At 26.7% G+C, this 119,440-nt stretch overlaps 6 protein-coding genes and 2 long non-coding RNA genes across 42 annotated transcripts; 5 read left to right on the top strand and 3 right to left on the bottom strand.

The window, feature by feature from the left end:
• The first annotated feature begins 4,552 nt into the window (after positions 1-4,552).
• Positions 4,553-9,119, top strand: LOC133665623 (uncharacterized). Its single transcript, XR_009828948.1, has 3 exons — positions 4,553-7,580; positions 8,324-8,450; positions 8,522-9,119. It is a non-coding gene; the product is annotated as an uncharacterized LOC133665623 (long non-coding RNA).
• Positions 9,120-13,828: 4,709 nt separating this feature from the next.
• LOC107996370 (histone-lysine N-methyltransferase trithorax) lies at positions 13,829-33,892 on the top strand. Of its 4 annotated transcripts, none has more exons than XM_062071806.1 (11): positions 13,829-14,130; positions 14,730-16,161; positions 16,277-16,843; positions 16,921-17,354; positions 17,427-17,588; positions 17,649-18,044; positions 18,227-22,325; positions 22,479-25,065; positions 25,492-25,654; positions 25,750-25,896; positions 26,034-33,892. In XM_062071806.1, exons 1-11 carry the CDS (start codon positions 13,966-13,968, stop codon positions 26,205-26,207), a joined length of 10,326 nt encoding a protein of 3,441 aa, XP_061927790.1. In that variant the 5' UTR covers positions 13,829-13,965; the 3' UTR covers positions 26,208-33,892. The 4 variants fall into 4 exon arrangements, with proteins under 4 accessions (XP_061927790.1, XP_016909879.1, XP_016909877.1 ...); XM_017054390.3 differs by having other exon boundaries at positions 18,227-25,065; positions 26,034-26,226; positions 26,337-33,892; XM_017054388.3 differs by having other exon boundaries at positions 18,227-25,065.
• Positions 33,114-92,271, top strand: LOC107997543 (putative transcription factor capicua). Of its 24 annotated transcripts, none has more exons than XM_062071828.1 (23): positions 48,568-51,007; positions 51,410-51,616; positions 72,150-72,436; positions 75,226-75,617; positions 76,760-77,315; positions 77,419-77,682; positions 77,974-78,085; positions 78,183-78,389; positions 78,463-78,578; positions 78,658-79,523; positions 79,641-79,854; positions 80,156-80,236; positions 81,136-81,422; positions 81,552-81,962; positions 82,037-82,346; positions 82,435-82,748; positions 83,479-83,551; positions 83,800-84,003; positions 84,091-84,357; positions 84,472-84,670; positions 84,761-84,978; positions 85,070-85,546; positions 85,632-92,271. In XM_062071828.1, exons 4-23 carry the CDS (start codon positions 75,246-75,248, stop codon positions 85,700-85,702), a joined length of 5,619 nt encoding a protein of 1,872 aa, XP_061927812.1. In that variant the 5' UTR covers positions 48,568-51,007; positions 51,410-51,616; positions 72,150-72,436; positions 75,226-75,245; the 3' UTR covers positions 85,703-92,271. The 24 variants fall into 24 exon arrangements, with proteins under 24 accessions (XP_061927809.1, XP_061927805.1, XP_061927803.1 ...); XM_062071808.1 differs by having other exon boundaries at positions 83,323-83,551; XM_062071812.1 differs by having other exon boundaries at positions 51,139-51,616; positions 83,323-83,551.
• On the bottom strand, positions 53,901-56,289 carry LOC133665730 (uncharacterized). Its single transcript, XR_009828977.1, has 2 exons — positions 55,797-56,289; positions 53,901-54,769 (listed from the first exon to the last, which is right to left on the bottom strand). It is a non-coding gene; the product is annotated as an uncharacterized LOC133665730 (long non-coding RNA).
• On the bottom strand, positions 87,078-99,930 carry LOC107997481 (D-aminoacyl-tRNA deacylase 1). 6 transcript variants are annotated; one of them, XM_062071833.1, is made up of 10 exons: positions 99,703-99,888; positions 97,456-97,497; positions 97,217-97,326; positions 96,980-97,144; positions 96,762-96,904; positions 96,435-96,669; positions 96,054-96,363; positions 95,672-95,973; positions 95,115-95,572; positions 87,078-95,040 (listed from the first exon to the last, which is right to left on the bottom strand). In XM_062071833.1, exons 1-10 carry the CDS (start codon positions 99,743-99,745, stop codon positions 94,875-94,877), a joined length of 1,974 nt encoding a protein of 657 aa, XP_061927817.1. In that variant the 5' UTR covers positions 99,746-99,888; the 3' UTR covers positions 87,078-94,874. The 6 variants fall into 6 exon arrangements, with proteins under 6 accessions (XP_061927817.1, XP_061927818.1, XP_061927819.1 ...); XM_062071834.1 differs by having other exon boundaries at positions 97,456-97,711; positions 99,703-99,879; XM_062071836.1 differs by lacking the exon at positions 87,078-95,040 and having other exon boundaries at positions 95,380-95,589.
• A 3-nt stretch (positions 99,931-99,933) lies between these two features.
• Positions 99,934-107,181, top strand: LOC107997552 (centrosomal protein of 152 kDa). Of its 2 annotated transcripts, XM_062071831.1 has the most exons (12): positions 99,934-100,327; positions 100,454-101,333; positions 101,420-101,508; positions 101,601-101,801; positions 101,999-102,034; positions 102,248-102,487; positions 102,600-102,772; positions 102,862-103,323; positions 103,417-103,739; positions 103,850-103,953; positions 104,022-105,377; positions 105,473-107,181. In XM_062071831.1, exons 1-12 carry the CDS (start codon positions 100,214-100,216, stop codon positions 105,686-105,688), a joined length of 4,194 nt encoding a protein of 1,397 aa, XP_061927815.1. In that variant the 5' UTR covers positions 99,934-100,213; the 3' UTR covers positions 105,689-107,181. The 2 variants fall into 2 exon arrangements, with proteins under 2 accessions (XP_061927815.1, XP_016911726.2); XM_017056237.3 differs by lacking the exon at positions 101,999-102,034.
• Positions 107,182-109,544: 2,363 nt separating this feature from the next.
• On the top strand, positions 109,545-112,086 carry LOC107997478 (lysosomal Pro-X carboxypeptidase). Its single transcript, XM_017056088.3, has 7 exons — positions 109,545-109,812; positions 110,099-110,239; positions 110,413-110,693; positions 110,755-110,912; positions 111,006-111,178; positions 111,275-111,624; positions 111,809-112,086. The coding sequence occupies exons 1-7, from the start codon at positions 109,645-109,647 to the stop codon at positions 112,014-112,016; spliced, it is 1,479 nt and encodes a 492-aa protein (XP_016911577.1). The 5' UTR covers positions 109,545-109,644; the 3' UTR covers positions 112,017-112,086.
• A 21-nt stretch (positions 112,087-112,107) lies between these two features.
• Positions 112,108-119,068, bottom strand: LOC107999829 (kinesin-like protein KIF3A). 3 transcript variants are annotated; one of them, XM_062071804.1, is made up of 10 exons: positions 118,768-119,068; positions 118,227-118,380; positions 115,633-116,051; positions 115,343-115,533; positions 115,016-115,155; positions 114,743-114,940; positions 114,269-114,660; positions 113,787-114,204; positions 113,546-113,671; positions 112,108-113,446 (listed from the first exon to the last, which is right to left on the bottom strand). In XM_062071804.1, the coding sequence occupies exons 3-10, from the start codon at positions 115,728-115,730 to the stop codon at positions 113,309-113,311; spliced, it is 1,701 nt and encodes a 566-aa protein (XP_061927788.1). In that variant the 5' UTR covers positions 115,731-116,051; positions 118,227-118,380; positions 118,768-119,068; the 3' UTR covers positions 112,108-113,308. The 3 variants fall into 3 exon arrangements, with proteins under 3 accessions (XP_061927788.1, XP_061927789.1, XP_061927787.1); XM_062071805.1 differs by having other exon boundaries at positions 118,242-118,380; XM_062071803.1 differs by lacking the exons at positions 118,227-118,380; positions 118,768-119,068 and adding an exon at positions 116,260-116,570.
• Between the last annotated feature and the right edge of the window lie 372 nt (positions 119,069-119,440).

Below are 119,440 nucleotides of genomic sequence, written 5' to 3'. Positions count from 1 at the left end.
ATATCAATAAGTGGATATAAGTGGAACATCGAGAATGTTCTGTCAATTCTATACGATAATTTTCACTATTCTATTTTTTTAAAAAGAGCAATTATTCGATCCAATTAATTGAGAAGGTTAGTGGAAAATCGAAGTGCATCTTGCTCCAAAAATGAGATAATCTACATTTTTCCTATTATTACGAAATTTCAAAATTCCATGAATACGTTCAATAATTTGTTTTAATATTTATAACGTAAAAATTTCCCTATTAACGTTCAATAATTCCTTAATCACAATTTTCTATATCTTAATTAAAGAATCGCTCATACAATTATAATTTATACAATTTTCATCATTTTATCATTTGCTTCTTTTAAAAAATTATCGAGTATCGAGAAATTCGTGTAATCATTAATTGGACGACAATTTTGAAGATGTTATTATTATTTAAGAGAAATAGGGCAATTATCTGATTAATTATCAAAAAAATTTGAAAAGTTCTCCTTCAAGAATATCGAGGTCAACTAGTTATTATATATTTTATAACTTCGACGGTGACGGCTGAGGAAATCTATTGGTATTTTATTCATTTAATTCTTCGAGAGGGGCTCTTTCATAATGTTTTTTAACTCGAACGTGTAACCTCGAACAGTTCCTCGAGCAGAGGAATGAAAGAAAGACAAGGCGAAATGGTGTGCGTATTTCTCACGTTCACAATGTAACCGCCTTCTAACTTTCTACGCGAGTTATGTGGGTAAACTATTACCGAAACAGATAAAACGGGACTAATAAATCCGAGGGCGGGGACGGGTTAAGCCCGCGTATCGCAAAACGATTTTGCACGTTTGTCCGAAATCGTAAATCATTCGTGTGTCGTCACCGAATTAAACTCACTTTTAGAAAAAAAAAAAAAAAAAACTTTCAATAGGTAATTCCTTTGGTCAAGTTTTGTCTTCAAGTATCGGAGTTAAAGTTTTATGCGTGCAATATCGTTGCGAAGTAAAGTTTTGTTACGCGTTAATAATAAATAGCGATTATTGGTTTTTTGCCTTTTTAAATCTGTTTAAGCTGATGATAGTTTAGTTAGTTCTCACTTTAATAAAATTAAACATACATATTTATAACCGCGTCCACGCGAAGGGCTCCTCGGGTAATTTACGAGGAAAGAATATTGAAAATTTATTTATTTTTCTCGATAATAATCCATGCATCATTTCAATTAAAATTGAAATATTAGTTCTTCTGGATCGGTGAATTCTAATAGAAAGTGAAATCTAAAATTACTCGAATCTCGTGTTATTTTTATCAACGAAAATTTTTCAATGAATTTATTCGTAAAAGAATTTTCAACAACGTTATTACTTCGAAAAATAATAAATCTACCAACCACGTTGTAAAATATTTCCAAACGCGTCCTTTCTAAACACCGTCCATACCAATACAACAGAAGGAAAAGAAATCGCGAGGACAATGTTAAACTGAAGAAATTCATCGATTCATTCGTTACGCATAAATGATAAGATATCGAGCGGGAAAAGACGTGGCCGCTTCAATACGACGTCCAGGAGGTCAATGAGACGGTGATAAATACCATATCACCGTTCCCGTGGCACGAGAAAAATTACCACGAAATTGGCGGCGCGTCCACCCTTCGAAAAATCGTTGTCTCGTTGCGAATTACACGTCCTTGCGGATCCACCACGTTCGTTCGTTGGTTCGTTTGTTGGATGCGCCCTACAGAGTCCTCCTCGTTTCCTCGTAATTACCGTGCCTCGCATACCAGCGTGCGGCGTTTCTAGGGCGCGCACCAATGCGACACCGGAGACAAGAGCGGAACAATCGTGGAAAGAGACGGCTGGGGCTAATCGATAAGTACGGTCCTAAACCGAAACTGACAATGAGAGAAGAATGCCGATGTCATTTGTGTTCAGTTTATAGATGGGTGAATTAAACGATTATGACGGGGGATAAATTATTATGGGAGGAAATTATGGACGTTGCACAGCGTTTTCCTAGAATTGGTTTTATATTCGGTAATATTCCCTCCTCTCGTTTCGGGGATTCGGATTAATTTTGTATTAAAATTTAAATAAATATTAAACGTCGATCTCGGGAACGATAAAGTTGGAATATTTGGATACGTTTTCCCTCCACGATGACGTGTTCCTTTTTTTTTTTTTTTTTTTTCATTCACGGCGTGCAATGTTGAACGAATGAGAAGTGTTATTATTGAAAATGAAAAGAATGCTAATACGAAAGAGTCTATTGCATAGATATTTGTGATCATAAGTGATAGTAAATTGGTGATAATAATTTATATAGTTGCTTCTAGAAATTCTTTTCTATCCAAACTAATTTTTTTTTCTTCAAATAATAATTATTAACGAAGAAGAATGTCAATAAATTCTTTTTCCAATCCAATAATTTAAATAAGTAAGAACGTTTCTTCTTCTTCGTTCGAATTCTAAAAAGAATGTTATCTATTACCGATAAATTAATGATAAAGAGAATTGCAAGAATTTCATTATCGACATCATTTTGTGTAATTTTTGAGTCGTAATAAACTTGCAATAAACTTTGATATATTTATATCAAAATACGAATTAGAATTTCTTCAATTCAATTATATTCATATTGAACAAATGCTTAAGATGTTTTAATGTTCCTTCTCTTTATATTTACTCTCTTCCTCCCCCCTCCCTTTCCCCGTTTTTTATTTAATGCGTGTAATTTTCAATTAAACCCGAAAGGAATGTTGAATCTGACCTAAATCGAAGCTAATGATGAGAAATATACCAATACCAGCTCCATAACATCGAGGGTACTGTAGCCAGTGATTTAACGTATTTTCATCAGATTACAGAGAAGGTGATAATTAAATATTCATTAAATGCCCCGATACAGAATCGCTTTTAGCGGTAATCTTGTTTTTTCAATTTGCGGCTGCTTAGATTTAATAAACGAAAATTACGATCATATTAAATGATAAACTAAATTTATAAATTTTTACTGTATATTGATATTAACGCAAATAAACACATTTTTTTTTCTTTTTTTAAAATGCAAAGATTTATTAATCACGACACATCGTACAATTAATTGTTCGTATAAAGATTCTTAATCGATGTGTTATTCGATTAACAATATTTGTGCGTTAACATTTCTTCTTCTTCTGGATATAATAAATAATTAAATTTATTTTCTTTTCCACGTGTATAACAGAGATCAAATAACATAATAAAATGGAAATATAAAACGTATTGATGATCGTAACTAACAAATTCGTGATAAGTTTCAGTATCGATATTTCATACACTTTTAATACCGCAATAAATTGATTGAATTGAATTGGCACAAAAAGAAAGGAATATTCGTTCGTTTAATGTACAAAAGCTGCGTTGTACATGATCATAGTCATGCATCTTTTTTCTTTTTTCTTTTTCTTTCTTTTTTTTTTTTTTTATTCCTATTCCACGTACAATTTTCGATGGAAACAGCGAAGAATACTTTCAACGTATGAAAAAAGTTATAGGATACGGAAACAATGTGACATCGGTTTTATTCGTACTGAGTGCAATGATGGACTGATCAATTTGATTTGTCACAACAGCAATCGTTACATGCAGTATTTCGTATCCAGTGTGTCACAAAGATTGACAGGAACGAGCAGTTTGGTAGAATTTCATCGATATCTCGCCTCCTAGCGTTGTCATTTACTTAATTAAACACCATATCAATGTGTAAACATTTTAAATAAATGTAAGTACCACTCCTTTTTTTCCCAAACAGCGTATAACGCACCGTTTGAAATCGCGTGTGTTAATCGCGAAATGAAATAAAATTCTTCGCCAATATCGCACAATTTCAATTAGAGGGTATCTAAAAATTTTACCAAACAGATTTTATCGGGTAGATTTTATTTCTATAAAAGCGTTACCATTATTTTTCACGAAACATTCAGTTAAACAGAAAGTATACGCGTATATAAAGTAAATAAAACATTACAATTGGTATCGAATAAAACGTCTGTTTTTTTTTCTGAAATCAGTACAGATACTGATTTTAATTTTTCTTTTTTTTTTTATATAAATTAAATGGAAAGAGAAGAGTTGATAATTCAATTTTATAAAATGATTTTAAAACGTTATCTTCGACGATGGGTAACAAAGACAATTTTCTTACTTTTTTTCTTTTCTAATTGTATCCTTCACGTTGTTATGCTTTTTTTTCAGAAGAAAATATTCCGCATTAAAAATTATTTTAGTAAATATTCATGAATCCTTTAAATACTTATCGAGTTTTTCACGAATTCGCTTCGAGCAGTTGATAACATTAATAGAGAAATCGATACACGTGCAGTGCTTGTTCTTATTTTCATATCTTCCTCTGTTATAAGAGTAGAACCCATCGTTTTAAACCCATAAACTTTAATGGCTATATTACTCCAAGGACATCATATCGAACATTTAATAAAATAATTTTCCGGAATTTGATGTAAGGATTTCTCTTGAGAATATTATTCTCCATCGTAACTATGTTACTATGTTTTAACTATGTATAAAATAAAAGCAAAAAATGTTTCAAGTAATATTTTAATTTGTTAAATACGATTGAGCAAAATAAAGGAAGGAAGAAACGAGGCTGCATCCCTTATCAATTCAACGAAATTTGTCGCGCGTTAAATTTCTCCTTTCCGTTTAATTAACAAAAAAAAAAAAAAAAAGAAAAAAAGAAAAACGAAAAGCATAATAGTAACGATGCGTGCATTGATTTTCGACTCATCCATTATATTACGAAAGATAAATAAAACGAAGGTTCACGTGCAGCACGTTGAAAAAGTTTACAGATTCTCGTAAACGTTTTTTTAAATATACCTTTTTTCGCTCACCAATACCCGTAAATATGACTATACGTTTAATTCGAATCGTTCGAATAATTGCACCCGTTCCAGAGTTTCTCTCGGGCGGAGAGTTTATTATAAATGCAACGTATTTACCTTGGCAAATTAAATGTATCTAGATGACGACGCGACTTACGGAACAAGTTTGAAATGAATCGTTTCGTATCGTCGAGAACCGTCGAGGCTACAGATCGTTCATAATTCCTTACCGATCTTCGTGTATTTACCTCACGCAGTTGTCCAACCCCATCCCTTCTCGTTTCGAATTTCCATAACGTTTTCATAGGGTTTCGATAATAAAGCGGGCGAGAAACGAACGAGAAAATATATATATATATGTATATAAAATACGTATATGTAACACGGCTCGATGTAGCTGATTCGGTTTCTCGAAACATTTCATCGGTGAAAGCCACCTCCGCCAATTTTTCATTCCCCTCGATTCAATTGTAATTTTTTTTTTTTTTTTTCACGTAGACTCGCCACCCGTCGCTGGAATTTATTCGTTGGTTCAAATTTATCGCGGTAATTGTATTGACCGCGATAACGTTTGTAATTTTCATTCGGCCTGAATACCGAAAAATAAAATATGTCGAAAGGGGTGGAAGCAGAATAGGGGGAGACGCTTGTGGGTACACGCATCGATTTCGATACGATTCGACGATTCTACGTTCTATGCTCTGTGATATTTTAAGCCTGAAAATTCGAAATGGTTATTTATTCTAGATTAATCTGTCGTTATTATAATATTTTATCATTTTATTTCGATTTTACGTTCGATTTTTGGATCGTTCGAATAATCGAACGTATAAAATCGTTCATCGGATTTTGATTACTATTTTGGTAAATAATATTTGTAAAATAATTGCAATTAATTATATTACTTTATAATGAAAAATTTAAATATTTTTTTCGTGTGCTATGCATATTTCCAATTAAGATATTTCTAACCAATTGAGGCAGTTTTTAACTATTCGCTCATTATTTGTCCATCTCTTTCTATAAATAACCTCCTTCGACAAATCTTCTACCATCACCTTTTAATTTTTATTTTCTATCGTTATATTCTCTTTCCAATACGTTTTTGTTAAAATAATTAGACCGCTTCCAGATCTCTACTAAAAATTCATACATACATGAACTTTTACTTTCTTTACTTCTCTAATATAATTTCAAATATTGGAACGTATCGTGAAAAATGTAAAAGATGTTAAATAAGATATTTTTAATTAAGAAGAATGGAATGGTACGCGAACGGCGTGAATTATTATCGGCGTAGATAAAAAAAAACTTTAGAAATCTGTAAGAATTAACGGGAGGAGCCGACGTATCGTATATATTTCCAACAAAATTAATATATTCCTCCGGCGAAAAACGTGGTGCGACACGGGTAATGGAGACCGCGTGGGCGTTTGCATTGGTTCACTTCTCGTACGTATATAGATCCTATCTATTGAGTCCTGTGAATAGCACGGTTACATTGTCGTAAAGCGTGAACCGGTCTCTGTCTCTTAACGTGCACCTATATATCCCCGGCTATTGATACCTATATCTACCTGCCTATCCTCCCTCTTTCTCTCCTCTCTTTCTTTCCATCGTTTTCATATATACATATATATATACTCCATCCTCTGTCCACGGTGTTTCTCGAGCGGCCGAAAAGAGCGGACAACGGAGGGCGTTATCCGTGTCTGAGCAGTGATTTCAACGAAGAATATGAGTATACTGGCGAGGATAATAAAACAAGATTTCTTTTTCCACCCGGAACGGTGGACGCGATCAGGATAATGGAAACCACGTGGGTGTCTAAACTGGATCGGGTCCACGTTATACACGTATTCTTCCTCTGGAAAACGTTCGTTCGCGAAAAGAACGAACCGGTCCCTTCTGTGCCTTATACTCACCTAACCGCGTGCACTTGTGGATCTAAGTACTTTAACGTACGTGCACGCATACCTACAGCTATTAATACGTACAAGCATCTCTGCACGCTCTGCTTTTTCCTTTCCTTTTTCTTTTTTTTGCTATTCTCTTTTCCCGCGCTCGTTCGTTTCTTTTTTCTCCTCTCTTTTTCCCCTTTTTTTCTTTTCTCCTCCTCCTCCTCCTTCTTCTTCTTCTTCTTTTTCTTTTGTATTTATTTCCCCGGTTTCTTCGTTACCCTTCCATATATTCCCTTTTCTATTTATTCGAGCGGAGCGGAGGCAAAGCAACGATTCATCGAGCGAGCCGCGCGCTGCGGTGGAGAGATCGTGAAAAATAATCGAGAACACTCGCCGCTTATGAAATCCCGATAGTAACCCGATAATTCTCGCGGTACTATGAATAAAATCGCATCTATTCGAGGCAACCAACGATTTTCTAAACCTCCACCCTGTCCTCCCGTTTTTCACCCATCCCCATTGTCAGATTCTCCTGGTACGAGGATTTTTTTTCCCCCCCCTCTTTTTCTCTTTTTCAAACCGCGGCCACGCAGAGGAGCGATTTTGTTTTTATCCGGCAACTACCTGTTTAATAGGGGCGGGGAAGTGCAGCCGCGCTTTTATTTTCTTTTTTTTCATCCACGTACCGAACGTAGTTTAGTATATACGCGGGCAACTTCGAGTATGCGAGCGCACGAGGGAGGTAACGGAGAAGGTGGAGAGGAAAGGAGAGAGATGTATATATATAGAGAGAGGAAGAGAGAGAAAAGTAGAATGGTGTAAGTATTTCTCACGTTCTCCCGTGCGATGAACCGTCTTCTAGCTTTCTACGCTCGTTGCATGCGTAAATTGCGCGGGATCCGCTCGCGATGCAAAAATACAGCTGAAAAGCGTGGCGAGACTTATTCTCGTCGCGGTGCACAACACCGCTTCAATATCGATAGAAATGCGCCTCCACGTCCCCGTGTATTCATGATTTTTCCGCGCGTGCACGCGCGTACCGCGCGCGCTATTTCGCGAATAATCGCGGGGACATGCACGTTTTTTTAAAAAAGGAGAGAAATAACAATTGGAGCGGGGACTTGCCGTTAATGACGGAGGTAATAATTTTAGCGAGGATAAAAAGGGAAGAGGAAGGAGAGAGTGGACAGATCGACGCGATACTCGTGGATTACGTTTTGAGCGACGTTGTTAATCCCGCCTTGAACGAATCGGATAAAGCGAAAACGCGTCTTTTATATATATATATATATATATAAAATTCGTGTTGTCACGTTCTAAATCTCATGATCCTTTGTGCCCTGAATAATTTTTTTTTTCTTTAAAATAACGCATTCGTTTTTTCTCGGATTGTTGTCGCATGAAATATTAGTTGAGCGTAATTTTGGAAAATTTGTTTGAACACAGTGTTGTATCGATACAATTGCAATTCTTCATCAATAAAAGGAAAGAAAAAGATTTTTAAAAAAACGCGATCGATGTTTAAATTAATGCACTTATTTACGATCCCGTTATTTTTCAGATAAGCCGAGTACATCACGGAACTGCAACTGAAAGTGGTTCTAATAACTAGCATCAGGCCTGTAAGCATGTTCACGGCAGTATTTTAATGGCGGGAGGTCCTTGAAAGTACCTTGAGGACAGAAAGGGTTAATAAGCGTGAAAGGTATTTGCTTTGGCTAGCTAGGCGAATGCGTTACGCGATTATTTTTCTCGACAGAAAGAGATCCCCCGGAATGTCACTTGAAGTATTTTGCGTATTTCTCACGTCCATGGAGGAGGACAATGAACCAACTTCCAACTTTCTAAGCCTTGTACGCGTGCCGGTAGCAAAACAGAAGGAAGAAAATGAATTCACCGGTACATAATGAAAATAAGTATTTTATAATTAATTCCAACGCTCTCCGGATAGGAAACGATCCGCCACAATATTCTTCTCTTACTAACGCTTCCTGATAAAATTGCGGGATACGTGCATCACGCATGATCCTAATCTCACCATTTTCCATTCATCATTTTTGCAACCTATCAGAATTATATTAATACCGACAATTCGCCGACAAATAAATTTTGTATGCTTTATATCCGGAGGCGGTAAAAATTTCAGTAAATACGTAATATATATACATTCAGTAAATATGATATAATATACGCTTCATTTCAAAATAAAATTGTTTGAACACTTTATGGTGTACGGTTGTGGTTATTAATGTAACGTTAAAACTTTAGAAAGCTTTGCAAATATGTATTTAATTAAAATATGTGTTTATATGAATGTATATGTGTTTGATTAAAATTTTATAATTAATTCCAACATACTCGGTTGTTAAAAATCTTCATGGTCAACTTTATGATCAACGTTAACTTTTTAGTACCTATTTAAATAAGCTATTTGTTATTTTCATAACGTATAAAGTGCAAAAGATGGAAATCAAATTTATTTCATATGTGTTTAAATACAATAAGTGGAAAATATTAAGTTCCATAATTATGATTAAGCGAACTATTTTTTTCCTGAAAATATAGCAGCACCAAGTGCAGAATCAAATATACATTTAAAGGATAAGTATAAATCAGATAAGTACACTAAATTCCAGAAAATTTCAACGTGCCATCTTCTCTTAAATTATATTCTTAAAATACGTAAATTTAAAATTTGATTAAAAATGTCTAATGATGATAAAAAATTTAATGTCTAAGAACATTCGAGAAAAATTTCACATCTGTCTCTCCAATTACATTTTCCTATTATAAAATTATAAATTTGAATAAAAATTTTGTTATCGAAAATTTCAACTTTGTATCAGAAGAATATAATTGGGCAGGAAATAGCAGGTACAATTTTTTCAGAATTTCCGAGGTAGAAATTTTATTCAAATTTTTGACTTTATATTAGAAAAATATAATTGGTCAAAAAATGTCATATAAATTTTTTTTTTAATAATTTTTTTGATTCCAAATATTTCTTATACTTCTAAGTATTAATTGCTCTCTTTTTTTTTCAGAAAATTCTTTGATTAGAGTATAAAATATAAATAATTTCAAATAAGAGATTTATCTAATCGAAACTACACATGTAATATGAATTATTACGAGATGAAGTAAATGTAATAATTAAAAAAGGAAAAAATAAGAAAGAATATATTAAATCTAAATTCATAACTCGTCGTTTCACGCTTTGTACTTTCACGACCCTCCCTCTTTTCTTCCGTAACCAATGGAACGACGACCAAACGAAAACATCTGCACGAAGAAGCGTCGCCTGTACACCATGTGAAATATACGTAAATAACGTATACTTACATGTATATTCACGACGGCCATCCGTCGCGAAAATATCGAAATCGTTGCACGGGAGAAGGGAAACAAAATGTATATCGCGAAATAAAGGGGGAGAGTAAGATGGAAAAGATGCATCTTGGAAAGGGAGGGAAATGTCGAGAGCTCTCTTTGTATGAGTAATATACGTGTAGCTATTAATATGTATAAGCGTCCATCGGTCTTTCTCATGGGTTCGCAAATGGTCCAGCAACTCGTGGCGCATATACGCGTTATCCTTCTAGGATCGCACACTTGTCCAACCGAGGCGAACCCCGTGTGCACCAACACTGCGAGGCGTGGTAGAGAGAGGGAGAGAGAAAAAGAAAGAGAGAGAGAGAAAGAGAGTAAGTACGCAATGCAAAGCAACGAAACGGAACAGCAGATCTTATAGCTCCGTTACAACCGGCTAGCTGACCGATCCCAACGAATACGGCCTGTACCACACCCGCTCGGGCATTTCGAGCGGAATGATCGAGAGATAAACTCGTTCGCCCGCTGCTTAATCGTATACCGGCGTAACGAGTCTCAGGTTTCCGCGGTATACAGGTTAACTATCGCGTTAGATCGTCTCCAATTTGAATTTGATTCAACGCGACGCGACTTTGCGTATTATAGCACCTTCCACTTCGACTTCGAACACCTTTTATTCCCTTTGTTTTTTTTCTTTCAGTTTTTTTGAAAATGCAGTATGCAAACCGATTGTTTGGTCTGTATACCCCTTTTTTTTTTCTTTTTTAGGAGGAGGAGGAGGAGAAAGGGGATGAGTTCTTTTTTAAAACGCTTGTTTCGCGCGGTTTGAGTCCCGGTTTAGAGGGAAAACATTTGACGAGGGTGCAAGTATATTTGGTACACGTTTGTTTATGTAACTGGTTGTTTGATAAGTAGCGTTTTCCTCTTTTACGTTAAATTTTTTTTTTGTTAAATAAATTTGGTTTAGATTCAATTATTAGTCGTTTGTACGTACTTTATTCTTCATTTGTTATAATTTGGATAGTAAAGTAAAACAAATTTTTCTTATATCTGTTAATTTTTTATTTATTCGTTTAATATTATGAGTTATATAATATGGTATAAGATAATTCAACGTTCTATATAATTTATCAAGATTAAATAAAATATTATCCAAATAATTACTATGAATAAACATATTTATTTAAAATTTTTGAAATTATATTTAACTTCAATGATAATTCGACTATATTTGCCCATTATTTTTCCTTTAAACGGTATTATAATTAAAAATATACATATATATCTATACATTTTTTCTTAATTAAGAGTTATGAAAAACTGACTGAATATAAAATAATTTTTCAACGTCCCTTTTAGCTTTGGCCATAAACATAAATTGAAATAATCAAGAACAGCGGCTGCATCCGAATATTTCTCTGTGACGCGGCGTAATTTAGTTTCTGACCTGGTTGGAACGGCACAAAAGGGGGAAACGTAATACGGTATTGATATCCCTTATTAAAAATATAGAGTTTATTAGTACATGCATACGCGTATGCGTACATAAATATTTCTGATACGGAAAAATCGATAGAATGAAATGATATTGGTGGCCGACATTTGAATTCTATATAACACGTCTCAATTTGTATTGCTATAAAAGTAGAGATGGTTATGGATTTTATCATATCTTTTCCATTTCAAACTTAATCAGAAAAAATATTGTCTTCCTTTCTTCCGAAAAGGATTTTTTTTCTTCAAAGAAAAAAATTTGTGGAAATAATGCCAATTATATTGATAATTAAATATCTTTTGATTTGATCGTCGGAGAAATAGAAAGAAAACTTTTGTTTTGCTTATTTAGCACAAGTAAAGAAATTGTTGACGTTAATTATTTGTGTACATATGTAGAAAAATCGAGATAAAAATATAGGGAACGTTTTATGAACGTAGTACAGAACGAGCTTTATACACAACGAGGATACAAAGGAAAAATACAATATGGATCTAAAAGTGGTACTTGACGGTTGTATCGATGGAGGCCCTTTTAAATGGAACACAGGTCAGCGCACATGAAATACCGGATTTGTAATTCATGTATACCTCATTTATCGACCCTAGTCTTTACGTAATATGAATGAACTGATTTGATTAAATCTCTAATGTTATATTATTAATAGGCAGCAGAAATTCGATTCGAAAAAAATTTTAATTTTGGCAAAATAATGTGAAAAAAAGTAATAATGAATGATGAGATAAAATTAATTTTTTAGCTTTCTTCAATTATAGCTTTCAACACTTCAATTAATTTTTTATTTAAAGATATTGTATCCAAAAGTGTTTTTTATTTAAATTTGTTTAATTTATTAAATGTTATATGATTCCCATTAATATATATTTAAAGTGATTAATATAATAATATAATATAAGTGAATTATAAAAGTAAATAATAATAATATAATAAAGTGAATTTGATGAAATGAAGAGAATTTTACATTTTTGTACAATGAGTTAACTGTTTAAAGTGAAAAAAATGATCATTAATTAATATTGATTGGATATATATCAAATATAATCCAAAGATAAAATTAATTAGTAATAAATTTGTTTCATATTTTTATTTTAAATCATTTTTATATTGTTCTATTCCTTTTAATATAGTATAAATTTTATTTTTAATTTTAAATAAATTAATTTTTTTAATTAATTCATTACACAAAAAAATTTGTACAATCAGTTGTATCATAATTTTTTTAAATATTAGTAATATTAGTAGTTTTTAATAATTTCTAATATTAATAACTTGTTTTTTTAAATATTATTTTATAAAATTATCTCTCTATGTTGAAGCAATGTAAAATAAAATAAAATAATTTTATTACTCGAAAGATATGTATAACATATTAAACAAATACATTAATAATTTTTTAATATATTATTTTAATTTATTTATTAAATTTTAATTTATAAAAATATTTTTTAGTTTTATTATTTATCAATAAAAATATATTATTATAAATAATAACTTTTCAAACATATCTTTTTTTTAAAATTAAAAATTATTGAATAATAATAATTTAAATAAAATTATTTAATTTTTATTTATAGTAATATTTAAAAATTCAATTTTTTATATATAATTGAAAATAAATTTAAAACTTTAAAATTATAAATATATAAAATATAATATTTTTAAAATAATTAAATGTTTATAAAATGGAAATTATATTAATAAGTATTACAAAATGAAAATTAATATTCCCTAGTGTAAAATGTATTATGGTGGACAAAACTGGACAGCATTTAATATGCAATACAAAACCAATCACATCATCGCTATCATCATTTATTAAATATAAGATTAAAATCTTTTGTTTATAGGTAAAAAATTTATATATTATATTTTTTATCATTTTACGAATAATTATTAATTATTTATTAATTATTATTATTAATTATTATTTATAGATATCAATAATTTATAAATAAAAAAATATTAATTATAATTTATACAAATATTTTATGTAGTATATGAAATTTATATGGAATCATAATTATACAAATTAAAATAAGAGTTAATGCGGTTGAACGCGCGTAACTTGGATTTGCTCAAGTAAAAATCACTAGATGAATACGCGCATTTGTATTTGAAAACACATGTACCCATCTTATATATACACTACTAGTGATTCTGTGTTTGACAGTACGCGCGTATTTCGCGGCTATCATCGAATTTAGCCGACGTTAACCGATGTTTAACGAAGCTTGTGAGTTCCGTGTGTGTTAAGTGTTCGTTGGTGTTCAGTTGGTGCGCCTCGACTGGGCAAAATCGCGTAAAATGGAAACAGAATTTCGTTGTGAGGTTGAGGTTGGCCGTTGAAAAAAGTGAACATGGGAAGGTCCAAGTTTCCCGGGAAGCCGCCGAAGACGGTTACCAGGAAACGGATCAAAGTTCTCGGTCAGCCCGAGACAGCCCAAAGTGATTCGGTAACCGTCGCCGAGAACATCTACTACGGACTTTCCCTGTTCAACGAAACATTTGGTGACAACGAGAAGGTAATTCGTAGTTTATCTTTCATTAGAACTACTTATAGTAAGGCGCGTAATTAATTAAAGTATATAATTCTTTCCCGACTTACAAACAATTGTATTTATTTTATAAGCGTCATAGGGACGCATACGGCGCCGATTCGGTGGCCTGAAAAAGTCCAAGATTTGGCTGTATAATGAAAGTTAACCTATTAGAAGGGAATCACAGACTCAGAATGGCAGATGTATATAATACGTACTAATGTACCGCTATAGTGGAAAATGTCAATGATTTTATAAAAAATTTATATTTTGATCTTGTTTTTATTCTATAGACGTATTTTAACTATATTATTAATTTCTTTTTCTTCTTTCATATAAAATGTAAACTTTAAGTTAACTTTTTAATGTCTTCAAATTATTAAATATCTTTGATCATATTGAAATTATTTAATAAATATATTTAAAAATATATTTATATAGTAAAAATAAATATAAATATAAGATGTAAATATTTAATATTTAATTTATTAATTTAAATAAAATATAAGATTAATTAATAAACAAAAAGAAAATAATAATATTAATATAATTTACTTTTTAATGTTTAACGTATTTTTTCATAGGAACATCCACCATTCCATGGTTTTAGCACTAAAGAGGCTAATCTTTCCGTGTCTTATATAAAAACACAACAACATGACACAGAAAATACAACTGTTAAATTATCATCTGATGCTGTTAATAATTCTATGCCACAACAGAATGAACAAAATATTACAGATGTCAAAAATTCTCCATCGAATACTGAAAATGATACAGAAAAATTATGTGATAAAAATATCAAACCAGCAGAGGATGACAAAAAAGATGTGACACCATTAAATTCCAAACGTACTGCTAAATTTCATAGACCTAAAAGTCGCAGAAATTGTAAAAATATAAAATTCTCCAATTTTATGAAAACACCAGTATTAAAATCAGTGAATAATATTTTAGACCAGCATCAACGAACAAGACAATTACGAAACAGTACTGCAAAAAGATTATTGCAAAGGGCTAAATCTAACAGTAATAATGTACGTAATATAACAGCACAATGTGGAGATAAACCAAATGCTGTAAGAAAATTTATTTTACCAGTTCGAAGTGCTCATTCTTCGAGAGTTATTAAACCAAATAAAAGATTTATTGAAGAATTAGAAGAAATTTCTGGAGCAGAGCATAGTGAAAATGAAATTGGTACACATGTAAAGAAAGCTAAATTTACATTAAATAAACTTTGTAATCAGGAACCAAAATTAAAAGAAGGAAATATTACTAAACTCTGTACAAAATTAAAGGACAAAGAAGTGAAAAGTAAAGCCAAAAAAGTAATTCAGCGTGTAAATTCCAATATCCAAACTGTTATACCAGCAAAAAATCTTGAAAAATTAACTCCTTCTATACAAAACGCACAAGTATCAAAAACTATTAATACAAGTGTTAAAAAAATAAATGTATCGACTAAAAATAAAATAATAAAATCTTCATCTGATGAATGCAGTAATAATCAAAGTGGAACGGCAAATATAACTCATACAAGAAAAGCTCAAAATGCAAAATTATCTATCTCTAAAACCCAAAAACCAATTTCTGTTCCTACAAAAGTTCTTCCTGATTCTGATGTTCCAAGTTCAGAGTCTTCCAGGATCCAAACAAGGTCAGGAACTCAAAATGATACAGTTGACTTAGAAGTTCAGACAAATTTTGAAGATACAATAAAAATAAAAGAGAATACCAATGTAAAAAGTCAAACTAATATTGATAATGGAAATAAAAATACAGAGGGAAATTCAGATAATTTTGACACAGAAAGTACATTATCTGAAAGTGGAAGTGAACATAGTAATCATACAGAAGATGAACAGTCTGAATGGACTGGAATGAAATTAAATGGTGGAAAAGTTATTTTAAGAAAAGCAAGATTAAAATTAGATAATAAATGTGTTAGTGGAACTGAAGGTCCCTTTTCAAAAACAAATAATAATAGCATTACAAGTGGAAACACTAACTTAGGTATGTGTAATAATCTTTATAATCTTTTTATTTAAATATTTTTAATATATAAAAATTAAAATAATATTTTTTCTATGCAAATTTAAAAGTTTATTTTACTTGTATAATTTCTTAGGTTTAACAGGCACCATTAAATGTGGCGTTTGTGGTGCTGTGCGATTTTATCGATTCGTGAAACAGGCTCGAAAATTTGGTATTCATAGTTGTGAATCATGTAGAAAGTTTATCAGCAAAATGATTAAACGGCAAGCTTGTGCAAAATCTACAAATAGTGCCCTTCCAGTCCTTCAATGTCATAAAGGCGATGGTTTATGCTTAGTACCACCTGTTGTAAGAAGTCAACAATGGAATCTCATGAGATGTGTTTATAAAGCTAGATGCCCAGCTTGTTGGTTAAAAATGTGTTTAAAATGTTATAATATTCCTTCTTCACTAAGAACAGGTTTAAATACATTGTTACCACCAATGATGAGAGATCCTTTGAGTATTCCATTAACACTAAGTCAAGAAGATAATGATAATCAAGGACAAAAATTAATATCTTCTAAGTTAGGTTGGCCTGCAGAAGATAGTTCAGAAAAGAACTTATTCAAATCAGCTATGAGTTGGAGAAATATAGAAATAGGTCAAAAAACCAGTTTTCAAGGCACAGGTGGTTTTCTATATACAAAATTAGACAAATGTAAGATAATGATTCTTATAATTTATTTTATGCATATTACAATTTCTAATATTCATTATTTGTTTTAAAATTTATAGTTGACTCATCATTGAATATATCACCTAATAAAAAAAGAAGAAAAAACAACAGGATAAAAGTGAGAAAGAAATTGAAAAATCCAATATTCTCTGTACCATCTTTAAATCAATGTCCACAACCTCTGAGGCAGAGACTTGAATTGAAGGGACCAAGAGTGAAACATGTTTGTCGAAGTGCAAGTGTTGCTCTTGGTCAACCAATTGCCACTTTTCCTTCAATAGATGGAAAAGAAGCTACTGAAAGCAATAAGCACATTCCGAAAACTTCAAAGGAAAATGATAGGATAGAGAAAAAGGATGAAACAAAAGAGAAAGAATCACAAAAACATAATGATGAAAATACTACTGTAAATCATAATACTGCTAGTATAACACAACAACCTCATTCTAAGAGAGGAAAATCACAACAAAATATACCAACATCAAATTTTCAAGTAAGCAAATATAATAATTAAAATTTTATTATATTAATATTTGTAGTTTTCAAAAAAAATTAATCATTACAGGTATCTAAATCAAATAATGATACATTACACACAGTATCTATAGATTTTTGGGAACAGTATGATCCTACAGAAGTTGGAGCAAAAGGTTTTGCCCTTATTGGTTCAGAACTCTTTCATATTCCTGCTATTTGTTACCTTTGTGGAAGTGCTGGAAAAGAACCAGTAAGTAATGTATATATGAATAGAATTATATATAATTGTACATTGTAAAAATCTTTCCAGCTCATCCACTGTCAATGCTGTTGTGAGCCATATCATGCCTTTTGTTTGGAACCCAGTGAATGGAATGCTTGTGCTCAACCAAACTGGTGCTGTCCCCGATGTACAATATGCCAATCCTGCCATCTAAGATCTGGTCCAAAATTGTCTTGCATTCGTTGTCGTCAATCATTTCACCATTCGTGTTTGTCAAAATCTGGTGTTAGTGCGAGACTTTATAGTCCTGAAAGACCTTATGTGTGTCAAAGCTGTGTTAAGTGTAAGAGCTGTGGTAGTGAAGGAGTTAATGTTCATGTGGGCAATTTACCATTATGCTCCATGTGTTTTAAATTACGTCAACAAGGAAATTACTGTCCTTTATGTCAAAGATGTTACAATGAAAACGATTTTGATACAAAGGTAAGTATACATTTTATTTTATAAATTAATAAATATGTGGTTACATGTGTTACTGTAAAAATTCATATCTGAGTACAGATAAATACAAATTTATAAAAATATATTATATAATTTTTTTCAGAATAATAACTATAATAATAATTAAATTTTTCTATATATTAATTCTATATTTTATTTTTCAGATGATGGAATGTAGTGAATGTTCTTATTGGGTACATGCTCAATGTGAAGGGCTTTCTGATGAACGTTATCAAATTCTTAGTTATTTACCTGATACTATTGAATTTACATGCAGTCAATGTTCCTCTAATCCTAATTCTGTTTGGAGAAATGCCATAGAAGCTGAACTTAAAGCTGGTTTCATAGGAGTTATAAAATCATTAAGTAAGAATAAAAAAGTTTGTGCTGCATTAAAATGGAGTCCAAGGAAAGAATGTTTATGTAGATCTGTTTCTAATGGGAAAAAATTGGATTTTTCAAATGAAAAAACAGATTCAAATATCAAAGAAAGTCCCAATATAGAAGAAATTGAAGAAGGTAATAGTGAAAAGAATAAAAATACAGAATTTGGACATAATAATAATTCAAAATCTGATTCAATAAATAAATTGGATGAAGATCAACAAAATGATTGCACTAATAGAAGAGGTTTGAGACGCCTTCGACAAAAATTTCATTTAAAAGAATGTTCTGTTCGAGTAAAAAATTGTGCTATAAAGGATATTCAAGATAATGATAAAAAGGATTCGATAATTCAAGAAAATTCAAGTAATAATTCAAATGATACAGAATGCAATTGTTTGGATCAACAAATTATTGTTAGACCTTCGCCCACATTGATGTCGGTAAAACGAAAAGTTAATAATAATGAATATAAAACATTATCTCAATTTCATTGTGATATGGAACATGTAATTAATTATACTGAAACCAAGGAACTTACTGAAGCTTATCATGAAATTTTACGAGAAGTCTTTCCATGGTTTAGTCCAAAAAATATTAAAAATAATGGAAAAAGTGATGCATTAACAGCTGCCAAGGATGTTAAAGATGATAGTCTAATTACAAAAATTGATGATTCTATACTAGAAATATGGAAAGAAGAAGTAATGAAAGCACCAAAAGCAATTGCAGCCAAAACAGCAAATTTATATAACGTTCACGTTGAAGATAGTAGATCATGTTGTTTGTGCAAAGGTTTAGGTGATGGTCCAGAAACAAAAGAAGGACGATTATTATATTGCGGCCAAAATGAATGGTTACATTCAAATTGTGCACTTTGGTCTAATGAAGTATTTGAAGAAATTGATGGTTCTTTACAGAATGTTCATAGTGCTATTTCAAGAGGTCGATTAATTCGTTGTTCAGAATGCGGGAAAAAAGGAGCCAGTGTTGGTTGTTGCGCGAAAAATTGTAACAGTACCTTTCATTATCCTTGTGCAAGGAATGTTGGACTTGCTTTCAATGACGATAAAACAGTATTTTGTTCTTTGCATTTAAATAACTGCACAGATAAAACATTACAAAATGAAAATGAATTTAGTTTACGAAGACCAGTATACGTGGAACTAGATCGTAAGAAAAAAAAATATGCAGAACCAAGTAAAGTAAAAGTTATGATAGGTTCATTGATGATTGATTGTTTAGGTACTGTTATACCTGAATATTCCGATACAGTTGAAAAAATTATACCTTGCGATTATAAATGTTCTCGATTATATTGGTCTACAGTAAATCCTTTTAAAATTGTAAGATATTATATTAGAACATATATACAAGTATATGTACCAGAAGTTTCTTCCGATATAGAAAATAATATAACTATTGATCATTCTAAAGAACAAGAAAAAGAAGATACATTAAATATACAAAAAACTGAATATTTAGTTATTAAACAAACTTTAGATGCTTTAATTGATGCAGTATGTAATAAAGAAGTTGATGAAAATCTAGCAGAACAAAATAATACAGATCTTCTACCACCAGAATTAAAGGAAGCTATATTTGAAGATTTGCCACATGATTTATTAGATGGTATTTCTATGCAAGATATATTTCCAAAAATGACATATGAAGATTTTTTGGCAATGGACTTAAAAAATGATGGTACTTTTGCAACTGATTTATTTAAAGATGATATGTTGGCATCTGAAGTAGATGAAATTATAAAACCACCTGAAAGTAAAGTTTCTAAAATAGATCCTCCTTTAGTAGAATTAGGACCGCACAATGATTTATGGGTTCATTTAGAAACTAAAACTTCTGTTCAAGATTTAATGGATGATTTATTTAGTTCCAAAAATCAAAAACGGGGAGGCAGAGAATTAAAACGATCTAAATCAGAAGTAATGTCAAATAGTCCGTTAATTGTCGGAGGACAAAGACATCATCAACGATCTTGTAGTTTAACTTGGAGTTGTAAATTAGATGGTACTTATGGTCCCAGTATAAAAAGAAGAAAATTATCTAGAAATTCAAGTATCACAAAATCGAACGAAACAAGCGTAATGGTATTAGATTCACAAAATGAACGGCCACCTACATTACATGAATTAAGAATTCCAGAAAGTATCATGGTTACTGTGGGCAGAGCTAATACACCTAATATTTTATCTGATTCTATGCGGGAATTGAAATACTGTATTGAAGATGCTAATGGTATTAATCGTAGAGTAATATCTACTAGTCGTGAGGAAACTAAAGAACATAAACGACTTTTTTGGCACGCGAGGCAACAGCCGCGGATATTACAAGTTGATGGGCCTGCTGATCCAAGCAGTGCTAGTGAATGCAGTTCACCAGAATATAATATTGAAGAAAAAACTACAGCATTATGTATGGCAGAACATTTATCAATTCCGCAATTAGATGGTATCAACGATGAATCTTCGTGTGACAGTAACGAATTTACTTCATTTTCTGAAAAAGAGTTTAATCCTTGTACAAAATCTTCAAATAATATTTTACGATCAAAACGAATATATGGATTTATTAGATCACATATTACAAAATCTAATGATAAATCACAAAAGACTAAAGAAAATGATGACTTTCCTAATTGTCAAAAATATGCAATACAACAAACTAATTTTAAAGAAAATAATTTAAAATTGAATTTAGAAATTCCACAATTAGATGGAGCTGATGATATTTCCAGTGATGACGAGTGCATATCACCACAACATGTTGAAAGTGAAAGAACTACTATTACTTCTCAATGTGATGCACCATTTGATCATATAGATCGTCCTGTAACTTGTAAACGATGTCGTTGTACATATAGAACACAAGATAGTTATAATAGACATTTGACAAATTGTGATATCATGATAACAAGCGATAGTGATTCTGAAACTATGGATAATAAATTAGCATCACCTGATTCTAGATTTTCTCCAAGTATTAGCTCTGTATCTCCACAATTTATAACATTATCTCCATCTGAAGGGCATACTCTTTCATCTGATTATCCAGATATACAAGCTACTTCTCCTTTAGAAGCTTCTGTACCATCACCTCATCCAGCTATTCAAATCGAACCAATAGCACAAGCAATTATTACACCACAAATTCATACGCATGCTACTGTGGAAACTGTTCATCAAACAGTATTAACATCTAATGATATGATTGTACAAACACAGTATACGAGAACAACAACTACATTACCAAATGCTTCAGTATTACCTCAAGAAAGTACTGTTCAAATAACAGAAATTACAGATCCACCATCTGTTGCAAGTGATTCTAGTATATCACAAAATATCATTAATACACCCATGAATTCTCCAGATGGTGCAAGCTCTCAAACGGTTCCAAGTCCACAAGTATCACCTACATTTTCTTCTACAGGTGTTCAAACTGCAACTAATGAATCACAAGCAAATATTCAGATAACAAAATTAGCTAAATCAAAATCTCCAAGAGCGCCAAAGTCTCGAACGAAAGGAATAAAAACACAGATTGTGAAAAATACTATACAACCACATAATGGACATGCTAGGTTTCAACCAATGCAAAATAATACTCCAGTTATACAACTGCAACAAACTCAAAGACCAAGTGGGCCAACTGTTATATTACAACAAGCATCTCCTGGTATCATGTCTGCATATGTTGAGACATTGCAACAACAATCTGGACAAAATCTTCAATATGTAACAACAATTGGAGGTCAACATGAAACTGCATTTAAACCGCAGTTTATAACAACTAATCATTTAGTTCCTGGTGCATACATACAAGCATCTTCTGATAACTTATTGGCATTACAAAATGGAGGTATATCAATATTGCCTGGTGTACAAATTGCTCAAACACAACCAACAGTTCTTGGAACAATTATACAGCAACAACCTAGTGCAATTCAATGTGGAGTTATATCATCTGAACAATTATTATTAAGTTCAACACCAACATTAGAAATGTTTACAGATTCTACAGGCAGTATGTTTCTTTCAAATCAACCAATGTATTATGGTTTGGAAACTATTGTAAGCAACACAGTAATGTCTTCCAGTCAGTTTATGACTGGCACAGTACCACAAGTGTTAGCAAGCAGTTATCAAACAACAACGCAAGTTTTTCAAGCTTCTAAACTTATGGAACCTATTGTAGATGTTCAGGCTGTTCCAGGTGTTCCCACTGTAACAGCAGTGCAATCTGTACAAAATGTACCTGGAGTACCTGGAGTACCTGGAGTGCCAAGTGTACCAAACGTTGCTAATGTATCCAATGTACCCAATGTAACCAATATAGCCAGCATACCTAATGTACCTAGTGTAACCAATGTACCTAATGTTCCAGCTGTACCCGCTATTCCGAATATATCTGCTGTACCCTCTGCATCCAATGTATCTAACGTATCCAATATATCAAGCATAACAAATATATCAAATATATCTAATGTGCCCACAATACCCAGTGTATCTAATGTGCCTAGCGTACCTAGTATACCCAATGCATCTAATACACCTAATATACCTGGTGTATCACATGTACCTAATGTACCTGGTGTATCTAACATACCCAGTGCACCTAGTATATCTAATACACCTGGTATATCCAATGTATCTAGTGTATCAAATGTACCTAATGCATCTGGTATACCTAACGTACCTACCGCATCTAGCGTACCTGGTGTATCTAATATACCCAGTGCATCTAATGTGTCTAATATATCCAATGCACCTACATTACCTAGTACTTCTAATGTAACTAATATATCGGCGATACCTAATGTTCAAAATGTATCTAATATTTCTACCTTACCACCTAATGTAGGAAATGTTTCCGATATACCTACAGTACCCGGTGGTTATGTCGTTGTAAATCAGTCAACATCTATACCAGAACCTGTAACGCCACAAATTAATATTTCTGCAACATCTGAACAAACCTTTGCCTCAACTACCTGTAATGCCATATTGCCTGTATCATGTCAAAATGTTGTAGAACCAGTGACATCAATACAGCTACCAGATACATGTTTATCTGAACCTCATGCTGTAGTAAGAGTAACATCGCCTCCTAAGTTGTTGCAAAACTCAATACCAACAATACCAAGGGTAGCTGTACGCCCAAGTCCAGTTTCCAACTCTATTATGCAACCTAATAATGGACCATGGAAAATTACAGAACCATTATTTGGTTCGGAACAGATGAATACTAACGTCCGACCATATTTTGACTCAAAACATGTATCAGAAAATACCAGTATGATAAAATCTAGCATATCATCTAAAATACCCCCCTTACCTAATCATTGTATAACTCAAAGGGATATAGTTGTAAATAAGTTAAATCATGATGTAAATAATGTGCATAATAATTATAGTAGTACTATACCGAATTCAAACAATATTAATATAAGTACAAGTAACAATCCAGTGATTGCCAGCTCGGCTGTACAAAATAAAATTACAATGTCTACAAGCAATGTACCAACAAGTCGACCGATGAATAGAGTATTACCTATGCAAGCCGTAACTCCGAAACAGGACACGACAAAAGTCATGCAAAAAACAGAAATGATTATAGAAGAACCAACGAAACCAGTAATTAAACCAGCAGAACCAGAACAAAAGATTACAGAATCTAAGAAACAAATTGTTGAAGCAGTAGCCCCTACAATGAAGAAACCGGAAACGACTATAAACAACATAAATGAAACTTTGAAATTAAATACGGAAGCGATCGAAAAAGTAAAAGAAAATCTGAAGTTGGAACTGGACAAAGAGAAATTACAGAACGCTTCGTTAAAAATAGTGTTACAAAAGCAATTGCAAGATGGTTCTTATAAAATTACACATAATATGAAAGCAATGACACAAAATAAGAAATCTCCACAAGTAACATCTGTAGAAATATTGCCGTCAAAACAAGTACCACAAATAGCTTCTTTGCAATTGTTACCGATAAAAACATTCACGTTGAAAACGAATAAGATTGAGGAAAAAATGAAACCAATTGATAACAAATTTAACATGTTAAAAACAAAGACTCCACCAGTTGCTGTTAAAAAGCCAAGAGTGATTAGTAAGTCTATTAAATCTGTAAAGCCAACTTTACCAAATCTACAAACATCAAGAAACACTTCAAAGGGACCGACGTTGATGTACGAAATAAAATCACAGGATGGATTCACTCATACCGCTTCCTCAATGACTGAAGTATGGGAAACTGTATTTCGAGCCGTGCAAAATGCTCGAAAGGCTCATAATTTACCTCCATTGCCTCATAATCCTCTCATTGAAAATTTAGGCTTGGATAATAATGCTACGGTGTATCTGATTGAACAGTTACCGAATGTAAATAGATGCACTAAATATAAACCCCGATTTCATAATTTAGCACCGCCTAAGCCAGGAGAAATAGAAAATGATTTACCAAAGGCGTGCGATAATGGTGCTGCTCGCGCTGAACCGTTTAAAGGAAGAAAAGTTCATGATATGTTTAGTTGGCTCGCATCGAGGCATAGACAACAGCCAAAAATGATTGCTATCTCTGAAGCTGAGTCCAGGTAAAAACAAATATATAAATTTTATAATTACTTTAGATGAATATAACTATTGAGAAAACTTTATATATTAAGCGTTAGATTGTTAGATTAATTCATAAATTTGTGTTAATAATATTTCATAAATTATTGTTAATATTTCAGAAGTAGTTAATTTATAAAATTCAACAATATGATATATAAAATAATAAGATTAATACATTACAGATTAAAATAAATTTCAAGTTTGTATTTTTTTTCGTATCTTTTTAGCTAAAAAAAAAATAAGTGAACATATGGTTTGGCTTAATACAATGAATGTTTAAGATATGTTTTCTAAATTTAAATTAAGTTATAAATAATATATATTAATAATATTATTTAAAGGTTATATACAATATTTTTACCTTTTGTTTTAATTTCATTTATATTTTTTTAAAATTGTTATAGGCGAGTGGCAAGCACAAATTTACCAATGGCAATGCGTTTTAGAATACTAAAAGAAACATCGAAAGAATCAGTTGGAGTGTATCATTCTCATATACATGGTAGGGGTTTATTTTGCTTGAGAGATATTGAAGCTGGAGAGATGGTTATTGAGTATGCCGGCGAGGTGCGTAGAAACATTGTTATTTATATAATCTCTTTTATTAGTTATTAATATATTGTGTGTAATTTTCTTGAACAATATTTTATAAATCTTTATAGGTAATTCGAGCTTCGTTAACTGATAAACGAGAGAAATATTATGATAGTAAAAATATAGGATGTTACATGTTTAAAATCGATGATCACTTAGTCGTTGATGCTACAATGAAAGGAAATGCAGCTAGATTCATTAATCATTCATGCGAGGTATCTATCTATTTAATGAATTACATATATTTTGTAAAAAAGCAAAGTATTTTTTATATTTATTTATAATAATCCATACTTAAAATTTTATTGAATTAATTTATTAATTAAATTATAATTTACAAATCATATTTCAGCCAAATTGTTACTCGCGTGTAGTGGACATCTTAGGTAAGAAACACATTTTAATTTTCGCTCTCCGTCGCATTAATCAAGGAGAAGAGTTAACGTATGACTACAAATTTCCTTTCGAGGATATCAAGATTCCATGTACCTGCGGTTCCCGCAGATGTCGTAAATACCTCAATTGAGACTGCATATACAGCTATCGTAAGCAGCCAACCGGCACAGCAAAAAAATAATGTGCTATAATTATGTGCGCTTTGGAATAGGATTCATTTTATTGAACGTTATTCATTTAATCATCAAACTATTTTCAGAGATTGCAGCTTTTTATTACTATAAAGGAAATAGATATACATTTAAAATATTAGAAGGCCAGATATAGTACATGAAACATCGCGTTATGACAATGTTACTTTAAACAGCTACACTTCGTAGTTGATTTAAGGGGTATACTTATAGCAATAAATGATTGAACATGTCCTGCTTTCGTACCCAATGAGTCTCGCGTGCTTCATCACGTTAAGGCTCATGAAAGTGTTACTTTATCCACGCCTGTGCTTTTATGCACGTCTTCTAGACTCTACTTATTATCTACTATTGAGGCTTAAGTGTACGAGTTATCGTCACTTTACACTAAATCGAAAATGTTTTTAGTTTATATTCATATATTATTCATAAGCTAAAAGCATTTATATAAAGTTCTCTTTTACATAAATTATTTTGATTTATATATTTAAGAATTCTATGCATAATTGGACCAAGTATGAAATTGAATTATAAAATATAATTATAAAATATAAATACAGCATAAAAATAATATGTACTTATAAAAGAAAATTAATGACTTTCCATGATTGTCATTTACATTTTTTGTCATATATGTATTGAATATAGAAACACGTTTAACACGTTATAAATACCAAATATTCATGTTCAGAGAAAAATTTGTAAGATAAAAAGCACATGATTTTATTGTAAATTTCGATTTTATATGTAATGACATACAATTAAATATTTTTTAATATTTTATGTAAATTTAGAATTTAGTGTACAGTGTACGACTAACTTTGTGACATTTCATGTCTGATGTAGGGCCAGATTTCAAATGTTCTTGTAAAATATGTAATTGTTAGATTAGATACTGTCTTGATGTAAGTACAGCTACCAGTTTAACTTAAGTTAGTAACATAGATGTTAAGAAGTAAAGAAAGAACGCGCGCGCGCGAAAAAATGAGAGAGGGGGAGGGGAAGAGAATGGCAAGAAGGAACAGTTTCCTAGCGTGGGATACTGTGAAGGTGTACCTACTTTGGCAGACATTGATGATATTTTAAGTCTTATAGTAGTGATAAAAAGAAAAAGATAAAAAAAAAAGATAAAAATGAAACAAATAGGGAATTTGTTTCCCACAGAAATTGAAGCCTGTTCGTTTGTTTTAAATGAAGGATTATGTACGCGCAATATTATTTTGATATGTTTTTATAGATTTTTAAACGATGCACCTATACGTTTGTGCTTCCGCCTTGCCAATATTACAATATTAATCTTATTACTTTATTTTTGTATTTAAATAATATGAATCGCTAGAAAAAAGAAACCTTTTATTTTACAAAAACTTAATAGCATACTGCTCATGTATAAGAGATTAATCATAATTTTTATATGATTTCTGTCTAAAATTTTTCTACGATTCGTAAGAGGCATATGTAATCACGTGATCAATTATGTTAACAGAGTGTAAAAAGATAATTAGATCATTGTTTCGAGTAAACTTTTCTAGAATATTAATATTTCTAGGAAATGTTTGTGATATTTTCCTACACTGGGAAAAGTTATAAATGTTCTTTATAGGAATATATTTCAGATTTTTACGGATACATCACTGTATACCGTAAAAAGCACCTTTCTGTGAAATGCAGTTTTGCCTTACCTTTAATGTACCTACGCTTTAAACCCGGTGATAGATTTAGATATACCCCAATGACTTATATTCAAACTGAAAAAAAAAAAAAACTAATTGTGTCTATGCATCCATTAAGCTATGATAAAGTATTTTAGTGCGGTTAATCAATTTCTGCCGAGGTGGTTGTCCCTTAAATTTGGTGCTCCATGGACACCGTTAAGTGCACTTTACACGAAAAAATGGCCTAGAGTAAGAAATAGTAGGTGGCAGCGAAAGAGTTTGATAATAATAAGAAATGCATTATACGATGAATATTGATCGCGAATTTATTTAACGAAATAATATAAAGAAGTAAATGATGGCAGGAACATTATTTGAGCACGTTCGTCGTTCGTGCAACATTTTAATCGGCCTGGTTTGGTACAAAATGCGTATGCTGATTTGTAAAAAGTTATAAAACAAGGGAAAGAAATAGAAACTTGTTCTGGTCACGAGAAATTGCCATTTTTTAGGTATTTTGAATCTTTTTTTTTTTCTCTCTTTTTTTTAATATTATGATTACCAATAATTAGTGACTATTATTGGAAGATGAATATTGTTAATATAATAATTAATTAATTAATTTTAATCTGTAAAAAAAATAATATGACATAAGAAAAGTAATTTACTTGAAAATATAATAGCAATGTTAGATATTTTATTGATATTTATTACTTATGGATGACGGTTTTAGGGTTAACGAGATGTACTAATTACATTAAACATGATTTAGAGAACATGGTGCACATGATGGTCTAATATTGTTGAAAAGATACGAATGACAACTTTTTTTATGGAGGGAGGGAAGAGAATATCCTTTTCTCTTTAAAAAAAATGCATTCTTGTAATTGTTACATAATATCATCACGAACTATTTGGGATTATGAAATATATGCAATGTATTTTACTATACTTCATATTCCCATTCACAAATTATAATAACTGTGGTGATTGTAACAATAATTTATAATGGGTATATATTTACACGTGTCAGTAGATAAATTAAGAACACTGTTTTTTAATTATTTTTTTATTTATAAAATCTCCATATATAAAATATTTTATGCTCTAAAAGAAAGAAAAACAAAAAATATAGATTTTAGCGTCCGTATGATACGGAAAATTATGTTCTATGTATACTTCTCTGATAAAAAAAATATTCAGAGTTTGTCGAGCGCTTTTCTGAAACATACTCTGTATCTTTTTAAATGATTCCCTAATTCACGAAATGTGTACAAGATCCTTAGTATTACGCATCCAGCCTTCATTATTATGGTTATTATTAGTATTATCAATTAATTATAATCTACATGAAAAGATAAGCATAATACACCACCACTCATATTGTGCACTGTTTGTTTAAACTACACCCGTCAGCACCTTTGAAAAGTGATTCGTGTGAAAAAGAGCAAAAATTTTTGACGTTAGAGAAAAAGAAACAAATATATATATATATATATATATACACATAAATATATATGTATAATCTTCGAACTTGAATATGTATATGTATACTTTACCTCGAGATAAATTTGCTTTAGGTAATGAAAGTGTTGGATATTTACTAGTTTGGTGTGATAATGAAACGAGTGGTTAAGTTATTCATGGAACTGTACGGTGCCCGTTAATACTTTTTACGACAATTTCAAAAACATCGCAGCGTTGCATCCTCTTGTAAACGAGAGTCATCTCTTCGAGTCTTTGGGTTCTTCGTTTTATTCGTAAAATTAAGTAATTAAAAGAAAAAAAGATTGAAATGTAAAACGCTTCTTAAATCATGTATAAATAAAAAAAAAAAATAGTATTATTCTAACGTTTAAACGAATTGTAGAATTTTGAATATTGTACTTGTTTAAAAGAAAAAGAAGAATACGAAGATGATGAAGAAGAGACAGCAAAAGAAAGATAAAAAAAAAATACTATTGAAAAATTTAAAAATTAAAAAAAAAAGGAAAGAAAGAAAGAAAAAGGAATGAAAGGAAAATTGAAAAAATTGTCTGTGATTATCAGTCATAATAATCTTTAGGTCAACATATTTTTTAGAGAATATTTTTTAGCAAATTACAAAATTTATGATATATCCCTATTATTGATATGATATTGGATCAGACACGCTACGCATAATATTAAAAAAAAAAAATTGAAACTGTAAAAGTTGCAAACTGTTTAATAGAATTATGAATAGTTGAGATCGATGGCTGTTGTAAAATATTCAGTGTTTGGACAAATAATTATTAAAAACTATTTATAATATTGATTAATATTGAGATACGATTATATATTATTGTATCGCATACTATAGTAGCGTTTCTATCTCTTTTGCGTTTGCATATTCATCGGAATAGATTATAGAAAAGAATTGGTCGTAGGCCCATACAAGACGAAGTCGTGATGAATGTAAAATTAAACGAAGAGACGCTGCGGGCAAATGGGACGTATTTACTGCACGCGTTCAGCGTGTAAATTGTCGTTATAAAATCCATCTACTTGTAGAGAACTTATGAAATAATCGTAATATTTACATTAACCAGATGATATGCATACCACATAGAGACGCATAATTAATGCTTTCATCACACAATACATATATACACATATTTACATATACATATATTTACATATGACACATACATAATACATACAAAAAGAAAATACAACACACCCGTACCATGTTTTGTAATTAAATGTTTTGTTAGTATTATATGAGAAATTAACAGAATAAAAACACAAGTGGAAATATAATAAACATGTTCCGTGCTATGTAAAAGTACCCTACTACTACTGTGTTATATCTAGAATGAAAATTGAAGCGAGAGAGAATTCTGGTTTTGCTTTAGAATTCTCATTAATAGCGAAGATAGATTTTTTTCTGAAAATCTGCTGGTCTCTAAAACAGCCAGTATTCGATTGAAATGCTGCGAGAAAAAGAAAAGCAAAACGCGACTCTCGCTTATATCTCGGTAATTTTAAATATTGTCAGCGCGCAATTAGTTTAAGCATAAAGCGGCAATCTTATCTCCTCTTTGTCTGTTCTCACAAACGGGTAGACTGAGCAAGTACCATATTGTAATCTACGATACCACTTGTTCATTGTAACAGCGACGTGCGTTATAGGTCATGCTTTTTCCACGTGTGAGAATCCTCTGTTTTTTTTTCTTTCTTTTTTTTTAACGTGCGTATTCGGTTGAGCGCGCGTCGCTGACTCATGCACGTTGCTCGAATGTTGTTGTGCGTACCTCGTATAAAATGAAAAGAAAAAAAAAAAAATTTCTTCGAAAGTAGAATTAATATGTGTGTGAATTTGCGCTTATTCGATGAAACGTCCGGAGGTTCGTGCGTCGCTAGTTTGGAAGACAAAAAAGAAATAGTAAAATCGTATAATATAATCTAAAAAAAATTTATTGAAAATATTTGATTGTCATTCGATAATCCAGTAGTACTGGAAATTAATTCAAATGTTTTTCGAGGAACAATTACATGAATCAAGTTTATGAATACTTAAACAAACGAAAAAAAGAAAAAGACAAAAGAATGAAATTAAATTCTGTGATTTTTCGGAGAAAAGTCAGTATTAAGAATCTCCAGAGAAACATAAATTCCTAGGAGCAATAAATAGTCGATTCCGAACACTACGACTCTTGTAATAATAATCAATCGGCATTACAGTAATGTATCGCATTTATCTCATTTGAGTAAAATACAATTGCGGGATAAGATACGGCGGAAATCGTAGAAGCAAAGTATGTTGTAACGATAGGCATACATTATTATCGCTATTTTCGCGTGTATTATTACTGCACAGTCCTTCCACAAACTATCTTAATCACATTATTAAACGAATATAACGTAATAAAATGTTAGATGATGTAGATACAATGTAAATATGGTAATGTATCGCTTGACAAATGAAATTTTATTAATACATTCGCTTGTTTCGTATTTAAAAAAAAAATATATATATAACAATGCTACAATTATTATTTAGGGGTGCGCATTACAAGTTTAACTAATAATTCTCAGAAAAAGGGAAAGGTATTTTTAATAAAAATCAATTATTAAATAATTCAATGTTATTTAAGCGTAAATCATAATCATTAAAAGTATATAAAATAAATAATTAAAAAAACTAGTATTTATTGTCTTATCGATAATTTATATTATTTTAATATCATAAATATTACGAATGAATTCGTATAACTATCAGAGATTATAAAAGGCACATTACTGTGGCAACATCATCATGCTCGAACATTTCCGTAGAACAGTGAATAACCTCCTCGTTCTCACGTACGGACACTTAAGAAGCATGGTTCATCCTACTCCCTCTCCTTTTACTTACAACTTCAAGAAAGACTAAGCGTTACATGCGGCATTCGCCGCTCTTTTCTTTCTGTCTTTGTTCTTCAACTAACATCAAAGCATAGTTCCTTGTCACGCGTATTCTCACAACGAAGGTTTGGTGGTTCCACTCACCTCCTCCCTTTCCTTCTTCACCACCTCCATCATTTCCACTACTATCACCATCTTTTCCACCTCTTCAGCAGCGCTTTCATGCATCCCTCTTCGTTCCCACAAGCAGTGGACGACAAGGTGTTAGTCACCTCAAGGACGTTCGCTGTAATTGGGATAGGTCGGATAGATACGTCAGAGAGGGGAAGAAAGAATAAGATAGAAAAGGACGGAACTAGGGTAAAGAGAGGGAGGTACGTTACGAGTAGATAAGTGGGGGAAATGAAAGTAGTAAGAGTGAGACAGACATAGAGTTAGAGAGAACTAGTGGCGATGCGTGCGTTTCTGTAAATGGCGCCTGACCGAGCATCGCGCGTCACGATTCTCTCTTTCTCTTTCTTGTGGTAGCCGTGACTAGGGTCCGTGCGCGTTGTAGCCGTGGTGCATCAGTCCTGGACCGGAGGTTGTGCCGTAAGATACGTGAAATCCCAATGCGAGTGCACGGTTACCGGTGACATCTTTTTCTTGTGCTTGGATATGGCGTGTTGTGTTGCATTTGTCGTAAGTGAACGTCAATGCTAGTGGTACTTGGCGTTGAATTTGCATGCATGCAACATGGAAGAAGGTGCGTTGGTGCTACGATAGTGGTTTCCAAGCGAGGAGAGTTCCGCGATAGCAACGCCGTCTGTACACGGAACGAAGAGTATATCGGCTGTTATCGCCTCCTACTTCTCCTCTTCTTCCTCCCCTTCTTCCTTACCCTTACTATCAACACGCAGCCGCCTCTTCGCCTTTGTTCGGACTCGCGTGAGCTCGTTGCCACGGACACTACGGAGGCCGCAGGTAAAGACTGATTCAGGGCCGACATTGTCACAAAATATGAGAGTGAAAGAGAAAGATAGATTAAAAAGAGAATGCTTATCATGACGCTCTGTCTGAGTTTCATTATTCTCGGTGAGAAGAACAAACAAAAAGAATAAAAAGTGAGGTTAGGAATTGAATCTGTTCGTAGTCAGCAACTTGGGTGAAAATGCAATTAAGTTTCGTTCCACTCGGCTGACGTGAAACTGTGCGCCAACGTAAGCCTGTAGGTATATCTACGCGTAATATATGCGAATGAAATACGAAATAGTAGTATACGCACGATGTGACCTGAAAATAGATGTTCAAGATAGACTGAGATGGAAAGAGGTAGATGACCGTGGAGTTTTTTAGACATTGTATAATCTAATTTTTGGTTAGTGTCAATTCTATTTCGTAGTACTATGCTGCCAATTATTAAATTATATTAAAAATTAAGCAGAAAATGTTATTTTATAAAAATGTAATAATAGAATATATATAATTTTTTGAAAAACAATTTATTTAAATTCTTTGCAAAAATTTTATGATACATAGATATTTTATGTTAAAATGAACTAATTATATAACAAACATGTTAGAATCCAGAATTTGAAAAAAAATACAATCAATAACAACAAGATTTTTGTTTTAATATCGTGAATCCATAGATTTATCTTACGGTGCAAATCCTATCGTACGAACCCGTGGAAACCTGTTCTCCGTCGCGAGTTATTTCGATCGCAGCGATCCACAGTTTAATTTCTGCTTTGAGTGCGAGCATGCGCATGCGTTGCAACACGGCTGCTCTGCTATTCTCACCGAATAATTTACGGCACGTGAGCTCCACGGGATCGAACGCATTCGTGACACAAACAATATTGTATATGAATCAAAGATACGTGTGCTTATCTCAACGCAATGTTTAGGCGTGATCTGACGCGTATATAAGTGCAGCGTAAAGTAGTGGACAAGACGAATTCGCGCTCGTGAAAGTTATAATCGATCGCATAACAAATTCATTCGATGTATCATCATTCGACGTATCATATTTACATGTTATAACATATTTATTGATTATGTATAATTGCCAAATTACTATTTTAATATATATAATATTTTTTAGCATTTATGACATTGATATTATTTTGATCGTATTAATTTTTTTATAATGAAATGTTAACATTATGTTAAATAATTCTTTTTATATTATGCAGTATTTATATGATAAAAATTTATGCGAAATCAAAATTGAAATTCAAAAATATATAAAATTTCATCTTTCCATAGTTAAGTATGATCCAGATTTTTGCAGTATTGCACTGGCTGTAACTATGTATTATAACTAGCTTAGTCTTGTAATGGCTTCACCATGCTTTTATTATCTTTAGTATCATTCAATTTACTTTCCATATTTTAGTCTGTTGCCAACAATAATAAATTCATTGTATATTTTTTAAAGGAAAGATTTTTTGAATATATATACGTTAATTAAAGAGGTTAGGTTCGAATTGATCATTTGATGGTACATATTACTTACTTTATATTACACATGTTTGTCTTTATGCGAAATATGATTTCGAAATATGAAAAGAACTCGTGTAATTGTATGAAATGGTGATTTTCAAGTAAACAAAAGAACTTTCGCTGCTCAGGTCACTGATGCAGCGCAAATTAATGTATGTAATTTGTGTACGCGGGAGGTTAATAAGTGTTGCGCGACAAAAAATATCTTTAGTATTTTTATAAATTCATCTTTAAATCTTTTTGATAAAATTTCCGTTAAAAATATTGCATCATTCTCAAGTGTAATCTAAAATAGGATGTTGCTTCTCTTCATATTATGTTTTTTTATTAAATCGATGAAATAAGAATATTTTTTTCCTTTTCTTTTTTCTGTGATATATTTCACGATTCATCGTTTTAATTGTTATCATTCATCGTCCGTATGTTAACGTTTTTTATAGATTTTGTTTTAAAAATTATTGAATATATTAAAAAAATCAGAAAAATAAAAAAAATTATCCATGAAATACATTATTTGATATAAAAATTTCTCATATATTCAAGACGAATGGTTGTTGCTATGTGCGGTTTCTTGCTCTTTTCTACACAAAACCGCATGTTAGTCCTTTTTAAATCTTCTTTATATTTTAGATAATGCATCTCGGTTATCTTTTTTTTTCGTAACAATTAAATTTACGCAGCAAAGGCGAATCAAATCTCAGTAGTCGGTTTCGCATTAAAGTACGCGTTCTTGCCACGCGATTATTGAATTTTTCTATAAATAACGTACTACAAACGAAACAAAGGTTATTAATATTAGTTCGCATAGTTGGGTGTAAGAGAAAAAGCAAAAACGGAGGAAGGATAGCAGAATGGTGATGCATGCCAAAAAGGCCCAGAAATTCAAATGTTGTTTCCATGTATTCTTTATCATTGTTGCCAATCAATGAGACATTGGCAAGTTGCCATTAGTTATGAAATAATTCTGAAATTCGACTCGTAATGGTCTTATGCCGTTGTAACCGATGAAAATGTTAACCACTTCTTACGTGGCAGACTTTACTTCCGGCCGCGTTGTATTTTATTATGACGGAGACGGAATCATGTTGCGCGAAGCGCCACGCAAATTCCGAACAGCGGATAAGGTGGCTTTTTAATTCGTCGGTAAATCCGATCTTGATCAAATCTGTTGCTAACCGCGTCTACCGTTGAATCGACGCTTTATGAGGGTCACTGAGAAGCGCGTCGAGACGCCCGCGCATGCAACTCGTCGACGTCGTTGTCGTCGTTGGGTTACGCTCGTGACAGTGCTATCGTACACGTATTACTATATATGCTGGTTACAGGTATGTATATGTAATCGCGAGACTGCAACCTACTACTCTTTTAATAGACGACGAATAGGTCTATAGACACACGCTAGACGTCGTCCACGGTCAATGCTTGGCACATGGCGACACCAGGACTGAACGTTGAATGAAATATTTTCGAGAGCGTATCCGGTTGCGTTCACACGCACTCGACGATCGGTTAGATTCGATGACGGTTTTATCATTACCAAACTAGACAGGAGATTGAACTTTCGTTTGACAAAGTTATCTTCCATTCTTTTTCGGATATTGTTTAATTCTAATGCGAACATTTAGTTTGATATAGTCTGATTTTAAATTTATTTTAATTCTCAATTTATTATCGCACGTGCATACATATCGCTTTTTTTTATATGAAACTTATCAAATTTCTGTAGTAAATTTAAATATTTATTTTAAATATTATGTAAAAAAATATTCTGATTGTGTATGTGTGGTGTACGTGTGTGTGTGTGTGCGTGTAATATAGAATATGTGGTAATATGTAATATAGAAATCATAAAATTGAAAATAGAAAATTAAAAAATAATAAATATTTTTTATTTATATAAATTAATTATATAAATAAGAAACAAGTTATATAAATTATATTTTTTATTTATTTTATTTATTTAGATTTATTTATTTTAATATATATGGTATTTATATGTTAGATTGTAATTTAAATATATATCAATATTATTTTTTAGGATTATATATTAATTTTGATTATATATATATATTTATTTATTAAATATTTATATATAATAATAAACATTTAATAAATATACAAAGTTTATTGCGATTAATTATTATAAAATTTTTCAGTAAAAGAAAAAGGAAATTTTTAAAAAACATTTTTTTTATTTTTTATGAATATTTATCGAAATTAAGTTTTCTTTATAACCATTCATATAGAAATGGAATAAAATTAATATTTGAAATAAATTATTATCCTACATCTTTCGGGAATTTATCGTGAATACATTTTTTTCTAATTGTTATGCAGGATAAGATCAAAATAGTTTCTTCTACTATTGTTGAAAAAAATCTATAAATAACAAAGTTTATCAATAATTTTAATTTTTCTTTCCCTTTTTTATTACATTTCGAATTTTTAAGTATCAGAATTTTTTAAATTCTGAACAGATTATCATACAAAGAAAAAAAATAAAAACGGAAAAAAAAAAAGAGAAAATAGTAGAAACGAATATCGAACAAGGACTCTTCTTTTTTAGAACGACTAGCGTCAGTCTGGGCGTTCTTCGATCATGAGTTTCAATTGAGGTGCGTCGCCTGTATACTCTAGTGGGTGATCAAACAAATTACATTATGTGGAATTGCAAGCTCAAAAGCCCGTCTATTAACCACCGTCTGTAAGTTGCATTGGTATACGTGTATGCATACGAACGAGATACGCGTGACGCAAATATATAGAGACTTTCGATTGATTCTGCGTGTAATAATAGCACAACAGGGTGGTGCTGCCGGGCAGTCTGGTAGCGCGCAACTGATTATGAGGTGCATAAGGCAATATCACTTAGATGATTCTGCCAATTACCATCATTGGTCATTGTGTACGCGATTCGGTAAAAATTTCACGATACAAATTTTATTTGTTGAGTTTTATTCGCGCGATAGCAATTCACGATCAAAATTGCAATAAAAGAGAAGGGAGGTAACAATAAGAAAAGTCATCAAGTTGCCTCAATATTTATGATTATTACACTCTCTATATTTCGTTCTTCATTCTATCATTAATGGTCAATTAAGTGTTTTTCAATGTATATATATATTTGGAATTTATTGTTCGATGTAAGATCATCTTTTTTTTGCTTGAAATGAATTGCATCAAAGTGAATTGCACGTTTATTTTTGCGTCATTAGAAATACTAATAGAAGAAAATTTGTTTAAATACACATGCAGTAAGATTTATTGATATAATTATTATATTGTCTCGATTGTTTATTGGATTATAATAATGAAATAATGTTAATGAATTGCGAGTAATAAGGAAATTGATTCGTAATTATAAAGAGATGATTATTAATAGATTTAAATTTTCAGAAGATTAAAAGAATTATTTATCTTGGGTGTGTAAATATTTATACACTCAAAAAATGATTTTTGTCTCTTAAATGTGAAAGGTCAACTGATTCTAAGACCGAATCAATCGTAGCAAATTTATTATTAGAGCGAGATCGATAAGAAATAATCTACATATCAGACTCCTGCGGTTTTTCTTCGATAATTTTGTGATACGATAAAGTGCGAAAGCACCTCTTAAATTGATATGGTAAATATCGTGACAATTTATCTGAAAGTTCAATTTTTTCTCTGTTATGTCATTGAGCTATGAAACACGATTATGCTTTTGCAATTATAATTAAAAATGATTGGCATTTATAATTTTGAGAATAATCGTAGAATAATTTTAAGTCTTCAAGGACGATTAAAAAACAAATAAAGATTATATTTTTTTTACGAATATTATTATTTTATATATTCAATATTAAATTCCAATCTTTATGTTTTTTCTTTAATTCTAAAAAATTTTAATGTAACATAATGAAAAAAAAATATATTTAAATATATTTTTTAAAAATTATTTAATATATAATATCTTTTAAAAATAATTAATAAATATATAAACTTTAATAAAAATCAAACATAACAATATTTTTTAATAATTTATTAAAAAATTATTTAAGAAAATTACATTAACACATATTTAATTCCAAAATTAAATCGTTATTGTTTAATTTTCTATTAATTATAATCTTTGGAAAAAGATTCAATTATTTTTAAAATAAAATAACTTTCTTAAAAATTAGAGGAAACAATTTAAGTTTTTTTTTTGAAAAGTTAAAAGGATCAATTTACAAGATGATGTGTAAAAAAAAATTGCAATTTGAAATCACGAAAAAAAAATAAAGGTCGTTTTTTATAAATTTTTTTTATCTTCGTCTATAGATTTCTTATCTGTTTTGTAAATTTATGACAGTTATATGTTGAAAATTTTATCGATATTACTTGATGTAGAAACAAGCGACAAGTATCAAAAGATATAAAGGATGATCGAATACTTTCTGCCAAGGGTTGTACAACTCGCGCAATAGTATTTATCGATTCTGTTATTAGCTCACCATTAAATGTTCCATTACGTTATCATGCGTTTATAATTTTACGATACAGATAAAAAAAAAATATTTTACGTTTCTTCCGTCAACCACAATGCGCGTAATAGTATGTTGATTCTGTTACCAATACGCGATTATGCATCGACTCGATATCGTTGTCGTCGTTCACGCATTTATTTGTAGATTTTCATTCAACGAGTACTGTTAAACACTAACTGTAACTTATTGACGTCCTTCCACGACGCCACTACTCGTTTTTCCTTGCTCATAAACGACAACCAGTTATCGATTAGCTATTGCCACCAATGAAGAAGGAAAAAAGACATTATGCCGTGTTGTGAGACATACTGTCTTGCTCTTCAACCAATAGATTTATTATGTAATTCTTACCTCGGTCTTGGAATATGTTGTTACATACGATTCTATAATCGTGATCGGTTATCGAAGGCGATCGAACCTTAATTGTGTTATCGAACTGGATGTTATTTTATTTTTACAATCGAATTTTTCTCATTATTCCGCGGTTTTTTCGAAACTCTATTTTTAAAAATCGATTTTGCCAAGAAAAAAGTGATCTTTCGAAATTGCACCAGCAACAATAGTTGCTTAATTTTTTAATTTCATCGCGACTTGTTGAGTCGATGTATTGTGTAAATTTTCAATACTGATAACTGTATGATGCATGTTTCTATCGATTTTTAAGCATACAATAGAAAAGTATCAGTTTATATATCTATATATAAATGATGTTTCATTTAAGATGAAAAAACGATACAAATGCATCTTTTTTTTGCAGAAACAAAATATTGGAAATGTTATACATGTCTTATTTTAATTGAAAATTATTGATTTTAATTTTATTAAAAATGCATGTTTTTAATAATTCTTATATCAAAAAAATTATGAATTATTTTATCAATTTGATAATTATAATTAATAATTTAGAATATAATAATGGAAATTATTAATATTTGATTTTATGGTATATAATTTTCTGAAATTTATATGCACGTTTCTTGCATAATGATTTATCAATTTTTTATAATTTTCTATAATTTTTATCTATAATTTTTCAAATAATACGAATGCACAAATTCTCTCTACTTATAATCTCATGTTCATATGATAAAAATTAACCTTCAGATAAATGATTTCAATTGTCAGAAGTTTGATTAATCTATTAACTTAAATTTTCTTTAATTAATGGAGTTTAGATAAATCAAATCATATATATATGTATATATGTTTTTGCTTTCAAGTATCGTCGATGTCAGTTCTATGACCGTAAGTTCTTTGCCGTGATTTGTTGCTTCTTCACTTGTCGAGTAAATGAACGTACGTCATATGTATGGTCAGTATTCAATGAACGTAGGTCGTCGATGACGATTACTCATTCGCAAGTATTATCATTACTACTCAGACTGTACCGACAAAATCTTTGAGTTTTGACAATATAACAGTGTTCGCGAATTACATTGATTGATTTTTATATCACTAAGATAATTGATTAATGTTATCATTGCATTGATAATTGTATTTTTTTAAATTAATTTATCTAATTTATCTTTGGAAATTCATTGAAGAATTTCGTATCTAGATATGTTTGCTATTATTCGATATAAATCAATAATATTTTAATTATATAAATGATAATTTCAAAATAAATAATTAAGATAAAAATTATTTTATAATTAGCATAGAAATTGTTAGAAATGTATTATTATATATATTATTATACTGTAATAGATATTTTATTATATTGTTTTAAACATACTGTTAAATTTGATTTCAGATTTGTTTTCAATTTAAATCTGTTATTTGTTTTCACTTGTATACATAGTTTGATATCATGTTAAAAAAATTACAATACAGATTTCGATTTTTTATAAGTGAATATATTATAATTATTTAAGTTACTAAGTGTAATTGACAACATAAAGTAATATTTATAATAAAATATTACAGTAAAAAAATTAGAATATTTTTTAAAAAAATATTTTCTAAAATTTTTTATATTTTTTTCTAATATATATCATATATAAATTGAAATAACAAATTAATAAACAAAAGAAAATGATAAAATAAATAAAAAATCTTCTTTTTTAAAATATTTAATTTACAATAAAATCTAGTTTCCCCTAAATTATTTAATATAAAAATTTTTTAGTTTATGAATTTACTTCTATAATTTTTCCTATTTACAATCGTGAAAATTTTTTATTTATATATGATTTATTTATTTCAATATAAATATATTATGTATATAGTATATACATGAGAATCCAATAAATTGAAATGATTTATCTAAATCGATAGATATTGAGAAATATTGAAGTTCTATTAATCACAAAAATTTTTATTATAAATATTTATTTTTATATATATTTTTATACAATTTTTTATTTTTGTTTCACGCAACATTAACATAAAATATTTTTGAATATTTAAGATATGATTTTTTTACTATTAAAATAATTAAAATTCATTAAATCTGCTTTTCTGCTATTGGAGAATATTATTCTAAATAATAGAACTTTTTATTAAAAAAGAAAGATTAATTTTTATATTATATAATAAAAAACTTACATGAAATATTTGATTCTAAATTTATAATACATAATATTAAATATTTATTTAACATTTGATCAAATATTTGATAAATTTATAACATAATATTTATAGTTTATTTAAATGCTATATAATATTTTTTTTTATACATATTTTCATTCAAACATATATCTATAGTTTACCCGGGAAAATCAAAAACGCCGTTCATAATATCAAATGGCAAACGTATATTTCCGATGTATCATTATATGAATCCTCTCGAGTAATGGTTTATTTAACTATTCTTCGTTGGATTTCTCTTTTTCGAGCAAGATGTATTCTCAATACACTGTTACTGCATTTTTCCGAAAAGGATAAAATAGTCCTTTGGTATCGGTCCTATCAAACTATCCATGCACGTACAAACATACGCGGATCAGTTGCCAGTAGAATGAATGCTAGCAGTGTACACGTGACCCGAGACCAGCCAATAGGCCGGAGGCCCATTCAACGTTGCTTTGGCTGCAGTATCGTATCTACTCGGCACACATTGTATTTCGAACTTAAAGATAAATTTTATAACTGATCATGCATCTTTTCATTAAATTTTATTTTTTCTTGTAAAATTCATAAAACGTTCTTAGTCATCGATTGTCGCCGTCTTCTGCCTTTCGTCGCATCTTTATTGATTCATCATTAACGTTTCACCACGGAAAAATCTTTCGTTCACATTTCATCATAGGTATGAGACATTGGATTGTTATTGTTATTTATTAAGAAAGATATTTCAATTTTTTGATTGGATGCAATAAAATTGCGGAATTTGTAGTGAAAAGGATTGAAACAAATCTATTTTTGATACTTTTTAAATTAATATTATGAATAATATATCTATGAAAAAATTGTATATTATGTATAGGTTAGGTTTAAGTAGTAAATATAAAACAAGCAATTTCGTACGATAGAAGTGCAAATCCAGTTCTGCTTTTCTTTCGCATTTAATAAAAAACATTTTTTATCAATGAAACAATAATAAATTTATAAGTTGTATATTTTATTGCATATTATTAATGAAATGTAATCATTTCAATGCAAATTGAGCAATTCTAAATTCGCCAAAAAATTAAAATGAGAATTTTATCAATTCAATAATTATTGAATGCTGAATCTAAATTTTTTATTAATTTTTTATTTAATTAAATAAATTCTTTTTTAATTATACAGTGCAGGACAATTAATAATTTTCAATTTTTAATTTAAATCTTATTCTCATTACCTTCTCATGTTAGAAGTAGATTTCTTTTATAAAAAATACAATGTACTTTGAAAGTCTTCTTCTTCTTTTATATTCAATAAAATATTTTCTGCGATTCAACTTGAATCTCTTCTACAATGTTGAAATGAAGCCATAAGATATAAACTATTGTGAATTTTTTCTAACCAAAAATTAAATTGAAGCTTAAAAAGTTCCAATTCATTTGAAAAGAGACTCAAATCGTATTATAAAAAAATGCATCGTGCAATTGAAAATAAAAATTTTTCGAAATATATTTAAAACGTAATAAAAGTAATGAAATCTATATTGATGCAAAAGATTACGATAAATCAACTTTTTTTTTTTATTATATATAAGTATGAGAATGAGATTTGATTTAGTCTAGTGGAAATATACTATTTTACGGATAAATTAATTGTGTATTATCGTTTTTATCCGTAAAGATACACGTGTAATAGATAATAGATATCTTGCTAAGTTTTATCATACGACTTTACCAAAGTTGTTCATTTTTTTCACATCTTTCATCTTTGATAAGATGAAAATGATTCGCGAGATTTGAAATGCAAAATTTGACATGTAACTGATTTTTATCTCAAATGATTCTAACATTTGAATAGTTTATTTTTACTCTATTAATTATTACCTAAAATTATATACTCACAGTAAGTTGCAAGAAAATTATATTAATTTTTTTTATAATAATACTATATTATTTATAACCATTTTATAAAAATCAATATAGATATTATATTGAGTAACTGGATATGGAAATTTCTTGTTTCATTTAAAGAATATTCTTTATAGCATTGATATTAATTACGTTTCAGATAATTCCAACAAAAATGGAAATATAAATTTAAAAATTGTACAATGGAAAAAGCATTTCTATATTTCATATCTTTTCCTTTGCAAAATCACTATGTATTCAATTTCATTAATTTCATGGCATAAATTTAATGAACCATAATAACTTCTATAACGCTTGAGTAAGCATGCACTGGTTATGATATAAATTGATTAAACATTCAATTAATAATTATAATTTGTAATATTATGAATAGAATAGACATATTATGAACAATAATTTTCTTTTCCTTCTATATAATTGAATTGTTTATTAAATACTTTCATTAAATTAATATAAAAAATATAATTTAAAAATCAAATTCAATTCAATAATAAAATAAAAAATTCTACTTTTTTTTCAATTATATTTCATAGAATTAATAATACTGTATACTAAATAATACAGCTTCTGATCTAAACTAACAATAGTAACATTGAAATGTATTCACCGTATCTTTTGCATTGTATTTTCATTCGAACATCTTATTCTTTACGATAATGTACACAAAAGTTATTTTCGATATTTTATCTAATTTTGTTCGATTTGAATTTTTTTTGTCAATCATATATCACGAATTTTATTCTAAAAATTATAAGTTCTAAAATATATTAGAATTATACGGTAATTAAATATGATTTTTTACAATTAAATATGTAAATGAAAAAGAATAACAATTTTCTAAATATAATGAATAAGAATAAGAAATATAATATAATAAATAAGAAATATTTTTCATGAGGTATATATAATCTTATATAATCTTGTATAATCTTTGAGTATCAAATTAGAAACAATTTAAAAATTTTAATTTTTTTTTTTCTAATAAATTTGAATGAATTATAATACAAATTTTACTAATAATTAATATATTATATGCATATATATATTTTTATATATATATTCATATTTTCCTTTTACTATTTACATTGATCATATTTTTACAACAAAAATTTTATTGTTTTACACATTATAAATAAATATTATATTGATGAAAATGAGAACTTATAATTATATATATAATTAAATTTTATGTAAGCTATCATTATTTTCATAAATATTAATTTATTTGAAAATTATAATAAAACTAATTGAAATGATTAAAATATAGATATGATTTAGAAGTTATTGGTATTAATAAGCAATAATGGTTAAATGTTTCAAAAGCAGATAATAGTCTATATAATTCAGTCAGTATTAATTTGGATAGTCAAATTTAATATATATTGTTGTAGATAGAAAAGTAAAATTTTTATATGCAATTTTAATTTAGTAACCATAGTTTTAATATGCCTTTCAGTTAATCAAAATCAGTTAATAATAAACTTAAAATAAAAAAGTTAAAAACAAAATAATAATTCTTATAGAATATATGCAAATTTTTATGGAATATATCGAATTAATTATTTATAAAAATAGATATGATTTTTATTTTTTATAAAGATCTCTTATTCACTATTCAAAATTGGTATGCAATTTATTTGAAAATGACTCTATCTGATATATTCATTAATATTACATATAGAAATTCCATTCATTGTTATTTCTTGGTATATGTCAAATTTCTAAGAAACCTTTTTCGTGTCTCGCGTGGAGTTAGTGAGAACACAGAGGCTATCCACGTGAAGTCCCATAACGAGGTTACGCCATTCATCGACAGCGCACGAAAGTCTATGAAGGGAAATGCAGAAGGGGAGTCGAGTCACTACAAGGTACTCCCGCAGTATCTCATTGATGAAGTCTTTACCGGACGTATTCTACTCCTCTGACAGAGAATTCAAGTGGAATTCATATAACCATTTTAAATAATCTTTGAATAATAGACTTTTAGACTTTCTGGATTGATACAATGACAATAAAATGATAGCATATTTAAATCACCCTAGTCTTAAAAATTTTCTTTGCATATGATATAGACACTGTATAATATTACATATATGATTATCGAGGTTTTATTTTATCTTATGTTCTCTTTCATTTCTTTAATTTTTTCAATCATTCCAATTAATCGATTTTTGTGAAAAAACATTAGATCTAACTAGAATTAGAAGATAGAAAAGAGTTATGTATATATAATTATATATTAATTGCTAATTTGCTTGTGAATTGATATGTGTTAAATAAATTTCATATTTTCTTTTATTAATAATTAATCTTTCACATAAAAAATATATTGTCTTTATTAAGGTAATAAATAAGTTTAAGAGAATAGTAAAAAAATAGTAATTTTTGATATAATTTAGGGAAAGTGTTTTCGATTGTTAGGAAATGTGCAAAGGAAATGTTTCTACGCCAATGATATGCACGCACGATACTAGTATATAGCTAAGTATGTATGTACTCATGCACCGAATCTCTCTTTTTCTCTTTCCATTTCTTACGCCGTAACACCGTATATGTGTGCTTATATATGAATTGTATGCAGGACTGTACACAACTAAGGATTGTTTGTTTAAAAATTAATAAACATCTTCATGATGATATCGATAATTCATGATAATGTTTATTAATAAAATTAATAAAAATATGAATTTTTTATCAAGTCAATAAATAATTATATATTATTTATTTAAAATAAAAAATAATCTCTTGATATATAAAATGAAAATGTAAAGAGATCTTATAAACGAAATCATTTTTTTGGACAAAAAAAAAATTTTTAATCTTAATCTTTGAAGTTTATTATAAGATTATAAATTTATGCATTTATATAAAATTTAAAAGTGCAGAAATTTACAAATTGTACATAATAATAGAAGAATATAATTTGTTAAATTTAATATTTATTAGCTAAAATAAATCTTTTTAGATTTCAATTCAATTTCAATCATATTTAAATATTTATTAGAATTAATAATTATGTATTATTCGTTTTAAAAATAAATAAAGATATATAGAATATAAATTATTAAATAAAAATTGATAATCAAATATAGTTGTACAATAACATATTTATAATATAAAAATGAGATTATATATTGGACATAATTTATTTTATATTAGATAAAATTAAAATTTCTAATTTTTTCGAAAGTATATAATAATTATTATTTCTTGTATAATACTAATATATATACACACACACATATATATATTATATAATTACACATATAAATATATAGAATTTTTGGAGATATATATATATATATACATTGTCCCTGCATGATGGTACTTCTGCATGTAGTAAATATATATGTATATGCAAATGTGTATACGCATGAATCTTCTACAAACGCTTACGCACTGTTACGCCAGATGTCTACTACGAGCCATGTGTAGATTTTAATATATAATCATGACACTTGACAAAAAACAAGTGCTTTGCTTGCAGATTTTCGAAAAATCGAAATATGCCTTTGACGATAACTTTTTAAACATTTTATAATGACATAGAATTTGAAAGATATATATCAAAATGATTATATATCTTATTTAAAATTTTATTCTATTTATTATTTATTTATTATAATGTATTTTATTTATTTATAATATTATTATTGTTTATAGTAATTATTACTATATAAATAATTAATTTTTTTTCATTTAATTTCTTTTTTTCTTATATATTTTATATTATTTACAAGTTATCATAAATATGCAATTTTTTTTCTTTTTTACGTGTGTATAAATTATATAATTTTTTGTTTATATAATTATATAATATATTTGAATTTGATTTGATTTATTTAACATTTTAACATTCCTGTTAATATTCATGAGTAAAAAAATATAGATGAACAGATAATAATAGACCTTGATGCAATAAAGTGATATGAACAATGTATCTCAATACTGTTCATTCTGATTCGTGTGTTGTATTATTTGAAGGCTTTGAACGATGAATAATGATGTTGACTTAGAAGTTGCTACGTCTAGGCAAGCAGATGATCATCTCTCACAAGCGGTTTGAGTATCTTGAGCAAATATTTGTAGTTTACGAATGGTTTGCAAATGTAGCTGAGAGAATATAATTATCGCGTTTGTGATCGTTTTAATAGGAACAAAATAAATAGATAGCGTTGACATATAAAACCTGTATTAAAAAGTTATTTTGTTATGATTAGAGAAAGATATTTAAATATTTATGTTTTTAAGAAATTCTAATGCTTTTTTTCTTCATAGATATTATTAAAAATATTTTTAGATATTTTAATATTTTTTATCTTAAAATATTTTTAATTCTTAATTACTGTCATTAGATTATAAATCTAATCACAACAGTTTAAATTAACTTTAGCATATTGATTTTAATTTTCATTCTTATTTTATTCTATCAAACAAATATAAAATAAAATTAAATAATTTAAACTTATGATTATTAAATAATTTAATAATGTTAATTGTACGTTAAATTAAATATGTGACAAATAATATAAAATGTAAATAATATAAATTATAAATTACAAAAAATATTTCATAAATAATATCTAAAATAAATAATTTTATATTTTTTATAACTTCCATACTTACAATATATTGTACAATACATTGTGTTTTTTTATAAAATATTTTTTTACTTTTTACATATATTAAATATGTATATTTCAAATTTTATCAAACTATGGATCATTACTTAATACCGATAAATTAATATGCGCTGGTCATTAAAGGATGGATCATCAAAATTACCAAGAGCATCAAAATAAAATTTCTTTTCTTTATTAAAGAAATTCAAATAATAGAATATAATTTTCTGTATAATTTTTATATTTCTATGTAAAGAACAATAATAATTTTTTTTAATTTATTATATCAATATATATAATACATAATACATTAATAATTTACAATAATTAATAATTTATATTTTCAAATATTTTTAAACATAATGATATTTTAATATATTTGATTTTATTATTTTTTTTAATATTTAATTATTTTTAATTTCATTAGATAAATATTTTTATTAGAATTTTGGATTGAAAGTATAAAATGGAAGAAAAATCTCATATTTTATTTGCCAAAGAATTTGCAATATTATGATATATTTTAAATAGTGATTGTTATAATAAAACATTAAAATAATAACAGAAAATAAAAAATTTTATGGATTAATATTAAATTCAAAAACATAATGTTTTTTAAAACAAAAGATCAAGGAACACTTATGGAGGAATTCCTTGAAACCAAGAAGGCGGTAGGAACGTGAACCCACGGGTCCGCGGGGAGTGTGACGACGGTCCTGAGGCTACAGTCCGTCGGCGGTGTAGTGCTCGCTAGTGTGCGTAGGTGTGTGCTCCGGGTTAGAGGCTTTTACACGTACGAGCTGACAAGCGTCTGTGAGCGACTGTTTTATACAGAAGATTTGGTAATGTGTGAGTAAGGCAGTGAGAGTCCGTAAAGTAGCGCGTTCCGGGTGTGAGTGAAGTAGCGGCTGTCAGTGAGTGCGCGCGCGCCGTCTCGGCTGGTTCGAACGGTTCAGTGGTGTGTATGCGGCCATGCGCGTGTATATGTTGTACGCGGTCGACAAGATATGAAGTAAAGGCGGTGGTGGAGGAGGACGAGGAGAAGAAGGTAGTAGTAGCGGTGGTAGCGGTGGCGGTAGTGGTGGTAATGGTAGTAGTATAGTGATTGAATGTGTGCGTGATGCCTGCTCGGTTATATGGCTCGACAAGTCGCAGGCAGTTCAGTTGAGCAACTGAGTCTGAGTCCATACGTGTGCATGTGACGCGAAAGAGCGAGGCGGAAAGAAAGAGAGAGGGATCGCGTGTGTAATTCGAGTGAAAAAGAAAGAAAAAAATGTATATTCGAAGAAGGAAAGATGTCAATAATTTGGTGGTATAGTGGTCGCGTTTCTTCGATTATGATAAATAAGAATATCATGGAACATGCACCGATGACGACGTCATGACCGTGTCGTGGTATTGTAGTCGCCATCTCTCCCGGTTGGTCGGTCGGTCTACTGTGACGGATTTTCGTGATGTGAGTGCACGCGCATTTGGTCGAAAGAGCCGACGAAAATTACAGCAGTGGCAAGGGCAGTAGAAGCCCGGATTGTTGTGGCGCGGTGCTGATGGTTCCCGGGAATTCGTGTCGACTCTTACGTTCATCGTCAATACTCACGGCATAGGTGACACGGTGGAGTGGCGGTCTACGAGACCACGACGACAACACACCACAGCAACGATGGCATTCACAGCTTTAGTGTACATATGTGTGTTGCTACGCGTGCGCGTGTGAAGTCGCTCCGCGAGAATGTTCTTTTGTGTGCGTACTATTCGTTTGCTCGCTCGCTCGCGCCCGTTCGTGAGCTTTCTTGTGGGAACATAGTTGCGTATGGAACATGTGTGCGTACCAGTATATGTGTATGCACGTGCGCGAACTTCTTGTATTGTGTGTCAGTGACTCTCCATATTCACGGTGGAAGTAAGTGAGGTAGTTTCATCGCTGTCACGAGTATCCACTACCTGCCCTAGGAGTCTTACTATACGATGCCTATATCGTCTCTCGTCTATTTATACGACGACCATACATGTACTTACCTCTCCTCCCTCATCTTTCCTCACAGTCACTCTTTTAATCTTCTTTCTCTTTCTCTTTAATTCTCTTTCTCCTTTCTTATTTTTCTCTGTCTTATTTACTCTTTCTTCCTTTCTTTTACTCTTAAAGTTTTTCCATCTCTCTTCTACATTCACTGTGCTGCCCCACCAGTTTCCCCTTTCGTATCGGCTCCCTTTCTCCCGCCTCTCTCCCCACGTCTTTCTCTTCTTCTGCCTCTTCCCTCACCTCGTGACGACATCCGCGAACGAGCAAGCGACTCGGCTCGAATCGCCTCGAGTCGAGCCGAGAGAGCCGCGCGCCGAAGTCCACCGTACACCCTCGTATCCGTACTTACGTACACGCGGAATGTGCTGCCAGGAATTCTCTCTCACAATGGATTTATTGTGTTAGTGAGTAACAGCAGCGTGTGCGCGATAGTATATCGTGAGTGAGAGACGACTAGAAGACGCTGACCAGAACGACAACGACGACGATTACGACTACGACGACGACGATAACGACGACGACAACGACGACCAGGAGGACGACGAACAGAAAGAACGTGCGCGTCCGGCTTAACTCACGAGTCAAGATGGAGCTAGTAGACGCGGTACGTGAATTTCGCGAATTCAGTGCGATTTTTAGTAAGAATTGTGCGCCTAATGTACGTCATATAAAACCTAATATCGCGATTTTTCCTCGCGTTTATTGTGTATTAATTGTGCTTCATTCTTTCCTTAGGATTTTCTCTGTTATTTTCGTATCTCTAGTTAACACGACATTTATACTTACATATATAATAACAAATTTTCGTGTCGTTTATTTTTGCCGAGTCTTGATTCGTACTCTAAACTCTGCTCTTCCTAACCTTTTGTGGTCCGTTACGCGTACATAGTTTTCGATGAATTTCAGTCAATTTGTATATATACGTGCATATTAACGTTCTTTCATTTTACCGTGTTTATTGGGATTTTTCTCAAAGTGTTTGTGCTATTGTTGAATGCGTTTCCAGAATTTAGACGCTAATACTCGTATGTAATATATCGGCTTTGCGCGGTATGATTGATCATGCTGCGGCGGAACTGAATGGAAAGTAACTCTTTGGGTGATTTAGGATAATAATTGAGCAAGATGGTTCTGTGCGCACAAAAGTGCTATAAACGCAACCAGCGATCAAGGATTATCAATTCTATGTAATTCTTAATGGTGCTAAGCCCTAGTAAGTGTTGTGTATTTTATCTGTTTCTAATTTATTTATATTTATAATAAGATTTATCGTACGTGCACATGCTACGTATTTTTCGATAGTTGAAATGTTATGTAAATTCGCCATAGAGGTTCACTGTAATAGGTAGAATTTTGTACAGTGCATCTTTTCTGTGAAAACTATATCAAAGTTTACACTTTGAACAAATCTCTTGTTTATCAACTTTCATATTAATTTTTTCCTTTAATATTCGTTAAAAATAATTTTTATCGATACTCTATTTATAACTGAAGCGAACCATTGCCATGAAATAGTTTATTGAAAAAGTGCATTGATTTAATAATATTTGTACATTTTTTTTTTTTTTTTTAGATCAATTTTATCTTCATATATTTCTCAATGCTATATAGCTTATCAGTTTAGTTTATTTATTTGTTAGTTTTTCTCAATGAGCATTTATTTATCGTTATTACAATTAAACTCTTTAAAAATCGTGTTGATAAATCTTTAGCGAATATCATGTTGAACTTGCATTTTTTTTAATTTAATTTAGACAATTTTGCGTAAGAAATAGATAGTTGAAAAAGATCTCTGTTTTATTTTTCAATGCTGTAATTGTTCATGTTCCGTTTAAATATCACCGTTACTCTATTCAAATATGCATTTATATCTTGAACAGAATTATAGGAATTAGTCGTTAATTAGATATTTTGAATATTGTTAATATTAAGAATATGTAACAATATTAACCAATTTTTTTTATCGATTATATCGATATTTGCAAACTCTTTCTATATAAATATTAATGATAAATTTTTTGAAAATATTATTATTATCCTTTTGAAACAAATTTTTTTAAACAATAAACTTATAAAAAGATAGTATAACATAAAAAAAATAATATATATCATATTTCAATAATTTATAAATTATAATTACAAAAAATTATAGCAATTCAATAGTTTTCCTGAAAGTTACTTTGAAATATAATATATTCTATTAATAATATTGAAAACTATGATTTTTAATGTTTTCGAATTTATGCTTTACAAGTGTTCTTAAGCTATTCAAAATGGATTATTTTTTAACATTGAATCCATAATTAAATTATAAAATTTAATGCAAACAAGCAAAGAAAAAAAATAGAATTTAAATAAAAATTTACTTATTTACTAAAAACTAGATCAAGTATTTAGATATATTTCATATTATTTTCTTATATTATGTGCATATATTTTTATGCTTTTAATTTTTTATAAATATATAAATATATATTTATCGATAATTCTAAACACTTTGAACAAATTATTATCAACTCTCTATTTAAGAAAATTAAAAGTAAAATTAAAAAATTTAAAAATTTCTTTTAATATAAACATCTTTGATTTTCGTTTATATATGCATTATTTGTGAAAATTCACAATGAAATTAATGTTTGAAAATTTATGATATCAAATCAGATTTATAATTTTTATTGACTTATGACAATATAAAATTGATTTTGATTAGATTTTAATACAATTATATTATTTTTTTCCATATCTATATATAGATATCTATATATACGTGTGTACATATGTGAATATATATGTCATGAAATACATTTATTCAAATGTATTAGAAGATAGAAATTAAATTGTAAGAGATGTTTATTTTGTATATTTTTATCACATATTTTTATAAATATTAAAATAAGAATTATAAATAAGAAAATAATTAATAATTTTTTGTCCATTAAATAATTGTAAAAAATCTTAATTAAATACTAGAATATTTTATTTGTCTTTTTTATATGTGGAATGAGAAATTTATTTTTAAAATGTAAATAAATAGATGATTATAAATTATCAGATTATAAATTCTAAAATGTATATTCACATATCTATGAGCATAATATAATCATATGGTATAATTATTAAAAATTATCTTTAATATAATAATATTGGTAGAGATAATTATATTTGCTATAATGTGCTTTTGAAAAACACTTTAATCGCAGTTAACATCAAAGTTTAACAGAATTTTAAAAAAGTAACATGTTACCATAGGATAAAATATAAATACGAAATAAATGTAATTTAATTTTATATAAACAAAAAAAAATAAGATTTCAAATTCGAAAATTTTGTTTTGCATTGATATATTAAATTTGATATATTAGTATGATATTGGTATGATATATTAGTATAGTATGGTATATTGAATTTTTATATATATATATATATATATATATTTATAATATCTCTTAAAATAGAAATCTCTTTTTGGATATTTATTTATTTACTGAATGATCATTGAAATATTTCAATACGTTTATTTTGATTTTATTGATTCATTATATTTTTATTATTAATCGATATTAATGATATATAATATTAATAATATAAAGACTTGAATTGGAAACAAGTTTGAAATTTTAAAGCTTTGAATCATAAGAAATAAGAGAATTTTCTATAGATTATATTTATTGAACTAAATAGACGCATTTCAATAAAAATCAAAATTAATATGTTCATTTACTTCACATTTACTTTTATTTTCACTAATTGTAAATATTAGTAAATAAATATGAGCAAGTTTTAAAAAGAATTCGCAATGAAAGGATCTGCTAGAAACCCATATGATTATTTGATTAAAAAAGATCTGCAATGCAATATCGATTTTATTTCACAATATACAAGAATCTTTTGTTTTAAGCACGAACAAAACAACCAACGGCATCGTTTTATATTAAAAAAAAAAAACGAAAGAAAGAAAAAAAAAACAATTCGCTTCCTGATGTTCGCTAATAATGCAAAAAAAAATCGGTATCTTCTTTGCACGGATTATAATAAGATCCTGCTGTTATGTTAATGATTTTTGAAGTTGTCAATATATTTCTCATGTTATCTTTACATTTTTTGTTCTTACAGCATCTAGAACATCTGCTATTCGTATTTTGACAGATTATTTACATCATCTAACTATCATACTCGTTTAGTTATAGTTAAAATGTAAAAGTTTGCGATTTTTATGCAAATTATATCATTCTCAAGGGGAGAACGATACGGTTCATGAAGGTTCACGGTATATGAAGAGAATCCTTATCGGTTTCAAAGTTATCAGCCGCTGATAAATGAACGAAATATCTGTTATTCCTTCCGGACAGTAGTAAATCCTAAATATCTGTAATCAATTATTCAATTAGTCGGAATAATTATCATGGTACTTACGTAACAAACGAGATTAATAATTAATAAGATCAAAGATCGTTATAACTTGAGTTTTACCATTGCATTTGCAAACAAGAAATTATTTATAAACGTCTAGACTGAATATAAAAATGTTTGATATTCATGAAATTAATTAAAGAAAAAAAAATCTTGTAATTTTTAATAAAGCGTGAATGAAATAAGCATAAAGTAAAATTCTTTCATTTTGTTGTAATTATTCGTATAATTAGCAAATTATTCGAATTTAATTACGGTATTATAGTTATATTTGTCGAATTTGTGTTTTAAATATATTCTATTAATATATTTAAATTAAAGTTAATTTAATAGCTTGATATTTGATTTTTCAGTACATATTTCATTTCAATAAAAAAGATACAATTCATATTTCTTTTGTATTGGAACAATTATTATTCTCATGATATAAATATTGAAATAATAACAATTTTAATATAAATTTATAATGCTAATACTAATGTTATTATTAGATTCTTCATTTTAAAATTCTTTATTTTTGACCAATTGTCTTGAAAAATATGTATTAATAAGATAAATAATATTAAATTAACTTATTTTTTCATTAAGTTACAATTTATATTTACAATATATTTACAAAGATTGAAATATGCACATGATTTTATAAGATAAATACAGATAAATGAATTTTCAATTATAATTGTAAATTTCACTATTTTAACTTCCATTTCAAAAAAAAATAATATGAATTTTTTTTATTTTAATCAACAATCAAAACTAATAATCAACTTTTCAATTCAAATAAGCATTCTAAAGTACATAGATATATTATAAAATGAATTGAATAATTTTCTTCCATAGATCTCTTATTTCCGAGGTTACTCATTGATATATTAAAATATCGCGGTAGTACGTGCTACGATACAGCAACAATGAACGCGATGGCATACAAAAAGCTTTTAACATATTGTATTAATAGCGTCGTTATCGCGTGTAATACATACACTTCTAAAGTTGCCCACTTGCTATGCGCGCATTTATTTTCCTCCGCTCTTTATTCAGGTCTATACGTTAGTTAATTCGATGCGGTAGCATATGTGCGCGTGCGCGCGCGCTTTCGCTTGCGATTGCTAGGATTTCTTAGCTGGGTACCCCGTCGATGAAACCGCGTGATACCTTATCGCTGCGTTTCTTGCGCCGAGCGTCGTGTTAATGACTTTTCTTCTCGCGCAGTGTCGTTGCATATTTTCAAGCAATATCGATAAGCAACCCCCAACTTATGTCACATTCCTTTTATCGCGACCTGTCGCGTCGTTTTCCTTTGGCCGCGGCTCAATGCTGACCCTGTTGCCTTTGCAGTTTAACTCCGCGACCTCTGGCGACATCGTAATAAATATTGAACTCCACCATACTTCAGTCGAGAGAACCTGCTCTAAGCTTAAACAATTGTACTCGCACGCGCTTTTATTTGTGCATATATATACATATATGTACCATGCACGCGTCTTCTTCTTACTAGTGTTTCATTTGATGCGCCATCACAGTTGCATTTTTGATTCCGCTTTGAGTCTTTGAATACATTCGCGCGCATGAGTTAGGTTATGTTTGAATGGTTGGAAGGAACATGCTGGATCTTCTTTATATCAAGTAATATAATATGTTTGAATGTTTTGAATGAATCAGATAGGAGAAATTGGTTGAAGTAATTGGTGTAGTTTAATTCTTTGCGGTTCTAATTAGATTTTGTATGACTTTGATTCACTTATGTTTAAGTATATACTTGTCTTGTAATTTACTTGTATTTAATAGGATGATTCTGTTATTTGTGACAAGAAAAGATGTGGTACGTAAAGATATATTTTATGTACTTAGAAAAATAATTTTCATGATTAGCTTATTGGAAAAATTATTGATATTTAATATAATTGGAACAGATATAATAATTGATAGAAATTTTCACATTTCTTCTAAAGAACAAAAAAAATTAATATTTGTTAATGTATTGTTTAGTATTTTTTCTTTTGCTTGGTGAATAAAATTATTTGTTATTTAAGAATATACAAATAATATAATGATTGAAATAAAAAATTGATATAATTGATATAATTAAAATTGATATAATTAAAAAATGTAATAATATAAAAATCACAAAAAGAAAAAATGTGAACAGAAATTCTTTAATAATATATTATTTATACATTGTTTTAAAACATTAATATAGAAAATAAATATTTAAGAAAATTAAGTTGGAACATTTAATTAAAGCTTGATTATAAAAAAGATTCAAATTATATTATAAATTAATATTATATACATATATTATGTATATTGGATCATGGTAAATTATAATCTTTAATATAATATATTCGTATCACAAAATATTCATTTCAAATTCATATTCAAATTCATCTTAAAATAATTGTATAATCATTTCTAACTAAAAAAAAGAAAAAAAAATACAAGAAAAATATTGAAATTGATTTAATAAAATATTCTATTTAATTGTAATAATAAGTTTTTATATATTTTTAATATATAGCAAAGTTCATATTGAATAAATCATATAGAAAAAGATTTCATATCTTTTCGGAAATATATTAAATATAAAATATTATATTATATTATATTAAACAAATTATAAAAAGTTATATATTACAGAAAATATTTTATAAATTTCATTATTTAATAATTAATAATTATTACATTTAATTAATTTTGTTTTATGAATATAAAGTTTTATATTTTGACTTTTTAAATAAAAATTATGATTTTTCATTGAAATATTTTATTTGAATTAAAAATAGGAAATGCAAAAATGTTGTTATACGTGCATCGATTTCTCGCTCAATTTATTTAGTTTTGTAATTTAATTTATTTCTATAAACTACGATTTATAATAAATAATTTTCATTTACAAACAACAATTTTTTTCTTTTGTTTTTATAACATATAAAATTAAAAAATAATAGCATGTGTATTCTAGTTTCAATTAAAACTTATTTTCTATTAATATATGCATTACTGTATAATGTATATATATTTTCATAAATATATAAAAATTCAAAAAAATATAAATTCTATAATAGCACAAAAATGTTAATTTATAATAATTAAGACTTTACAATTTATATTATATATGTAGAAACAAATTGAATCGAACTTTGATCATTCTTGATTCGAAAATATTTCACATTTTTAAATTTTGATCGTGCAACAAGATAAGAAAAAGAAAAAACTTCGGATTAAAAGCTAACTAGTTCATTCTTTAATCGATTCAACTGTACAACGGAACTAAGCAACGTGTTAGCAAAGAGGCGGTATAAAAGCAATTGCAACAATAATATTCGAGATTATTTGAATTTCAATGGCACGTATCTTTCCGATCGATGGTTTCGACTTACGCCACTGGTCTGTCCGGTGTACAAAGCGGTGCTGGTTATGTGCACACGCGATGCAACTTAATGTTCCATACGTAGCGTTTCATGCGCATTGGTCTCGCAGAAAATGTGACGTCATATCAAAGTGGTACGTATCAGTATACGTAGCTATATGTACTACAGTCAATCTGTTTATAGAAGGAAGAGGATTGCCTTTCTTGCGTATAACTCGATTGTGGTTTGTTGGTGAATCTTTGAGTTGCCATTCTGACGCTCCGTACAGAATGAAACAGCATCTCCTCCTTTTTCTTCTTGCAAAAGGAAAAACTTTATCTCAGATACAGATCACGGAATACCAATAGATCTAAACTACCAAGAGTATGATTATATTTAAGAGTAGTAACATTTAAGTAGTAATTGTAAAGAGTTGCTCTCGAGAGTTATTTGCAATGGACGCTGCGTCGAGAATGAAAGTTACTCTCGGAATGCATTCATTAGAGAGTGATGTCGAGAGTAACTTTCATTCTCAATGTAATCTATTAGCAAAAAATACTCTTGAGAATTCTCGAAAAAATATTTTTAGTGGATATTATATTGACAGTGGCTCGATACAGTAATTTTCACTAGAATTGTCTACTAGAAAAAAATAACTCTTAAGAATAATTCTCCAATGTTTTATCTTTAGCTTGTATTTTCTTGTATTTTTTAATTATAACTTTATCATCTATCGTTAACTAATTTAAAAAAAATTTGGAAAAAAATTAGAAATCATTCGATGTCTCGCGCTATAAGTCTCGATGATAAGACGCTGCCAATGGAATAGAAATACTTTTCGATGATATAAAAATTCATTCCTCGCGTGCACGATGCGATACAAACGACAAATGAAATGGTAAATGGATCCGCATGGATATATCCAGAGACACGAATAGCGCGGAACATTCATAATTAGATTAATGCAGGTGACTGAACACTCGGGACACGAAGTAATCGTTATCGGGTTAGCGTATTTTTACTCGACTAAGCCGTTGATATTGATTTTAGTTTAAATAGGGACCACTTGGATTTTTTGAAGTAATGACCGAATAAGAAAGATCTAACTACAGATCAATTTACAGTTTAGATTATCGTTCGTTAAATTACAAGGAATGTAAGTTGAAGGATATAAAGGTACACGTTTAATTGAGTATAACTTGATCGATTTCATTCAGATGGAAATTACGTTGCGCATCATTGATTCGTTTTAACTCTTTCGATGATCCATAGCAGCTATATGGTTACATAAATATTTAATCATAAAATAAAATTTTTAATAAATATAATAAATATATATAATATATATAAATACGATGAATATTTGGGATATAAGAGGATTTCTTAATACTGGATTTTTTCATTGTCTCCTCTCAATAAGTTTTAATAATTGTCATATTTATTTTATTTTATTCAAACTTACGATTCGATATTTGCATTATTTTTAATTCGATCGATAACATTAGCAGTTGGCAATAATGTTAATTAAATAACGAAACTTAAATAAATTTGAATCTATCTCACAACTAATATAATTCCAATTTATAACTCCAAGGATTAAAAATGATTCCTTCTATTTTAAGAGAATATAAATTTATAATTTTTTATATAAAACATAGGGAATGTCCAATTCAATCGATTCTTCTATAAATTCTTCTATGATTAAATGTAAGTCAATGTTCATTATTACATTCTTATTGCATAATTTACAATTGCTATGATGGAATTACATAATTACATGTATCTTTGTACATTATTGGAAACTTTCAAATTATTCGAGTACCAGTCTAAATGAGAAGAAGAAAAAAAGGAAGAGAAACGCTATAAATGATAGTTACAATTAGATTCCGTGTTCTTATGCTGGATCGTATGGAGGAGAAGGTGGTATGACATAATGGCGTGGAATGGTTTATGTTACATGTGTGTACGTGGGCTTGTTACCTGATGAAAGTACACACATTTGTTTTCGCGTGCGGGCAACATGTACACCGATGAAACATTAAAGGGTAATGTCATGCTGTTATGAGTCCGGAAATTTATTGATATCTTGTTAAAAAGCTTATAAATGTCACTTAACGCTCGTTATACCTACGTTGTTTCCTTTCTTTTTCGTCACAATATTTTTGTGTACAACGTTAATTCGAAATTTTTTAAAATTCAACTACAAAGGAAGGTAATGACGCATTTGAAGTCGAAGTTGAATTTTTTTTTTTTTTTCTGTATTATTTAGTCCTTTCATCAGGCAATTTTTAATTCTTTTGTATAAGTTTAGTATATTTTTATATTAGCATTTACATTTTATTTTTTTTTTCTTTGAATGAAAATTTCTTTAATATCAATGTTTAGAACGTAAATTACAATGATACATATATAATCTATTTATTAGATTTGTTAAAACTTAGGAAAAATCTTAATTAAGCTAGGATTTCTAGGATCTAAAATCTCTAGAAAATTTTTTTAAAATTTATTATTCTAAATGTATCATAAATCATATTTATTCAAATTATTTAAAATTATATTAAAATCAGTATGTGACAGTTAATATTAAATTATTTTTCAATATTAAAATAAGTTAAATAATTTAATAAAAAGTTAACAATTTTAAAAACAAAGAAAAGTTATTGCAAAATATTCAATTTGAAATGAATTTTTCAAATGAGAAATTTATATGAACAAGTTATTCCTAAGCGTCAATGTAATATGATATAATTAATAAATATGGTTGTCTAAAATAATTTACATTAATGAGTTTGGTATTGCAATAGTTTTTTTTCTCTTTATATAATAGTATTTATCATTAGAGAGAGAGAAAAAAATCTTCAATATTCATTTTGTACGCCATCATGTTTCTTCGAAATTTCTCTACTACTTGTCACTTTTATTGTGTCGTAATTTTATCTTGTACGTGGATTTCTTTCGTCATTAAGTCTTGACGAGAAATCTGTTTAAAGATGTTTTCAGAACCTGTTTTCATCAGACTAAAGCCAACTTATATCTTTTTGGATACATACTGTAATTGCAATTAACTAATGTAATTAACTAAAAACCTCATCTCTGTTTATGGAAATATTCGATTACCGTGTTTCACTCTCAGTAGATAATATTAAAATATAGGAACATAGGATAAATTCTACTAAATTTTTGATAGTATCAAAATTTTCTTATATATTATAATTTATAATAAAAAACTAAACTAATCAATTCACTTTCTAAAACATTTCCTAATTTTACCATTAAAATGATTAATATGTAATCTTTAAGAATCTTTAAGAATTAAATTCAATAAGATTTTTTTCAAAATGCATAAACGTTTATTTTCAGAAAGAATAATGATATATCGAAAATGCGTAATTCAAAAATTTCTCAAAAATTTGTTTCGTTAATGAATACATTCATATATTCAATAGTCAAATGTTTGAAACAACAAAATATTGGTTTTGTTATTTATCTTGAGTTTTTCTCAAACATTGCAAAAACACACAAAAATAAAAAATAAATTATTCATATAAGAAATGATTATATAAGCGATATAATAAGAAAAATTACTCTTAAAAGAGTTTTTTTATCATTATTTACTTACATTTTTAATGTTTTATTCATTTCTATAAGTATAATTGACAACACAAAAAAAAATTATATGAATAATATTTCTCAAAGGATCGAAACGATCTTCGTATTGCATCTAGAATATATAATTAGCGTTAGAAATGAATGAAAAAGTATCATGGATTAAATAAAATTTACCTTACACATATAATTTTTTATGAATTCTGAGTAATTCTTCAAAAGGAACCGGTTTTCTGGAATTATAAAAGACTTTCTTTCAGAATTCTTACGATCTCGATCTCCAGAAATGGTATGCAAGTTAAACGGAAGGCAAAACGATGTAATATTCGAATGATTAATTGAAAAGTAAGTTATTTTATCGAGAAGATGAAAAGATTAAGATATTGATTAAAGAAAAACGAACGTATATTATCCAAAAATAAATTTTTGCTTGAACAGGATAGATATTTCATATCAATTATTTTATAATTAAAAAAAAATTCACTAAATAATATCTAACTGATGGATTGTGATTTAATTGTGCAAGGAAGGTCTAATTGTTAATATCAGAATTCTCGTGTACAATCGGCTGGATTGCAAGAATGGTGACTGCATTTTTCAAGCAGTCGTACATTCCTGCGATACTATTATCTTTAGAACGGACCGGAAGTCGCACCATACTTCATGTGTAGGCACGAGTTGTCCACGAGTACGTTTGTTCCTAGCTCGACAATATGCGAAATACCATATAAATAATAAAAGATTTGTTATTATTGATTTGTTATTATTGTAGTCATATCTTTATAATTCGGAAAGTTCTAATTATTATTGCTCAAATTATTATTTTTTTCGTTCTCTTCCTATGAAAATCTCTATAATGCGAAATAAACTTATTTTAACTTATTATTTATTATGTTTAGATCTCTTATTTTATCTTTGCAACTCGAATTTAATTCTATAAATCTAATTTTATATCTTTATCAGACATATATATTTCAAAATTCGAAGTAATTATGTGTCATAATTAGAGATAAGTCGAAATTCTTAAAATCTAGGATATTTTCTTTGATAATTTAAAAATATTATAAAAGTAATAAGAAGTATCAAGATTCGATAATTCGAAACAGTTTTAATTTCGAAAGATTTCGTAGTTCTTTCCCTGATAAACTGGCAATAAATAATTTGATATAGTATTCTTTTAACAAGAATTGTCTTGAATGCTTAAAAATAAAAAAACAAAACTCGCAAATTTTTTTTCCTTGGCTCTTTTCAAAATGCCAATTAATCTGGGCATAAAGTGTTTTTATATCGAATTTTAATTTGTTAAATTTTTCTTATTCGAGAATTTTAAAATAATATCTCTATAAGTCGAAAATGTTTAACTCTTTTCGTAAGATTCTTACGACTTATCGACATTAAACTGTAAAAAACATTGGAAAAAACAAGTGTAAACGGAAAAGAAATAATTAACTTGATCAATGGTTTAATACTTGCTTTACGTAATACGATTAATGACCACGATCTGATTTATTGTTATAGTCCACTGTATAACCGGTACGATTATTTTTGATGCCACGAAATTCTGGTATTTCCTTCTTTTTATTGCGATGAAACAATGTTTTGCACTTTTATCAAGAGAGAAAGACCGATTTTTCTTTAATTCTCTATCATAATATGTATATCGTGATTCGAGTGAATTATTTCTTTTAGTTGAATCTTAATTTTATAAATAATATTTAAAATAATTTTATATATTCTTTTAACAATTAATTTTCGATTTAATATGCTTTAATTTTGTCATATACTATAATTTTGTATGATGTATAATGAATGATATTATAATTCTTATATTATATTAACAGTCTATAATATTTAGAAAAAATAATATTAAAATATTATTTTTTTATGTTGTATTAATGTTAATATTAAAATATTAAAATTCTTTTCACTTTATAAATATCATAATAAGTATTTTATTTTATATCAATCTATTTTACATTATCTATTTCTATTTATTATGTACATTTTTTATTTTTGTAAAAATATTCCAATATAAAAATAGGTAGTTTTAATGCTTTTAAAAGATTACTTAATATCAATTAAAAAAGATATCAAAAAAATAAGAAACAATCCTGTATATGAATTATATGTATCGTTAATCTGAAGACATAAATCGATTAAATGCATAACGTATTATTTTTTAATAAAACAAAACAATATTTATAAACGAATATTACGTTTTATGAAGTAATACGCATATGTATATATTTGGCGTATGTGAAATATTATTCTTTACCTTTGCACGTTAGATATTTACATTGTACAATCGATGTATAAAATAGCCTACTGACTGTCATTTACATTATAATCATATGACAAATCACTGGACGTAACTAGCTCATTTTTATGTCATAAATGATCAAGGTTTCGTGAAACTTTTATACTTTGAATGTCAGCTTCTCAATAAAGGGTTAAATTTAGTAATTGATGTCACATGTACAACTCAATTCGCTAACTAAAATATCGATTTCAATCAATTACAATCATAAATACAATTTTCTTAAAAAATAAAAATAAAAAATATAAAAAATTAAATAAATAATAAGAAAACGAAGGATAATAAAAATTTTTTTTACAACACAACTCCATTCCAATTGAATTTCTTTTGAAGAGTGAAATTTTTGGAAATGAAATTTTAATTAATATCTAACTTCTCCCGATTAAATCCACTTATCTAAATTCTTATTATTAAGCCATTTCATAAAGAATATCATTTTAAAAGTTCAGTTTTAATAAAAAAATAATATTTATGGTTATTTTATTGATATCACAATAAAATAACAATAAAAATAATAATAAAGATAATAATAATTTTATAATATCAATACTTTTTTTTACTTTTTTTACTTTTTTCTTAATAAAAAAAATTTATTGTTATCATTCTTGATAATTTGCAAATAATATTTTGAAATGCTTTCAGTAAAATGAAAGAATAGATTCTTATGATCCATCTTATGATTTCTCTGAAATTGCTCTTGTATCAAGTGAATTTCTTGGCGGTAATTGAAAAAAAATTGGAGAAATGGATTTATGAAATTTCTTATAACGCGGTATTCAACGCAGAACTGTCTGTTTTTTTGAAAATATTTCTTTCTGAAAATATAAAATAATTCATAACTTGAAAAAAATTATGTTTAATTAGTGTAAAGAATAGGCGTTAAACAATTATAGTAATTATAACAAATAATAATTATCATTTTCCAGATTTTATCATTAGAATAATTAGTATTTATTCTAAAATTTATTTTTTATTTTAAAAAATTATTATGCATTTGGTTAAATATACAAAAAAATGTTTTAAATAACAAAAAAAAAAATTCAATACAATTGTATAATTTAATTTGCAAATAATATTTTGAAATGTTATAATATTGTAAATATAAATAGATGATATTACTTTTCTATGGAAACTAGATTTGTAATATTTGACATTATTTATGATATAATGAACTTATTATTTCTCTCTTCAGATAAAATGGAATTCTACTATATTTAATTGCGATCTGTTACCGTATCTCTAGGAAAAATATGAAGCAACTTATCAGTTGTATAATCCGAAAAAAAATTTCTTTTTAATCTAACAAAGATGTCTGATTAATAATTCTTCATTGACCACCCTTTTATCGCGTATCTCTCGATCATATCTTCATTCTCATATTACTACGGTTAATAAAACAATCGTAGCTGAACCGTGTTTCTACCGTGATGACGATATTGGGTGGAAAAGCAGGTGTTTCGAAAGACAGAGAGATAGGGATGCGCAACAATAGCGTAGAAAACGAATAGACGGACAATTGTCACGGAGGATCCCTGCCTTTCTACCTGTCACGGCGTTAGTACTATATAACCAGCGTATATCTGATTTATGCCCAAACTAACCAAGGACGCACCCCAACCACTCTTCGGTCTCTTGCGTTCCATTGTGGCAAGGTGCCTCGTGGACCAGCCGACAGGCCACGTATACAATATTCGCGCGACGATTTGCCTCCTTTCATTCAGGCCATTCACCATAGAAGAGAAGAAAAGAAAACTGAAAAGAAAAAAAGAAAGAGAGAGAAGGACAGACAAGAAGAGTAACGAAAAAAAGAGAGAGAATAGAGGGAGCACAGGTATCGGTTACAAGTTGTTAAGGCCCGTTAAAAGGAAAGCTCCTCGGGGGCCTTGCGAGTGAACGGTGGAATCCGCGGGTGGTATACTCCTGACGGTGATGGCTGAGGTATCATCCACTGTTTTCTTTTTCACGCGTAATTCGTGTAGTCGATACGACGCTAACTTTCAAAGCGGGTAAAACCCTCGTCTCCGGTGCTAAAGTCAGGAAACTAATACCCGGGGGTCTATAATACGACCTGGGATCTATGGTATACCATACTTGAACTTGAATGGCACCTGTACACCGTTTCCGGAACGGACACTGGGAAAAGTATCGGTTGCAGCCTCGACATTTTCTGGGGATAATATATTTCAATGCTCTGATGCTATTTCTTTATGAAGTTGTAATGCCGATCCCATGACAAAGCTAGGTAAATGTAGACAGAGTCGCTAAGATGCGCTTTAATAGCGGAGAAGCGAGTATCATATTTCGAATAAATTTTATCGATTCAATTTTATATATAGGATCTTTTCGCTATTTAAATTAAAAGTAATTAAACATTTAATGCTAACATATATATTTTCACATATGTATATATTTATTATTTTCATTATTTAATATTTCATTTATTAGATATTACGTAAAATATCATAAATCTGAGAAAAGAAATTAAAAAATTATTAAAATGAATCATTATTTCATTTAGAATCTTGATTTATAAAAAATATACATAAGTCAACGATACAATAGAAATTTTAATATATTATACATATAACATATTTGTGAATTTCTATTTTGGAGAGATTTAAATAAAATAAAATAGTAATACTTACCAAGACTTCAAAGTACTTAAATAATTCATTATTTTCTCAAATAATAAAGCCATTTAAATAGATAATTACTTCGATCAAATTATTAATGTATTAACTACGAGATAATAACCATATATGCATTAATATTATAGTAATACTAAACTATATAATATTTTGTTCCAGTAAAGAATTTAAAACTTGACAAAGATGATCGTTCATTCAGCAATAGAGATATAAAAGAGGTTAGATGTGATGAGAGAATCTTGGCAAGGTTAATATATTTAAAGAATGATCATAATCACATCGTGTTTCGGATAATATCAGCATTTATCTCAATGCTAGTGATATGTTGTAATGATTCATTACATGCTCGTGTTACAATCTCTCTTCTCTCGGTGAAAGAGAGAATTATCTCATAAAATAAACATTATCTAAAAAACAAATATATCTAATCTTAAGTGTTTGTTACGCTATAAATATATTGTAGTGCGACTAAAGTTCTCTAAGACGTTAAAAATTAACATTTCTTCCGTTTCCATATATAATTGTTGAGAAATCCATCGAAGAGATCCGTCGATACGTGAAACCTTCGAGTAGAAAGCTGCTCGCAAACAAACGAGCGCGTGTAGTAGAAATTGATTAATTCTCAGTGGATGGTATGATCGCGATAAATTCAAGTGGAAACGATTTTTTCTTTTTTCACTTGGCCACGATTATTGCACAGTGGGAAAGCGGACCGCTAATAAAGACGTTGCGCAAAGAACTTTTTGCATAATACACGGCGTATCGCGTGGGCATTCGTGTACAACTTACATTCGGATTTCCACGTGTAGCAGAGTACGGCGGTGTGATGTTGTAACATAGTATGTACACTCTAGTTTTCGAATTTCTATAATCTTACGGAACATCTAACTGACATTTCAGAAATATGTAACGTATATATACCGGTTTTATCCATTGTATCGCAAGATTTCGCATTGCACACACGCCGATTGTTTCAATCCCCATCTTCTTTCTTTCTCTTCCTTTTTTTTACATTTGTTTTTATTAATGAAAATAAAATCGTTATAACTACAAGCGTTACCAATCAAAACGAATGTAAAATAAAGAATTGCTCGTAAAGTTTGTTCAAGCTGTTAGTCGTTAAAGCAAAATTAAAACCTTGCTGTATTATGTAGTTTTTTTGCCAATGTTTACATTTTCGACGTTAATTTAATTACTTTCGAAAATGTAATTCCCTTGAATATAAGTATTTTCCTTTGCGCATCGCGTACACCCTACTCTAATTGAATTAGAAGAGTATTTTTGGTAGGCTTTTTCGATCACTATTGGGGTAACTTCATCCCTTGGTTGTCTTTGCTGAAGAAGTCTCCTGTTTTGACAATATCGAATGACTAGTAACGCGACACGCCGTTGATATCGACGTAAACAAGCCAAAGAGATGCCAAGAAGTTTCTTAGACTTTATTTTCTACAAGTCATTTTTTTTTATTTTTTTTTTTTTTTTTTTTTTCTCTTTCCTTTCTCGTATTGTATTCATTTTCTTGGAAGAAGCAAGCAATTTAAGTGAAATAGTATTAAATACATTCGTCGATAACGACGTTATATATTCTTCATTGGTGTTAATTATGCAAATTTTCTTTATTTATGAATTATTTACTAATTTATTTAATTTTAAATACAAACATAAATGAAGAATTAGAATATGCTACTAATTAATATATTTCTTTTCTTTTGTTTCTATATACGCGTATTCGTGTATTTTACATTAGTATGACTATAGAACAATTAGAAACCTAGTTTTATCATATTACTCATACACGATGACTCATTTCTACCTTGATGGTAGCAAGTTAATCTTGACGATACATTCGTGTATCAGTGTCACAAATTCATTGATCTAAGTGTGAAGATATTATATATTTATATTACATATGATTAATTTTAATTGTCAGAAGTTTCTCTGTAATAAATATTTTTCCTAAAATTTTTTAATTTTGTATTTTATATCAATATACAAGTTCGATTATCTATATATAATTAGATACATTATCCTAGAAGATATTTATCTTGAGAGTAATTATCAAATAATTATCAAATAATAATATATATCTGATTGCTTCAACGTTTCTCACTTTTTTTTAATAAAAAACGCAGTTAATTATAGTTAAGATTAAATATAATTAAAATAAATATATTAAATAACAATTATTTGCTACATTGTTTATAATATTCTACTAGTTTTATTGAGAAGACGATAAACATTTTGAAATATATTTGCATTCTTAAAATGGCCATGTCTTAAAACAATATAGAACAAACAATATTCGAACATTGAATAGAATTGCTTTTTCGTGGCAGAATCGAAACAATGAGAAATTAATTTTTCCATTTATCTAATCGATTGAAAATTATAATAGGTAAAAAACAAACTGAGAATGATTTTTTGAAAAAGAAATCCAATCGAAGGTAGACGATAAGAATTTCAAATCGAAAATGGACAAGTTTGGCTCGGACACCAGTATTATCTTCTGGGCGTCACGTAACAGGTTTTGAATTTCGTCCCGGTACACATGTAGACATTCGACCACCCTCACGTACCTGTAAACGCGCGTCCACAATATTATGTTAACGTTGTGAAAGAGAAAGAGAAGAAGATACAGAAAGAGTAGAGTAAAGGAAAGAAGTGATGGAGAAGACGAAAGAGTGGGAGAAGGAAAGGAGAAAGGGGGAAGAAAGAGTCGACCGACCGATACGCCACAATGGCGGAGAGTTTCGGAGCAGGCAAGGCAGGCAAACGTGAGTCAGCCTCGTGGTAGGGAGTAGCGAGGTTAGTGCATTCCCCCTTAGTCCTTTACTCACACTACGCCGATCACGAGAGCGCGTTGTTTTCCTCCGAGAACTTGGGCCACGGGGCGAACTCGGTTCAGTATCAGTGTAGCGATCGCGTCGAAGGTAGTAGGACGCGAAGAAGCGTGGTAACATTTCTCTTTCTTTTTCTTCTTTTCTTCATTCTTCACTTTCAACTCTTTTTCCTATCTCTTTTTCACTATTTTTCCCCTCTGTTTATTGTTTTGCTCGCTCAAACCTAAGATAAGAACGTCACGCATATATGTTTTATCCTTGTTTCGCAGTGAGAAGCTAATATCCTCTTCATCTTTTTTCCCATTGTTTCCTCTCTTTCGTTTTTCCATATGCAGAGAATCAAGACGTGATTGGGGTAGACGTACTACTATGATCAATGTGTTACGCGTGATTTCCAATCGATGTGCGAGATCGACTTTGTCTCACCTCACCTCGAAACTTTCCTATCGAGTTCTCATCTCACGTTCGTTTGTTCGCTTTCGCGAGTGCGTCTCCACCGTGCGTGTGCTTCCTTAGCCGTTTATGTGTGCGCGCACTCTTACTTCTCCGTAATTCGTGGCGGCGGCGACTAAGTGCCTGTTGACTACTCGTTAGTCGCCCCTGGAATCTTCGTCGGGCACTGCTACGGAAGTGAGAGCCGGCTCAAAGCGCAATCGTTTTTCTCCGCTTTGCGAAAGAAACACGGTGATTTCTTGAATAGGTTATGTCGCGCGTGCCAATCTCTGTTTCTCGTTACAGCTCGCACACGTGAATCGCGAGTTGTGTATACATTTGTGTCGTGCTGTGTTTTTTAAGATGATTCCTGTCAGCTTGAAGGTCGAAGTGATATTCGATACCAAAGCTTGGACGTTTTTGTTCTTTGTGATTTTATTCTGACCCCAACTATTGAATTATCTGAGTGTATATAAAAAATGCAAATATCATGGTATTCAGTGCAAACTAATGTATTGATTTTATTTACGCATTTATCAGACAGTTTTCTAAATTGCTAACATTTGAGGTTCGTTAGATTTTTGACTTTTTGTATTATAAATAATGTCTTCAATGTAATGTTTTATACATTACACGTTGATAAATTCTTTGTTTCAAACAAAGATTGATATTAGAAAAAAAAAGATTCTAGTTTAATTTGTTATTAATATAACTTGAAAGATTATTTTGTATTTTATTTGAATTATATAAAATATTAAATTATATGTAATTATAAATTATTGAATATATAATTATTAAATGTTCAATTCAAACAAATTTCTTTTTTAATGTCAATTCAAAAATGTTCATCATTGGTAATGAGAAATCCTAATGAGAAATCAGTAATTTTTTTTTAATTAAAATTCTTTTTTGCAAATTATTTATATATAATAATCAAATATTTTCAATTTCATTTTTTTATTTGTATACAAAAAAGTTTCTTTCGTAACTTTGATAAAAGTACCAAATTTGAATTTGATGTTTAACTCTAATTTTTTTTTTATATATATATTTTCTCACGATATAGTAATTTTAGTTTAATATAGTAACTTTTATTTAATCAAAAATATAAATATATCACATTAATATTTATTGTTAGATAAAAAATATTTGTAATGATTTTTTTGATATATTAATTTTCGTATATATACAAACGAAAGAAGTTTTGAAAGAAATGTTTGGAAGAACGCAATCAACAGTTGTTTCATAAGCTTCGGAATCGTTTTGTAACGACATAAAATCTGATTATACAAATTGAACACTTTTCGTCACAAGTTCTTATTCGATACATCGAATTATACTATCGAACGTTCAATATTAAAATTTTATTTGGTTCCATGACAAGTGGACCAGTTTGATGATAATTTATCGATTTCGATATGATTTTTTCTCGCGATGCAGATAATAAACCACGGTAACTCGAGAGAAAAAATGGTTTCCATTACGAACGATAATCGAGACATATTTGTAATTTGAGAATCACTTCTAATTTCTTTAGATTAGTGGTTTATTCTATTTGAATATTAATCTGTTCTATTATCTGGCTATATCATTATGTATAATTTTATTTGTATTTGTAATAATATTATTAAAATAAGATTAGAATTATTTTTCGATTAAACAACTTAAAAAGATGATATGATAAATAGTTTGGAAATTTAAAAAAATTTTTTCAATATCAATAAATAAAATTTAATAATGTTAACAGTGATTGATGAGAAAAAATACAATAATATAAGAATGAATTATTAAGTTTACTTAATAGTTTATAAAATTTACGAGTACATTTGAGAATAAAATTCGAGAAAAAGAGAGGAACATTTATTTCTGTCATTTTACTCTCAACTGTATTTATATCCTAAAGACTATACCCGTTATATTAAAAAGATGGTGAAGTTAACAACTCATGTCGTCGATGTATAATAGAAGATGAGAGGGAACGGGAGAAATTACTGGAACATAAAAATCCCGGAGTCTTGCTAGTTTTTGTTACTTTTAAGAGATCGTCACGAAACAAACGAGACGAAAGTATCCCAAGCGTTGTGAGAATCGAATACTCGCAAAATTCTATAGTAACCTTTTTGAAACACGTTCTGTTATGCAGGACATTGACTAGAGGTACGAGACAATTAAGAAAGAAGAGAAAAGTGTTCGCCTAAGAAGAGAATTTTCGGAGGAGGATGCTCGGCAGTTGGGGCTGGGAAGAAGAATTGGAGTTGGGAGAGGGAACAGCAACCCTGTCACAAGATAGACAAAGACGAGAAAGCCCAGACTCGACGCATCCTGTCCCCGACAGCCGGGTGCTGAGGTATGCACCCAGCCGGTGTCACCACCCTCCCAGCTTCAACTCGCCACATTTCAGCACACAGCCTCCTCTCGACTGTACAGACTGTAAGTATATGTGTGTATGTGTGTGTGTGTATTTGTAATTTAAAACTAGATTATATATATACAATATTGAATTTATTTTTATTAAAAAATTATATTTTTCAGATGAAGAGTATTAAATATTAAATCAATTTTATTAATAAAATTGTAAATATCTATTTTTAAAAATATTATTTTAAAATTATATAATTATAAATAAAATTGAAGTCAAACAATAGTAAATCAAGATAAGTAATAATCGATTAAATAATCAAGATGTTCTTCAAGAAAGTTTTATATTAAGTAATTGAAATATTAAATCTGTTATCAGAGTCACATAATATCAAATTTAATTTTTTTTTTTTGTTTTATTCTAAAAGTATTAAATATTTTATTTTGTAACAACAATAAAATGATATTTCTTGTGCAAAAGAAAATTGTAAATATAAAAAGTATTATTTTTATCATAATAAATACTCTATGAAAAGAAAGGAACAAAAAAATTAGTAAGAAATAGAAGAATGACATATAAAATTAAATATAAAAGAAAGTATTATTGATTATTTACTAACATTTAATCGTTTATTTATATATAATATATACATATACATTGAAGAAACTGAATTATTTATAGAATAATATATTTTATATAATTTATTTATTGATTCTTAAAATCAATTAATATTATTTTATTCATTTGTTATTGAATTTAACTAAAAAAATATTTTATATTAATAATGATTAAAATTATTATTTCAATTAGAAATATAGTACAAATATTATGTTCAAAGAAGCGATAATTTGTGGTATATTATTAATTCACTATTTTCACATCAATAAATACAAGTTTGAATGTTCAATATCAAGAACGACATTTCCAATAACTTGCAAATTAATAAAATAAATTATTATTGAAATCGTAATTAAATATGTTATAATATTGTATATGTATTTTTAACAAAATAATGACGTAACGTAAAATTATTCACGAATTTACATATTATAAATTATTTAACTAATAAACTTACAGCACCGATTTTTTCTAAAATTAAATTAAAATTTTGATAACTTTCTATTATATTGTTTTTCATTAAATAAATTTTTGTTTATATTATTTACTATAAACACAATATTTATGAAGATTTTCTCATTGATTTTATTCTTTTAAAAATAAAATATCAATGTTACACAAAATTACTCGTGTTTATAGAGAAGAATGTTTGAGGAAAAGAATCGATGACTAGTCGTTCTTTCCCCTCCTTCATTTTTTCTTTTTTTTTTTTCTTTTGATTATTTCGAAGTGTAATGACTCATGAATTTATTTGAATAAGACTAATGTGTTCGATCATTTGGATTATGTGGTCTTATTTCTCGTATTAGAATTGGGGAAAGTAAATGATGAACGTTAGGATTGCAAGTACAATAACGCTTTCACTTTTGAAAACAAAATTCATTTTTGAGAATCACAATAATAGAATAATAAATGTTAAAATTTATTTAAGAATTTCCTATGAGATTGATTAATTTTTATAATACATATCTATTTTTATAATAAAATTAATTCACTTTTTCATATTCAAATTGATTAATTTAAATTTTTTAATAGTTTTAACAGATATAATAAAAAAATATAATAAAAATTTGTTTGCTATACAAAATGTTTTGTTATAGAAACAACTTACAAATATTTCACATTTAATATAAAAATTATTACAGGTGATAATTAAAATAAAGAATTGTTATTATTTGAAATGGAAATTATGAAATGGTGATTTAATGAAGCATCAGTTACGTCGTAACACTAAATAATACTTAATATTACTTAACACTAAATATTACTTAAATATTATGAAATCAAACATTCTAAATATAGAATTTTAGTGTATAAATGAAATTAAACATATAATTCGGAAAATATCTTTTATCTTAATTTTAAATGTTTGAAATACATATAATATTATTAATATAACTAGATAAAAATAAACTTCTATGTGAAATTATTTATTTGTAATATTTTTTTTAGATAATATTTTTATAGATAATATCACAAGATTATATTGTTTATATTATTAATATTTTATAAAAATATTTTATATAAGATTTTAAACAATGATGATAATTGAAATGAAATAGCAATTAAATAATGCATTAATTTGAAATTGATAATTATATTATCTATTATATATTTACTATTTATAATATTTTTATGTATATTTTGAAACTTACAGTTACTAAGCTAAAAAAAATGCATATATACTTAAATATTTATATATGTAATATTATCTTATATTAGTTTTATAAAATTATAAATTAATGAATATAGATCAATGATTATGAATCAAATTTTATATTTATCTATTCATTTTAGTATTCATGCATAATATTTACAAACGCAATGAATATTATTATTTTTATGAATCATCCGTGTAAACAATTAGGAATTTATATTCTAAATAATTCAGTTTTATATTTTATATTCAAGTTGAATATATATTGCATTATTATTATAATAAAAATTCAATTGATATTTAATTCTATTAAATAATAAAATCTTTATTATTTATAATAATATTATTATAATATAAATAAAAAATAAATTAAAATTCTTCGTTTCTTACATCTACTTTTTATATCATGTGGAATTTAATCTATTTATTTCTCTATATTTTCTTTCTTATTCCTTTTTATTCTTAATTTTTAAATTGTTTAACTTTTTAGATTATAAAAAAATAATGTTAAGAGAATAATCTTTTTAAATGTTTAAAAATGAATCCCAAAAAAAATTTTTTTAATATTTTATTCTTAATTTACAGAGCAGCGTGAGGTGGCCAAAATGCTGACTGCTCACTCTGAGATGCACGAAAAACGGGATCCCCTTGGAGGCGGACAATATGGAGCAGGCGGGGGTGGTGGCGGCAGTTCGATTGAAGAGAAATCTATTCCGGAACAACCACCCCCGCCGCCGGTGCCTCCTCAGCGGGATCCGTCTGATCCAACGATCAGTGCTAAGAAACTTCCAAAGAAACGAAAATATGATTTATCGGAGCTTGAGGAAATGGATAAAAGCAGCAATGTAACAAGAACCGTAAATAATATGGTAAACATACGGGCACCGAATATGCCACTCAGTCAATCAGGTTTAGTTCAACAGTCAACTTCAGCAACTCGGCAATCTCCGCAACAACAAGAATCAGATTGTTATCAAGTGCGTATAGCAAGAACAATTTTATAAGAGAATTAACTATAAGATAATATCTTGATGAAATATCGAATTAAAATCAAAAATGTAATAAGTAATATATTGTGATTTTAAATACTTTTCTGATTATTAAAATGATTTTTTATTTTTAAAATGATTTCACTATTGAAAAAATTATATTATGAAACACATTATGAGAAAATTAAGAATAAAGATAAATATTTAAGAAGTTTTTTTCTCTATGATAAACTATATAATATTAAATAATAATATTATTTAGATACGAATATGATTCAAAATATAATTTAAAAATACAATAAAAGAAAACATGAATTTTTGTTTACCAATAAAATGCGAACACAATTTATGTAAAATATCTTATTATTTTTTTAAATTATTAAGTTTTATGCAAATTTTGAAGAAATAAGAAAGTTAAATTATGTTATTCATAACATTTTATCTATCTAAAAAAAATTTATATTTTCTTATTTGATAAATAGTATCTACATATATATACATTATATATATATATAAATAATTTATGTACATAATTTATTTTTGATATCTATTAAAGAAAAAGAAAAATGATTATGAAATTATTAAACTTAAATTTAACTTAAGTCTTAGATTTAAAAATCTCTATACATGTATGCTTTAATAATGAAATTGTTATTAATTATTTTATAAATTCATATATATAAATATTTAATAAATAATTTATGTACATAATTTATTTCTGATATCTATTAAAGAAAAAGAAAAATGATTATGAAATTATTAAACTTAAATTTAATTTATGTTTTAGATTTAAGAATCTCTATATATGTATGTTTTAATAATGAAATTGTTATTAATTATTTTATAAATTCATATATATAAATACTTAATAAATAATTTTCAGAAAATATATTTTATTTATTTTCTAAAATACATATAAAAAATTTTAATTTCTTTTTTTAAATATAATGTTCGTACAATTCATGATAATTTTTGTTTTATTTATACTTTGAATAAAAAATGATAAGTTATAAATAATAGGAATTTTGAAAACATTATCACTAAAAATCATTAAAAAGATATTTCATCAAACTGAGATAATATTTTAAAATATAATTCTATATGTATTAATCATGATATTTTAATATTAGGTATCCTCGGCACATTCAGTGGTAGTTTTACCACCTCAAAGTACAGCAGTGGATTATTCTGTTCGAGAGGAACCTTTACGTCCTCGTCCTCGGCCTGTTGCTATTGATCTCAGTGAGTGGCGCGACCACAGAGTGTTAGCTTTAAGGGATTCATATTATTATCCAGGTGTTATTCGTAATGTTGTTCAAGGAGAAATTTATATTGAGTTTGATGGAGAAAGAAAACTAATGCGTTATACTGACGTTTTGGGTGCGGGAAGGTACGATGTGATAGGTGATGCGAGCCCCTCGGTTGGGCAAGTGACTTTAGATGCAAAAGTTTGTATCAAGTGTCCATCAAACAATCATATTGATGCGGCTAAAGTGTTTGTAAAAGGGACAGTGTGCAAGATTTTATCAAATCCTAAGCGTTTTGTTGTTAAAATATCAAGGGAAGATGATCGAAATGATAGTTATGTTGTGACACGTGCGGATCTACGATTAGTGCAACCTCCTTGGTGGGATGAATTAGAGGAAGGACTAGAAGACTGTGATTCTGCAAGGGTCGAAGGAATTGGTATGGGATATCTCTATAAAATATAATTAAAAACTTAATGTAATTTTTTAATTAAGAAATTTTATTCTTATTGAAGTAAATCCTTTATTTTTTCGATTCGTAGAACATGGCTATCGAAATTCTTCAGAAGCTCCAACAGCAGTGCCAATTTTGCAACTTCATCACACTTCTCATCATACATCTCATATATCAACTCATAGTGATACAGGTGGTTATTATAGAACGACTGGTACTAGTCCTCTCATGACTTTAGGCACTTCTGCACATCCTGCCACTACAGCATTAAGTAATGGAAGTCGACCGTATGATGATTTAGAAAGTGAAGATGACTTAGATAGGGAAGATATTACATTCCCTTCAGATGCAGGTTAGATAATGCACAATTCTATTGTGTATTTAAATATAGAAATGTAGAAATTTTTAATAAAATATTTATTAGAAATAAATCTTTATTCTTAATAAAATGAAATGGAATAAATTTTCAGAAAATATTATTATTATAAATTATAATATTGTAACTTTATTGTAAATAATATCTTGGAATTTTTATAATATTTATTTTATTTTTTAATAACTTTTATTACGTCCATATTTTCTAATTTTATATTTTATTTATATTAATAAAAATTATAATAATATAAATATATTCAACTGACAGATGCAAAATTGTCAGGGAGCAGTAAACGAAGCAGCATGCAAAGTCGAGGAAGTACCAGTAGTTTAGTTGAACAACGCAGTATAACTCCTCGTTCTCAAGCAGCCACGCCCAGGTAATAATGCTAATTAAATAAAATATATGACTTAATTAATAAATAAAAAATATAGAAGAATTATAAATTTAATATTGAATTATTCAATATTAAATAGATCTCAGGCGGCAACGCCACATAGATATAAAAAAGGTGATGTAGTGGCTACACCAAGTGGAGTTAGAAAAAAATTTAATGGTAAACAATGGCGTAGACTTTGTAGTAAAGAAGGATGTTCCAAAGAAAGTCAACGAAGAGGATATTGTTCTCGTCATCTTAGTTTGAAAGGATCTTGTCTTAGAGGTCCGACAAATACTTTTCCTGGGTAAGAAAAATAGTTTTATTGATTAAATATAATAATTTAATAGTTTTGTATATTAAATAATGGAAATATTTAGTGGCAAAATGGATGGTGAAGAAACATCTAGAGATTCTGATACTTCTCCAAATTATGGAGATAAAAGAATTGCTGGTCGATTTGATCCAGATGAAACTGAAGCTGCTAATATGCTTGGTAAATTCTTAAATTTTAATATTTTACGAAATTTAAAAATTTTTAATTTAAAAAAATTTTTAATATTTTTTTATTATAGTTTCTTTAGGAAGTTCTAGATCGGCAACACCAGCTTTCTCTTCACCAACGGGACAATCTTCGATATCTCCTTGTATCAATCAATCTCCAGTTCCACCCTTGGGACTGAATCAAAACAATGTGTTTATGCCTATTTCAAGTCCTGCTCATCATGCTACTCCATTAATCTCGCCTGGTGCGAAATGGAAACATTCACCTACTCAATCTACTTTCCTTACTCAATATCAACAGCAAGTGATAAAACCTGAACCGAATCGAGTGGTTAGATCGAATCGTTCAGCTCCAACTGCCCCAGTTCCTGCTAGTATAGGAACAAGCGTGATAAGAATCTCTCCTGTAAGTCGTGGTATACCAGGATCCAATCTAACTTCATCATGGTCAGAACAAAGCCCACCGCCGCGGCATCCATCGGTTGTGACGACTATAGCTCAACAACAACAAGGCATCATTCTTCAACATGCACTTACAACGAATAATGGTTTTCCTAATCATTCTGAAATTTCAGAACAAAATTCACAAATATTAAAACCATCTCATTCACCTCATATGCCACTATCTACATCAACACCACAAAATTTGACTCTTCTACATAAGCCTTTGGAACAACCTGTTGATTATGCTCAACCACAAACGCAAAATCAGCCAATTTATGTGATGCAGCATCAACATGAAAAAAAGTATCTTGTGATAAAAAATAGTATGGACGTATCTGCAGCAGGCCATATAACTAATCAAGATGATAAATATAGACCAGCATTAATGAATCACTTAGGTCAACTTCCAGCAACATTACATCAAACGCAATGTCAGCCTCCGCAATCACCTGCTGTTTCATCCGTCCATGTCGACAAATTATCCGTTTTACAAGTAAGCAATCTTAATAATTTTATTAATAATTTTATTTAACTTCACTTTGATTACGAGTATTAAATATAAAAAATATATCTAATAATAAATGGAAATAAAATATATCATTATTATTAGGCAAATAAAGTGGCTACACATGTATCTACTCATATGGATATGCAAAGAACACAACCACCCCCTACGAGTGTTGTAATGACAACTACTGAAGCTTCAAATCCGCCTACTCCAACAAGTGTCTTCCAGCATGTAATTGTACAACCTGGGCATTTGGTACAGATTCCTAAAACGCAATCATCTAGAGAAGAAAATTCTAAAAATAATGGAGTTCTGTGTAAGTTTATGGATTTCAGAATCATTATTTTGTAAACATTATTTCTTAACTATTTTAATATATTTTTATACGATTAAACTTGATTTTTATTTTTGTTTTAGAATGATTGTTGTAATTTTTTATTTTTTAATTGGCAGATTATTATTAAATATATTTTATTACATAATTTAATATTAGATAAAAAATTGTTGTTTTATATAATTTTTATTTATGATTGCGTTTATTATTATTGCGTTTTCTATTATACTATCTTATCATTTTACATTAATTAACGGATTTGATTAAATAATAATTTTCACAGATGGTAGTCATGATGTTCCTCCTGCATACCAGTCCCATCCCCCATCATTATTGAATAATGCAGGTCGCAACTGGAAAAAAGGTTTGAATTTTAACTATCAAATAAAATATATTATTATTCTAATATTTATTGTAAAATATGTCAATGATATATATGATCAATCTTATAATATTTACTTTAAGTAATTAAATAAAAAGTAATTTTCATTTAATAAATATTAAATATATTTTTATATTATAAAATTATTGAATTACTTTATAAGATTGTTAAAAGAATATTGATATTTTGTTATTTTATATTAATAATTTAAATAACTTATTTATATCTATATCAATAATTTCTATATCAATTTATATCAATTTTTAGTAGAAAAATTTAATAATAACAATATGGATAATAATTTAAACATTTTTTATATTGTTATTGTTTATAATATATTATATTATTAGAATTTAATATTATATAATTATAATAATATTAAAAAAATGAATTTATATAAATATAATAAATATTTTAATAATTTTATAATTTTTGTAATTTATTTTATGAATAAGTATGAATTATACAAAATATATCATTATCTATTTTACAGCAAATGCAATTGATTCATTTTTTGTTAATAATAATTGTTAATGTGTAAATTGAATTGTATATTTTATCTCATTTTATTTAAATCAGAATAAGTGATTCAGTATTTAATATTTAATATTACTTTAAGATTGAGAACAAGTGATATTAATTTTTTTTTATTTTTCATTAAATTTTATAATATCTTTAAGTTATTTAAAATATATTATATTTTAAGATAATATTAATTATATGTATTTCGCTAATTTATTCATAAAATAATCTCTATTATATACTAACACTCTCCTTTATGAAAATAATTTGTTTTAGTAAATTATAATAATGTATTTTTCGCTATTATTTTCAGAATTAATCAAAGAGTCATTGTGATTAATACAAAAATTTTATTGTAGCAGCTTTTCCTTGGCAAACAACAGTTTTGGATCAATCAGAAGTGAGTCCTCCACCATCTGCATTGAGTCCACCATTAAGTGCACCTCCAATTCCAATTAGTATGAGTACACCTGGTGAAGATGGATCTGGACCAGGACCAGATCCAATAACTCCAGCTGAAGAAGAAGATGATGATGTTTTTGAAACAGAACCCACAACTCCTGCAGAAGTCGAAGCTAATGCTAATAAGAGACGCAGTCAATCCCTTAGTGCATTGCATTCCAAGGAACCACAGAGTCCTCTTAAAGTAAGTTTGATAAGAATAATGTGATAAGAATATTATTTATTATTATTATTATTATTATTATTATTATTATTATTATTATTATTATTATTATTTTTATTTTAAAATAATATTATATCTTAAATTTTACAGACTAAAGATAGAATACGCCGACCGATGAATGCATTTATGATTTTTTCTAAACGACATCGTGCAGTAGTACATCAAAGACATCCGAATCAAGATAATCGTACTGTATCTAAAATATTGGGGGAATGGTGGTATGCCTTAGGACCAGAAGAAAAACAAAAATATCATGATCTTGCATCAGAAGTGAAAGAAGCACATTTTAAAGCACATCCAGATTGGAAATGGTGTAGCAAAGATAGGCGAAAATCTTCAACGACAAGTTTTAAAGGTAGCGAATCTCGAGGAAAATTAAATAGTACTGGAGAAGAAACGGATATGGGACCACCAGCAGATGATGTACCATTAACACCAAGAGCTACAGATGAAATTACTGTTCCCGTTACTACGGTATATAATGAAGCTCCTACGATTGAGGTAAATTTAATCTATGTTATTTAAATATTTTAATTTTTCTTTATGCTAAATAATATATTTATATATTTTATTAGGTTATTAATCAGTCACATACACATCGAATAATGGAAATGCCTTTACCAGTTGAAAATACAGAATCTGATTTAAAACAGGACGAAGATGGTAATGCGTCAGACGAAGATCAAATGGTAATCTGCGAAGATCCACAACCTGAAATAGATTTAAAATGCAAAGATAAATTGACAGATAGTGATAATGATGTACAAGATGAAGACACTGAAAAGAAATGTTATATGCAATCACGGTTCTCACCAGTAACTGGTCAGAAGAGAGAAGCAATAAATGTTAAACAAGAAATAACCTGTAGGCCTAAACCGATAAAAGGTTTGTTTTAATATTTGATTACATAAAAATCAACAATGATGTTTAACAATATAGTACAGTATAGTAAATTTAATTTCTGTTTGTCTAGCACGAATACCTTCAACAGGCATTGAAACTACGACGAAATATCATCATACTTCTATGGACAAAGGAGGAAGCGTTTCTGTTTTACCCAGCACATATCCTTATCATAGTCCTGTTAATCCAACTGGAGTATCAGGTTTTCAACCTACAGGTGGAGCTTTTATAACTATGCCAATATCTCCAAAAGTTATTAAACCAGAACCAGTAAAAAATGAACAACAGTATAGTACTCAATATAGTATGAGTAATTTGGTAGCAAGCATTCATGAAAATGGAAGAAATATACCTAAATTTACGGCTGCTCCGGTATTACATTCTGTAAGTATTATAAATATATAAATTATTAAAAATGTATAATAGTAACATACATACCTACAATGGTCCAGACGAACCTATATAATGAATTCATTGAATTATATAATTTTAAAACTTTTAAAATATTTTATTTTCCTAATATCCTGTAAAATAATCCTTTTCATTCGGGCATGTGTGAATACTTAAAAGTTTTATATTTATTTCGTTTGAGTGAAGGATAAGTAGTAATTTTCATATTTTTTTGAATTAACAAATATAATTATATTGCCTACACTCAAACAATCAATTATTTATTATCTCATAAATGATTATTTTTTACTACTGTCTGAATATAAGGTATGAATAGTTACTATAAAGTTTAAGTATAATTCGAGTGCTATTCGCACGTGCCTACACTACCTTGCTGCAATATTATTTCTTTTCTTTCTTTCTTTCTTTTTTTTTTTTTTTTTTTCTTCTATTTTCCAATTAAAACCTGAATTGAGGGAGCAGCGAACTCTTAAAGCTTTTCTAAAAGGTGCTATGTAAACACATGCGAATAAACTCAAAGATTAAACTACAAAAGTTTAACTGACAGATTGGATCGAAACCTATGATGGCTCTGTTTAAACAACAGCAGCCGTTGCAGTCTTTAGGCACTATTCTTCGCCCCCTTACTTCAGCTGTCCCTTATCAACCATCGTTCACTCTAACATTGCTCGATAACGATTTGGTGGCTGTTTCCAAACCGCAGCAGGGATCACAGTATCTTGGTCCAACACCACCTCATTCCCGGATGTATTGTGGATTTCATATACCTATTTCTGGTAAGTTTTTGCAGAATATATTTATATATAATTAATTTTGTATAATTATTTCGAGATTTTACTCTTTTTTAAATATTGCAATAAAATATTATTTATAATTACTATTTATGATATTTATATATTTATTATAACTTTTTCTAATATTATTTTCAATATTAAAATGATTACAATTTATTAATTTATATTATATAAAAATATATTTATAAAAATTTGTATAAAATAAATATAATGCAAATTATATTTTATAGATGCTGGCAATCGTAATATATCTTCCCAAGCTTTAGTTTCTGGCAATAAAATGGAAACCCAAAGTGTAATAGTGACCAAACCATATTCAGTTCCAACAACTTCCACTACATCAACTTATCGAGGAATCGGTCATCCAATAGCTCGTCTTGCAGAACCCGAAAAAAATGAAAATCAAATAGGAAACAATCATGCCCAATTTTATGGTAAATCATATTTTTTATATATATAAGTTTTAATAATATTATATATATTTTGAATAAGAATTAAAGATAGTTTTTATATTTTTTCAGTAACTAATGTAAAATCTGATCAAGAAAGAAAAGATACTGTGAATATTCTTTTATCTGCTACAAATGATAAACATAAACAACCATCTACTCCACATACTCCTCATACACCTCTTAGTAATCATGGTAGTACTGAAATTCCCACAAATAAATCATATTCTATGGATGAAACACAACCTAATGATATAGGTCCAAGTAAAGGTCCTTTTATGCTTGCTCCAACTCCAGCACAACTTGGTCGAGCACCGTTACAAAGGAGACAGTCAATGGGTATATTTTTATCAACTTCATGATATATTAATGATATATTAATAATTATTTTAAATAATAAATATAAATGAAATATAAATATACATATATATATACATTCTTTATTTTTTATAGCAATGCCTCCCACATCAAATGCAGGAGACCATGGGCCTTTGACTTCTCAACATTGTGATAATCGTCCACAAACGAACACATCTCAAGCTACAGAACAAATACAACAACAACAAAATTTTTCAGAATCTCATGCTTCGCCGTCACCATCTACCAAGAAGGGTTCTTTTTTCAAGAAAAATGTCGAAGATGGAATGGACAGGTATGAAAAATTAAAAATTATTTGAATTTTATCATTAAATTTAAATTTAAATTTAAATTCACAATTAAAAATATAATTTTTTGTATATAGAGTTCTGGAGCAAGTAAATTTCCAAGAAAAATTCTCATCCTTACCAGAATTTAAACCAGAAGATATACAAAGTCCAAGTGCAATCAGTATCAATACAGTGGGTTCATCTGGTCATGGTTCAGTAGTAACATCTGGTTTACATCCATCAAATTTACAATCATCAATACAAATGCAAAGTTACAGAAAAAAATCCGCGCAAGGACCTCATAGGCCCACAAGTAAATATTTTAATAATTTTATAAAAGAGCACATATTTTCTAATTTTTTATTAAAAATTTAAATATTATAATACAAAATTTTTTCTAATAGTGAATGAGGATGACATCGAATCAGATACATCAATATCTGCTACTCCAAAATCAACTTCTAGTGTCAAGTTGACAGGAAATACATTCTTTGGTCCAGATTTTAACGTTGATGCATATAGAACTAATACTGATCTAGTAGATGTTGATGCTAGTTCACCCAGAACACCAAAAACACCTGGAGGAGGTGCCGGAAATTCTGTAGGAATTGGCAGAAGTGAAAATGAACGAGGTCACAGGAAAGTACTAGAACAACGTCGACATCTTGTAATGCAATTATTTCAAGAACATGGTTACTTTCCTTCAACACAAGCTACTACAACTTTTCAAGCAAAACATTCAGATATATTTCCTAATAAGACAAGTTTGCAATTAAAGATTAGGGAGGTCAGACAAAAATTAAAAGCTAACTCTACACCTATGAGTGCTAACAGTCTAGTTAGTCCACTACCTGTTTCTGAATCTTCACCTAATATAACTGGTAATTATTTGAGAATTAATTGAGATTTTATATTTTTTTAAATATTAATTATAAAGCAAGTAATATATAAAGAATATTTTTATAGGACCATTGACTGCTCCTCCTACATCGATGGGAGCTCCACATTCACTGCCTGTAAGCAGTAGTGGTAGCTAGCGCCCACGTGCCAACTGTGATACTATGCATCCCCTTACTCCACAACATGAGTACATCATTATTCATTGAAAAAAAGGAAAGTTTTTATTGGAAAAATTGTTGATGTACAAGTTTTAGCGAGTTGTAAAGTGCTGCAAGGCTTTAGTGCAATTCAAACTTTGATATAACCTGGTGCAGGTAACTTAGACAGGCATATCAAGGTGAGTCGATGTACATATATCAGTAATATCTTTATATTGTATATAAAAGAAATATCGTATCGAATATTTCTCAAGATTACTACTGTTGACTTAAATGTGTGTTCGAGTATCTGTGTTCTATTGGGATAATGACATATAAAATTGTGAAAATTTGCGTGATAAAGAATTTACTGTATTTTAGTAACGATAACGCTCATTAGTAAATTAAAAGCTCAACTTAAAAATTTAATCATATTATCTTGTGTAATAACAAAATGAAAAAAATAATATAATGACATAAAGTAACTGTTTCGCGCGCGAAATATTTAATTCGAAAAAAAAGAGCTTTCTTCTCTCAGAAGGAAAGACAATACTCGTCTGCATTCTAAATCTAAAGATGATTTATGAAATGGTAATATAGAAATGAAAAAATTATTTTACTACGTTATAAAGTTACAACTCATAGTTGTACAATTCCAAATATGCACGACTGATATTTGTACATCGATATACCTTGCAAGGATTATGAAAGGCCTAAGCCATTGTTAAACATTGTTAAAAATACTATGAGATCCAGTAGAAAGAAAAAATGAATATGTGTGATATAGAAAATGAAATTTCGCGTGAGTGCAGAATGTGTATGGGTGTTTTTGAGAGAAAGAGGAAGAGAAAGTCGTAATCAGAGAGTATTAGAATTAATGAAACATTATAAAATGAAATCAGAGTTTATATACTTTAGTTATTCTTTATATATGATATAGATAAAAAAGAAAAATATAAAAGGAAGAACTGCGATAAACATTGCACAAAATTTATGTAATGCAGTCAACAAATATGTTTATTTTACTTGTAAATACTATGGCATGAATTGGAATGGGAGATATCTGGAGAGTTTAAAATATCTATGATGCTGTGTCTGACAATTTTAAGACGAAAGCATACTTCGGTGATTCATAGATTATAACAGTGGAGACAAAAATCGTGCCATTGTGCGGCGACAAACAAGGGAATGCATGCGTAATAAATCCCTTAATAGTAAAGAATTAATTGTTAGACACCACTTGATATAGATAATATGTAATATGTTTCCAATATTCTCGAAAGTACTTATCTACTGTTTTTAGACCTCTGCTCAAATTCAACGCGTTGAATTTGTGTTTTATAAGCATTTTAAAGTTGATCTGCTGATGCTGAAGTTGTTTTTTTTTTTTATTTCTTTTTTTTCTTTTTTTTTTTTTTTTTCTCTCCTTTTTTGGCCAATTTAGATATAAGCGGTTTTATAGAGGCCGTATTTTTTTCTTTTTTTTTTTTTTTTTGGCCATGACAAATTATTTGTTTTTACCTTTAGCATGTCATAATCAAATGCGTGTGTGATCTAATAAAAAATTTGCAAATATATAAGATTTAATATTACCATCGAGCACCGAGATAAGAAAAAAAGTGCCGAGAAGATTTATTGAATATATTGTTGCGATTTGAGAATTTTGTTACTATGCTTTTAATGGAACTCGTGTTGTTCATTACGCAAATTATATATACATTATATGTATATAATATATTTCGTTTATTTTAGTGCATTTTATCAATCACATGATTGCTTTTACGTTATAAAAAATTTCATATCTCTAATAGAAACGCGTTGAATTTTAGCGGAGATTGTTGAATTTGGCTGTAAAATAGATTATGTAATTAGTAATATGTTTATAAAAAAAAGCGCACTTTGAAAGGTTTAAAAAAGTCTCGCGCCACGGCACGCATATTATAGTTAGGATAGGAACAATGTCTATTCTACATATTTTGTAAATAGAAAACAAATATAATATACCGAATATATATTATATAAAATTTAGGATACATCCGAAACGGTAGAGTAGAGCATTGTAATTTGTAGAATAATAATTATAAATGAAAGCGCGGGCAGGATTAGAAAGAATACGAGAAAAGAAAAGATAAAATTTACAGATTGTGGGCCTTCGTGAACTCTTTTTGCGCATGGAACGGTCCCCTTACCCTTCTCCAAAGTTAATCCTTTCCTAAAGTGTTAGGATATTATTTGTATATAGTACATAACATTACTCTCTTACGATTTTTTGATTTATTATTTTTTACGGAGCGTTAACGCACCGGTGGCAAGCGATTACTGAAGAAATGAGACACTTGAAATCTGCACTGATCACTCCTGTGAATTATACTCCGAAGAAGGATTTCTTTTTTCCTTTTAATACAATTTTTTTCTTTTTAAGAATATATTTATTATGTAAAAAAATATAATTTAATGTTAATATATTCTTCGGATAAGTTTATTAGAAATCATTTATACTGTGTTCATATCACTCTTTTTAAACAATATTATTCTCATTCACACAATTTCTCTGCATCTTCATTTCCATAAAATATCGCATTGCATCAATTTTATCGTAAATAGCTTTTTTTTCGTTTTTTCTTTAAAGAAGGGGAAAAAACTGGCGAATATATTTGTAATTTATAGTAGTTACAAAAAAAAAATATGATTCATTCAAAGAAAAATTTTATAATATTGTTTAAAAGCACAAGTTATCTTAAATTCGATATCATTTAATAATAGTTTTGTAAATACATTATTTTATCATGAAGAATATTTTAAATATATTATGCGTATTTTCATTTTAAAACATTTGGTTTTCGCAATAATTTTATATTAATCGAATAATTTAATTTACAATTTATATGAAAAAAAGCGATATAGAATAATAAGAGTGATTTTTAATAAAACTTTCTCACGTTATGAAAAAAGAAATAACATTTTATATAATATATCCTAATTTATTCCTCGATTATTAAATTACTTAGTGAATATTTTTTTATGTACAGGAATGAATCCTAACAGGGATCGAGTGTCTCACTTGCCCTTTCAAAGAATGTTATATTTTGTACTTGTGTAAACTAGTGAACTATTTTCCAGTATTGATAAGATTTTGAAGTTATTTTACTATATTTTCTTCCTCTTTTCTTTTTTCTTTTTTTTTTTTATTATTATTATTCAAAAATAAAAAAAAGAATTGGTGATGAAATATGTTCCGTGATTTAGCAGCCATATATGTGACTGTGATCTAGGAAAACAGAAGTAAAGTAAAGTGGCGGCTATTCTACTGGCATTTTCTTCACCATATTATAATTCTTTTCCTAACTCCTTCTTTTGAATCCTTTCTCCAATTGTATAAAATGAACGCACTTGAACGAACCCTGTGCATCCATTTCTTAATTTTCTCTCTCTCTCTCTTTTTTTATTATTCTTATATTACTTGCAGTAATGTATTTTATTACGTTCTAAGTTGCTATTCATCTATTGTAGTCATTCTATTATTCCTTGTTTAATTCTGAAATATTTTTAAAACTGTTATACGATTATAATATCAGTCACACAGAAATAATGTTATAAGAAATAATACCGAATATAGAAAAAATAATAAGTTGTGCATAGAAGCGATGAAAAATAACTCTGCGTAGAAAGCATACCATAAATCTTTGTTATGTACAGCATTGATGCATTGTACCAAAAAAAGTACATGCATGTACATGCGTAGGTAATAAAGTATAATTGTATGAAGAAAAAACAGAAACAAAATGTTACACTGTGAAATATTTGACAACTTATAAATGCATACATATATACATATACACATGATACATATGCATATACATATATAAAACACATATTATAGAAATAATAGGCTGAGGGATTAAAATCTGACCAATCTATGCAATGTCGTCCGCAGACAATTCATCAAATTTGAAAAAATATTTCTTAAAACTCTCGATTTGAAACGTCTTTAAAAATTATTTTTCAATTTTGGTTAATAAGATAAGATGAATTATATTCTTGAAAGTATTCTAAGTCTTTATAAATAACAATTTAATAATAATATTATCATTTTCATATTACGTGCATATGATCTTACAATTATACTGCATATAATTTAATTATATAAATGATATTCGAGATATTAATATTGCATTTTTAAAAATTTAATACTGCAAATATAAAAGTTTGTAATATATTTAATATACATGTAATTACTGGATGCATGTACATATTATAGTACATATTTTTTTTTGTAATAACATTTCATTATTTTTCGAATGTGTAAAAAATAATGACAAATAGATATCTTTTATTAATAATAGATGAATATAACTCCTGATTTATATCTTTTATTGCTTTATATATGGATATTCTTGCTATTTTATCAATATATTTAAAGTAATAGTAATACTTTTATAATAAGTTTTAAACGTACATTAAAAATTGAATTATTACTTAAAGTATAAAACAATTATTGACTTTAAATATTTTTTCTTTTAATTAGTAAAAAATATATTATTAAAAAAAAAAAAGAATAGAATATCTTTGAGAATTTTAAATAAAAAATCTCAAGTTGTATTAATTACATTGAAACATTGCATATATTTATATATTGCACATAATATTTCAAATGTCAATTATATTAAATTTTATTTAATAATTTTACATAAACAAACATTATTATTAATTATTTATTTCGTTTATTCGCGAGTGGATAGAAAAAAATAAAAATTATGTTTGTTATGTAAAATTACTTTAAAACATAAATTTAAATAAAGCATAATATTAATATTTTATGTTGATGAATTAATTAATAAACAAAACAAATTTTAAACAATTTTTTATAAAATTTTTCTGAAAATAAATTTTGGTAAAGGCTATTATGAAAAAATTGAAATCCAAATATATTATAATTATCATTGTTAGAAGAATTATGTTTATATTTAATAGTTTTCTTTTTTTTCATTTAATCATACGTATATATTGAGATTTTATAAATAGTAAATACACAAATAAAATATGCAGACGATTTTTCGCGATAGACAGATTTTAATTCCAATGCTCCTATACGAGAACCAGTTGTTGGACCAAATTTGCCATTATGGCCATTTTGACTTACAAATACATTTTCTAAAGAACGATCCGAACGATATGGGACATTAGTATAACAAAAAAGAAATCTCGAAGTTAGAAGTTTGTTCGATAAGCATTGTGATATTTGCGACGGACATGTATTTACATTGCGGCAAGTTTTAAAAGAACAGAAAATACCTTTTCGAAAAGATATACACGCGTATTACGCATGTATGATAATAATATCCTTTAAAAAGGTATTTTATAAATAAGTATATTATTTATTAACAATAAAAAATCAATTTAACAAAAAATTCAAAAAATAATTATAGGTAAACAATATAATTTCTCAAAAAATTAAAAAAAGTTCTGTCATGTTTATAATAACAACATTTAATATTCAATTTTTTTTAAATTTATTTTTTCTTTTTTTTTTATGTTTTAATTACAATAATGTTTTCTACATAATTTTTATGATAATTTATTTTCATCGTATCGGAAACTTTCATTGTAATCGTAAACATAATGATCATAAAATATTTAAGATTTCACATATAATATGTGATAATTATATATGTAAAAGAAAAAAATTGATATTTGCGAGAATTCTAGTTGTCTTCAAATTCTTTCAAACTTCTGCATACTTCCTTTTTCTTCTGTTTTTTTTTTTATTTATTTTTCATCATAACTTTTTATTTATTTTTATAAAATAAATTAGTATAAATATCTGATACGAAGAGAATGTAATAGAAAAAGAAATCCATGATTTTGAATTCTATTTATTGTGTTAAAAAATATAAAAATATATCTAAAAATAGGAATATTTATTGTAATTACTTGTTCGTAGCAAATTATACAATGTCACATTGCTCTAATGTGCACAAGAAATATCAGTTATTTATTCATTGATGCTTTTTCCTTAACAAATTTCATAAGCTCATTTCACCAATCATATTTTGGAATGTTGCTTGCATTTAGAGCAACAAAAGAATCTCATTTTATCCAGCGAATTATGAATTAACATTAAAAATTTGAATCGCTTGCGATGTCCTTTATTACTGTACGAAAACAAAACGAATTAATACTAATGATAACATTATAAATAATGTAACACACTAATATTGTTATACAAATACATTCTCTCCGTTAGATGTTTTGTATTGCTTCCGTACAGTTAATATCAAAAAAAATGGAAGAAATTCAAATGCAAATGAATATATTAAGTCATCTTACAAAAAATTCGGTTTTTTCAATAAATATATTAGATGAAAATAAATTATCTGTCCATTATTAAATAATATATTTTTTTTCATTTCTATAATAATTTTCCATCTTTCCATTAAATTTTTTTTTTTACTTTATTATAAAAGTCATATTGCGATCATATACTTTTATTACTATAATTTTAACTTTAACAAATCGTGTTATTTGTAGGATGACTTGATATTTTTATTTAAAAAAAAAAAAAAAAACAATTTTATGCCTATTTGTTGTATTTGTCTTAAGAAAAATAACAAATAGAAGAAAAAGATAACAAATAAAAGGAGCAACATCAACGTACAGAGTGACATGATTATATTCGAAAATTATAAATCATGTTAAAATGATGAAATTTATTTCTTTGTATACAATCTAATGATGCCGATTAGATAAGATCAATTGATAGATTTTATTCTCTTGCTTTTAGAGACTTCGCATAAAGATGTTAAGGAGTAAGATTATAATAAGATTAAATGCGTTAAATCGATGATACCATCGATAGGGAATATTTAACTTTCTAACAGAACAGCATCTTAAAACGATTCTTTTGTCAGATTCAGATTCAAATTTATTATAATTTTAATACAAGTTATATAATGTATACCGATACTATAATATTTATATCATTATTATAAATATTATAATAGGTATGATATTATTGTTGTATAAAATACTATATTAGTATTTGTATTAAGATTATAATAAAGGAAAAAAATTAATAATAATGAATAAAAAAAGAAAAAAAAGAGAAAGAAAAAATACTTACAGATAATACAAGAAATAGTCCGTCATAATCGATGAAAGACTTCTTTAAATATGAAGGAATATAAGAATTGGCTTTTCTTTTTCCTTTTAAAGTAAAGTATTAGAATGCGAAAGCGCAGATATTTTTCAATGAAGTGCACAAATGAAACAGATGTTATTCCAACATTATATACAGAGATATGCACTCTTCTCGGGGAAATGTTATTTAAGGGCCTCTGTACATTAGTATTATTAACATCATTATATATATAAAGAAAAAGAAAAAAACAAATAAGAAAGAAAGAAAAGAATCTTAGCAGATTACCAATTACAAATTTTCAGAAAGCAGATAAATACGAAATAATTATTCACAAGAAATATTCTTCACAAAATATATATATTAAAGAATCATATATATTATATACCGATGTCTAATTATAAAAATATTAAACAAGTGTTATCAAATAAAATGTTGTAATCTGTGTTGACAATCGCCGACATTCTGAGCCTGAAATTACCATCGAACAGGTGTACATCATCATGCCTTGAAGATACTTAATAAAATGTTCTAATTAAAATGTCACGAGATGAAAAAAAAAGAGAAACAACTGTGTATGTGTAAAAGTTTTTAAACTCGAAGCCTGTGTAAGGATTGCCTATTTTCGATAGAATAGATAACTCGTGACTTGAAAAAAATTAATGTGATCGCAATGTCGCAGAATGTCGAAAAAACAGTGTTTAGCGAGAATTATTAAAAGTGCAAACCGAACAATGAATATGAATATGCCGATCGTTTGATAATCGTTTGCCTGTATTTTATTAACAAACTGGAGATTGAAAGTTCGACAATGTTTATTGATTAAAAAAAACGAAGCGTGGATTTTTAATCTGTATATAGATAATGATTTGCTTCGAAGACATGTTATTACCGGTGAGAAGAAACGAAATATAAATTGAATTATATATTGTTAGAGAATTTGTGAGGAAAATATTTAGCAGCTTCGAGATGTACAGATTTTCGATAAAAATGCGTACAATTAAGTACATTGAAACTTATCAAAGACACTATCGATAAGTTGTTTAATTCTTTTTTCATCAACCGATTAAACGCTAAATACATGCCAAACGTGACGTCACAATTTAGTCATTTCTTTTTGTATATAATGCACGTAGCACATAAACTGAAATATAAGTAAATACAACAGAACATATACGTGATGCGTACTAAACTTTTTGTTATTAATTTCAGAAAATAATTACATATTTAAAAATAACAATAAGACATCGTAAATGTCGACGTGCATTTAAAATTATTCCTTCGACAACGTAAGATCGAGCATATAATGGCAATGTTAATTAATCAATGTATTAAAATGTACATCATACTTTGTACAACATATTTCAACAAAGAGCTTCATTTTTCTTTCTGAGTTGTCCACATTTGCCACATAACATAATTGTAAGATTATAAGTAATATAAAAATTGAACGTAATCTTCATCTTTTATTTCTTCCTATATTTATAATTAGTATATATTGGTATAAATACATATTAAATTGCACAACTAAAATTTTAATATATATATATAATATTATTTTTCTATTTGCATTAATGTGCTTATTATAAATATGATTAAAGAAATTATAACGATGTTTAAAAATAATAATATATATTTATTTAAAGTAAAAAATTATTTACACATTTGAATAAAAAATATAAACACTTTTAAATTATAAATTTTATAGCTATATTTCTATAATTTTTTTTATTTTATATATACATATTTTAAATCTCAAACTTATATAAATAATACAAGGAATGTCAAGATATTATGCTTATATCTTATTTTAATTTTAAAACTAATTTGTAATATAAATATTATAAAATAATATTTTTATTAATATGACTCAAATTAATAATAGATTTCTTAATTTATGAACATTATTAATGTATATTTTTCAAATATTAAATATTTTGCAATAATGCAAAAATATATTGAAATAAATAAATTTTACAATATATATCAAATTAAATAATAATTTGTATATAATATTTTTATTCATTTCATAATTATTTAATATTTTACCTTATTTAATTCTTCTGAAGTAAAACGCAAAACTGTGGAAATAGCATTTAGCATATGACGTTTACTTGAAACATCACTTGTAGTTAAATAATTAATAAAAACATTTTTCAAATATTCAAGATTTGCTCCTTCTCTAGATTTGCAAGCTTCAAGCCTAAAAATTGTTAATTGTATATATGTATCAATATTTTTTTTTAATTTTTTAATAATTTTTAATTTAAAATTTACCTAGCAATTTGAGTTTGTAAAGTTTTTATGTCTTCTTTCTGTTTCTCTTTTATATGTACGATTTCTCTTTGTTTTTCTCGTAATGTAGCTTCTAATTCTAAAACTTTTTTTCTAGATGTTGATACTTGAACTTCTTTTCTTGCTAGTTCTTGACTATAATGTAATATTGGAGGACTATCGCTTGTTAATAATCCTGTTACTAAATCAGTTATTGGTTCTGTTCCATTTTCATGTTTTAAAGTATTTGATTTATTTTCTATAGTACTTTCTTTTTTAGGTAATAATGCGTGGAATGATGTTTTTAAAGTTAAAATTTCTTTATCCTTTTCTTCGATGAGAGCCATTGATCGTTCTCGTTGACGTAATAATTGTTGTTCCAATGTAGATATTTTATTACGAAATTCATTATCTTTTTGTAATAATAAATGTTTCAATTTTGCATGCTCTTCTTGAAATGACTGGGAAAATAATATTACTATTTATATTAATTATTTTAAATTTATTTTAAATTTAATACTATTTATTAAAAATTCATGATTAAAGAAAAGAAAAATTACCTTTTCTTGATGCTCTAATTTCAATTGCAATTCTCTTTCTTTATTTATAATTTCATTATTTAAAACACGTATTCTTTCTTCTAAATTGTTATTATATGTTTTTAAAAAATGTAATTGTGTTTTGTTATTTTTATCATGAGATGATGTAATATTTTGACTCTGCATATTATATGATATATTTGCAACATTGGTATATTTCATTTGTTGTTTATAATCTTCTAATTCTTGTAATAAAGTTTCATACTTTTCTTTATAGTCAATAACTTGTTGTTTATCACATAAATTTAAGCTATGTAATAAAGCTAAAAACATTTGTAAAAAATTATTAATATATATATTATTTCATTTCCAATTCATATAAAAAAATATTTAAATAACTAACATTTAACATATGGTGATTCAGTTTTTTTATTATCTAAATCTAATAATTTATTATAAAGATTTTTTATTCTAGAAATAATTTCTTCAGGTTCATTATTTAAAATAATATAATCATGTTCAGAATTTTGTAGACTAACTAATTGATCTTTCAATTTTTGTATAGCTTGTTGATCTTGCTGCCTAAGTCTATCATATCCTCCAACAATTTCTGAAAGTTCAGCTAATCTTGCTTCTAAACCAGCTACTCTTGCTTCATGAGTCATTGCTAATGCTCTAGCTTGTTGTTCTGCAGCAGCTGTCCTTTTTTGCTCCTGTAGAATAAATTAATCATTTTTATGAGTGATAGACATAACTCATCAATATAAGCATCTTTTAAAATTACTTCATGTATTGCATTCAAATGTTGTTTCTTCATAAGAACCATTTTAGATTGTAATGATAAAAGAATTGGAGGTGTTTCTATAGCTGCTTCTTGTGCTTGTTTAAGTTTATTTCTAGTTATTTCTAATTCAGTTTCGAGTATTTTACATTGGGTTTTATATGCAAACTGATTTTTTACTTGTATTTCAAGTTGTTCTTTATTTCGTCGTTCATCATTTAATAATTTTTGAAGTTCTCTAAAAAATAAAAAAATTTTTTTTTAAAGTTTTCTTATAGTAAAATTTTTCAAGATTATTTATAATTATTACATATATATTTTTTTTAATACTTTATCATTTTTGCATGATCAGCTTGTTCTTTTTCCCTTTCGTGACGTTCCATAATTAATTTACATTTTACATGTTCAATTTCTGAATAATTTGTTTGCGCTCTTTTTAATTTTTCTTTTAAATCTTTAATTATTTTCTCACACTATAAATATTTTATATCAATAAATATAAAATTAATATATATATATATATATATATATATATACATAGAACTCACTTCATCTCGTTCATTTCTTAACTGCTTTTTATCTTGTTGAAAAGTTGCTTCCATTTTAGATTTCTCTGCTGAAAGAGTAGCTAAAGAATTCATTAAAGTATCTAGCCGATTTTTTAATTTTTCTATTGTTTCTATATCAACAATATCCGTTTGAATTTCCCGCGACTGAAAAATAAATATTTAAAAATAATAATATCTATACTAAATTATATTGAAATTTACACAATATTATTATACTTGTGTGTGTCGTAGATTAAATAATTCATCATTTGTAGTATTCGTAGCTTTAGTTTTCCGTAATTGAACATTTTTTGTATTTTTTATTTGTGAAGAAAAATCAGATTTATCTGAAATAAAATTATACATTATTATTATTATTATTAATAATTTTAAAAAATTAATAATTATTAATTTCAAAATTAAATTATTTATTATTTTAAGATTATTTTAATAATGATAATATTATATGTTTGTACCTTCTAAACATTTATTTTCTATATCTGCTGATTTTTCTTCTTCTTTTTCGTTTTCCATGTTTCAATAAGAAGTGAAAATTAAATAATTAGATATTTTAGATAAATATGTGAATGTTATAATTAAATTGATATTCAAAATTTTTTAAATGATTTTCATTATGTATTTTCATTATCTTTTATCATCTTTTAATAACATACATATATATATATATATATATATAATATAATATATATATTTATATAATAAAATTTATAACTGAAATAAAAATTAATAGTTGTAAATTTATCATATAATAAAAATTTAAAAATGATTTTTAAATATGAATTAACATTTTATTTATTTTAATGATGAATATTTTCAAAAGATTTAAATATAAAAACTAAAAACATTAATATATTGCAAAACGATTTAATATGATATTCGTGTATGAATTTTGTATGTGATACGCATATACGTATATATGTATATACGTATATACACATTTTAAATTATATAAAATTTTCCATATTTATTTTAATTGAATTTCTTTTTTAATTTATTTAATAAAAATTTCATCTTAATTGTACAAAACTTTATTTGAGTTTATTATTATACAAAATCAAACATGATTTATATATTGAAGTGAAATTTAACATTTATTTCAATATAAAATTTCTTGTATTGATGGTTTACAAAAGTGATATTAAATATATTTCTCACAATAATATTATCATTTCTTACATAATTTTGTGTATTTTTATATGTAATTTATATTTTATAATGTTGAAAAAAAATTTTTTAGAAATATTTAATTTTTATAAATTGAATAACATTTATAAAACAAATTATAAAATATTATAAATAATACTTATAACAAATATACTTAAAACAAATAAAAGAAATAAATATGAAATATTACATGCATATCTTTAGCTACTTAAATTTTATATTTATAATTTACTAATGTAAAAATATGCGACATATAAACTCATGATTTTATTTATTAATATTATATTAAAATTTTAAATAAAAAAAATAAGTGAAACAATAATAAAACAATGAAGTAAATATTTTTAAAGAAAAAGACCAAATTTTTAAAGCAAAATTGTTAAAGAAACTATTATATTTGTAATATTATATTAAAAGCTATATTTATAAAATTATATGGAAATTATTTTGATTTAATTTTTATATAATCAAAAACAATGTTTCTTAAATATATTATGAAAGATAAATTTATTATAAAAAATATCAAATAGAAAGGGGAGGTATTTTAAAAACTAATAATATCTATTACATATTTATGTATTAATTTTAAATTCCATCATTCATTATACATTATTAGATTCAGTTAATTTATTAAATTTAAGTGATGATTCTATTTCTAATGTTACAGGTCCATTGTTTTTTATATCAACTTCCATCATTGCTCCAAATTTACCATCTGTAGAAAGTATTCAATAAAATGAAAATATTTTATATATTCTTATAAAATTATTTGTTTATATTTTTTAATTATTTACCTTTAATTAATTCTGGTTTATAATTTTTACCAAGTTCAACAAGAAATTTATTATAAAATGGTCCAGCATCTTGAGCAGACATAGCTTTATGAAAATCTAATCTATTTCCCTTTAAAGCATGGTATAATGTAAATTGACTAATACATAATATTTCATATTGTTTATCCATAACATTAGCATTCCATTTTTTATTATCATCATCAAAAATTTTAGTATTTAATATTTTTTTTACTCTAAGAAAAATAAAATTTTATTTTATATTTTATATAAGAATGAACTGTTTTGTTTAAAGTAATTATGATATTGTATAATAATATTACATATATATATTACATATATTTTATATCTTCTATTGTATCATCTCTTTTTATGCCAATTAAGATGCAGAGACCATTTCCAATGCTACTAATAACTTGACCATCAACTGAAAAATTATTCTATAAAATTATTCTATAAAATTATTATTCAATATTATTAATATTGAAAATAAATGAAATATAACTATAATAGCAAGTAATATTATATATATTTTAACGATATTAAATTAAAATAAATATTTGTACTATATTATTAGAAAAAAAAGAGAAAGCATATGTTATGACTATATTTTATTCAATTTTATACAATATAATATAGTTTTTATTTTATAAACATATGGTAATATTCAATATTTTTTTTCATTCTTGTTTATTAAAAGACAATAAATTTGTTATTATAATAAAACATATATAACCTTATCATTACCTGAAACACTAGCTTTTGTGACACGTTGTATTACTGCTTTCATATTAAAACTAAGATTGCTTCTTTTATAGTGACGTTATCGTTATTAATGTATATACTCATATAAACTCTTTACATTAAATATTTCTTCAAGAAAATACGCTAATACAGTCACTAGTAATACTCCATGAAAGAACCAATAGAAAAGCTAAGATAGTCAGAAAGCTTACTTCCGCATATAGACTTCCTGTAAGGCAGTTTGACTTTTCAAAGATTGTTTACAAGCAAATTGCAGAGTGTATAATCATTTAAAAACTTTAATAATCTCAGAGTTGTTTGTCATCAACTTGTTGAGATTAGTAAAAAATGAACTACTTAAGACTTTGTAATCTATTGCTAAATCTAGGATTATAGTTCAAACTAATTTTCTGTGACCCACTTGTTGCGTTTAGGTTATGGTGTTATAAACAAAAATATGTTGGGTATAAATGTTTGGTTTTCATGATAAATTCGTGTATGCCAGACTGTAGGAATGGAGGATCCAGGTCTGAGCTTGTTTCAAGGCTCAGAAATTCAACTAAATACAAATACACAAGGCTTAGAGGAAGATGAAGAACAAGAAGATGCTAAGCGACGCGATAAAGAGGTACACTTTTCTTTATTTTAATTAAAGTTTATTATAGAATGTTTTACTCAATCTATAGTCTAATTGGAAAGATTAATTAAAAAAAAACATGGTTATAATTTTAATAGATAAATTTTGATGTTTTAGATTCAGGATCTCTTGGATAAGGATCTCACTTGGAATGATGATTTAGATGATGAAACTGATACTAGTTCTGTTAACAATAGTTGTTATCAAGATAATGCTAAAGAAGTAGAAGATTCTAATTCAGTGTTAAATTCTACTCAGGGAATTATATCATCCAAAGACCAAACTGTATCTCAATTACAGAAAGAATTTGGTATTTATGATCATATGGGAAATTCAAATAATTATGACAATATTATGACAAACCATAAGTCAGAGTTAGAAATTGTTCCAACAATATCTAATATACAAAGAGATTTTAATGTATATGGTCCATCTGACACACCATATTCTAAAAATAATAAAAGTAAAGATATGCATAATATTACTGCCGAAACGCCTTATGAATTATCAAGACTACCAAATTCTGCATTTCCTAAAGATTTAAGAGTTCAAGTTGAAGAAGAGTGTACATTTAATGAAAATTATTTGTATAATTATCAAACACCAGCTAATCATTATGATGCTCATAGTAAAACTTATTCAAATAATGGTTATATTGATGGATATGAAAATAATATACAAAGTAAACAAATTCATGAGTTTGGAGGTGGTGATAATGTTACATCAGATCATTTAAGTCATTGTTACAAAATAAGTCCAAATGGTAGACCAACTGATGATAATGTAGCTTATAAAATAGCAGAATATGATAGTAAAGAACAATTAGAAGTTTTATATACAGTTCGAATGAGAGAAATTAAACGATTAACAGAAGAATTAAAACAACTACAATTAGAAAAAGAAGAAGAAAAAAATCAACTTAGCAGGAAATTAACACTTTTACAAGCTGAAACTGAAAGATCAAACATATCTAGAAATCAAACACAACATGCTTTGGGTAAGAATTAAAGAAATTTATTGATATTGCTACAATATTTTTTTAAAAAAGAATTATAAAAATTTTTTTTTTTTTTTTTTTTTTAGTTGATGCAAAAGCTGAAATTACTGGTCTCCACAATCAAATAACATCATTAAAGGAAAAAAATGAAAATTTAGAAAGAGCTAATCGAAATGTAAGATTTTTCTATATTTTTTTGCATATTAATTTTATTATTAGAATAATTACTACTACTAATTATTTAATTATATAAATTATAAAATTTAGATGACAGAAGAATTAAGAGATGCAAGAAACTCTTTAATAGAATTACAACAAAAAATAGCTATATTAGAAGAAGTACAAGCATTACAAGCAAATGATAAAACACATGAAAAATTTTTAAAGCAAGCACAAGAAAAACATGCAATTGAAATGAAAAATATGCAAATTCAAATAGATAAACTTACAGATAAACTTAATGCAAAGGTATTTTCAATATTATATTAAATTCTTCTTGCATACACATTTATTTTTTAATTATTTAATTATTTTACTAATTTATATCAGTAGACAAAAATTTTAGTACATTAATATTTTACATATATATATATATATATATATATATATAATATATATATAATATATATATATATATATATATATATTAATAATATTTGTCATAGCTGCTCAATGTGGATTCCAACAGTCATTGTATCTGGGCAAGTTGTTGATATTATATTTTTCAAAAATTATAATGTTTTTGTATAAAACATTAATATGCTATACAAATTATTTTTTTAATTATTGCATAACACCATTATTAAAAATTAAAATTTATAAAATATTTTTAAAAAATTGTTTATTATAACTTTATGAAATCTTATAAATAAATAAATATCATCTTAATTATTTGATCTTCTTTATTTTAATAGGAAATATCATATGCTGATTTGGAAAATAAATTAGCTGATGTACGAAGGGCAAATGAAACACTTATGGTAGAAAAAGGAGATACAATGAATCGTTTAGCACAAGCATTGGAAGAAAGTCAAGCACAATGTAGAAATCTTATGGCTACAAATAATGCTCAACAAGTAATGCAACTTCAAGCACAGATTAAAGTTTTAACGCAAGAAAAAGAAGAAATGCAAAAAATGATTCAAGAATTACAGGTATTTAATGTATTGATATATTAATTCATATTTAAACAATAGTTTATTGACAAAAAACTATAATTGTTATATTTAAAATATAAGAATATTGTAAATAATATTGTTTTTATAGAATAAATTAGAGATAGCAAAAAGTGATGCAGCACAATATGATTCGTTACTGACAACAACATTAGAAGAAGAATCTGATTCTATTAAACAAATGAAATTAGGCGATTTTCATAATAAATCAAAATCAAAGCCTTATGATGATGTAACAAATAAATTAAGAGGAGAATTAAAAAGGTTATTTGTTTCTATCTAAAACAATTTTATATCATATTATATTATCATTTGCTATAATATTAATTTTTTATTATGTTATTAATTTATAGATGTTTAGCTGGACAGGCAGTTAAAAGAAAGGAAATAACTCGATTAGAAAATACTTTATCACAAAAAGAAAAAGAACTTGATAAAGCTTTAATTATAGCAGATACATGTCGAAAAGAAGCAGCTCGATATGCTAAACGTGTTAACGAATTAGAACAAGAATTGAAATCTGTACTTACAGATGAAGCTTTAAAAGCAAATGCTCAAATACAAAAATTATCTGATCATCTTAGTGATGTAAAAAAGCAATATGAATTATTACGAGAAGAAAAAATGAAATTAGAACAAAAATTAGAAGAAACATTAGCAGTTAATGAAGAAACGCTCAAAAAATTATATCAAGAAAGCATAAATCAACAAGAGAAAGATGCAATTGATGAATATAATAAAGAATATTTAGAAATACATGCTAAGGCTATAGAAAGAGTTAGACAAGAAGCAAAAGTTGAAATAGTGCAATTATCGTAAGTAATTAAAATTATTTCTAGGAAATTATATTTTATCATATAATATATTATTTTTTAATATTATATTAAAATAAATATTTTAATTTATAGTGTGCAATTAGAACAAACACAAAAAGAGTTGGATCGTGTTAAGGAATTGTATATAGATGTTTGTAGTACAAAAGAGCAGTTAATAAATGAACATAAATCTGAAATTAAAATGTTAAAAGAAAAATATGCTAATTTAGAAGATTGTGAAAAAGATATTGAGAAATATCAACATGACTTGCGGGCACAAGTTAAAATAGCAGAAAAATTAACAGAAGAATGCGATACATATAGAAGTAAAGTAATTGAATTAGAAAAAGATTTAAATTATGAAAGAAAGAAAAAAGAAGAATATACGAAGAAAATTCATCAAGAAATTGAAAAGGGTAATTTATATATTTTTATATATTTATATATTTATATATTTATTATATTTAAAATTTATTATATTTAAAATTTAAATAAAATAATTATTATAAATATGTAATATTTACAGCAAAAGAACAAGCTTTAAATGAATTACGCAATGCTCATCCTAATCAAGAAATAAGTGTTTATTTACCAGATCATTGTTCTGAACATTTAGAGAAAATTAATCAGGTATATATATTTTATTTAAAATTATTTGTTAATTTTATTTATTATTTATAAATTTAATGTATTTATAGCTTGAAGAAGATTGTAAACGTTTAGAAGACAAATTGCATGTTGCTCTTGATGAACATAAAAAAATTGTAGAATATCAGTCTGAATTAGATGATGCTAGATTGAAAGTAGCACAAATAGAAATATCTCAAGAATCATGGAAAAAGAAATATGAAAGAGCAATTAGCGAAAGAAATAATCTTAATAGTAAAATTTTCAAACTTGAATCCGAATTATCAAATATTAAACGAAATATAACAATTGAAGATTTTGATGAAATAAAATTAAAAGAAGCTCGATATCAAGTAGAAAATGAAAGTTTAAAAAATAAATGTGAGAATTTGACTAGTGAAATAAATGCTTATAAGGATAAAATCTCACAATTAGAAATAGAATTATTAGAAGCGAAAAAATTAATTGGAAATTTTGAGAATACGTTTAAAAAAAATAGTGAAATATCACTAAATTCGAATGAACTTAAAAAAGAACTTTCTCGCTATAAAACTTTAGTAGCAGAATTAAATAGTAAAATAAATCATTTAAAAGCTGGAAGAAAAGGTGATCTTGTTATGGAGCAAAGAATCAAACAATTAGAAACAGATTTACAAGGCAAGAACGAGGAATTAGAAAGATTAAAAGAGTTTGAAAAAGTAAAAATAGAAAGAGATCAACTTGTTTCAAAGTTAAAAAATCAAGCTAAACAATTCGAACAATACGTTAAGAATCAAAAACAAGTATTTGCTGAATTAAATTTATCACCGCGTACACATTCAAACGATGGTACAGATTTTCAAAAAATAATAGAGATTATGGTAAAAGAAATTCGCGAAGAGATGGAACAAAAAGTAGCTGAAGATCTTAGAGGTATAGAAGAACGACATCGAGAAATGAGAAAAAAATTAGAAGATACATATAAATCTATTTTATTAAAATTAAAAAATAGATGTCATGAAAAGATACAGGAAGTGGAAACTTTGAAAACAATGCTTACAGAAAAGGTAAAAATTCATTCATATTTCAAAGCAAAGGAACAATTTAGTCAAATGGTTGAAACTGAACTTGAAACTTATTACAAAGAATTAGTAGCAAAGAATTTGAAAATCGAAAAGTTAGAAGAAATATTAAAACAAAAAGAAAATGATGTGGATGAGGAGAGAAATTTAATGGCTCAAGTTATGAGTCAATGGGCTGCAGAAATTACGGAAGTAAAAGGCAAAGAAGTTAAAATAAATGAAAGATTGCAGCAATTAAAAGAAAGTGAAGAAAATTTAAAAACAGAAATAAAAATATTAAAAGAAAAAGAAAAAGAAATGAAAAGTAACATTGATACATTAAAAAATAAATATCAATCAGCAAAACAAACTGCAAATAATTACAAGGTAATTATATAATATATTTTTATTTATTTTATATTTGTTACATTATTTTCTATTAATTTTGTTTTATTTCAAATTTAACACATAAATTATTTTAGGAGTATGCAAAAAATAAAGAAAAATTTCTATTAAGTGAATGTAAACGTATAGAAGAAGGGTACAAAAGAGCCATGAATCAAGTACAACAAAAACTTGAAGGAATTATTAGTACTCAAGAAAAACATATAGCAACAAAACTTAAAGAAATTGAATGTCAGTATACTGAAAAAATAGAACAAATGCGACTTACACAGAAGTACAAAAGTAAATGTTGAAGTATATATAATATTAATATTTTAGTATGCAATATAGCTTTCGTAGTTTAAAAGGAAAATGTAGTTAGAAGAGGCTAGATATTTTTTAATTTAAAGCACTTTATTGTACAACACTATTAGAAGATTTTTGTGTTAGGGACCAATAAGTTAAAAGTGACATATGTATATTGATAGAATTAATGATACTTATTTGCTGTATTTTATTAATGAAACAGCAAACAGTAATGTAATTTTCTAAACGAAAATACTAAAGTACAATTCCCGGTTAATTATTAGAGAGTACTAATTAATTATATATATATATATTAGTTGGAAGAATGCGATCTTGTAAAAAGAGAATCATTTTTTACATTTATTAATTTTGTTTCATAATTTTATAAATTATCTATATATCTGATGTATACAAAATATTTATTTTAATATTTTACACAATTTTTATTTTCGCGAAAATATGAAATTTATTAATTAAAATTTATATATGTTGGCTAGAAAATTGTGCAGAATATTAAAGTGAACATTTTGTATAAAAAATGTATGAACAAGTACTCCTGTTTAAGTGAGATGCAAATTTTTAGTCACATGTTCTCACTGAACATTATGACATAATATTGTAATGCAAGACTGGATCATTATTAGATCTTTTTTCTTATTAATAAAATAAAAATAACTTCATTATAATTCAATGTATCGAAGTATATTTTTGAGTATTAAGAAATTGTTCACAATTTATGTATCCTAAGAGAATTAGAGATACTTATATTAAAATTATGCAATAATGGCCATTATTAGAAATTCAAATTATATATATATATAAATTTTACATTTATGCTTAATATGCAGAGTCAAATTGTATAACATACATTAAAACTAAAGAAATTTATATCCATCCGATATTTAAAATATTGTTTATTGTTCAAAACAAAATTGAATATATAAATTTTTTTGTTAGTATTATTTAATGAGTACATACGTATAAAATGTTTTGTACAAAATAGTACATAAAAACATTTTTGTAAATGAAATAAGAAGCCATAATTTTTTCTAATCTTATAATTTAAGACCAACTATGCGTGTAATATATCATTTCATTTATCAAACTATAGACTGTTGCGATTAGTTTTGTTTTATGAAATTTTTATAGTATATATATATATCAATTTTAAAATTAATTATTAATAAGTATTGTTTAATTTAAAAAGACAAAACATTTTTGGGAAAAACATTTTAATGAAAAATATACATTTCGAAAATTTATTGTATCTTAAATATGATTCATGACATTTATGCATTATATATTGTACATTATATATTGTACACTATTAATTTTACCAGTTTCATTACTGTCATGATTTGATAATAATGATTCTTGATAGTAGTATAATTATTAAACCATCACTGAATAGAGAGTATTATTAATATTAGTTATGTATTTTTGTATGTAGAGTGAATTAATTTATTTTTTGTAATAAAGATTTTATGTCTGTGTCTATCAAAATCAATTTAAATGAAATAAAACCCTACTTAATTATATTAATGTAATCTATTATTAATATATTATTAATATTGCATATTAAATAATGAAATTTTTATTTAATGTTTTTTATATTCAATAAAAAACAAAATTTTTTATTCAATAAAAATTTTCAAAATTTTCCACAAAATTTTTAATTTGGCAATAATTAAGAAAAAATTCAAATAATTTGTATCCATAAAAAATTTCATTAATGCTTTGAAACTAATAAAATCTTTAGAATACTAAAATTATAATATATTTATAATATATTCATAATTTAAAATAATAATTTAAAAAACTTATATAATATTATTAATCCATAATATTTAAAATATACATAAGTAAAATGATTAATTACAACTTTAATTAGTAATTAAATTAAATAATTAACAAAATTTATATTGTATATAAATTTTAAATAATTTTAAAATGTTTTTCCAATTAAATAATATGAATAAATTAATGAATAAATTATGAAATTTATAAAAAAAATTTATAAAAAAAATATTTTTCATTGATTTATTAATTATAAATATTTACAAAAATATTATAATTTATTTATTTATATATAAAAATAATGCAACAATTATAAAATCTTTTTATAATTTTTGTACATATTATATAATTTAACAAAATTCATATTTTGTTCAATTATTTATATTCATCATATTTATATTATCATAATAATAATAAAAATAATATATATTTGATATATGTATATTCAAAAATGTTTATTACAATTATTACATTATTACATTATTATTATAATTTTTTAAATATTTTGTTTAATTTAATATTTTATTTTTGTTTTATTATTTTTTTATAATTATTGATTGTAATAAAATATTTACCATTTTTAATATCCTTTCTATAAATCCTTCTCCAAAATTGTTTAAATAAAGTCTTTAAATGTGAGTCCATGTAAAATCTTTTAATTTTAATATTTTGATTGTCATAATGATTAATAATTAATATATTTACAAATATTAAATTTTGTATTTTTTTCTTTATTTTGAACATAAATGTAATTTTTTTTTGTGTGTGTTTATAACAAACATATAACATACAACACGATCTATATAAAATATAAAACAATAAAATAATATAAATCTTATAAATATATAATGTAATTTATACATCTATAATATAATATTGTATCATATAGTTTTTACAAATTTTTAAAGATTGATAGCAGATAAGAAATTTATCGATATTTAAAGATATTTGGATTGATAATCTATATAATAATCTTACATATATTTATTATATTTTATCTGTTTTAATTAATTATAATTCATATTAAAATTTTAAAATCAAATATATTAAAAAAAAATTTTAATAATCATTAAAATTTTTCATAAATAATAAAAGTTAAAATTTTTTAAAACAAAATATTCTTTTCACCAATTCTTGAAATAAATATTTTCAATATCATTACTTAATTAATTTTCTATTTCAAGAAGTTGTTAATTAAATATATTTATCTTACTAATTAAACACATGTTAATCAAAAATCGCGTGATATAATATATGTATTTCTTTTATACTATTCATATTTATTTTATTCTTCAAGAATATCTAATTTATTCACAAATTCACACAATTCGATTTAAATATACATTTTGTACATTTTATAAAAAAATATTCAAATGCTTATATAAATTGTTTTAATGTTAGTAAATCAAATTTTGAATTCAAATTGATGATTTTATACTATTAAAATATATTATATTTTTTCATCTTTTATAATTTATACTATTTCTTATTCTTACTATTCATTTATACTATTTCTTACTTTGATCTGCTATCATTCTTTTGATTTTTATAAAAAAATTCAATCAAATATTTGCATATACATATATAGTTTTTTGTTTCTTTTTAAAATATTTCTATTACTTGTTATTAATATTATCTTTTCAATTATAAGAAAAATAATTTCATTTTATTAACAATCTAAGTTTATTATTAATATTACGAATATATAATGAATATATATTTGTAAAATTAATATATAGATATATATTCATATATATATATATATATATATATATATATATATATATATATATATATGATATTAATTAATAACATTTACTATTTACTAAAAAAAAAGAAAATTTAATGATAAAAACATACATTTGAAAATTATTTTTTCACTTATTAATATTATTAGTTTATTTATTTTAAATATTAATTTATGTAAAACATCATTTTCAATCATATTAAATATATTAAATTATTTATCAAACTTTAATATAGAACTAATATTAAAATTATTTTCTATTTAAATATTATTTTTACATATTATATGTATAATTATATAAACTTTTGATACACCATGTATATAATGCTATGTTATTAGTCATCACAAGTTAACATATTTAAGATACATACTTATATTATTCATCAGTTAAAATCTGGAATTCATTAAAAACGCATTATAATGGAACTATTCAATATTTTATTGTTATTTTTTATTACATTATGGCAATCTACGTTACAACATATTTTTTTAAATAAATTTTATGGAAATTATCAAAAATCATTGTATATTCAAAATGAATTACATAGCGCGAAATACAGATATGAGATTAAGACAATTGATATGCCAGTATGTGATTAGTATTACAATAAATTTAATGCAAAATTTCTAATTAATAATATTTACTATGAATAATTATATATTTCATATTTATATACATATTTATTATTCACGTATTTATATGTACATATATAATGTATTTATTAATTGTTATAGAAGAAATTTCTGAATATTAAAATTTGATATAATTGTAAATTGTATGATCAAATTATTATATATATTGTGTTTTTAATTATATATAATAATTATATATATATTGTTTTAGAATAAAAGTAAAATGCTTTAAAAATTACAGGTAGACCATTTTAGTTTTTCAGTATTAAATACATTTAAATTACGATATCTTATAAATGATACTTGGCAAAAAACAAATAATGCACCAATTTTCTTTTATACTGGAAATGAAGGTAACATAGAAACTTTTGCTCAAAATACAGTAAGTACAATTTATAAAAAAAAATAATGCAATTTAATATATTTTATAAATATAAATTATTTTATTCTTTTTATTTTATTATTTATTATTTTATATCAATTGTAATAATTTAATATAATATTGTAATAATAATTCTTTAATTCCAAATTTTAATTTAATCATTATTTTTATAGGGTTTTATGTGGGATATAGCCCCAGAATTTAAAGCTTTGTTAGTTTTTGCTGAACATCGTTATTATGGAGAATCTATGCCTTATAATAATAAATCATATGCAGATTTAAATCATTTAGGATATTTAACATCTCAACAAGCTCTTGCAGATTATGTTGATTTGATTCAATATTTAAAATCTAAATCAAAATATAAAAATAGTCCTATAATAGTTTTTGGTGGTTCATATGGTGGTATGCTTAGTGCATGGATACGCATAAAATATCCTCATATTGTACAAGGGTTAGTAAAATAGTATTATTTAGAAATAGTGTATGATAAAAATATAAATTTTATATTATAGAGCAATTGCATCTTCAGCTCCAATATTACAATTTACTGGAATCACAGAATGTGAAAGTTTTCTACGTATAGTTACTTCAGATTTTAAAAAAGCTCATTCAAATTGTCCAAAACTTATTCGTAAATCATGGAATATTATTGTGAATATGACATCAACTAGTAATAATATTTTTTATTCATATTATTTTATTTATATGTAATATGTAATATGTAATATTCTTCATTTTTTATATTTTATATTTTTTTTAATAGATGAAGGGAAAAAATGGTTATCAGATAATTGGAAATTATGTCAACCTTTAAAGAATGAAAATGATATTGAACAATTAATATCTTATTTGCAAGATATTTATACAAATCTTGCTATGGTAAATTATCCTTATAAAGCTAATTTTTTAGCACCATTACCTGCTTATCCTATTAATGTAAGTATCTTAATTTTTAAATAATCCAATATAATTCTAATTCAATCAATATATTTATTACATTTTATAATTCATAAAATATTATTTCTATTATAGGCTGTATGCAAACACTTAACTAATGAATCACTCACAGGAATAGAATTATTAATAGCAATAAAAAATGCAATTAATATATTCACTAATTATACTAGTGAAACAAAATGTTTAAATTTAAATAATTCTACACCTCAATTAGATGCTATAGGATGGTCTTTTCAAGCTTGTACAGAAATGGTGATGCCAATATGTTCAGATGGAATAAATGATATGTTTAAACCTCATACTTGGAATTTGGATGAATATAGTAAAGATTGCATAAAACAATATTCAGTAAAACCACAACCAAACTTAATATGTGAAAAATATGGATGTAAAGATTTATCAACTGCAACAAATATTGTTTTTAGGTATATATTATCAAATAAAATTAAATTTGATTAAATTGAAACAAAAAATTCGAGTTTAATATATAATATAAATATTAGTATAGATTATAATTATTACTCATATTATTATCTTTTGTTTATATATTTTTATATATATTTTTATTGTTTATATATTTTGTTTATATATTTTTGATATGTTATTTAGCAATGGTTTAATGGATCCATGGTCTAGTGGTGGAGTATTAAGAAATTTATCTTCTTCTGCAATAGCAATAATAATTCCAGAAAGTGCTCATCATCTTGATTTAAGAAGTAGCAATCCTAATGATCCATTCAGTGTTGTTTTAGCACGAAAATATCATCGTTTCTTCATTACAAAATGGATCAATGAGTATCATGAAATAAGAAAGTGATCAATAAAATATTTATATTGATAGAAAACTGTGATAGAAAAATTCAATAAAAGATATATTAAAAAAAAAATGTATTAAGAAAAATCAAATATATACTTTATAATTATTTATTTTTATATCGTAAATTATATATAAAAAAGCATAACATACACACAATAATAATTATAAACATTTAATATCTTAATAGTAAGTAAACAGAATTGAGTATAAGAAATTTATTATCACAGTACTTAAAGAATGTATGAGTTTTAATAAAAACTTAAAACACACACAGACACAACATTAAAATATTATAATAAATAGCGAATAAAGAATAATCTAAATATAGTTAAAATTCTATTTTAATGATGTGCTTTCTTTATGTTCTTCTTTTAAGTTTATGAACATAAATGATTAAGCAGAACAAAATTCAAATTATTTTCTTTTTTTTTTTTTTTTTTTTCAAATAATTATCATAAAATTTTTTGACGAAAAATATTATAGAAATACTGTAGTACTGTTATCAAGCTACAAAATCTAGTCTTTATCAAAAGATACATAAATGCTAATGTAAAAAGACATAAGATTACTAAACTTTTGATAAAGATTGCATTTTTGTTTTTTTATCTCTAATATTCCTATATCGAGCAAAACATTTTATTTCTTATCACACAGGTACAGCACATTATTTTCTTTTCTATTTTTATACCAATTAATTATCTATTTAATAACTTATATTGCATGCTATTAAATATGAAAATGTATTTTCTATGATAGTTTATATTCATTATTGAATAAAATTTTTCATTTAGTATTCCATGAACATCACAAGAAAATTTAAACATATGAAACATAAAATTTACTTTTATAGTTTTTCATTTATAATATAATATATGAAAAAATTACCTGAGTTGAAATAATTTTAAATTTTATCGAATATAATTCTAATTTTTGTTCTAATATTTGTTAACAGTTTATATAAACTAGCAAAAATTAAATAGTTCGTTTATATTATTTAGTTTTAAATTGTATATCATATAACACAGAAATTGTAGTTTTTAATAAATTGCTTTTGTTAATTAGATATTGTCCTATTGTATTGTATATATATTCTTTGCTGTTATGCAGTATTTAAAATAAGTTAGAACAAACCTGATTCAAAGTAGAAATAAATGTATAATTACAGAAAATACTGATTTCCTCATCATATATATCATATAAACAAAAATAAATTAGAATAATCTTTAAAAAAATGCTAAAAAAGGTACTTAGTGAAATATAAATATTTTTATCGTCTTATAATTTAAATAATTTTAATGTGGTGTACGTCTATGTGCTGTAGTTGGCCTTGGAACCCCAGATCTACCTCGTATTTTTTTTGGTTGTACGAAAGTATTGTCGATTCCATTATTATAAGAGAGATATATATTTGACATGTCAGGTTGAATTTGCTATAAATAAAAATTATTAAATATTATTAAATATTATTAAATATTACAAACTCTATTTTGAAAAAATATCGATGTTAATTTGAAAAAATGAATACATACATCTTTATTACTTCCTATTGGTGGTGTAGCTTGTGCTTTTCGCATATTATTACCTGTATATGCTACACATTTTAATTGCCATTCCCCAATATCTTCATTCCAATGAACATATCTTTCAATCATTGTCTAGAAAAAAAATTGATAAATAAAATTTTTAATATATGAATATTTATAAAATTTTAAATATTTTTAATTTTAAAAATTTTAAATTTTAAATATTATAAAATTATAAATATCATACTTGATATTGAACAGGAATGTAACTGTTTACTATTAGCTCTTGAAGTTGTAATTCTCGCCCAATACCTCTAACACCTTCTAAAAGTCCTTCCATTTCCCTTTGATGTTCTTGCTGTAAATCAGATAATTCTGCTTTAACAGACATTAACATTGTGTGTACTCGAGCTAATTTTTTAGTTTTTCCTGCAGCTTCTTCTTGCAAGGATGAATATTTTTCTTCTATATCAATTCGTTCAGCTTCTTTTGCTTCAATAGCTTTCTTTAACTGTTCTTCTCTACTTTTACGTTGTTCAAGTTCAATTGCTGCAGCAGCTAATAATTGTTCTTGAGCTTCTGCTTTTTCTAACAAATTCTCACCACCAACTAAAATCTTGTTTTGTAAATTTTGCATTTTCTCTCTTAATGCTTCTTTCTCACTCCTAAAATGATTAGTCTTTATAATCTTAAATATCATATTTGTTAATCAATTTTTTAAAAACTTACTGAGTTCTTTTTAATTCAATAACATCTTTATCATCAGGACTTTTATCTTCTCTTTCAGCTTTGTCAATTTTTTCATTAGAATCTACATCTCTATCTTCTAATTCTTCCATTGTTAATATTTGACTTCTTCTACGTCGTGCTTTTTTTTCATGTCTAGTTTCTCCTGTTTCTTCAGAATCTTCAGACTCATCTTCAGATTCTGAGATTTCAGCACCATTTTCTTCTAATTGTTTACGTAATTGTTCAATTTCAACTTGAAATTGTCGAAGTAAAGCATCTTTTGGATCTTCATTAATTCTTGCTCTATTTTTAATATTTTTAGCACGATTTGCATAACGAAGTGTGCTGATAGTTTCATCATAGTTTATATCTGCTGGACTTACATTTGCACACTAAATTTAAATAATAAATTTAAATAATTAAAATATTTATATTCTGAATAATATATTTAGAAAGAAATAAAATTAACATTACCATTAAAGTTTTTGAGTTTCCACCCAAAGAATCTTGTAATAATCTTGTTAGTTTGGAATTTCTGTAAGGCACATGTGAACTCTGACCATCAACTAATGCAGATATTACATTACCTAATGTTGAAAGTGATAAATTAATTTTTGTTGCTTCTCTTAAACGAACTCCAGAAGCTTTTGTTTTACTTTGTCTTTCTGAACCCTAAAATATCATATCATAAATTAATAAATCCATTTTAAGTAAAAAGTTAATGTAATAATCATAAGAATTTCATACAGCTAAATCAACTAAATGAAGTTTTCCCATTTTAACATGTTGTTCACCATCTTCTCCAAGTTGACTAGATTCAACAGTGATTGTAAATATCGCATGAGACCTTGAACTTGATACATTCATTGCTGTAGCTCCAACAACACCTATGAATCATACGAATATTATATATTTTATTGTATTATTTTGTTTATTCATAATAATATGTCACAATATAACTACTTTCATTATAATACATAATTTATATTAAAATTCAAACTATAATATTATAAAATTAATATACAAGATATAAAGTTTTATTTTTATTCATAATTTAATAATAAAAGTACTTACGATTTTTATTACCCAGAGACATTATTCGATCTAAATCATCAGCATTATTGACAACATAGCCACTAAGATCTTTTACAAATACTCCAATATCAGGTCTTTCCTTTACTTCTAATCTTGTATTTTGATCTTTACCTAATAAATCTCTAACTTCTTCATTATAAATTTCTAAATATGTTGCACGCACAAGAAATCTGTAAAACATTATTTCTTTAAATATTTAATTTATTGAATTTTTAAATAAAAAATTGGACTCTTATAAAATTTTAATCTACTTTATAAAAAATACTCACTTTTGGTTATCATGAGCTTTAGCTATATGTCCAAAAATATGTGCAAAGGTATTAGGAATAATACCTCTAAGTTGTGGAGATGTTTTTGCACCTGACATGGTATATGTTTTACCAGTGCCTGTTTGTCCATATGCAAATATAGTTCCATTGTATCCTTGAAGAACTTTATCCACAATAGGTCTTGCAGTTTCATTGTAAATATCAACTTGAGTTGAATCGGTATCAAAAACAGCATCAAAAGAAAAAACTTTTGGTGGTTCTCCTTGTGCAGCATTGGGATTTTCAACTGTTATTTCACTATTTATGGTATCCACACATACTATGTTCTTACAGTGTCCGTCCAACTCCTTTCCATTTAAAGGTCGAACACGGACCACAACTCTGACATTTTCTATTTCTCCGAGTTCTGTTGTACTATCCTAAATAAAGATAATTAAAAAATTATATAATATAAAGAATAAAAAGAAAATATAGATAAATTCAAATCATTTATTATATTTTTTTTTAACTTTCTAATTATTATTATAATTATGATAATAATTCGATTTGACAGATAGAACTGTCAAACAAATATTTAATATCTTTTGTATAAAATTCACATTTTTACAATATATAAAAAATACTAACTTCAGTCCCCGGCATTGCAGCTTTATTTTCTTTTAAAGTCACATAAACATACGATTTAGAGCATATTATTTAATCTCAAAACAATGTTTTAATAAAACGTAATGGACTAGCAGACGACCTCCGTAAACAAATGGATCGATTTGTATGATTGTATTACATGAAGATAGGTACAAAGTCACATCATTTATAATCCATGAAGTTAGAAACTCAATAATTCATCAATTATTATTCTTTAATTCTTCAAAAATTATATAAATGAATTGAAAATATTTTCATATGTGTATTTATTATTAATATGTAAAGACAAAAAACTATAAAATTATATTTTTTTAACCGAGAATAATTAATATAAATCATTCGATCACAGACTAGATATGAAAGAGACTACAAACTAAATATAAATTTATTTTTTATGAATTTCTATTATAAAATGAATGAAAATGAAATTAAAAATATTAAATACATAAAATGTTTAGATTTTATTATTATGTTATATTAAAATTATTTCTTAGCAAAATTATATTTAAAACATGAAAGAAAATTAAAACATCGAGAATGAATTTCATTAAATTTGCAAAAAGAATTGCTCAATCAATTATGCATTATAAATTTTTATTAAAATCAAGATTTTTAAATTTTATATTTGAATACTTATAAACTATTATATATAAAGTATATATACAATAAAATACGAACTGCTTAATAGCATCATTTTTTTTTGTCACAGATTATAGCAAAAATAAATTCATGATCTTTTCCTAGTAATAGTATATAGCATTTCTTAAACATATTTTAAAATTATTGATATTGAAATTGAAATCTCAAAAACTTTTTTTATAATTTTTTCCAATTATTAACTATAAAATGAATTATTTATTTTAACTAATAATAATTGTTTTTTTGTATTATTAACGATATCAATATGACAAATTTTGTAATTTGTCATGTATTTTTATATATTATATACTTATTTTATATATAGAATATTTTAGTTCATATATTATCTTAATTTACGTTACTTTTGTCTATTGCGAAAAGTATTTGAGATAAAAGTAAAATGATTTCAACAAATGATTTCAAATATTTTTTGACATTATTTACGTTTTCGTAGGTGAATGTATAGAAATCATATAAAAATCATTTTTTAATAGAATTTTATATTTTTTTATAAATAGGTTAATAATAGATACATATTAATCGCAGTAATAATCAATAATTTCATATAAAAAAATACTAAACTATTTACAACAAATAAATTGTATAGTTTTTTTTATAAATAATTGCGAAATTATTAACTAACATATTAAAAATAATTCCATTTAATAAAATAAAATTAGCCTTCAAAAATCTTTTATATACACGAAAAAATTAATAATCAATTAATAATGAAAATCCACTTGAAACAATTCAATTTTTATTTTAAACTTTTTAAATGAAAAACAAAGAAAATTACAATTACAAAGTTACATAGTACATACAGTATATTTCTCAATTTTTTAAAACGAACTAAAAAAACATTTAATAGATTAAAACGATATCTCTTATAAAAAATACATATGTATAAAAGATATTCTTTAAAAAAAGTATTTCTTTAGAATAAAAAAAAAATATTGAAAAAATAAATTTTCTGAATCCCAAAGAATAATATCTGCAATAGGTAAATATAAGAATAATAAGTATTTCGCAAATAAATATATAAAATTTCATAAAAATTCTTCATTTTAAAAATAGAAAAATTTTGCGTATTATTTTCTTTCAAATTTTATTTTCCTGATATAAAATTGAAATTAAAATAGAAATTTTTTCAATCTGGAAAAATTTCGTGTATCGAATTATATTGTTTTAATTAGAATTGAAATTTTTAATCAATGAAGATTATTGCCTAAATATACGATTTTCTTTTTAAACAAGAATATAATTATAAAAGAAATAGTATATGAAATTTTTTCCAAAGTAATTCTACTTACCTGTTTTATATTTACCTTTAAATATTTTTATCTTTAGCAGGCCCATTAGCAAAAACTTTCATCATTTTTTATTATTTTACTTAATTCTAATTATAAAAAATACTATATAACGTTGTTTTAGATTTATTTTTTTATGCTGATATGATTTTAAAATCTGTAGAAAAAGATACAAAAAGATATAAAAAATATACTTTATAATTATATAAATATATATAATTATATATAATGTCAAAATAAAAAGCTATATATAAAATTAGTTTTAAATATATGTAAAATATAAAACTACGAAAAAATATATGTATATATATTGGTAAATACAAAATTTATACATACATAAAATGTATGTAAAATTATATGAAACCTTTAAAACATGTAAAAAAATAATTTATATATGAAATCTATATATATCAAATTATATAGATTTTTTACACATATAGAGAAAAAACTTAATGTAAGTATTTATATAATTTATTATATAACTTGTATATTATAATTAATATTATAATTAATAATAAACACATATAAAAATATATATACTTACGATATATAAAGATTGGATAGGAATAAACTGTGTTACAATATATTGTTTTTAATCAATAAATTAAACAAAAGAGATAATATATATATAAAATATAATATAACAACAACATAATAAAGTTAATCACATATCTAATCCGTTTTTTAGAGCATAAATTTTACAAATATAAACAAGAAGAGTAAATAATGAAAGAAAGATAGAAATAGGAAAAAGATATGAAAATTTTGCCATCTCTAGAGTGCTGCAAATTAAACTATATATAGAAAAGGAAAATAAATATTAAAAAAAGATAGAGATAAAACAAAAATTGATTACCAACGCCATCTCTTAATTGCTAAAGATATTTCTTGTGATTGCGTCATGATCATATATGAACAAAGATGGCAAATAATAGAAAAAGGATAGACAATGAAAAAATATGAAAATCAGCGCCATCTCTAGAGTGCCGCAAATTAAACTATATGAAGAAAAGGAAAGTAAGTATTAGAAAAAGATAAATATATAAGAATTGATTAACAGCGTCATCTCTTGAGTATTAAAGATATCTCTCAAAAGGATAAGATAGAATAGAATTAAATATCAACATTATCTCTTGAGTGTTAAAGACATTTCTAAAAAAAAGATAAAGTAGGGACAGAATTGAATATTAACGCCATCTCTTTTTTATGAATTTTGA

The sequence above is a fragment of the Apis cerana genome, linkage group LG2 (assembly GCF_029169275.1).
Source record: "Apis cerana isolate GH-2021 linkage group LG2, AcerK_1.0, whole genome shotgun sequence".
NCBI classification, from domain to species: Eukaryota; Metazoa; Arthropoda; class Insecta; order Hymenoptera; family Apidae; genus Apis; species Apis cerana.
This window is presented reverse-complemented; position numbering and strand designations above follow the sequence as displayed.

What these genes read in the sequence shown, in the direction of transcription:
- LOC107996370 (XM_017054390.3), top strand. Translation starts at nt 13,966, where the DNA reads ATGGGAAGGTCCAAGTTTCCCGGGAAGCCGCCGAAGACGGTTACCAGG. An exon ending in CATTTGGTGACAACGAGAAG is followed by an intron (nt 14,131 to 14,729) that starts GTAATTCGTAGT and finishes ATTTTTTCATAG; the next exon opens with GAACATCCACCATTCCATGG. An exon ending in AAGTGGAAACACTAACTTAG is followed by an intron (nt 16,162 to 16,276) that starts GTATGTGTAATA and finishes ATAATTTCTTAG; the next exon opens with GTTTAACAGGCACCATTAAA.
- LOC107997543 (XM_062071807.1), top strand. Translation starts at nt 75,246, where the DNA reads ATGCTGACTGCTCACTCTGAGATGCACGAAAAACGGGATCCCCTTGGA. An exon ending in TACATTCCCTTCAGATGCAG is followed by an intron (nt 77,683 to 77,973) that starts GTTAGATAATGC and finishes TTCAACTGACAG; the next exon opens with ATGCAAAATTGTCAGGGAGC. An exon ending in AGGTCGCAACTGGAAAAAAG is followed by an intron (nt 80,237 to 81,135) that starts GTTTGAATTTTA and finishes ATTTTATTGTAG; the next exon opens with CAGCTTTTCCTTGGCAAACA.
- LOC107997481 (XM_062071833.1), bottom strand. Translation starts at nt 99,745, where the DNA reads ATGAAAGCAGTAATACAACGTGTCACAAAAGCTAGTGTTTCAG. An exon ending in TTAATCTACGACACACACAA is followed by an intron (nt 97,145 to 97,216) that starts GTATAATAATAT and finishes TTTATTTTTCAG; the next exon opens with TCGCGGGAAATTCAAACGGA. An exon ending in TTACAAACTCAAATTGCTAG is followed by an intron (nt 95,041 to 95,114) that starts GTAAATTTTAAA and finishes AACAATTTTTAG; the next exon opens with GCTTGAAGCTTGCAAATCTA.
- LOC107997552 (XM_062071831.1), top strand. Translation starts at nt 100,214, where the DNA reads ATGGAGGATCCAGGTCTGAGCTTGTTTCAAGGCTCAGAAATTCAACTA. An exon ending in CAGATAAACTTAATGCAAAG is followed by an intron (nt 101,802 to 101,998) that starts GTATTTTCAATA and finishes TATTTGTCATAG; the next exon opens with CTGCTCAATGTGGATTCCAA. An exon ending in TCATCAAGAAATTGAAAAGG is followed by an intron (nt 103,740 to 103,849) that starts GTAATTTATATA and finishes TAATATTTACAG; the next exon opens with CAAAAGAACAAGCTTTAAAT.
- LOC107997478 (XM_017056088.3), top strand. Translation starts at nt 109,645, where the DNA reads ATGGAACTATTCAATATTTTATTGTTATTTTTTATTACATTATGGCAA. An exon ending in TGTGAATATGACATCAACTA is followed by an intron (nt 110,913 to 111,005) that starts GTAATAATATTT and finishes TTTTTTTAATAG; the next exon opens with ATGAAGGGAAAAAATGGTTA. An exon ending in TACCTGCTTATCCTATTAAT is followed by an intron (nt 111,179 to 111,274) that starts GTAAGTATCTTA and finishes TTTCTATTATAG; the next exon opens with GCTGTATGCAAACACTTAAC.
- LOC107999829 (XM_062071803.1), bottom strand. An exon ending in AAAGCTCATGATAACCAAAA is followed by an intron (nt 115,534 to 115,632) that starts GTGAGTATTTTT and finishes AATGTTTTACAG; the next exon opens with ATTTCTTGTGCGTGCAACAT. An exon ending in CAATAGGAAGTAATAAAGAT is followed by an intron (nt 113,447 to 113,545) that starts GTATGTATTCAT and finishes TTTTATTTATAG; the next exon opens with CAAATTCAACCTGACATGTC.